The sequence below is a fragment of the Mustela putorius genome, unplaced genomic scaffold (assembly GCF_011764305.1).
Source record: "Mustela putorius furo isolate JIRA1106 unplaced genomic scaffold, ASM1176430v1.1 tig00000382_pilon_pilon_pilon, whole genome shotgun sequence".
In the NCBI taxonomy this organism is placed as follows: Eukaryota; Metazoa; Chordata; class Mammalia; order Carnivora; family Mustelidae; genus Mustela; species Mustela putorius.
The window spans coordinates 3750488-3894666 of NW_025421367.1; the positions used below are offsets into that span (position 1 = coordinate 3750488).

General features: G+C 39.5%; 4 protein-coding genes across 5 annotated transcripts in view; 2 read left to right on the forward strand and 2 right to left on the reverse strand.

Annotated features, from left to right (window-relative positions):
* The first annotated feature begins 31352 nt into the window (after positions 1 to 31352).
* On the forward strand, positions 31353 to 78957 carry SPARCL1 (SPARC like 1). Its single transcript, XM_004756111.3, has 11 exons — positions 31353 to 31738; positions 58639 to 58703; positions 61747 to 61920; positions 62309 to 63307; positions 64820 to 64892; positions 65662 to 65780; positions 66286 to 66406; positions 68353 to 68489; positions 70415 to 70563; positions 71179 to 71327; positions 78510 to 78957. The coding sequence occupies exons 2-11, from the start codon at positions 58650 to 58652 to the stop codon at positions 78536 to 78538; spliced, it is 2004 nt and encodes a 667-aa protein (XP_004756168.1). The 5' UTR covers positions 31353 to 31738; positions 58639 to 58649; the 3' UTR covers positions 78539 to 78957.
* Positions 78958 to 94211: 15254 nt separating this feature from the next.
* NUDT9 (nudix hydrolase 9) lies at positions 94212 to 117370 on the reverse strand. 2 transcript variants are annotated; one of them, XM_004756114.3, is made up of 8 exons: positions 117158 to 117370; positions 111404 to 111643; positions 108850 to 108945; positions 106334 to 106420; positions 101479 to 101590; positions 97474 to 97620; positions 95552 to 95636; positions 94212 to 94725 (listed from the first exon to the last, which is right to left on the reverse strand). In XM_004756114.3, exons 2-8 carry the CDS (start codon positions 111598 to 111600, stop codon positions 94541 to 94543), a joined length of 909 nt encoding a protein of 302 aa, XP_004756171.1. In that variant the 5' UTR covers positions 111601 to 111643; positions 117158 to 117370; the 3' UTR covers positions 94212 to 94540. The 2 variants fall into 2 exon arrangements, with proteins under 2 accessions (XP_004756171.1, XP_004756169.1); XM_004756112.3 differs by lacking the exon at positions 117158 to 117370 and adding an exon at positions 116551 to 116971.
* A 1308-nt stretch (positions 117371 to 118678) lies between these two features.
* LOC101687430 (40S ribosomal protein S19-like) lies at positions 118679 to 119457 on the reverse strand. Its single transcript, XM_045079420.1, has 2 exons — positions 119399 to 119457; positions 118679 to 119168 (listed from the first exon to the last, which is right to left on the reverse strand). The coding sequence occupies exons 1-2, from the start codon at positions 119455 to 119457 to the stop codon at positions 118727 to 118729; spliced, it is 501 nt and encodes a 166-aa protein (XP_044935355.1). The 3' UTR covers positions 118679 to 118726.
* Positions 119458 to 125515: 6058 nt separating this feature from the next.
* The window catches only part of HSD17B11 (hydroxysteroid 17-beta dehydrogenase 11), a 38106-nt gene continuing 19442 nt past the window's right edge, over positions 125516 to 144179 (forward strand). Inside the window, exons 1-4 of the mRNA XM_004756118.3 lie at positions 125516 to 125882; positions 132505 to 132612; positions 135146 to 135277; positions 136215 to 136321. Of these exons, the coding sequence (XP_004756175.1) occupies positions 125673 to 125882; positions 132505 to 132612; positions 135146 to 135277; positions 136215 to 136321 (557 nt within the window). The 5' untranslated portion in view covers positions 125516 to 125672. The remainder of the gene's footprint in view (positions 125883 to 132504; positions 132613 to 135145; positions 135278 to 136214; positions 136322 to 144179) is intronic.

Here is a 144179-nt window from a genome sequence, read left to right on the forward strand (position 1 = left end):
GGCTCTCTGCTCAGCAGGGAGCCTGCTTCCTCCTATCTCTCTGCCTGCCTCTCTGCCTACTTGTGATCTCAGTCTTTCAAATAAATAAAATCTAAAAAAAAAGAAGAAGAAGAAGATGTGAGGTGTCTCTCTCTCTCTCTCTCTCTCTCTCTCTCACACACACACACACACACACACACACAAAATGGAATAATACTCAGCCATAAAAAATAATGAAATCCTGCCATTTGCAATGATGTGGATGGAGGTGGAGAGTAATATGCTAAGTGAAATAAGTCAGTCAGAGAAAAAACAAATACCACATGATTTCACTCATATGTGAAATTTAAGAAACAAAACAGATGAACATAGCAGCAGGGTGGGGCGGGGGGAGCAAACCAAGAAACAGACTCTTGACTATAGAGAACAAACTGATGCTTACCAGAGGGGAGGTGGGTAGAGGATGAGTTAAATAGGTGATGGGGATTAAGAAGGGCACTTGTGATGAGCGTTGGGTGTTATATGTAAGTGACGAATCACTAAATTCTACATCTGAAACTAATATTACCCTGTATGTTAACTAATTGGAATTTGAATAAAAATTTTAAAACTAAATAAAATAAAATAAAATTTGTAATTTGTTGTGCTTTATTTTCTCACTCTACAGTAATATTTCTTATCTAATTTGTATTATGTTTCTTAAAAAGAACTCCAGAATTGTGCAAGCTTCAGGGTCCACAAAACCTGGATCCATCCCTGCACTTCAATTATCTCACTTCTCAGTGACAAGTGAACTCATTCTTGTCACTCCCCCAGTTCAGCTGTATTCCCAAATCTGTGAAGTAAAAAGTTTCAGCAACTTCTCTTAACTCCCTGGATTTTCTGATTTAATACATCTTACATGAAACCCGGGCATTTGTACTTCTGTGGATTTCTGCAAGTTGTTCTGATGTGTGGCCCAGGCTTTGAAAACCACTATCCTGCAATGCTTTATAAAGGTGGGCCATCACTTATTACGGGTTGTGAAGTCAATTTAGTGGGCCGCAATCAACACTGTTTTAACAGAATGGAATTTAAATCAACATGCATCACAGGGTATTAGTGGTATTTGTCAAATTTCTGTTTTGTTTCAAAACAAAACAAAATTTACATGATCTACATTGCTTTAGGGATTCTAATTCTAATGTCAGAGATACTAGAAACTGTTTATGACAAAAAAGAATGACCTGGATTTAACTCATTGTAAACAGCCTCTCTGGCTTATGCCCTTAAGGATAACTTTGTTACTGACTTTCGGGGAAAACTCCAGAATAGAGAAATTATAAGCTCACAGAACTGTTTTTAAAAAAAGATAGGGACTGTGGTGTGTGTGTGTGTGTGTGTGTGTGTGCATGTTTTCAAATTCTGGAAATACTAAAATATCTATAGAAAAAGGAAAAGCAACTCGAGATACATTTTTTTTTTAAATTATTGTTTTACTATGGAGTGTGGTGAGGAAAGAAAATAGGACTTTGGAAAAGTTTCACTCCATGCTAGCAAAAGTTTCTGTCTCTGTACCTAAGGAATAATAACCACAGGCGAAAGAACATGGTATGAAAGCAAACTGTATGATATTTGTAGGGCACGAAGACAGTTCTTCCTACTAAAAATAAAAAGCTTCAGTTATGCTGTCTGGCAAAACCGACTAAGAGTTTGTAATGTTCTGGTACTTGGATATCTTTATTTCCTGGAGCCCTAAAAATAAAAGGACATATTCTATGTGGCATTTAGATTTAGTCATTAACTAACCCTGGACTTAGGTTTTCACTAAGAACCTGCTGCACTTAATTTGGTCAGCAATGACTCATCTTTTCTTCTAGCATTCATGAGCTGATAATCATGAACTTGGAGAACCTTGAAAATTCAAGGCAGCATGCAACAAGAAAGTTTAAAATGATAGGTCAATAAGAACTACAGTTTCCTATGGGAAAAAGTATTTTATGTGTTCTAGTTTGACTACTGTTGAGTGATGTTCAGACATTGTTCTATTAAATGTGTTGGTATTTACTGAAGATGATACTACAAATGAATTAAAACCAACAGCTCAGGAGTCAGACCTCTCAGTGAGAAAACAGCACTGTACTTACCTGCATGCCCTGTGCCTTAGTCTCCCCATTTGTAAGTGGAGATACTAATGAATATAACTCATGGGGATATTGTGAACATTCAATGAAATAATACATACAATGTGCTTAATATATTTCTGACATGTAGAAAGCATTCAATAAATTAATTTTAAGCAGAGACACACACAGAAAGATCAAATAAGAGACTTTTGGGGTGCCTGGGTGGCTCAGTGGGTTAAGCCTCTGCCTTAGGTTCAGGTCATGATTCCAGGGTCCTGGGATCGAGCCCCACATCGGGCTCTCTTCTCAGCAGGGAGCCTGCTTCCCCCTGTCTGCCTGCCTCTCTGCCTACTTGTGATCTCTGTCTGTCAAATAAATAAATAAAATCTTTAAAAAAAAGAGAGAGAGAGAGAGAGAGACTTTTATGTTAACTCAACATTGATCTTATTATTTTGTCCAGTTTCAGTTCTAATATATTAGAAACAATGTCAGGGAAAATAGAGCTATTTTTAAAGAGGATCAAAAACTGATTTTTAAAATGGACTCTAACAGAGTGATTCTCAAGTTAAGGCAATGAGGATTCTTACATTTCATCTAACAGTACTATTGTTTTTAAACAAATTCTCTGTTGGGTTTTTTTAGTTAACTGTGTCATCAATTTAAAAAATTTTATTACTTTGTTACAGTTTTGTAACCTGAGATTATTTGAGCTACCCTTAGATAACCAAACTAGGATCATTGTTGTATATAAGAAATATTCACCAATGGAGGTAGGAGAGGTTGGAGGAGGGGGTTATCTAGAGGCAGAATTACTTAGAAAACTTTTTCAAAGAGCAAATGCCTATGCTCCCCTCTACTGCTCCTCTAGAGTAAGAACCACTGATACAAAAGAAGGTAGAGAAACAATTTACTAGTTAAAATGTTGGAAGTATAATGGCAACGGTCACAAGTTCGCCAACTTTAAGAATTAACTTTTTCTTTTATTTACAAACCGAATGATGCAAACCACATTCCACATACAATGGGAAATCCAGAGCCTTTTCCAGTGTGCCTGCGATTTACTCTGAAAGAGATTTTTGTTCTCCAAGACATCTGCCACTGCAAAGTCCTGCTTCCACCAATTCTGAGTCCCCACTCACTGTGCCTTTTGCATTCTCAGCCCACTGCGTAAGTGGTCCTCTCTGTGCTTACTTTCTCTTCATTCACTCCAAATACCACTAATAAATTTCACCTCCATTTCTGGCTCTCCTTCTCCTTTACTCTTTTTCATCTTTTGCCCTAGAATTTGTCATCATCTGGATAATGATACGTTGATTTGATGAGGACAGAGACTCAGTCTGTTGTGTTTGTTGGGATACCCCTAGTGCTATACCACATGCAGTAGGAATTCAGTAAATATTCATGTGATGAATGAGTGATCGAATGGAGACTTTATGATTATTATTTATTTCATCAATGCAGCAGACTTTTACTGTGAGCTTTGGATAATGGCATTTACTTAGATCAGAGCTCAGAACAGGAAAACTATTTAAAATGGACCCCTGAACATCTCTGTTTTCCAAGCTCCTGGACCATCTGTCACAGGGACTTCTCACAAGTCTTTCTCCTTAGGCCATGTTTGTGACCCTATTGGGCCTTCTTTCCCTTTATCTTTCAGAAATTATTGTATCTCTCCTCATGTCTCAGGTCCTGGGCTTTTCCTGCTTCCAGTATTGATTCAACCAGGAATGTATGCACATAATCAGAAGTCCAGTTGTTGTGTTTCCAATACTAGAATTTGATTAATCATCATCTTTGGCCTATGAACAGTCTCAACCGTGGTCCAGGCCTGGCCTTTTTTATTTTATTTTTTTACTTAGTTACATATTTGTTTATTAAATAATAAGTATCTGTATATATGCCACCCAGCATGCAAATGAGAACAGTCAAAATTTCTAACATTTATCTATGTTTTCCTCCCTATTTTATACCCTGCCTCTCTCCAGTAGAAGAAACCACTATCCTGCAACTTTTACTATTATTCCTTTCACTTTTTAGAATGATAGAATAAATGATAGAATAAATATTTCTTTAAAATATATTGGGCAGTTTTAGTTGTTTGTAACTTTTTTAAAGGGATGTGGGGCATTACAGGATATCTGATCTTTGGGGGCTTGCTTTTTACTTAAATTCTAGTTCTAGGATACATTTGCATTCTCTTTTCTTTAAGATTATACATATGTAAGTAGAATTAAAATATAAGGTATATGAATCTCCAATTTTAAAAGATAATGCCAAAGTTTTTTCCGAAGTAGTTGAATCAATTTTACTCCTAACAGCAAAGTATAAGCTAGCCTGTTTATCCACGTCTTCTCCAATATTTGATGATAATAGGCTTCTTTAGTTAACTAACTGCGTTTTAAATGGTGTCTCATTGTGGTCTTCTTACTAGCTTATAAATGTTTTTTATGTATTTTTTAATTTTTTAAAAATGTATTTTTGTGTATTTTTTTATTTTTTTATACTTTATGTATTTTTTAATATTTTTAAAAATGTTTTTTATGTTTTCTTGCTATCAGTTCTTTGCCAAGGTGTTGCAAATATTTGTCTTCATTTATTTTTTTTTTACTTTTTTAAAGATATCTTTTAATGTGCAATCTTTTTAGTTTAATATGTCAAATTTATTATCAGAGAAATCAGCTATCATAAATGTGAAAGCAATAGCCTTGAAAGACAGTGATAAAGGAAGTCACCACAATAGGTAGAGTTTCAGGGTATATACCTAATCATCCATTTTGTGTGAAGAGACAAGGGACCTAAGCTTAAAGTATACGTTGAACTCTTAGATAGTAGCAAATGCTTGGCCAGCTGGTCAGGGACTGTGCTCTTTTCCTAGAACTGTCATACAAATTAGGCAGCTTAAATTTATTTCCTCAGAGATCAAGAAAACCAGAAGTCTGAAATCAATATGTTAGTAGGGTTAGTTCTTTTGGAGGCTCTAAGGAAGAATCATGGGAAGCCGTTCTCCTAGCATCCAGCGTTTACCAGCAATCCTTGGCATTCCTTGGCTTGTGGGCTTATCATTCCAATCTCTGCCTTCATCATTAACACTGCCTTCTTCTCCGTGTACCTGTCAGTGTCTTCCCCTCTTCTTGTAAGAGCCCCAGTCATTGGACATAGGGCCTACCCTAAATCCAGGATAATTTTATCTCAAGATTTTTAACTAATTACATTTAAAAAATACTAATTCCAGATAAGGTTACAATCTGAGGTTCTAGGGAGGCATGAATTTGGGGGGAACACTGCTAAACCACTATGGGTGTCTAAAAGGAGAAGGACTGGAATATCAGGAAAAAAACAGGTCTGGGAAATAGGCATGTCGTTGAACATTAGAGAATGAGCATAACAAATGAAGAGCTTTAAAACACTTAACACCCACCCAAGATCACCAACATGGAAAGGGCACCAAACAACCAAGTAGACAAAAGTGACTTGGCCAGTTGACATTATTCATCCTCTGCCAACAGCCACCTGCTGCTAGCACAATGGGAAATGGATGAAACAGCTTTGTCTTGGGGATAGAGACTGTACATGTGCCTGACATATAGTCCCATTCACCAATGCTAATTTAACTATTGCACCTGCCAAATGTTCAACCTGCAAGCAAAAGAAGTCAATGCTGAGTACCCCCACATAAGTATCACACTGCTCTGCATCTTATATTCCTCATTTGTGGGAATTGCTGAAAGTCATTTGGATTAGCTCTGATTCATTATTTTTAATGGCCACACAATATTCTGTGATATTCCAAAGCTTTTCCAGCCATGGCTTCTTTCATATTATAACACCCTATTATTTTTCTCTTATGGTAGGTACCCAAGGACAATAGATGATGAGGACACCTGAGAAGACCCTATCTGACCTACCCACCTCCAGCCCCATCAAAGAACATGCTCTTGATCTAGTTTCACAGTACACATCCAAACTTAACAATTCAGAGAAGAATTGAGTTTCTGCAGCTGTAAGTTTAATTCTGGGAACTAACTATATTTTTTAAATCCATTTTGGCCACAAGCTAATAAAGCTACTGTTCTTTCAAATGATGAAAGCAGAGAAACTCTTTGAAGAACTTTCCAGGAGACTTGGCAGTAAGATAATAGTGTTGGAAAAGTTCGCAGCAAAAACATTCCCTGAGTCCCTGTAAGTAGAGGAAGGTCAAAAGCAACTATCCAATGTAGATCCTTTTGAGGATCACCGTATATGTACAAATTTTTCTTAGTGACAGTCTCAAATTGATTTAGGAAGGGGAAGCGGAGATGGTGAAAGAGAACATGTCTACCTTCCAGCTGCCAAAAAGCAACAGCTGCTTCAGGATGCCCTTACATGGCATTTGTTTCCTGTTGTCCCCGAGTGAAGTCTGCCGGGACAAACTAAGGCAAGTGGTATTTGCCATTTCCTGGAAGACAACCACAAGGCCAACTCTATAATTACCCAGAGGCCCTGTCTAAGCACCACAGCCGTAATCAGGCATTGGTCACAGGGAGAAGAGACTGCCTGGGACTCTGGGTAGGTATGTTGGGCATGTAGAGTGAAGGGTCCAAACCACATCTGGTCAGATCCTACCAGGAAAGCTTTGCCTCTACAGATACTGCAAGAAACAGCTCGGCATGAGGCAGCTGACAACCACCTCATACTGTTTTGTTGTCCAAAATATCTGCATGAGGGCAAAATTTCATAGGAGCAAATACAGATTGTTTTTGAATATTTAGAGATGCAGTTTATATTGGCAGCAAATCCTGTGCTAGGCCAAGCTGAATAGTTTTGCAGCTGTTCTTGTCTTGCCTAACTGGGTCTCAGATTGAAAAATCACTGACCTACGAGCTAACTGCTAGTTTTAAATGACTTCTAGGAAAAGTCCACCAACAATTTCATTTCCTTGCAATGCAACAAGCAGTATGTCAGCTATGGTTAACATCAGCATCTGTAATTTCATAACGAACCAATTCTCGTCCCATGTCTAAAATATGTGACTACTTGTAATCACTTCCCTTGGAAGCTATAACCCTTTGTTACCTAAATAATAATCAAATTGCCTTCTAAAGCATATCTACTTTTCTTGATCAAAAAACTAAATTATTTTAAAAAAACAACTAAATTATTATATATGATTTGATTTTTATTGTCTCAAAACATTTCTATAACCTTTTAGAAGTGATTTTCAGACTGTATCCCAGGAACTCTGTCTTCATACGGAGTCTTCCCAGGGGGATAAACAGATGAGAACAGAACGTTCTGATTAAGTGGTTTGGCATTCTCACCCCTCCTTGCATTACCTCCCATAAGATAAAATAATCAAATAAAATAGAATATGATTTTAAAATAGACTATAATAGTTGGTAAGTTAAAATAATCATTTCAAATGTTTTTATTTTGAAATAGTTATAGATTCACAAGAAGTTGCAAAAATAGTAGAGGGAGGTCCTGTGAACCCTTCACCCAGCTTCTCCTAAAGTAACATCTCACTTAACTACAGCACATTATCAAAACGAGGAATACTATTAACTAGACTATAGAACTGCACTCAGATTTCATTGGTTTTCACATACACTCCCTTGGTATGGTTCTATGAAGTGTTATCAGTATATAGATTTCATTACCACTGAACTCCCTCATGATACCCCCTTTATAATCTTACCTCCTTCCACCTCCATCCCTAACCCCATTAATCTGTTCTCCACTGACCTGATCCCTATCATTTTGCTATTTCAAGAACGTGATATTCTTGGGATCATACTGTAGGTAATATTTCAGGTTGGCTTTTTTCATTTAGCATGATGGCTTGAGATTTATCCAGGTTGATGTGTGTGTAAATAATTCCTTTGTATTTCAAAATAGTACTCCATTATACAGATTTACCTTAATTTTTATAATCATTTACCTTTGTAAGAACATTTGAGTTGTTTCCAGTTAGGTCTTTTACAATTGAAATTTTTTTTTTACAAATTGCTAAGAGCATTTGTATACAGATTTTTGTTCAATAAATTTTCCTTTTTCTAAGATAAATGTCCAAGGGTGCAATTGCTAGGTTATATGATAAGTATATATTTAACTCTATAATAAACTGTAAAACATTTTCTAAACCAATTGTCCATTTCATATTTCAGCCAGCAATATATGAAAGATCTAGTTTCCCTGTATTCTTGTCAGCATTTAGTACTATCAGTATTTTCCCTCTGGCTACTTGGTGTATAGTAGGGTAATCATTTATTTTTAAGCTCAATATTACCTTTCTTTTCTTTGTCCAATTTAAAACTGAGAACTGTTTAATTACTAAGAACCGTGTTCCCCAAGCATAAAATTAGCATACAAATACCTGTGATCTCAAAGGCCCAAACCTCAGAGCGTATGTTTACAGAAGGAAAACACAGAATATGGATGTTCCTATAGGTATTTTTATAAGGCTATACTAGCTTGATGAAAGGCTGCCTTCACTTTAGATATTCCCGGATGAATCACAATCAAAATGTATAGGATGAAATCATCCTTTGGCCATGGCTGTGCTGAAGAGAAAGGTCAACTTTTAATAACCTTTCTATGGCAGGGTCACTTATCTTATGGTGGATTTTATACTGCTTCTTTCAATTTCCATTACCATGCTCATTCCCAAAAGTACTAATTTTCAATATTTTATAATACTGACTTCCTTATAAGTCAGTGGTATAGTTAAGTGCTGTCTGGTGAGAGATGGGACCTACACTTGTGGTGAGCATAGCGTAGTATATAGAGTTATCAAATCACTGTTTTGTACACCTGAAATTAATGTAGCACTGCGTGTCAGCTAAACTTCAATAAATACGTGTGTGTGTGTGTGTGTGTGTGTGTGTGTGTGTGTAAAATGCTGACTTCCTAAGGGTGCTTAAACTCACTCTAATAGAGCAGTAAACTACTTCCACATTGTAGCATAATTCTAAATTTGCAAACAATCAATCGCAACCTTAGCATGTAATTTTTTAAAGATTTTTTTAAAATATAAAAGCAGTACATACTCACAGTAAATAATTCAGATTTTCAAATCTTGAGCATGTCATTCCCTGATGTGATTGTATCGACCTCTTGCTGGCATTTTAACGTACTTATCTTTCATCCTAAATTTTAGGGTCAATTTTACTTTGGTGTCTGCATCACTGTAATCCATAGACTGAATATGTTAAAACCCTGAATCTAGGCTATATAGATAATAACATTGGTATTTGTTGGAATTCTAGCCATATTAAATCATATCTACCCACAAACATGAAGAGCAAGGGTAATTGATACCGTTGCAGACATAACTGTGAGTTACTACTGGTCGCTCGAGCTGGACCTTTAGCAGGGCACTAAGTATGAGAAAAGGGCTTGCAAAATGCTTTGAAGTTCAAAACTTAATGTAGTCTCTTAGATTTAAAATGATCTACCTCAAAGGATGGTATTTCCTTTCTGAAATGTCTTCATTACACTCAAACTGTTTGACACTGTCTTCCTTTATGATTGTGGTTGAGTGGAGTGCCACTTTTTTTAGTTATTTCAGCTGTATTAGTTATAAGCTATGAGACCCTAAAGTCTAGCAGCCCGTACAATATGGAAGTTTATCACTGTCTCACATGTGAAAGTCCAGAGATAGACAATCCAAGGTTGGTAGGACATCTCCACATCTTTCCATCTCAGGGCGCCTGGGTGGCTCAGTGGGTTAAGCATCTGCCTTCAGCTCAGGTCATGATCCCTGGGTCCCCTGGATCCCCTGCTCAATGGGGAGCCTGCTTCTCCCTCTTCCTCTCCTTGCCATTCTGTCAACTTGTGTGTGCTCTCTCTGTCAAATAAATAAATAAAATCTTTTTTTAAAAGTTAAAAAGAAAGAAAAAGAAAAAACCTCCCATCTCTTTGTCTAAAACGGCTGCTCCAACACCCCCATCATATATACATCCCAGGTAGTGAGAAGAAAGAAAGGGAAAGAAATGTGTATTGCCCATTTCTTTTAAGGGTATAACCTGGAAGTGCTACATATCACTTCTATTGTCACTCTGTTGTCAAGAACTTAGTCATAAGGGCACAGCCAGCTGCAAGTGAATCTTGGAAAAAGAGTCTCCAACTAAAAATCAGAGTGCCCCACTATGACCCAGGAATTTTAATATTAGAGAAGAAAGACGAAATAGATATTCAGAGAGAACTCGCTGCCTCTCCCAGAGTGACCAGTTATCCCTCAGTTACAGTCAGCTCCTCATCCTTGCCATTATTTTCAGCACGCTGAAGTCCACGAACAAATGAACTGAACTGGAAAACAGGGACATTTGCATTCAAAAATGCCTTTCAAATTACAACCCAAGGAAGTCTGTGACCACCTCGAGTCACAAATCTGAAGTGTCTCCCCTTACTCTAATATCTTGTATCATTCACCAATTTATATGGATAAATGATTGCACTTCCGTGGTAAACAAAGGAATACAGATAGGAAAGTGAGAGAAAATGTTTTCAAAAACATCTCAAAGAGTTTCTTTGAAGTGAAATTTTGTGGGTTTTTTTCTAACCTCCTCCCATTGCCTAGTAATATAGTAGTAGCAGCAGCAGCAGTAGCACAGTGGGTGCAGTAATAGTAACAATGGTAGTGGTAATTGTAGCGGGAAGTAAGAGGCAGAGAAGGTGATTTTTATGGCACACTTGCTATGTGTCAGGTCTTTCCTAAGTTATCTCTCTAAACTATTTTGTTGGATTCTCATAACAATCCTTTGCAGTATTTGTCTCTTGAAAATGAAGCTGAAGGAAAGTGATATGAAGTATCTTGCCCCAAGTTGTATAGCAAGTGAGTAGCAAAGCCAGAATTTTAATACAGGCAATGTGACTGCCTGTATGGTACAACATGCCTGGATAGCCTTAAATGGGGTACTGTGCTAGACACTTTACATCAGCTCATTTTTAAAAAGATTTTATTTATTTATTTGACAGAGAGGGAGATCACAAGTAGATACAGAGGCAGGCAGAGAGAGAGGAAGAAGCTGGCTCCCTGCTGAGCAGAGAACCTGATGTGGGGCTCCATCCCAGGACCCTGGGATCGTGACCTGAGCCGAAGGCAGAGGCTTCAACCCACTGAGCCATCCAGGTGCCCCTATATCAGCTCATTTTATCCTCACAATAATCTCACAGTACTATTTACAGATGGGAAAACTAAGGATTGAAAAAATTAGATAGCTTTCCTTTAGTCACGGCCATGAAGTAATGGAGCAAGATTTAAATCCAGGCAGTCTGATTCCTATCCTCCAAACTAATGCAGAGCTCATGTTCAAAGCTGTGCTCTCTAGCAAAATCCACGTACTGGGGAAGAAAGCATAAACTAATATAACCTTATTGTTTTCTAATAAACTTTCCATTTTTGCCTTCTAATTCAGCTGGAGCACACTGGAATATCAAGTTAGAACAGCTTCCCAGGAGTGAACAGGTGGGTTTGTAAAACTAGATTTGTTTTGTCTGATGAGTCATCTTTGTCTTGTGTCTGGTAAAAATGAAGTTGTTTTGTCTCACTGTGGCCCTGAGAGGTATTTAAGGTTATATACAGAGACATCTTGAGTTTGTCATCTTTGTCTGACTATAAAAATAAAAACCAGATGGCCTGCTGCAGGTATAAGCATGATGGTTGAGTGTATGGAGGTGGAAGGTAGGAGAGGTCAAGTAAGTGACAGGAAGTTCCTTAGCCATACTATTGCAATGCCTTCCCTACACACACACATACACACACACAAACACACACACACTTTCTCATTCTCTCTCTCTCACTTAAATCCACTAGAAACAGCTGCCTATCTGTACCTATACCAAGCACTTTCCTATTCCTCAGATACGTATCACTAAGGCCAATCCTAGAAAAAAATGTAAAATACAATACATATCACGCCTTCTCCACCATCTTTGTTTGTCTTCCTTTCTGCCCTTGTTTTCTGGTGTCTACACACTGCCCTTTTTGAGAAGATGATCTGTGTCAAGCATAGGAGGTTCCAACACTTGGAGCTTACCTATTGGGTCCTTGTAAATCCCTCACAGAGACCCCTGCCCTAACTACAGCTCTCTGCCCCTGCTTATGTTTAAACAATATATTCATTTATTCAACAAATATGTATGGAATGGCTACTATGAGCCAGGTCCTGTTCTAGGCTCTTGAGATACTTTGGTGAGCAAAACAGACAAAAATCCCTGCCCTTGAGAAGCTTACATTCTAGCAAAGGAAGGCAGAAAACAAGCATGTCACATTATAAATGAGTACATTATTTAGCCTATTTGTTTGTTACTAATACTGTATAAAACCAGAGAAAAGTTGAGTAGGGAAGAAGGATCAAGAGAGCTGAGGGGAGAAAGCAAAGATGTGGTTTGAAATATTCAACAGTGTGATCAGAAGAAGTCTCAGTAAGAAGAAATTGAGTTCTTAAGAAATTAAGAAGAGACTTGAGTTCGGGAGAGAATGAGCAAGTGGATAAATTAGGAAAAAACATTCTAGACATAAGAAGGAACAAGTACAAAGGCCCCGGCCAGAATGTGTCTGAAGGATTTGAGGAACTGCAAAGAAGCAGAGTTCTAGAGCAGAGTAAGTGAGTGAGGGGAGAGTAGCAGGAGATGAGGTTAACAAGGTCAAGGCGGCCATAGCCTCTAGACCTTATAGACCAATGCAAGGATTTTGTATATTAAATTGGGAACAAATGTTACATTTTCTCTTAAATTTAATTGATATAGAAAAAATATTCTCCTCTTTTAAGAAAACATATGGAAACTTAAGAAATAACATAGTAGGGTGGACCAATGGCCCATTCAACTCAGTCTTCTACATCTAAAGTGTTTCCAGCTTGCTGAGTGGAAGAGCCTTGTGCTATATCCCAATCATTAACCTCCCCTTAAATATCTACTAGACATTTATGTAGAAGTGCACATAATTCCAGCCTAAAACATATTCTTCTGGCTTGCATAAGCTCTTGTGAGAAGATGATCTGTGTCAAGCATAGGAGGTTCCAACACTTGGAGCTTACCTATTGGGTCCTCATTTATGTAGCAGTCCCTACCACCACACCAGCCCTCTGCCACCATGAACCCAAGACTTCTATGAAATTAAAAAACAAACACACTTTCTTCCAATAACAATTTGAGGATTTAGGTTCTCTAAATTATTTACACTTTCAAGAAGCATCCCTGAATCAATACAGCCATGAAATCTGGAGACACAAATTAATCATAATAAATAGCACTAACTCTCTTCCTTAGGGTTTTTAATGCTTGAATGATTTATGGTATTGTATTATCTTCTCCCAGTAATGGAGGAAATAGGCACCTATTAATTCCGGGCTGCGTGTGAGGACATCACTAAGGCAACAAGAAAGCAAAAGGAAAAGGGAAAGTGTTAACTCTATTATAGGACAGGGTTTCTCAACCTCAGCACTGACATTTTGGACAAGATAGTTCTTTGTTGGGAAGTCAGGGGTGCCTATTCTGGGCATTGTGGAATGTTTAGAAGCATCCGTGGCTGGTGCTAAGTAACACTAAGATGCCAGTAGCACCTTCTCAGTCACGACAATCAAAAATGTCTCCAGGTTTTGCTAAACGCAGAATTATCCCCAGTTGAGGCTGACTGCCATGGGGTAATCCAGTTATGCCATACGTAACTTGTAGCTCATGCTCATCCTCAAATACTCTCTAAAAATAATAAGGAGGCTGATATGTCTGTGCCTTTGGAATCTACAAGTGAAGTAGCGATTAAAAAGTCAACAGACGTCAAAAAGTAAATTTCAGGGCACCTGGGTGGCTCAGTGGGTTAAGCCACTGCCTTCGGCTCAGGTCATGATCTCAGGGTCCTGGGATAGAGCCCCGCATCGGACTCTCTGCTCAGCAGGGAGCATGCTTCCTCCTCTCTCTCTGCCTGCCTCTCTGCCTGCTCGTGCTCTCCGTCTGTCAAATAAATAAATAAAATCTTAAAAAAAAAAAAGTAAATTTCAGAATCCTGGTTACATAGGATGCAACCTTAATGCCTTTGTAGTGACTGTGTGAATATTTTGCATAGACAAGAGACTATTTTCTATAAATTGGTGTTTGTTGATGTGATCAAGAAATGTAGCCTATACAAAAAAAATTTTTCAACTGCTGAAAGAACTGGAAGGTTGAATCTTTTATTTCCTTGGTCAAAAGGTGAGCTTATCCCTTCCCCTCTTCTTTTAAGTGAAATAAAGACAGAGTTTGAAAATGCACCTACCCATTTGGCTCGATAGTTAAGTCTTGTCTGGCTATAGTGTAAAAATAGACATTCTTCTGTCTGAACATGAAAATAGTACTTCCCCAACAAAAGCTAAATGTCTTAGAGCTGCAAAAGATGTTTACTTTTATAAAAAAGCCTTTTCCTCTAGTGTGTATTTTGGGATCATGTAGGTGTTTTAGTAGAAGTAAGCAGGTGTATAAGGCTTAGAGACAAACCCATAAGAGCGTGCTTCCCACCGTAGGTGAGGGAGTCTTGTGCTAGTCACAACTTTCTGCATGTTAGGTTGGGAATATATGCTGGTGTAATATTTATCCTCCCCTCTTGGAAAGATGTAGATACACTGAAATAATGATATTGACCATAACTATCTTCCAGGAACACTTTCTATCCATTCATTCATTCATTCAACAAGCAGTTATTAAAAACCTACCGTGCCCTTTGTAGGTCACATTGTCTCTCAACTCTCCTGTTATAGGGCAGAATTGGGCACAGTCAAGACATTAAAAAATGAATATGGTTGTGTTCCAATAAAAATTTTTGTTTGCAAAAAGGGGGCCATAGTTTGTCAACCTCTGAAATAGGGGAAAAGGAATCAAGAGTTCATGGGGGTCACCACTTCTAAATAGGATGACCTAGGTGAACTTCCTTGAGAAGGTAATATTCAGTCAAAAACTAGGAGGTAAACAAGTCAGACTTGTAGTTTATGTGGAGGAAGAACATTCCAGGTAGAGGGAGCGGTAAGTTCTAAAGTCCTGGGGCAGCAGTGTGTCTGGTGTGTTTTGAAGCATCAGGAAGGAGCTCTGTCTGGTTAGGACATGATGAGTGAGTTACCCTACTTGTAACCACTCTCACTAAATGAAACATGTTTCACTATAGTGAGTAAGGGCTCAGAAATAGGCCTTGTTGGGGCACCTGGGTGGTTCAGTAGGTTAAGCGCCTGCCTTCAGCTCAGGCCATGATCCTAGAGTCCTGGGATCAAGTTCCACATCAGGCTCTCCATTCAGCAGAGAGTCTACTTCTACCTCTCCCTCTGCTCATGTTCTCTCTCTCTCTCTCAAATAAATAAATAAAATATTTAAAAACAAACAAATAGGCCATTGTGATATAGGAAAGATGAGCAACATTGATGTGTTTTGTGTTGTCCTCACTGAGGCCTTGGTTTAACTTAATAGTGAGAACAAAGGCAACCAGATGAAAGGAAGAATGCCTAACCATAGAGGTTTCCTTTAGGAAACCTAGCAGAGCTAGCAAAATGAAAGTTTATAATCAAAAAGCAACTATAGGGGCACTTGGGTGGCTCAGTGGGTTAAAGCCTCTGCCTTTGGCTCAGGTCATGATCTCAGGTCCTGGGATTGAGCCCCACATCGGGCTCTCTGCTCAGCGGGGAGCCTGCTTCCCCCCCCCCACCTCTCTCTGCCTGCCCCTCTGTCTGCTTGTGATCTCTCTCTCTCTCTCTCTCTGTCAAATAAATAAATAAATAAATGATTTTTAAAAAGCGACTATAAAATACTGCCTTTTTATTCACTTGGCCTGTTTATCCCTGAAGTGGTTTTTTTTTTTTAAGATTTTATTTATTTATTTGACAGACAGAGATCACAGGTAGGCAGAGAGGCAGGCAGAGAGATAGGAAGGGAAGCAGGCTCCCTACTGAGCAGAGAGACTGATGCGGGGCTGGATCCCAGGACCCTGGAATCATGACCTGAGCCGAAGGCAGAGGCTTTAACCCACTGAGCCACCTAGTGCCCCTCCCTGAAGTGTTTTTAAGAGGCAACTGACAGTAGTATTTACAGAACCAGAAGATAGAGCTATTATTTCTAATTTTTCAATAAACCTAACTTCTGAGAAGAAAACCTAACTTCTGAGAAGAACTCTCTAACCCTTGATCTGGATGTGCTGAGAAGGTAGGATAATGTGAGCCTCCAGTTGCCATGAGAGCAAAGCCAGTCTGTCCACGGGCTTGCCCAGAGTGGGCCAGCACACGTGGGTCTGAGTGTGAACCCGTGGACATGGGCGACCCTTGGTGGTGATCGATGTGTAAAATGGTTTTCATGTAGTGTTTGATGGAGCCAGCTTGTAGTGCAACTTGGAATAATAACTTGACATTTATACCCCATCCTTTCCCACAAAAATGTATTTATTATGAAAGGATAATAGACAAAAGGTAGAGAGTAAAACAGAAGCCTTGGCAGAACCGCCAAAACCTGACAGTCCTCTCAAGACTTGCGCCGTACCTTCCTTATCCTTTACCTGTACTTGAGCCTTGCTGGAATTCTCAGTTCCCAGAATGCTCGGTGCTGTCCCCTTCTGGTCAAGAATGTCTGTGGCCCAACCCTGTCACTCGGGTAACATATTCATCCTTGTGTTCAAAGAGCACTTCTTCCCAATTAAGTCCAGTCCTCCAGTTGTGCACTTTCATGCTGGGACTCTTCCTTTCCTTCATAGCACTTCTCAGTTTGTAGTTCATACATTCATCTGAGTGACTGTATCAAATTGTGATTTTGGCATGTTATCCCAGGCCTATTACAATCCATCATAAACGACTCTAAATGGGGCAAATAAGGTAATCCAAGAACACAGTTTTCTAAGGATTCTGGTTTAATGCAAAGGTAAAATGACATAGTGGAACTGAGGGAGAGGAATTGCATGTCCTTCAGCCCCTTCCCATAAATTTTTCTTCTAATCAGCATTGTGGTATGATTGGAGTTGAGAGTTGAAGATTATATTTTCCGTGAAGACATGAAGAGCAAGCCCACATTCATTCTTTGACAATCAGCCGGAAGGAATATGACTATTCAATTGACTGTTGTTCAGAATTGAGCATGCATTCAGCTGGAGAAAGAATGATTCATCAGTTCATGGCTTTGCGAAAAATGACTATGGTTCATACTCCCCTCTTGTGGCCACTTTCAAGGACACCGGCTTGTACATAAGAGTGTAGAAGGCAAATGAGGAATTGGGAGGGAGACAAACCATAAGTGACTCTTAATCTCACAAAACAAACTGAGGGTTGCTGGGGGGGGTTGGGAGGGGGGTGGGATTATGGACACTGGGGAGGGTATGTGCTTTGGTGAGTGCTGTGAAGTGTGTAAACCTGGTGATTCACAGACCTGTACCCCTGGGGATAAAAATATATGTTTATAAAAAAATTAAAAATTAAAAAAAAAAAGAAGGCAAATGAGAAATCAAATTCCTTTATTCAAGTCAGGAACCTGAGAGTCACTCATTCTTTAGCCCTCTTTTATAAAAATTGGTGGGACATTACACAGCATCTCCAAACAAGGGTCAGTAGACTTTCTGCTAAATCTTTAATGATAGAAGTTTAAAAATGTTTTAAAAGTTCAACATTTAAGCCAGTGGAGGGTTTGATGCAAATACCTGAGAGGCCTGATCATTTCTTGCGAATTACCTTTCCTTAATTCAGCTGATGGCCAAGTCCCACGCTGCCCGCTGGGCACCCCCCTTGTCCCCAAACACAAGCCCTTTTCTAACAGTCTGTGCAGCCCTGTTTAGTTTTCTCCTTCCATCCCCTTCACCTGCCTGGCTCTGCCCCCACCTCCGTCTGGCCTGGGCAGGACCCCAGCCCTTTCTTCGGAGTCGTGGCCGAGCGGCCCCACGGCTGGGAGCTGCCCCCGGGCGGTGCGGCTGGCCTCTCAGGCAGGACCCCCTGGCTGTGCTGTGTGTGTCATGGTCCCCCCAGGGGCAGGGAAGGGTGTCGGGTCGGCCTGCAGCTGGAAGGGGGCTCAGCTCCCCACCACGCATAGCCCCCAAGTGTCTGGTCAATAAAGAGGCTGTGCCTCTTTATCTCAGTTTGTTCCTCTTCAAGTAGCACATTAGTAAATTTGGAACTTTGGGGGAGTGTGGGAAGGAATGATCTGGCAGATGAAGCAATTGATAACATCACAAATGCTCACTATACAAATATTTATTGAGTATTTGCCACTGTAGGGAATCATAGTTATATAAAAATTTTCCCTGTCTTAAAATATTACCCAGAAGTGTGAAGGGACCTGTATACGTATCTTCATTACATGAAAATGATAAATGCCAAAGAGATAAATTAATGTGCTCTTTGGCTATGACATAGGACAAAGCCAGAGACAGGAAGTGAAGAGGGACAGTTGATGAACTGCTCCTTCTGAACCAACATATTCCAGTGCAGGACAAATATGGATGCAGCACTTACTCTGCATCAGGTGTTCTGAGCACCTTATCAAAGGTAACATAGTATTCACCTCTTACCCATTAGGCTGGCTACCTCTTATCATGCAAAAAGGAAAATAACAAATGTTAGCAAAGATGTGGGGAAATCAGAATCCTCGTGCACCAAATTGGAAATGTAAAATGGTACGACTGATGTAGAAAACAGTATGGAGGTCCCTCAAAAAATCTAAAATAAAATTACTATATGTTCCAGCAACTCTACTTCTGGGTATATTCCGAAATAATTGAAAGCAAGATCTCAAAGAGATATTTGTACACCCATGTTCATCGCAACATTTTTTATAATGGCTAAAATATAGAAGCAACCTAAAAATCCACATGACACATGAATGGCTAAGCAAAATGGGGTCTATACGTACAACAGAATATTATTTAGCCTCAAAAAGGAAGGAGATTCTGACACATGTTACAACACAGATGAAGATTAAGGACATTATGCTAAGTGAAATAAGCCAGTCACAAAAAAACAATTACTATATGAGCCATTCATATGAGGTGCTTAGAATAGTCAAAGCCATAGAGACAGAAAGCAGAATGGTGGTTTCCAGGACTAAAGGGAGGGAGGAATGAGAGTTATTGTTTAATGGGTACAGAGTTTCAGTTTTACATGAAGGTTTTCTAAAGACAGACGGTAGTGGTGGTTGCACACTATAAATGCATATAAATTCACTGAACTGTACATTTAAAATGGTTAAGTAGGTACATTTCATCTTATGTGTATTTCACCACAATAAAAAATTCTTTCAAAAAATATGCTATTGAAGTTCAAAGAATAACTTCCTATTAGAGGTAGCAGCAAAAGCTTCTTAGAAAGGAAGCATCTAGGTTGGTCCTTGAAATACTGGTTGCCTTTAAGCATGGGAATTTCAGGCAGAGGGAGCCACCTAAACGAAATCACAGAGGCAGAAAATTGCAAGGCAAGGAAAAGAAAATATAAGTGCTCATGAAAGTTAGTACATAACGTGGCAGATCGTTTTAAATACCTGGCTCACGAGTTTAGAATCAGCTTAGGAGGCAATGAGAAGGTATTAAAAGCTTTAAGCAGGAGAGGGATGTGATGTGAGTTACACTTTGAGAGGAATAAATTTTTAAACAACTGTTCAAGTTGGATTGGATTTGAAAGGGAGGAAGTATCCGGAACCAAGGTCGAAAATTAGTGTTCTGTGGCTCAGTCCAGCCCATAGACCTATCTTATTTTACTTAAAGAGTGTTGAGCAGTATTTTTAAAAGTATTTTTATTAACATATAATGTATTATTTGCCCCCAAGGGTACAGGTCTGTGAATCATTAGTCTTACACATTTCACATTACACATTACACATTTCACAGCACTCACCATAACCCGGCCACCCTACTCCTACCCCTCCACCCCCACCCACAACCCTCAGTTTGTTTTGTGAGATTAAGAGTCTCTTATGGTTGTCTCCCTCTGGATCCCATCTTGTTTCGTTTTTCCCTTCCCTACCCCCCACAACCCACTGCTCTGCCTCTGTTGAGCAGTATTTAATGATCACATAAAGTTTCAGATCTCTGGCTTCTCTTTAAAATGCTAAAACGATCTGGTGACATCAGCTGTCATTTCCTCATGACAGTAAGACTGCAAGAGTTGAACAGCAGCTACTATCTCTCCATGGACCACATATTATTTTCTGGCTTCCAAGTCCCAAGCACTGCCTCTTGTCTTCAGGCACAAAAGCTTGGTGTCAGCTGCCAGTCCTCATTGTCCTGAGTGTTTTGTCTTCCTACTTCAGACTTTCTTTCTTAATGTATGAGACCTTCCTGACTCGTTGGGGCAATTGCATTTGTGAATGTGAGTCCAGAGGGACACAGCAATTGGATGTGAGGTGACCAGAGCTTTCATCAAGAATCCGATCACAGGGAATGAAGAAGGGCATTTGCAAGAGATCCTTGTCCTGCTGGTTTTTCTAAATCTGAACCAGCTATTAACATACAATGTGAGAAAAAAAAATACAATGTGAGAATTGCTGACTTGGATGGAAAAAATAATCATTATGAACAGTTTGACTATATTTCTTCAGAAAGTCAATTATAATGTCCCCAAAAAAAGTTATTTTGCCTTTTTCCCTTCTAAAAATTTTTAGAGTAATGATTATTGTTATTATACAGAGTTAAATAGAAAAACAGGAATGACTCAGTTTCTCCCACCATAAAGTATGATAGTCAATTGATTACAACACAGTAAATTGTATTTTTAAGCATGAGATGTGTTTCAATCAGTTGATGAGGTCATTAGTCAAGGGGGCCAAACTGGCTCATGGGAGGGACAAAGAAATCCTTTTTTAAATATATAAAACACAGCTATGGATATAGCACATAAATGGATATACAGAATTATTTGTGGTATTACAGTTGCATAGGGAGGGGACACTTAGGGGAAAAAAGCTCAGAGGGCCCCTTGGGAGAGTAATATTGAAAAGAATATTTGAGAAATACTAGACAGAACAGACTTTGAGCAAATTATCTGTTTTGTCTCCATCTGTACTGCCTACCAGTTAATGCTGGGTAGACTCTAACCAGATCAAATCTGCTTGCTTATCGTTTGTGAGAGATCAGGCCTCAGTCATAGCATCACCAGTGCCCCTGTGTAAAGACCTCATGAAAGCTCTGTAACAAACCCAGTACTGTTCACAACCGAGATATTGAATAAAAATACAGATGCCCTTGCTCAAAACCAAGAAGAAAAAACACAAGCACCAGAACAAATTTCCAGAATAAGATCACTTCATTACGCAAACAGTACTTCTTAGTCTGAAACATCTTGCCTTGGGAACTTAACACAACAGCCAAGAAAACATCAGACAGATTTGGAGAAGGGAGGCTGTTGGCGAATAACAGCAAAGTGACCTCACCCGTGAGATGGCCTGAGTGCAAACTCCAGTGTTGGTGAACAAGACACATCCTGCAAGTCAAATGCACGGAAGTATGAAGTCCAGCTGCATCTCACTTGGACAAGAGATCCACATGCGGGCGATCTGTGTCTGTCCCAAGGTGAGGTCAGAATAAGAGAGCAGCTAGCAGAGCTCACATTTCTAGTACACAACCAACCCGAACTCCCCCAAACTCAATGAGGGTTCTGTCTGAGAAAAGATGACACGGGACTCCAGGGATTGATGTGAGCAGCTGCTGTGTTTGCAGAGCTTAACTAAAAGGATGTGTTTCATCCCTCAAGAGGATACTAACAGTTTATGTGGAAAGAGGAGGCGTGCTAATTCTTATTACAGAAGGCTCCGGGACAATCTCCAGCAAAGTCTAGCTTCCTTATTGGGGGCCTACATCATCATCATCACCATTATCTTTTTTATTATTATTATTATTTATTGAGCCCTAGTCCAGTCACACATTGGACAAAACATTATGCCAACATCCTCTCTTTTCCTCCAAATTACCTTACAAGATAGGCATTATTATCACCCTCATTTGAAAGATGAGGACATGGAAACACAGAGAAGCTAAGTAACTTGCCCAAGGTCACACAACTAAGATGCATCAGAGCTAGGGCTTGAATTCAGGTCTGTCTGACTCATCAGCTCTCTGCTACTTCCTACTTCCTCCAGGGAGAAGAAGGATTTTGAACATGGGTTCCATCCTCTGAAGGCTTGATTGGTGTAATTTAGATTAGAGGCAAAAGAATTTATTTCTGGTAGTATTCAATGGCATCAGTGATTAGCAAGATCCTTTCGAGCCTTTCTGATGTCCTTTGGTAATCTGGCACCTGATAGGGAGGTAGGCATAAAAGATTGGAGGTACAAGAAAACAGCAGGCATTTTAGAATTCACCAATTCTGAATCAAAGCAACAGATGTATGTACTTACATGTAACTTTTGGGGCTGGAACTCAGACATAAGTGTCTTGCACCTTGGTAATGGATTTGACAGTCCACATTCATAGCCAAGTACTACCAGAGTGGGTTCTTTTGGAAGCTTTCAATGCTGGTTAAAATTTCCCAGAGGAAAGAAAAAAGAAAAAAAAAAAGGAAGGGAGAAAGGAAGGAAATATTTCTTGCTATTGTGATGAAGGACTTCAAGAATACAAAACACAGGGGTGCCTGGGTGGCTCAGTCAGTTAAGTGTCTGTCTTCACCTCATGTCATGATCCCAGTGTCCCAAGATGGAGTCCTACATTGGGCTCCTTGCTCAGCAGGAAGCCTGCTTCTCCTTCTCCCTCTGTCCCTCCTTCCCACTCATTCTCTCTCTCTCTCTCTCAAATAAATAAAATTTTAAAATCTGAAAAAAAAAAAAAAAGGAAAATAGGAATGCAAAAAGACAGAACTCATAACTACTAAATGAAAATCTGCTCCACACAGGTACGAAAATATCATGAACTGGCCACATAAAAACAGTTATAAATTTTTAGTGAACTGAGAATGATCTTAATTTCAGAAGAAATCTCCTATTTCCTTTCTCAGACCACAGCAGCTTTCCTTCTTTTACTTTCAACTTTACTCTTTAAATTCAGCTCTCCAACTCAAAGTTGTGCTCAATCATTACCTTCCTCATGTCCTCAAGGATTTCTCATGTATTCTAGATTCCTGGTTATCACATGATGTCTTATTTCATAATCTCTTGCCATGGCTCCTCTGGGGTTATTTACTGCCTGGAAAGCTACATGAGATCAGCAGCCCTGCTCTGAGGCCCATGATTGGGCCACCTCTCACCAACAGCGCCCCTTACCCCCTTTGGGTTCCACTGTGTTTGCCAGACCCACTACCTCTAGAGGGCACCACAGTCATTGCCTAACGCCACCAACCTCATCAGGCACCTTGCCCCTGCAGAGCACCACCATGCCAGTCAGCGTCACTACCACCAACACCCCAAGGATCTACACTGTGCACTGTCGCCTGTGGCTGGTGCTGCTGAGATGCCCTAGTAACTGTGCTCTGGAGTCAGCCATACACGACAGGCTGCTGTGCTTTCATTGCACTGAGTCACATGGGTATGAGCTCAAAACTGCTTATGCCCTGGTTTTTGAAGAGATTCGATGAAATGGCTTATCTTGTTTAAACCCAGAGCTTCCCCACCCCACCCCCCTTTCCAGGATGCACTCACATTCACTGAAAGCTGGGCTCAGGTCAAAACTAAGGGAAATAATATACAGGCATATCTTGTTTTATTGCACTCCGCTTTACTGTGTTCACAGATACTGCATTTTTTACAAATTAAAGGTTTGTGGGAACCCTGTATTGAGCAGATCTGTCAGCACCATTTCTTTTTTTACTGAAGTATAGTTGACCCACAATGTTACATTAATTTCAGGCATACATCATAGCGATTGTACAAGTCTCTACATTACCATGCTCACCACGAGGGTAAGGTACCATCTATCACATCAACACCATTTTTCCAACACTGCTCACTTTGTGTCTCTGTGTCACATTTTGGTAATCTTCATAAGATTTCGAACATTTTCATTATTATTTTATTTGCAATCTCATGAATAAGGAGTTGCTTCTTACAGATGAGCAAGAAAGAGGTTTCTTGAGATGGAATATAGTCCTGGTGAAGATATTGTGAGGATTATTGAAATGACAACAAAGGATTTAGATTATTACATAAACCTAGTTAATAAATCAGTGCAGAGTTTAGAGGATTAATTCCGATTTTGAAAAAAGCTCTACTGTAGGTAAAATGATATCAGACAGCATCACATGCTACAGAGAAATCGTTCGTCAGAGAAGGAGTTAATCACAGCAAACTTTATTGTCATCTTATTTTAAGAAATTACCACAGCCATCCCAACTCCCAGCAACCACCACCCTAATCAGTCAGCAGCCATCAACCTGGAGGCAGACCTTTCACCAGAAAAAGATTACAACTCACTGAAAGCTCAGATGATGGTTAGCATTTTTTAGCAGTAAAGTATTTATTAATTAAGATATATACATTGTTTTTAAAGATACATGGTATTGCACACTTAATAGTCTACAGTACAGGGTAAATATAACTTTTCTATGCACTGAGAAACCAAAAAAATTATTTGGCTTGCTTTAGTCTGTGGTATTTGCTTTATTACAGTGATCTGGAACCAAACCCCCAATGTCTCCATGATATGCTTGTGTCCCACTGCTTCACTGGCTAGGTAATTGAACTAATCGTGTCTGCTTAGCTTCCTGTTCCCTTAGAATGAGTCTTTCCCCAAAATCCTTGGCTCCTCCTAAAGGACCCACCCCTCCCATCCCTCAGTACATGTCCAAATTTTTTCAGTGGGGCATGAAACTAAGTTTAAACAGAACCCACAGAACAGAGATTAGAATTTGATCACAAATAGTGGTTACACGTGTTCCTGTAGATTTGTTAATGTCAGCATTGAAGAATAAAAAACAAGCTATCACAGATCATTTGCTACTGCCTTATAGAATTTATTTTACTTAATTGGACTTTAGCCCTTTCCCATTACCTTCTACCCAAGGGTGTTGTAGGAACCAGCAAAAAGAAATGTGATATTGTAAGAACACTGTAAGGGTACCATTTGCTGCTTCACATGGTGTCTCCTAGTTTTTTTCTGAAATTATTTTACATTATGAATTTTACCACTAATCTTATCTTCCTCCTTCCTTTGGTTGCCCAGTGTAGAGTCAGATGTGTAGCCCACCTGGTAGTGGCTTGAATTGTGTCCCTCTAGAAAACAGGTTCAAGTCTCAACATATGGTGCCTATGAACCATATGTTCCTTATTTGGAAATAGGGTCTTTGCAGATGTAGTTAAGACGAAGTCATACTGGATTTGGGTGGGCCTTAGAGCCAATGGCTGATATCTTTATAAGAAAAGAGGACACGGGGCACCTGGGTGGCTCAGTTGGTTGGGTGACATCCTTCGGCTCAGGTCACGATCCCCGGAGTCCCAGAATTGAGTCCCGCATCGAGCTGCTAGCTCCATGGGGAGTCTGCTTCTTCCTCTGACCTTCTCCGCTCTTGTGCTCTCTCTCACTCTCTCTCTCAAATAAATAAAATCTTTAAAAAAAAAAAAAAGAAAGAAAGAAAGAAGAAAAGAGGACACAGAGATTCAGAGGAGACACAAAGGGAAGAAGGTCATGTGAAGATGGAGGCACAGACTGATATAATGCTGCTCCAAGCCAAGGAATGCCAAGGATTTCTGGGAACCATTAGAAGCTAGGAAGAGGCAAAGAAGGATTTTTCCCTAAGGCCTTCTTACGAAGCATGTGCCTGCTGACACCTTGATTTCAGACTTTTAGCCTCCAGAACTTGGAGAAAAGAAAGTTCTGTTGTTGAAAGCCCCCCAGTTTGTAGTAATTTGTTATGACAGCCCTAGGAATCTACTACATAACTTACAAGTGCATAGAACTGGCTGGTCAGTATTGCTCCTCCCTAATTTAACCCCTTATATTTCTGTTGTCCCAGTTTTCTCAGTTATTTGTTTGTATCTTCAGTAGAGTCGCCTCTGATTCTTTCCTCTCTCTTCTACCCCCATTCCCCTTTTTATTCTACCCCTTTTCCTCTAACTTTGTTTCTGCCCTTTTTATTTTCCTCCTTTTTCCTAATAATTCGTTCAGTGGGCTATCTTGTATTTCTATTCTGATTAAAGTCTATTTTCTGGTTTTCTTGCCTATGGTTCTTCTTCCTTGGAGAAGGAATATATACCTTCCCACATTGCTGAACTCAAGATGTGACCACATGATCTGCTTTGGTGGATCAAATGTAGTCGGAAGTGATGTGTATCACACTTAGGCAAAAGCTTTAAAACTAAGCATAGTTGGCCATATTTCTTTTCCTTCAGCCATGGGAACTGGTTGGACAGCCTGGATCCCAGAATGGAGACAAGGAATAGCACAATTACAGTAGACCTACAGTAAACATGTAGCATGAATAAAAAATAAACATTTGTTGTAAGTCCCTAATGTTTGGGAGATATTTGTTATGATGACTTAACCTGTCTTGATAGATACAGGTTTTTTTTAAGATTTTATTTATTTGACAGAGAGAGAGAGATCACAAGTAAGCAGAGAGGCAGGCAGAGAGAGAGGCTGAAAAAGCTCCCCGGTGAGCAAAGACCTCGATGAGGGACTCGATCCCAGGACCCTGAGTTCATGACCCTAGCTGAAGGCAGACGCTTAACCCACTGAGCCACCCAGGTGCCTGAAAGATTTTATTTTTGAGTAATCTCTCCACCCAATGTCGGGCTTAAATTCACAACCCCAAGATCAAGTGTTGCTTGCTCCACTGACCAAGCTAGCCAGACACCCCTAACTAAATACAGTATTTTATGTTAATTTCTTTCTCTTCTTCCTAACCTTCAGTAGGAAAACCTTTCAGAGCTCCCTTTTACCTAATGAATAAAAGCTAAACTACTTAGACTGACATAAAATCTACCTGACTCTAACCAGTTTTTCTCCTTTTATTTATTTATTTTTTTGCTTTGAAAGTTATTACTAGAAAAAGAGCAGTTAATCACATTAGCTACATTATGTTTAGCAGAATATTATGCATATTTTGCCACTCTCTTATTAATGGTTTCTGTAAGTCAAGCCCTGCTTAAGACCAACTAGAAAGTATGACTAAGCCACAGAAGAGCCAGCCTAGGAAAGGATGGCTAGAGTAAAGTCCTGCAGGAACTTGTGGTCAGAAATTGACCCAGTAGGTTGATGACAAAAACAGAGATGAAAGATCTGAAATCAGGGCCAGAATATGTTGGTAGTGCTCGAAGGAGGGAGAGATTGCACAAATAGAAGTCAGTAGCTAAGCCAGAACTGAGAAATGAGTGTGGGTCCCAGGAGTAAGACCCACAAGGAATTAAATATCAAGGTATGAAAGATGATGGGGTGTTATGAACTGAATTGTATTCCACCCACCCACCCCCCGCAAAGTCACATGTTGAAGCCCTAACACCTAATGTAACTGAATTTGGAGACAGAGCCTTTAAAGAGGTAATTCGAGTCAGATGAGGTCATAAGGGTGGAGCTATCACCCAGTATGACTGGTGTTCTTTTAAGAAAGGGAAGAGACACCAGGAATGTGCGAGCATAGAGAAAAGTCCATGTGAGGACATAGGGAGAAGATAGCCACCTATAAGCCAAAGAGAGAAGCCTCAGGAGAAACCAATCCAGCTAGCACCTTGGTCTTGAACTTTCAGCCTCCAGAACTATGAGAAAATAAATTTCTATTAAGTAAGTAAGCCATCTATTCTGTGGTAGTTTGTTATGATAGTCCTAGCAAACTAATACATGGCATTGCATGGAGGAAGGTCCTACAGGCCAAGCCCTGGACAAGATAATGATCAAAACTCTGCTCTCACCACAACTTTCCTTCATCCATAGCCACTTCCTACCTGGAGCTCTCCACTACTCCAAAGGAATCACGCCCCTTCTGAAAACGAGTTATGTCTTGTGTGTCTTAGACTCCTAGGCGGGAACTACAATATTTCTCTTGTACCACCCAGAGATTTGTGCTTATTCAGTGCTTAAGGGTTGATTCATATGTTCTCTGTGTTTCCTAAATCAGAGGTCCATAACTTCATGGGAGCCCTGAGAAAGGGGGTAATTCATAAATGGAATTTAGAAGCTGGCCCACAGCTTTTGTCAGGTTCTCAAAAGAAATCCTAGTCCTCAAGGGTTAAAAAAAGAAAAATACTTCAACTCTGATACTGGCTTTCATTAGACCCTTTTGACCAATGCCAATGTTATGTGGATCAGTTCCTATGCAGTAATGTAATCACTTGATTTGTCAAAGTTCTCCAATCACATTTACACATTGGATAAGTTTCTAAATCTAATCTCCAGCTCCATCTGTTAAGTGGGTATTATAGGCTTATTGTCCTCAGCATCATGAGCTGTAACTATTTTAGAAATGACAGCCTTAGAAACAATAAGAGTTTGGATATCTGCCCATGAACTTTCCCAAAGTAAAGCCATACTTAAAAGACATTGTAGGGGGGGTCTGAGTAGCTCAGTCAGTTAAGCATCTGCCTTAGACTCAGGTCATGATCCCAGGGTCCTGGGGTCAAGTCCCATGTTGGGCTCGTTGCTGCAAGGGGAGTCTGCTTCTCCCTCTGCCCCTCTTCCCGCTAGTTCTTTTAATCTCTCTCGCTCGCTCGCTCGCTCTCGCTCTCAAATAAATAAATAAATAATCTTTTTTTAAAAAAAGACATTGTAGATTCAAGGTTTTTTTATTTTAAAAAAATCAGTTTTCTAGTTACAAGAAATATAGTGGATCTTTTTAATCATTTTATAGATGAATAAGATCTAGAGGAAAACCTCTAACAGAATCCAAATTCCCAAGCTTTGCCACCTACAAATGAACTCTGTAGCTACATAATTACATTTAAGAGATAAGTCACATATTTTCCTTAAGATATAAATCCAGTTTGCTTTACCCAAGTTATTTCTGTGTTAATGTACCTTTCTATAAGAAATTTCACTTTGATCATTTCATAAACATATAAAAAATCAATGTTAGTATTAGAATATTTTTATTGGTCAAGTCTTTTTTCCATAGTCCTGCAGCTACAACTTTCTCCACATTGTCATTGGATTAATGTAATTACCTGAAATCAGTCTCATCAAGCTATCTCAAATAAATTGGGAATGTGGTTAGAATACAAAGTCAATTTTTCAGGTCCCAGAGAAAATTTCCATAGCCAAACCAGGCAAAATCTTCAGAAATGCTTGTCCTGCATATCCTGCAATAGTACCACTATTCCCATGGCCCTCAGGAGATGCCAGAAAAAAATGGTGCCTGTGTCTCCTACACTTCACAGACCCTCATGTACACGGAGGCAGAGGAGAAGCAAAGTCAAACACAGCCCACTCCTTTGATCCTGCCTCTGAGGAGATGGCTCACACCCTAGACCTTGGCTAAGGAAAAACATCCCATTGTCTGAGGCAAAAGGACATCACGTCATTTCATCCTGTGCCTGCAAAGGCCGTTCAGAACAAGTAATCCTGAATGTAGAGACGTGAGACAGTTCCCAGCTGCACTGTGACTTGTTTTCGGTTCCTAGGCAAATTGCCCAGTTTCCTCTGCTTCCAAATTTCCCCAACTGCAAAATAGAGATAATTACTGTTACCTTTCTCTTGCGGAGTTCTGACAAAGGAAGAGGGCAAATGTCTCTGAAGTGGTTGGAAACAATTGTCTAAGGACAGACTTGTCTAGAACTATAGGTGGGGTTTTTGTTTATTTTTGTTGTTGCTATTTTGCTTTTGGCCCGACTTTGGCATTAAGTGTAGAAAAATCTAAATTATAACCAATCATGGGATGTCAATGGAGCGCTTAGAGTCAACGGAGTGCTTAGAGTCAACTAAGCGCTGTGCCAGGCAGAAGGAGCACATCCCTACCCTCGAGGAACTCACAGCTCGCTCACAAGGAGGTATTTTATGCCTGGAGGTTGGCTAATGCAAGCACAGCAATTGGCCAAGGTCGCTTGGGTTGGAATCCTACTCTATAACTCACGAGCCGGAGACCTGGAAAAATCACTCAGCTGTATTAAACCTTGGTTTCCTCGCGCAAACTATAGTAGCCACCATTTGAGTGTCTGCTGGGTGGCAGGAGGTATTCTTGGCACTTGCGTTGACTTGAAACTCAGAGATAGAGATGATTATCATCCCAGTATTTGTATCCCCATCTTACAGATAAGGATACTGAAGCTTAGAAAGGTTACATAATTTGTCCCAGCTCATACATTTAGGGAGTGGGTAAGCCAGGATGCAAACCCAAGCTGCATGGCCTCAAAGCATGCAGACCTTACCAGTTTTTTTTTAAGATTTTATTTATTTATTTGACAGACAGAGATCACAAATAGGCAGAGAGGCAGACAGAGAGAGAGGAGGAAGCAGGCCCCCTGCCAAGCAGAGAGCCCGATGCGGGGCTCTATCCCAGGACCATGGGATCATGACCCAAGCCGAAGGCAGAGGCTTTAACCCACTGAGCCACCCAGGTACCCCAGACCTTACCATTTAAACAGCACTACCCCAAAATGGGATCACAGTTCGACTCACCTCATATAGACTTAAGAGGATCAACTGAAATCATGCATAAAAAAACTGGTAGCACAGTGTCTGACACGTAATAAATGTACAATAAAGGTAGAAGTAGCAGTAGAACAGAGTAGACGCCTATATAAATAACCCTAAAGCCAAATCAAAAATAAATGGGTAGGGGAGCCTGGGTGGCTCAGTGGGTTAAAGCCTCTGCCTTCGGCTCAGGTCATGATCCCAGGTCCTGGGATCGAGCCCCACATTGGGCCCTCTGCTCGGCAGAGAGCCTGCTTCTTCCTCTCTCTCTGCCTGCCTTCTCTGTCTACTTGTGATCTCTCTCTGTCAAACAAATTTTTTTTTACATGGGTAACACTAGTCTATTTCATGAGAAAACTTCTTCTCCTAAACCAGTCCTTGTACAGAGGGTTTTAGTAAAGAGTCGTGTTGGGGGAATAATGATACATGAACTGCACCATTTCTGAACTGGCATCCAAGTGATGTATAATATGAATAAGTGATGCTTCATCTATCCAGAAGTTTCTGAAGGTCGTTTAAAGAAAATGGAAAGTATCTGAGGTGTCCCGCTTCTATTAAAACTGAGACTGTATTCGTGAGAACAGTTTCCAATTAAGCAGTGTAAAAACGCATCTGCTGTAATTATTCTTCTCCCCTTCCCTTACCCCCACCCCCCAATTTCCTTTAAGAAGAAATAACAGCAGAGTTTCTTTTCAAAGTCTTAAAATAAAAATCCCCAAAAAAGGGATCCTGCTTGCTTTTTAGAGTTGTTTGAAAAAGGAAAAAAAATGCATAAAGAGCCACGTGCTTCTGTTCTGGCCAAGTTATTAGCCTCTGAGAACAAGAGCTAGAGGAGAGGACTGTTAACCCCCTCGTCTCAGGCGGGATGAGCTCGTTCCCGGTTGGCTTGCACAGGCTGGAAAGCTCCTCGCGCCCTCCGAGAGGCCAGCCTGCCGGAGAACTGCAGGAATCTGCAACAAAAACGGTGACAGCCTGAAACACACCCGCTGCCAACCTCCACATTTGTCTGTCACCTCAGACCCCAACTAGTTGACAGAGCAGCAGAATTTCAACTCCAGCAGGCTCAGTGTGCTTCTGGGAAGAGAAGCAGAGCTAACGAGAGAAGAGATTTTTTAAAGAGTTTGGCTATTTATCGAACTTTTACTTCCTGGCTGTGTGCAAAGAGGAGATTCAAGTCCAATTTTACATCAAGGCTCTGGGTCCAGTCACATCCCTGAAGGTAAATTTTTATAAGTTTACTGTATCATCTCATTACATTTGTTATACTAATTTGTATGATCTGATGAAGATGTCTAAAATTTTTTTCCTAGTACAAAGCCATTTATTTACCAAAAAAAACACAAAAATCCTTTTGTGTGATTTACAGAAAAGCTAAATAGGCAAGTTTAACTCTCATATTCATGTTTCCTTTTCTTCTCCAAGATTAAATAGTAAATTGTAATAAATGATGGTTTTTAATGTCGCCCACAAACACAAATGTAGAACCATTGCTGGTCACATTAGCATTTAGATCTTGATGACGTCTGAATCTGGGAATGGGTTTTGTAGAAATATTTTGCTAAATATATTAAATAAATAAGGGATGTGGTTTCTTTTAAACTTTCAAATCAAAGCGTTTTCCATGTTTAAATTACCTGAAATTATTTCATAACCATCGTTGTCCTAGTCTGTACCTAACAGCAATGTAGAAATGGAACATTTTCCTTTTCCAAAAGGTAGGAAAATCCCTATCCTACTATGATCTTTGATTATTTTTTAATTATTATGACTATTATTCATTTCTTAACTCCCTTTTATACTTTTACGACTAATTATCTCTTGTCTCCTTCTACCATTTTTTAAAGATGCGCACACATAAAATTTTTCTAATTCGTAATGATGTCTTATTTGGGGAGGGAGAGGGGAGAGAGGGGAGCCGAAGAGCTAAGGAGATTCTGGTAACTCCTCTAGCGTGAGGTACTGTCATTTCTGGCTCTGTTGAAATGAAAAGCAATAATGCAAGTCACGCTCACTCATTCTCCCAGGTATTAGAGTCCCCCTGCAGGAGAAAACCATGCTTTCAACTGCAGATTGATGCTGCTGATACTCTAACCAAGAGGTACTGCAGAAAGAGTATCTCTTTTGCACTGCCTTTAATCTGCAAAGAGGTTAAGTATGTCACCTTGGCATTGTATCTGAGCTTTCTTCTGGCCCACAGCCTAAGTACACGGAATAGAAATGTTCACTCAGTCCAACTCAGCAGAAATCTTTTTTTTTTTTTTTTTTTTTTAATTCTCCCCTTTCTCTTGGATGCCAACTTTTTTTCAGTTCAGAGCTTATTCACCTAAACTTTGATGGTAATGACTACTGTTAACGTTGACTATTTAAAAAAAAAAAAAAGACAGTCTCCTTAGGAAAGACTTAAGTTTATATTTCTGTTCATTCAACAAGACCTAGCAAAGCAGAGCAGTCTATTTCATCCACTTATTGTCCAGTCAACCAAAAGAATACGTACATGTTATTAAAGAATCTTGCCCTTTTCTTTCTTTTATGGAATTTCTGTACAGCCACTCAGCAGTTACTGAGGCTTCTTTTCCAGGTCTGTTGGGATTCAGTTCCCAGTCTTCCTCATGTGCAGCTCCACTTATCAACTACGTAAAAAAACAGTGATGATGGAAATGAAGGGCGATGTTTCTAGAAAATGCCGAACACTATTCATTTCATTTCCTCTTGACAGCTTGTCATTTTTATTCCATTAATTTGTAACAGTACACAAGCATTGCTATTCAAGTTTAGCACAATTTCCAAAATGTGTTAGGAATCATTTTCCACCAAAAAGAACAAAAACAACTACAGTTTTCCCTCCACATATCTTTCTGGAACAACCTTCAGCGAAGGAGAAAGGGGCCCCTTAAACCAAGAGGAACTTCCGCAGTTGGCCTGCCAGTCTAAGAGATGCCTGGCGAAGCTGGGGTGTCTGGCTCATACAGGCCCACCGGGCATCTTCCACCAAAGGCTCAGCTTGCAGTGGTAGTACCAGCGGGGGCCAGCCTGGGTTTTGTCTTAGGCACCAAAAGATGGACAGAATTCTGGGGAACAGAGTGTGTGGTCTTGACTGATTGTAGGGACATGGTTTAATAAAGCGAGTCAGATCGGGGCTCTGGAAACATACAGACCTGGTTTCCATCTGGGCTTTGCTAGGCCCTGTGACTTCGGGCAAATGAATCTTTGAGCCTCAGGCTTCTCATTTGTGGAAATTAGGGTCATAAAATTAGTTGCCACCTCAGAGATCTGTGGTGACATTAAGTCAAGAAAACAGCTATGCCTGGTGCAATATGAAGTAATCAATCAGTCATAGCTAATAAGAACACACTACCCTATCTATATGTCCCGAAGAGAACTCTGTAAGGAGGGAATTTACTGTAGGTTTTCCCTCAAAGTCTTTTACTGACTCATCTATAAAGCAAGTAGCAATAATAATACCCACAAATAATACCCACAAATAATACCCACAAATTCTTGTTGTGGGAATTAAATGAGGTATTTTTTAAATACTAAGTACAGCACCTGACAGAAGGGCATGCCAGGAGAAAGTGTTCAATTAGGCCCTTGAAGTGATTTTTCTGCTAACAAAATGGGGGATCGGGGAGGAAATATTCTTTGAATTCTCTTTTTTTACCCAAAGTAATACAAAAATAAATCTGACTCTGTTGTACTCCCCTGGGGTGGAGGGGCTCGATGTGAAGTATTTATTACCGTCTTTTACTCTTTCATCAATTAGTTGCTTCTTAATGGCCAGTCAAACCAAACCAAAGGGAGTTTTCTGTTTCAGAGTGCCATTAAGAGAGAGAGAGTCGAAATGCTGCTTTGCAGTCAATTTTGTTTCGTTGGCCTAGTTGGACAGGGGAGAAGGCCCCCAATATTTCTCCTTTCTTATTTTTTCTAAAGGCGAGAATAGGGGTTTGGGCATGTCCTGGGGATATTTTTTCCCCTTTCTAACTGAAATTCAAACGAAAGGGTTTGGGTTTTGTTTTTTGTTATTGTAAACCTCTCCCCTATGCTCCTCGCATTGAAATGTCAGCTGCTTTTTCTGGCTACATGTAGCAGGAGCAGCCTGTCGTCATAGCAATGAAAGGGTATAGAGAGACTCGAGTTTCATGACCCAGTCTGTGAAATAACTCTTAGTCGGCTCTAAAATCCTTCTTTAGAAAAGAAGTCTCCAGTCCTGGCTTGTTTCCTTCCTATTATGCAACCCACTTATGTACACCAATTGCAGGAGCTAAACGTTTCCTTTAGAGAGTCAATGAATCGATGCTAAGAAAATGAACAAGACAGCTAGCGAAACAGTGACCAGTTTCCTCGGGAGCGCAGGGGGGAAAACAAATGGGAAGGCAAAGGAAGAAAGAAATAACCTCCCTTCGTAGCACACACTGCACAGCCAGAATAAATCCATTTTCCTAGTTCCCACTGGCTCCTCCCTTCTTCACGACACACCACAGCAGAATGGTTATCCGGGAGAATCCTGGGGCAGCCTGCCTGGGCTCACGCCTGGCACTCTAGTCTTCTATCTCCTTGCCTCTGTCTTCTCATCCGTAAAACAAAGCTAATAAGAGACATAAAACTGTTGTGGGAATCGAATGAGGTTGTGCGTGTAAGGCTCTTATTCCAGGGCTTGACCAGTGGTCAAGGTTGACTATTGGGCTTCCAGGCTTCAATTTCCCCTGTTTGTTAAATGAGCATAACAGCGATTCCTAAGACTGCTGAAGGATTAACTGAAAGCATGGGTGTAAGTGCTCAGTAAGTCGTAGTTCTTTTAATACTTTTCATCGCTGTGTCTAACTCTGAGAGCAATAGTTTTTTTCCAACTCGGAATTTCCCAATGAGTAACTGTAATGAGCGCAGGCCTCAGAATTATCATCATATAAATGTGAACCACTGAATGCCCGAAGAGGAAAAAAAAAGAAAGAAGGGTTCTTACATTTATAAAGAATAAAGAAAATTCTCATTTTGAGTAGCAGAAGAATAAAAGGTTATTAAAATATCTTAGCTTTTATTAGGATGCTTTATATTAAAATTTCTGTTTTAGTTTCTCCAGTGTTGTCCATGCCACGCAATTATGTAAACAAGTAATCTTTTGTCTCAAACAATTCCTGTATTCAATGTTCCGTACCACGAGAAATGCCAGAGGAGCTGCAGGAGTGAGTAGAGAGAGAGGCTGTGCTCTGGTGGCTCTTACTGTGTAGGTAGGGAGACTGTCATTCAACAAATCATCACATTAATAAAAAGTGCTTATGCCCAAGTGCTTGTGCACAAGGTGACCTCAAATACAAAGCCATCTTTATTTTTCTAATGAAAAGATCCTCAGCCAAAGGCCTAAATGCACGAAGGATCTAAATGCACAAATGGAGAGCATGTTGTAATGTATACTTAAGATGCCTAAGATGTACTCACTGAACCCACTCTGTAATTTTCTAATACAGACTAGTGCATCATCATCTTTCTGCAAGTTGTTTATAATACACTTCTCAAAAATCTGCCAATGATGCAAGTTGGATCCCCAAGCATGAATTCTTTCTATGGTAATGGTCTCTATGTATTAATTACTTTATTGCTTTTCCCAGCCCTCTTTCAAGTGTTGTGGGAAAGATCTTAGGGTTCGAAGCCAAGGGCCAAGAAAGAATTCTTGAGACATCTTCAGTGCAAAAAGCTGGTTTTATTAAAGCACGGGGACAGGACCTTGGGCAGAAAGAGCTGCAGTGGGGTCATGACTAGTGGCTGATTATTATATACTTCCAGGTTGGTTGGGGCTTAGGGATAACACAAGCCTCCAAGGTATTTTGAAAACAAGGTTTCCAGGACCTTGAGGGGGCCAGCTATTATTAGGAAAAGGTCATTTATTACTGTTTAGTAAAAACAAAGTCTCAGTCATGAGACCCTTCAGATGCATATCGGTGGGTCCATGTGCTTTGAGTATGATTGCCAACATGTATCTTGAAGAGGAGAGATAGAGGAAGTTTCCAAAGGAATTTTTATATGTTAAAGTAGACTTACAGGATCCTGGGGGGGTCAGGCTAAGATTGCCTTTTGTCCTTACCGAAGTGTTACATTAAGGCAGTTGAGTTCCTATAGCAATGTCACTCTGCCTGTTTCAAGGATTTGTCAATGGGCTGTGAGAAGTAAAGAAATTTAATTTCTCTTTTGCCTTTGTTTCCCACATCAGAAGGACTTATTTGAAACCACTTGAGTCTGTAAGGTGTGGTTTTCTAAAACTGCAGTTCTAACACTTGCAATAATGAAATCATGCCTCAAGAATAATTACCACATCTGCTTGAAATACCTTTATCTCCTTTTTTTATTGTGAAGATGACCGCCTTAAGCATGACAAAAATAAGCATTGCTTGAGATCATTTCAGGCTGTTTTCCTGAAATGGTACTTTGCTGTTCAAAATGAAGTCATTGAGACAGGGGTCTTTAATGTGAGAGATCTCAGAAGCATTAGAATATAAGGCAAATCCCTCCTTTTCATAACATAATTCTGGGGGTGAAAAATTAACAGTATATTTGAATATTATATATATATATATATATATATATATATATATATATATAATATGCTGGGGCACCTGAGTGGCTCAGTGGGTTAAGCCTCTGCCTTTGGCTCAGGTCATGATCCTGGAGTCCTGGGATCGAGCCCCACATGGGGCTCTCTGCTCCATGGGGAGCCTGCTTCCCCCTCTCTCTCTGCCTGCCTCTTGCCTACTTGTGTTCTCTCTCTATATAAATAAATAAATAAATGATTTTTTTTTTTTTAAAAAATTATGTGCTGAACTAAGTGTTAAGAGGACAAAGCACCTTCGTTCTAAGAAAGTATGTAAGCAGCCTGACCCCTGTGGAAGGTCAGTGATGGCTTTCCCTGATCTAAAGCTAAATGGCTGTTACTCTCTGGTGTCTCCGTGTGTGTGCTTGTATGCCCCTCTATGTGTGTGTGTTGGGTGGTGGTGTTGGGATGAGTGGGAGCTGGCAAGAGAATTCTGTGATACCTTGGACAAAGACCCTGTAGCAAGGAGGATCATGGGCTATTTGAGGAACAGAGAGAAGGCCAGCTCCTGTGAGAGCAAAGAGCAGAACGATGGGAAATGCAAATCCTAAGCAACTCTCCTCATGATGCCCTCTTCCCTGAGCACTAAATGTTTTTCCCCCTGCTTGATTCATGTTTAATGCGTGTCTTTACCATCTCTGTCAAATTCTGCTTAGACTCAATGCCCCAACTGGCATTAACCATGTTTAACCCTCACTTGGCCCCACACGGTAGTAGGTTGGGTTAGGAAGAATGACAGCCAGTTGAAAGTCAGAGCTCCAGAAAATCTGTATCATTCACAGGGCTGGGACACCTTGATGCAGACGGTGACTCAGCAGAGAACTCAAAATAGAAGAGAATCTTTTTTTTTAATCCTCCAGATAACTGTAACGTCAAGCTACAGAGCTCTCCCAAGAGACTCATTAATACCTTAAAAGCCCTGAAACATCAGCGTTAACTCTGGATCAGGTAACCATAGGCACATGTCAGCCGAAATGACTGAAGGGTAACTGAAGGGTAACTGAAGGGTGACTGAAGGGTTTCCTCTCTAATAACAAAGCCTTTGGCTATCTTATAAAGACTGAGTGAAGGAAAGGGATCCATTTGAGTTTGATTATGAAATACCTAGGATAATCATTTTGTTTACTACATTTCCCTGAAAGGAAATTCTTCTATGTTTTTTTTTTTAATTATTTTATTTATTTGACACAGAGAGAGAGATCACAAGTAGGCAGAGAGAGAGGGGGGAGGAAGCAGGCTCCCTGCGGAGCAGAGAGCCCAACACGGGGCTCGATCCCAGGACCCTGGGATCATGACCTGAGCCGAAGGCAGAGGCTTTAACCCACTGAGCCACCCAGGCGCCCCTTCCATAGTTTTAATAATTACTAAAAATAGCAGCCTACAGTTTTCCTCTGACATAAGTGAATTCAGCAGAAGATCTACCTGGCCTTATCTAGAAGCACGGATGTACATGGTCTAAGAAACAACATGCCAAGCGTAAGAAGAAAAACAAAATAGAGAAAACAGTCAAAGCAAACCTTTCTTTTTTCTAGGGTATATATGATGTGTCTTTCTCAGTTTGTTGGACTTTAGACAAGGTAAGATGAACAGATCAATAGTCATAATCTGCCTTGAAAACCAGTAATGCTGAAGGAAGGTTTTTTTTAGTTTCCTTGGCCTAGGGTAAGGGGAAGGACCTGTAAGTTTGGCTGAAGCTGCCTGTGAAGGAACCAACATCCTGGGAGAGAAGGGGCAGCTCAGCTGCCTGGGGATTTCCAGGCAACATGAGGGAAATTCACTTCAAACAGTTAACTACCGGCATTAAAATTTCTAAGGAGTTATTTACATGGTCAGCAGAAGAGATAGAAAAGAGTAGATTCCAACCCTGTTCCTCCCTTAGAGGAATGGATAACTATGTACCCGTTCCTAGTGCAGTGGTCAGACAGATTGTTACTGCTTAAGAGAAAATAAAAGAGAAGGGAGATAAAGAGAGAGAAGAGGTATATAGTGACACAAGGAGTACCCAGTGGAGAGAGATGGTTCAAACAGGTAGATTTAAGCCACGAGAGAACATACAGAACTTCAAAAATACAATTTATCTTTTTAAGTTTTTTTAAGTTTTAATTTAAATTAAATTTTAATTTAATTAGTGTATCAAATGAATCAATTGAACGAATGTCCTACCAAACTATAGAAACTGAAACTGAAATACAAAAGTCTACTCTGACCCAATCTTATTCTAATTTAAACCTCTAGAAAAGATCCTAGAAACTGAAATGCAACCAGTCACAAATAAGAACCCAAAATGAATCAGAGGACCCAGAATACATTCTGTTGGTTTGTGTAAGTTCACTCCTAAATCTAGATGGAGAGTGACATTCTAGGGAGTACCAAACTTTAGGCTCCCTTCCCTTCTCCAAGAGACAGAAATTTCTGGATATCAGGAGCTAGAGAGACCAAGAGTCGGAGAGTTCCATTCAGAAGTATTTCCTAACAAAGCAGCATTCCAAGCCATATTTAGCTGTCACGTGCACTGCTTTCCACCCTCCATCTAAAGGACCAGGCATTGGTCGTAGAGGCCAGAGCTGACATAGCTCCATCAATCTGGGGTGGCTGACACACCCATGACCTATTTTGCTGTGCCTTTCAGTCCAGTCCCTTTGGGCTCGGCTGGGCTACCTTCCCAGCCAGAGGAAAGGATACCCAGGGCCCTTTCCTTGTTTTTCCAGCGACAGAGCTTGTAGACCTGCTGAGAAATCTAATTACAACCTCCTTTCATGCTAAAATCCAATTACAACCTCTCCCAGGGTGAAAGCCAATCCTTTTGATATAAGAGGAAGCCAAACAAAGAGGCTTCAAGCTGCGGGTGTGCCTGTGTTCTGCCTTCTCTTAGGCAACTGTTTAGAAAGGTTGCAGTGACCTTCTTTTGCCTTGAGTAGAAATGGTGGTCATAATCTATCACGACTCCCATGCTCATAAAAAGGAAAAATATTTTTATATCTGATGCTGGAGTTCCTCAGGATTTTCTCAAGCATCCATAAGTTGGGCAAAGCAAATTGTGAGCCACTCTGCACACACACATTTTTGATTCAGCAAGATGACTTTTTTAATTGAATTTGGAATATGTTAAAAAAAAAAAAAGTGAGTTATAAAACCCAGTATCCTCCTATAATCTGTTCCTGATATCTTCAGTGTCCTGTGCCGCCCTTTCAGGTACCTGTTCACTTGTGGATAATGAGAAACTGCAGTGCTGCTGGAATAAGGGTCATCCCAAATTCTGAACCCTAAATAAGATAAACAGAGACGGTTCTCAAAATAGTCATTTGTGGGAATACATATTTTCCAAGTACCTGGTTGGCATAAGTCTATAATTGCTGAAACAATAAAAATTTTAACCAAGTTCTAATCAAGTATCTATCACTACTACAAATCACTGGAGTCATAGAATATGTATAAAATCTAGATTTGCAGCTTACCCCCCCAAAAAATGGGCAAAATTTTTAGAAGGAGCATCCAGTTATCTATTAGGTTTTTCATTAGATATGAGTGGAGCAATGGGGTTTTTTTAATAAGATAAAATTACTATAGGCTCGCTTAAAAGTGCCCCATCTATAAAGTTAATATAAATATATAAACAAAGATAAGATTCACCATTTTATGACTCTAAAATACCTCCAACAGGAAAACATTTTTTTTTTTAAAGATTTTATTTATTTATCAGAGAGATAGGGGGAGAGAGCAAGCACAGGCAGACAGAATGGCAGGCAGAGGCAGAGGGAGAAGCAGGCTCCCTGCCGAGCAAGGAGCCCGATGTGGGACTCGATCCCAGGACGCTGGGATCATGACTTGAGCCGAAGGCAGCTGCTTAACCAACTGAGCCACCCAGGAGTCCCGGAAAACATTTTTTTAAAGGTTTTATTTATTTATTTGACACGGAGAGATCACAAGTAGAGAGGCAGGCAGAGAGAGGGGGGAAGTAGGCTCCCCGCTGAGCGGAGAACCCAATGCGGGGCTCCATCCCAGGACCCTGAGATCATGACCTGAGCCGAAGGCAGTGGCTTAACCCACTGAGCCACCCAGGCGCCCCCAGGAAAACATTTTTACTATAGTTGACTCAACTTCAGTTACCTAATCATCTAAATAATATGATAGGGAGCCAGGAGCAAGGATGACTGAGATTTACAAAAGTCAGAATAATTGATGGTGATTGTAGGTGAATGAAAACCTGTAACTAGTTTTAAGACACCATGTTTGCTCAGACCTTCATGTTCTCTTAGCTCACTGGAATCGTTTTTAACTCTCAAGCCATTAGTTCAGAGGGTCCCCTCAACGCGTTATTGGGAACCAAACAACTTGGAGCTAACCCTAAATCCATGCAGCATTCTGTTGGGAGTTCAGTAGACTCAAAACACGAATGCTGAACCCTCTTCTTCTTTCCCTCTCTTTCTCTTCCCTGATCCCCAATGTCAGCACATTACAGTAACCTTTGAGGACCTCATAGTGGAGCGCAGGTTAAGCTCTTCCCAGGAAACTCTTCAGCAACTTCCTAAAATATAAATAGGTAGATATTGGAAGCTTTTGTTTTAAACTGGGAAAACTTCTTTTTTTTTTTTTTTAAGATTTTATTATTTATTTGACAGACAGAGATCACAAGTAGGCAGACAGAGAGGAGGAAGCAGGCTCCCTGCTGAGCAGAGAGCCCGATGTGGGGCTCAATCCCTGGACCCTGGGATCATGACCTGAGCCGAAAGCAGAGGCTTTAACCCACTGAGCCACCCGGGCATCCCATAAACTGGGAAAACTTTTCATTTAAACTCCCAGTGATTTTGCGTTTAATAGTTTCTTAGATACCTATGGGGGCAAGGGAGGAGTATGGTTTTAGCTTACTGATAAAAACAGCTTATTGATGCCTCCTTATAATCTGAAAGCAATTGAAAGTGATTTCAAAAGCAAATGGTTTCTTATACTTTGAAAAATACTGTGGATAGGAGAGCAGAAGTTTACTATAGTCTGAGCTCTGGATATGATTAACTTCTTTTCTTTTCCCACAAGGTGACAGACAATAGCCCATGCTTATTTTATGTTTGGTTCTTTGTTTTATTTTTCCCAAATCCTCGGTATTTGGATGGTGGCCAAATAAGGCCTGAGGTTGTAATCCTGGCTGGAGGTGGCTGAGTCACCTCACACTTCCCAGCATCTTGATAACAGGGCTAATATCTCGAAAGATCCATAGCATAGTTATTGATGTAGTATGTACATTTTAGTGCCATGAAGCTATTGAAAATAGTCATTGTCCAAAAAGAATTAACAGCAGACTCCCTTATATAGTGTTGCTCATCCAAAATACAACTTCATTTCAATGTGGCTAATTAGACTACTCTTTTTTTTTTTATTTTATTTATTTATTTGACAGAGAGGGATATCACAAGTAGGCAGAGAAGCAAGCAGAGAGGGAGGGAAGCAGGCTCCCCACTGAGCAGAGAGCCTGATGCAGGCAGGGCTCGATTCCAGGACCCTGAGATCATGACCTGAGCTGAAGGCAGAGGCTTAACCCACTGAGCCACCCAGGAGCCCCTAAACTACTCTTGATTAGGCAACTTTCTACATGCTCGGACTAACTACCCCAAAACAGTGGTTTTAGAACAGATGTTTACAATGTTCAGTCAGCCTCAGTTAATGAATTGGATTTCCTTTGGCATAGGAAAGGACTACAAAATAGAGGAGGAAAGAACAGAGAGATTAATTTACTTCCTAAGGTTCCAGATTAATCCTGGTGTCCTAACATTCTGGAGATTGCATGAAAAGCAAAATGGGAGAGTACTTTAAAGTGGAAAAAAAAAAAAGTCGTGTTCCAATACAAAATACTCCCAGAGCTACCAGCCCATATTTCTTTCTAAAACTCTTCAATCCACCTTTCAAATCTTATGATTATATCAGCAGAACCATCTTTTATTGAGTGCTAATCACATTTGAATACCGTGTAGCTTTAGATTCTTTCCAAAGATGAGGACTGCTATGTTCCATTTAAAAAGAAGAATGTTCTCCTCATCTCTCTCTCTGTCTGTCTTTCTGCCTATTTGTGATCTCTCTCTGTCAAATAAATAAATAAAATCTTAAAAAAAAATAAAAAAATAAAAAATAAAAATAAAAAGAAGAATGTGCTCCAGGTAAGGCACTACAGAGGAGGAGACACTTTCTCCTCTATCCTCTTATGTTCAGTGTTTGGGGCCTGCAAATTAAACTGACAAAAGACAGGTTAACAGGAGAAAAAGATCTATCCGTATGTAACCAGGAGCTGGCTCCTTAAACAGTTAAAGTTTAAGGCTTATATAGGCTTATACTTACTTAGTAGGAGAAAGGAATGAGTGGGGGAAGAAACAGCTTCTATGAAAGGACAAAAGATTCTTTAGGAAAGACAAATGGGTTTGTAGAACAAACTGGAGATAAGAGAGTTTGTGAAAATGTTTTATTATGTAAGTGGTTTTTCTTCTTCAGAACCATAAAACTCTCCTGGAGAGGAATTTATGGTAGGTTTACTCTTGGTCTCTCTCCCAGGAGTAGAAGCTACCCTGAAGAGGGAATTTATGGCATTTCTCATTTCTCGGAAGGTTCTGCTTTTATTCAGATAAAGGAAGTTCCAAGAAGGCTTCTTTCTGCATCTGTTGAATCTCAAATGCCCTCAGCTTAAAATAATCTTCATACCAGCTCAAGGGTTCCAAGTGGGTCCGCACAGCAACTACTAGACAGACTTGAAACAGGGCAGCACGGGGAAGCAGGAGGCAGCTTCATGGGCAGAGGATCTGAAAATATTCAAACCTGTGAATCCTAAATTTTGAATCAAGTGTTGTTTGGTCAAGGTTCCAGCAAGGACATGATAGATCCAGGCAGAAAAACTGAATTTGGGGATTTGAGAGAATGTATTAAGGGACTATTTATCAGGTGTTGATGAAGTTCTAGAATATACGTGAAGTTCGGTGGGGTGAGGTCTAGAGCCGATGACCAAGAAAGAATTCTTGAGACATCTTTGGTGCAAAATGGTGGTTTATTAAAGCTCAGGGACAGGATCCGTGGGCAGGAAGAGCTGCTGCCCCGGGGTTATGAGGGGTGGCAAGTTTGTATCATGGGGCTGGGGGATGTAAGGAAAAGGGATATTTCAACAGAACTTTCATATGCTAAAGAAGACCTACAAGATACCGGATACCAGAGGCCTTGCCATTGCCAAGGTCATTTTGCCCTCTAGCAAGGTATTAACATTATGATGGGTGGCGAGATTCCTAAAGAATGTCCCAGATGTGGGCGCCTGGGTGGCTCAGTGGGTTAAGCCGCTGCCTTCAGCTCAGGTCATGATCCCAGGGTCCTGGAATCGAGTCCCACATCAGGCTCTCTGCTCGGCAGGGAGCCTGCTTCTTCCTCTCTCTCTTTCAGCCTGCCTCTCTGCCTACTTGTGATCTCTGTCTGTCAAATAAATAAATAAAATCTTAAAAAAAAAAAAAAAAAAGAATGTCCCAGATGTCCCACCCAGGAGTGAGGATGGGGGAAGGTTGGAGGGTGTCAGCTTTTGCTTTGTCCTCAATGGGCCTTCTGTTCCCTCATCAGTGTGAGCAGGGTATAGAGAAGCCACAGGGGTTCTGAGAACAGGCAAATAAGAACTAAGTTTGTGCATACCAGGGGAGGGAGCATTTTCTAAACTCAGACAGAAAATGCTGCATAGAGAGGGTCATTGAGGGGAGCTGTGACCTTCAAGAGAGGGACATAGTCACGAGAGGGAGCAGAGAAAATGCACTCCTCCTTCCCTCACATTTCTCCTGCAGTGCACCCCACCTGCTGAACCCAACAGAAACCATCAGGCAAGAGAACCTGAAGATGTAATTCACACAGGCTCTGGGAAAGCTCAGGTTGGAGAAGGCTTGGAGAGTGAATGTAGAGTGGATCTGGAGGAGCAGATGGAAGGTTTCTAGATACTCAGTCGAGGGAAAATCTTTTCCCGGTATGGGAGAGGTAGAATTAACAGCTGTAGACCAGCTGTGTCCTCTCCTTGCTAGAATGAATCTTCTGGAGCTTCCCTTTGGAAGGCATGAATATGCCCAGGCTTTTCATCCTATTTTCAAAGAACTTCTCAAACCTCAGCCATAAGATTCATTAAGGCTGTTGTATCTGCTTCTTTCAGAGAAGGCAGTGTGTAGCGGTACACCATTGGGAAAAGCCATTGTTCTCCCTGTTTAATGTGTTGGCCCTCACCAAGGCACATGAGAGACTTCAACCATGTGCTGAATCCTGGAGGGACTTCTGCTTGGAGTGAGTCCCTTCATTACTGGTTCTCACAAACACATCAAAGTCCACCATTGTTCCCCAGCAGATCCCAACACCATGAGAATGAGGCTACTTGGAACTGTTCTTAGGTATGATTTGCTGTTTTTCTTAATCCTGGAGGAGAACTACCCCAGTGAATAGTTCTTGGTGCATTCACAGAGCTGAAAGCACTTGAAATTCCTCTCCCAGCTAGCAGAGCTTAACAACCAATTTACTCTGTTAACAAAAGAGAGACAATTTCCATTGAATCCAAAGAGGTTTTCTATTGTCCTTGTTGAGTTTAACTAATAAGGGAAAGTCAAATAAGAATAGAGCAGAAAGCTAAGAACCTGACATTCAGGGGAAAGAAATTCCAGGAAAGTAGGGAATGAAATAAATGGGGCTGGAGTTTGGGGGTGGGTTGTAGAGAAAAGAGCTAAAGGCAAAGAAAGAATAGGAGTAATATATCTGATCATATCATGGGCTAGGCTTCGAAGGTGAATTGTCATGCCAGTAACAACATGGAGCAAATCATTCAGGTATTATTAAGTCCTGCCACAGGCCTTCAGGGGTGCCATACTCAGGAGTAGATTCAGAATTTGTGAACCAGAAGTTTACTGTATGTATTGGGTCTTCTTTTTTTTTTAAGATTTTATTTATTTGAGAGAGAGACAGAGAGAGCATGAGCGAGGAGAAGGTCAGAGAGTGAAGCAGACTCCCCATGGAGCTGGGAGCCTGATGCGGGACTCGATCCCAGGACACCGGGATCATGACCTGAGCCGAAGGCAATCGTCCAACCAACTAAGCCACCCAGGCGTCCCAGGTCTTCTTTTTTAAAATAGGAAAATCAAAATTAGGTACAAGGCTTTGTAAGGAGCACATTCAAGTGGGGAACTTTAAAGCTTAAGCTTAAGTATATGTGAAAAATGGGGGGAGGAAAAAATAAATGTAAATATGAGAAAACCCTGCATGTACAAAGAAACAAGGAAGTAAGAGGCCAGATATCGTGATATGATTCAGCAAATAAAAATAAATATGGCCAAAATAATTTTTCACAGTACACCACTCTCAAATAGCTCCCAAAGCAAAGCATTTTTACTATGCTTGATTCAACTTCAGTAACAGAATCATCTATGTAATATGATAGGAGCCGGTGGTATCACAGCCCGAATTTTGCAAAAGTCAGAAGAATTGACCTTGTCTATATGTCAGTGAAAACCTGTAACTGGTTTTAAGACACCATGTTTGCAGGGTGCCTGGCTAGCTCACGCAATGGAGCATGTGACTCTTGATCTCAGTGTTGTGAGTTAGAGCCCCACACTGAGTGCGGGGGTAACCTAAAAATAAAATCTGTTTTTTAAAAATAAATAAATAAATAAAGATACCATGTTTGCTTAGGCCTTCATGCTCTCTTAGCTCATTGGAATTTTTTTTTTTTTAAGATTTTATTTATTTGACAGAGAGATCACATGTAGGCAGAGAGGCAGGCAGAGGGAGAGGGAGAAGCAGGCTCCCCGCTGATCAGAGAGCCCGATGCAGGGCTTGATCCCAGGATTCTGGGATCATGACCTGAGCCAAAGGCAGAGGCTTTAACCCACTGAGCCACCCAGGCGCCCCTGGAATCATTTTTAACATAGGCCATGGTAGAAACTTTCAGAAAGGCTGGCAAATGCCTGAGGGCAAGAACAGAGCACTGCCTTCATGGGTCCATCATGTATAGTTGTGAAATGAGACCCAGTGAGATTAGTGAGTGGCAAGTGGTACGATCAGATGAGGAGCTCCGGGAGGAATGATGAAGAGGTGCGGAAACATAGCTGTCGCACAGTCTTGCCCAAGATAAGCCTGTGGGATCCTCTAAATATAATTAAAGTAATCCTTTAATTATTTGTTGTAGAAGAGGAAGAATGTACTAATTTCTTCCAAGCTGGAGAGAGAGAGAGAGAAATCTTTGAAAATGTCCCTGAGAAACAATTCCTTTTGAAATCTTGCATGTTTGTCATTCACGACTGGGCACAGTGGCACAGAACTCCAGAAGCTCTCACTGGATGGGTACTCTTTATGAAGTGGAGGTGAAGTGACAGGAATAACAGACGGCTCACAGGTGAAGTGCTTAGCATAGTAGCTGGCATATAGTAAAATCTCAAAAAATACAGGACATTATATTACCTATTATGTATAACAGTTAATGATAAAAACCTACATTTTCAATAAAGCTATACTTAGGTTAATAAGTCAAAATTCCAAAGCTTCTTATGAGCTAAACTCCAGAGTCCTAGAACATCACTGCTACCTCAGTCCTTTGGTGAAGTAACTAAAGCCAATCCGATTCAAGTGGCAGAGAATTAGACCTCTCAATAGGAGGGACAGCAGACAACTGACCGCTATCTTTACCGTCCTGTAATGTTTATGTGTGTGAAATAAGAAATGTTAGAAGTTGTCTCAAGACAGCTACCTATGCAAGTTAGAATAGAGTTGACATTCGTGGATGTTTGGTTCTTAAAAGGGAGACCTGTTTCTGTCATACCAAATGTTTCATCTAGATGTTTGTTTTGATGCAACATGGGCTGTCCAGTAGAAGAATTTCAGGCATTTGAAATTTCAAATCCTAGGTTTCCCCCGAAAGGCCACGCCTATAAAATTCAGTCTAGCTGTCATCTTTTAAAATTCCAGATGAGGTTCTCATGAAAGTTTGATAATGAGACACTCTGTTTCTAACAGAAGGAAAAGATTCTCCTCAAAGTTCTCCATCATCTCTCATCCCTAACCTCTCTAGGCTCACAAAAAGAAAGAGTGGTGCAAAGGAAAGAACTCAAAAGGGATGAATTAAAGTCTCTGCAAAGTATTGATTGGACTTATTAAGCCATTTTTGCTTTATGAATGTTTCAAAGAAATGATATCCTTCATTTCATTTGTACAGGTGAAATCACCAAATGACTATATGATCACATTTGAGTCTCAAAACAACCCTAGAAGATAAATAGGAGAGGTACTATATTTTTTTCTGTTTTGTAGATAAATCAGTGACTTGACAAAAAGTCTCTTGGCTGGCAAAGGCAGCTCAGTTCTGGAACTCAGATCTTCTAACTCAGTACCAAGTGTTCTCTCAGCTATGCCGATGCCTCTAAATAGACACACAAATTTGGGCAAAATAACATTATCTAATTTCACATCAACTCTCCATATTGAAGTCCCTAGACTAATAACTTTGTATTCAAAAATTTGTCTTATTTCTGCATTTTTCACCGAGAGTTGTATTTGTTCTTTTTACAAAAAACAATTTGCATTTCGTAGAGCACACACACCAAATCTGAATGTCTCAAAATATATGACTTTTTACTGATCCAAGATTAAATGGTATTCGTCATGCTTAGCAAGGACATCATGGTTTCATTTTCAAAGTACTTTGCAAGCATCAGCTAATTAAGCCTCCCTGTCATCTTCAGTATGACAGTTTTCAAAATATCTCTCATTTCCCAGGAAAGTTCTCTGCTCTGTCTTCTTTATACAAATCAGCACATTTGTTCAGTTCTTAAAATAAGCCAAAGGCTGTGAAATTATTTTGATCAGTGTGTGGCAAATACAATTAGCTCAGTAAGGAAAAATGTCCAGTGACTGGTCTGAAGGACAAAATGGAACACAAGCACAAGAACTCAAGGCCTTCTACATTCTGAACACTAGATTGTTCCACAAAGTCTAGTCTTTAAAAGTATAACACAGTCATCTGCTTTATAAGTGAAACTTTGAGGTGGTTTCCCACTTGGGTCATTCTAAATGACACAGTCATATTCTGTCTTTAAATTTTCTTTTATTTCAGGATGAAAATAAACATGAGAACTAAAAAATGGAACTAAAAAATAGTTCCATTCTAGACACAGTAAATAATCAGGGACCATATAAGAAATATTGGGTTGACTCTCCAAAAGCCTGCACGACTAGTCACCGTAGGTCATGTGACAAACCCTGTACTTATTTCATGTCTTAGTACGTCTTCCCACAGCTATGCCAAGATTCTCAGCATTGTAGTAGCTCCTTTGGGCTAAGAACAATGAGAAAATACCTCTTACCTGAGACCAGAAAGACATTAATTCAGGAATATCCTTATCTCCTAAGTATGGATTAGATGCATGTAGAAAACTAGAATTTAATTGTGTGGAAGAGAGGACATGTCTATTTGAGTTTATTTTTAAAGAGTGAACTGAAAGTAGAAATGTTCCAAAACCAAGACACCCAGGAAGCTTGAGATCACCAAGGAGAAGAAGACCTGGTAGGATGGAGGGGAAAAAGGAAAGGAACATTAAAGATTCATTTTCTTTATAACACAACTAATACAAGACATAAATGACTACGACGGTAATATTGATGAGATGCATCAGGCAGAATGATGGAAATAACAATCAGTCACATGTATATGTTACTTCAGAGTTCGCAAAGAGCTTCTCCACCTCAGCGGCTCCCTCTGACAATGCAAGGAATTGTTATTTGCATTCTGTACATGAAGTTTGGAGAGACGAAGTAATTTGCTCAGAGTAATATTTAGTACTTGACAGAGCCAGACAGACAGCTAGACTTGACAAAGCCAGAATCTCTGATTTGTTCTGAAACCATGGGAGAATGTTGGATTCTGAGTCCAAAGTACTGCATTCTAATCCTTGCTCACTTCTTAGACTTGCGCATTTAGCCAAGTAATTTAGATTCTTCAGGCTTCCATCTCTTTATAGTCAAATGTTGTCTACCTCCTTTCCTTATTGGATCAAATGAGACCATATACAAGAAAGTTTTTTATAACTGTGAAATGTTATATAAATGTAAAAAGAGGTATAGCTAAGTGCAACTTAATGAATTCCTGGGGCCTTGCCTCAACATATCCTTATTGTTAAGCTTTCTTTCCTTTTGTCTGAAAGAACAAAGAATTCCTCTTCTCTTCAGAGTTAAACCTAACACCTGTGCTTCAATAATAGACCAGCAAATATTTAACAAATTCTATCATCTTCCTTCATCTTCATCATCATTATACAGATAAACAATGAGCATCAAAAAGTTAAATATTTTATCCAAGATTGTGCAAATTAAGTAGTAGAGCCCTGAACAAGAGCCTTTGTCTTTAAACACTGTGCATGCAATGTTGCCTTCACAATGACTCAGGCAACTTCTCTGTTTTCCGCCTATTTCAGTTATCTATGCATAACTGAAATCTACCCCAAATTTGGGGTAGTTGCATAACAGTGATGCATAACAATCCACCCCAAAATTAAATGGCTTAAAACCAATCCCCTTATTTGCACTAGATTCTGCAATTTGAACAGGACTCACCTGGGTAATTCTTCTGGTGATTTTTGTCTAAAGTCATTCACGTGGCTCCAACAAGCTGGGAGCTCAACTGAAGCTGAACCATCCAAGATCGTCTTTCATTTCCCAGACTTCTATGTGGCCACTGATTGGACTTATTAAGCCATTTTTGCTTTATGAATGTTTCAAAAAATAATATCCTTCATTTCATTTGTACAGGTGAAATCACCAAATGACTATATGATCACATTTGAGTCTCAAAACAACCCTAGAAGATAAATAGGAGAGGTACTATATTTTTTTCTGTTTTGTAGATAAAGAAATCAGTGACTGTGACAAAATCACACCTGATTCAGAGGTCCCAGCTAGTCTCTAGTCCAAATTTTCTTACAACATGGTGAATGGCTTTCATAGGAAGACAAATCCCAGTATGTAAGTGCCTACTAAGCTTCTGCTGGCATCATGCCTGATATTGTCCCATTAGCCAAAACAAGTCATAAGACCAAGGCCAAAGTCACAGGGAATAAGGCCCAAAAGTTGTAGTTCACTAGGGTTATCATTGTTTATCACATCTCCTCCCTCTTTATCTTCTCATTCATTAGTTACGCTTTCCCTTCAGCACAGAAGATACTTTAATGACCACATTTTAATACAAATAAAAATTTCCAGTGACCACACATTCCCGTTTAGCTACCACCTTCCATTCCTCTCATAGTCAACTACCTTAAGTGAGCGGTCGACTCTCGCTGTCTTCATTCCTTCCTCTACTCCCCAGTCACTGCAGATGGGCCCACACCAACACCATTTCATCCAATCTACTCTCCTTCAATTCTCCAATAACCTCTGTACTTCCAAAGGCAGTGGGTAATTCACTGGCCTCGTTTACTCTGACCTTTCTGTAACATGTAACACTTTCTTACGTGACTCTTTTCTCTGATCCTTTGTATCTTTAGCTTTTCTGATCCTCTAATGGCACTAAATGGTCTTCATTCACCAGGGTTGTAGCTCCTGCTCTCTGCCCTACTCACTATATAGCTTCTCATGCTAATAGCAGTCAAAACTATCTTTAGCCCCGAACTCTGTGCTTATCCCTAGACCTGTCACCTAAAATTAACCACCACACATGTTATCCCCACTCTAGATAGGGACTCTGAGGCTCAGAGGGTTAAATAATTTGCTAAAGATGACATAGACGGCAGCTGCGGGACCAAATTCAAATACACATCTTTCTAACCCCAAAGCACCATTCTCCTTGTACTAAACTGGTAGTTTTCCATAAGGGCAATTTTATCCTCCAGGGGATATCTGGCAATATCTGGAGACATTTTTGGTGTCATAACTGGTGGGGGATGAGGGACTTGCTATGAAATCTAATGGGTAGAAGTCTCACAGTTGCTGCTAAACATCCTACACGCAGAAGAATGCTAAACATTCTACATAACTACAAAGAATCACCCACCCAGAAATGTTCATAGTGCCAAGATAAAGCCGGCATTAAATTATACTATTTTGTATTTTTACCATTTCCTACTGCTAGTAGAAATAGTAATATGCTGATCTAAATTATAAATGACTGTAGTTCCATAAATCTAATAAATACTGGCTAAATGAATGAATGAATGTTAAATTTTGAATATAGGGGAAGGAAACTGCATTTTTCAATGACTTTTCACATTAGCATTCACTAAGAGCATAAAATATTTTAAATTACCATCAATAATAAAAATGGGAAATAGATACCACTTATGTGCTTGAAGCATTAAATACCACAATATAAAATGTTTTATTTTGATACTATAAAATCATACAATATATTTTCAGTGGTATTAGTAGTTTAAGGAAAAGAGATAACAGCAGTTTATGGTTCATGAGAGTCATAGAATTGTCTCGTTTTAAATATCAGAGCTGAAGGATCATCAAGGTCACCTGCTTCATTATTCATCACTTAAGAAAACTGTATCTAGGAAAGGGTAAGTGGGTTACCCAAAGTCTCTTGGCCAGTGAAGGACAGTGTTGGAACTAGAATTCAGTTCTCCTGACAGTTACATGCTTTTTTCATTCCAAGGTATTTTTTCAATATCCCTGAAGTGTTAGAATCTGGGGTGTGGGGTGTTGCTGCATATTTTCATTTAAACATGTACTTCATCCAAAGGAAATTGAATTTCTATGTTTTGCCTTGTTTAGACAATAAAAAGCATTATTGAAAGGGATTTTTGATATCAAATAACCCAACCAACATTCTATGATTAGACTTTTTCCTCAACATAGAAAAATATATTTGCTGTGTATGCAAAATGTTGAACCTTACGATATCGGAGCTCTTTATTTAAAAGTTTAAAGTGAATTCTCAACTTGTTCCCATACTGGCTTAGGGTTTTTTTTTTTTTCCTCCTTCCATGCATCTTTGTATAAGAGGTAAATGGAGATCTTGATTTGCAAAGGAGCTGGGAAAGCACCAGCACAGGAGCCAGGAAAGCTGGGTTCCAGTTTTCTCTCTTAACAGCTCTCTGGCCTCCAGCATGTCCTGTCATAGCCTTTCTAGCCCCGTTCGTCATCTCCCACATCATGAGGTTATTGCAAAGGTTGAAGAAGATACTCTCCCATTTGTAGATCTGTTTGGTAAACCCAGAGCACTTTGATAATATAAACTTCCAGTATTTATTATACATCATTACTAGTTCTAAATAATGTTTATTTAAGGATATAAACAGAACACACATTCCTCTGTTAGTACTCTGAATTCCTGAAGTTATGGACAGTCATTTTCAGAGGGGTCCTTTAGAGGAATTAAATTAAAGTCTCCAAGCTGAATACATACATGTTATTCTCATTAAAAATGGAACAGATTAATTTATTTGAGGTGATATAAGGTTACAAGTGATTTATGTTTTCCCCCACACTCAATCTTTAATCTCCATTCTTCCAACACACTATTCCCTGGTTGGAATAATAGGATAGGTAAAAAGTGTGTTCTTATTTTTTCTAACATGTTAAGGAAGTTTGTCCTACCACCTGTAGGCCTCTTTTCTTTAATAAAAATTTTACTTGCTAATGAAGTTAGAACCAAAGACCTTAGTAATTCCTATTGTCCTAGAAATAGTAGTAGCAGCAGCAGCAGCAGTGGTAGTAACACAGATATAAATCAGATGAAGATATAGAAATCATCTATTCATTAGATAGTACAGATGAAACATATGCATATATTGGCACTTTGCTAAAATCCCAGTATAATGATAGGAAAGGAAAAATAATAATATAAACTCACAATGACAAAGAAAAAAAGAGAGGGTGACATGATAAAAGATATCGGCAAATTTTTGGAATGTAGCAAGCAATTGGAAGAACAGGGAAAGCTTAAATCTAAGGATGTTCAGAGAAGGGTGCCATAAACCAAGAAGCCAGTTCCCACTGCAGAACTCAAAAAAGTTTCAAAATTGGAGGTACCAGGTCATTTGGAAGTTGAGGCAAGGGTAGAAGCTGAAATCAGGGGAATTGGTTGAAAGCCTCTCAGATAAACTGATGCCAGTTCTTGCTCATGCTGGTAATTGACAGAGGACTCTCCATTTCACCCTAAACAGGAAAGAGAAGGTTATTCTCTGGCCCTGGGCTTTAGAGAGGCACCATGGAGGGTGGGATGTGATGCCACACAGAAATCTGGGAACTAAGTGAGAGTCTGTGTATGCCCTGAGAGATTTCCAGTCCCTTCACTCCTTCATCCCACCGCAAGGAGCAACCAGGCTTTTACCCCACCCTATGGGGTAGGAAGTATGAAGATCTTCCCTGAGGGGGTGGGGGGAACTCCCCAAGAAAAAAAAAAACTAACAATGACATCAAGGGCATCGCATCAAAAGTGTTAGGTTACTGTCTGAGACCCTCCATGGTAGCTCTCCAAAATGACAAGCCCTGCCTGTGAAATGTCGAATTGGCTTTTTAGTGACTTGCTACTAAATATTACCATACAACCAAGACATTGCACATTCGAGAAAAGCTTTCGACATAAAAATCAAAGACCAAAGTAAACCAGAAAAACAGGGATAATATGGAAACAGAAAATACAGGGTTCAGAGAAAATTTTTTAAATATTGAATTAATATCTTCAAAAACAAGAGTATATATCACACTAAAGAAAAAAGATGATAACATCTAAAAAGGGGAACATCAGGAAATAAATTTAAAGTGTGTGAGAAAAACATTTAAAAAATTAGTAGTAAAGAGAAAAGATAAAATTGAGGAACTTTCCCAGAATAATATAAACAAGATGGGAAAAAGGAGCAAAAATTGTAAGTAAATTAGAGAACCAACCCCAAAATTCTGACATTTAACTATTATGAATTCCAGAAAGAAAATACACACACACACACACACACACAAATAGAGTAATAAAAATTATCAAAGAATTAACATGTGAAAATTTCTCAGGGGGCACTTGGGTGGCTCAGTGGGTTAAAGCCTCTGCTTTCGGCTCAGGTCATGATCTCAGGGTCCTGGGATCGAGCCCCACATGGGGCTCTCTGCTAAGCGGGAAGCCTGCTTCCCCCTCTCTCTCTGCCTGCCTCTCTGCCTACTTGTGATCTCTCCCTCTGTCAAATAAATAAATAAAATTTCTCAGAACTGAAATATATGAATTTTAAATTTTTCAGAACTGAAATATATGAATTTCCAAATGAAACAGGCCTAATGAGAGCCTAAAGTAAATTAAAAAGGATCCAAACTGGAGTGTCTGGCTGACTTAGTATGCAACTTTTGATCTCAGATGGTGAGTTTGAGCCCTGCATTAGGTGTGGAGATTACAAAAGTAAAAAATAGGGGGTGCCTGGGTGGCTCAGTGGGTTAAACCTCTGCCTTTGGCTCAGGTCATGATCTTGCGGTCCTGGGATCAAGCCCCGTCCCAGCCCTGCCTGCGTCTCTGCCTACTTGTGATCTCAGTCTGTCAAATAAATAAATGAAATCTTTAAAAAAAAATAGTTTTTTGTTTTGTTTTGTTTTTTAAAGGATCCAAACTAAAGCAGAGATTGTAATATCTTAGGATACTAAGAACAAATATTGAAGCTTGGGGAAAAAAACTTAAAAGCTTACATAAAGAAAGAAAAAAAATTCTTATTTTTAAAAAACTGGGGAAAAAACAACATTGGTATTCTTACTAGTGTTAGGTACATTATTAAACCTAACGAGACTGAGACAAGGTGAAAGTTAGGCAAAGCTCTATTCTATGCTAAGCATTAGAAGTCAGACTGACCGGCCAGGGCTGTCTCTGAAGAGAGGGACCACCCCCAGCTTACAGGCTCAAGTATTGACTGACTGACTTCCGAAGAGGGCGACCCCTTCCCCATCTTACAGATTACCTTTTATAGAGCAAAAGTCTGGCCACACATAGGTGGCCAATAAGATTGTAGTCATGTTAGGTCACACGCAGGTGGCCAATTGAATTACAATTTACCCTATAGTAGCTGTTTGACCTAACCTATTACTCTGGTCAGAATTGGTGCTCAAGGTTGGTGCCCAAACGACAGGGTTTACATTCTTTGGTGGTTAAGGAAAAAGTGTGTGTGTGTTTCTTACTGATTGGATGTCTCCACATGGCCCGACTCGTCCTTGTATTCTGGGCTCTATTATAGGAACTAGCTGACCATATTTTACTGGTTTCCCAGACTTGCTTCTAAGTAAGTTTCTCTCGGGGGAGGGGGGCAGGGTCAGTTTAAGTTTTACTGCACAAACAACAAAATGGCTTTTAACCAAGATGGAGTCGCTCTGGCTAAATAGGTCCTTACACTAGCAATACTGGAAACTAAAAGAAAATGGAATATGTTTTAAAATTCTGAGAAAAGCAATGTTCTGATCTAAAATTCTGTATCAAGTGAAGGATAAAATACTCATGTTTTCTTAATGTGCAAAGTCTCAAAACTTCTGTCCCGTATATATTGTTAGTTTTGGAAGCTTCTGGAGGATATGCTCCATGAAATGAAGGAAAACACCAAAAAAAGAAAAAACATATGGGACTCTGGAAGCAAGAACTGAAACCCAGGAAAAGAGCAAAAGAAAGGGGATTCCCAGGGAGGTGGTGACTAGCCCGCCAGGAGGAAAGCAGGCCGGCTGCCTGGGGTGCGTCAGTCATGTGGAGCAAGACAACCAACACCTGGGAGACACAACTCCAAGGGGAAAATAAGCCTTGGGGATTCTCTTAGGGGTTTGTTCTTGTTGTTCTAGTGTTGTCATTGTTGCCATATTAAAAGGAGTTTTTAAATGTTGTTGGAAAATTGGGGAAGAATAAGTATACATGGGAAAGTATATTAAAAGAGGAGGTAATTTCAGGGCACCTGGGTGGCTCAGTGGGTTAAGACTCTGCGTTCCGCTCAGATCATGATCTCAGGGTCCTAGGATCGAGCCCCAAATCAGGCTCTTCGCTCCGCCGGGAACCTGTTTCTCCCTCTCACTCTGTCTGCCTCTCTGCCTACTTGTGATCTCTCTCTGTCAAATAAATAAATAAAATTTTAAAAAGAAAAAAAAAGAGAAGGCAATTTCTAGGGCCAGACAAAACAAAATATTGTTCAAAAAATAAATGTAAGTGTGGTTCAACACAGGAAATTACTACTTGGCTCAGCTGTGAGGAATATACACATTATTCGTAAATGTTATATAGTGATTTAAGTAAGAATTGTGATGTCATTAGTTTAGGAAAAGAAATGGGGAAGGAGAAGAGTATGTTTGTGCATTGTGTGCATGCATATGGTATGTGTGTTAAGCGATAGCTATTATAGTATTAAATCAATAGAATAATTTTTAACATTAATATGTTTTTAAATATGTATTTATTTTAAATGTGTATTTAAGCATCTGTTTTGAAATATTGAGGTAACCAGCAGAAGAAACTGTTTACATTCTTAATAAACCTCAAAATATTATTTAAAGCTCTATGGATACATTTATGTATAAAAGATTGCAAAAATAATTTAAAAGAGTCACCTACTATTTCTAGGAGACCCAGAGAATATCTTTTAAAGACTAGAAACTCTGTTCCTAATCCCAGATGGATTTGGATTGCCAGGTTTAGAAATACTCCACAGGGAAATGTATATCACCCACTCCTTTTAAGAGAATTCCCCAGGAGGCCAATTTACTTCGCCTCTTTGAGCTTCTCTTGTCTCATCTCTCAGCTGAAAAAGTTCATTTAGAACAAACCAAACTCCAATTCAAAGCAAATAACAACTGAAACAGACCAGGGGCAAATGCCAGCTCTTCTTTTGGAGCAGAGCCTCTGCTCAGATCCAGCTGGCTGTTGCCAGGAAGACCAGTGGTTGCTAAGAGGCCCAGTGGTTCAGGAGAAACTGCAGATCTGGGGGGGAGTTGCAGGGGGGTGGGGGAGGGTGGAGTTTTTGTTTTGTTTTTTTTGTTGTTGTTGTTGTTCAGATCTGGGTTTTTACATGAACACTTTGGACTTTAAAATGCTGTTTTAAACTACGCAGTGCCTACCAAACCAAACCCATCTGCAGCGCCCCCCCCCCCACCCACACAGACTGCCTGTGTGAGATCTCTGAATGAGCTGAACACTGATGACTGCTTTAGGCAGCACAATGTCTCATTCCTAAAACTCTGCATTGAATGTATGTGTTTCTTCACCACCAAAGAGGCGGGTTGCTTTATCCCAACCTGACATACTATACTATTTCACCTTGTCACTTTTATCTTTGTGAACACTCACAAATCTTAAGACCCAAATCTGCATAGCGCCTCTATTCAAGGAAACACAAGCATAAAGAGAGGTAAGTTCTGCCAAACACAGCTGGGCCGGAAAATCAAGGAGTCATTCTCCCAGAGACACAATTGGGTAAAAACTCATTAATCCATGTTTCCAGATATGTTAGTGTACACAAAGACAATAATCACTTTTAAATGTAAGGATCAATATCAAGCTCAATATTTGCTGAGATTATCTTTTAATCTTTCACAAGGAAATTTTACCCACCACTGCTAATTATCTTCTTGGTTCACAGGCCTAGAAAACATGAAGACTGTGCCTTTTTTCCTATACATTTTGGGAGCTGCAGCTGCAATCCCGGTAAATGTCCTTTTTTTTCTGCTGTTACATCTCTTCTTCCTGACATTTCATTCTTCCTGACATCCTCCAGTTAAAAAGAAAATGTGTGCATATAGTGGTTTGAAATTCTCTTTTTAATTTTAATGTTATTTTTTTCCCAAGCAGGGAACAAACAACTAGAAAAATTGAGATAAAATACTTTCTAAAAGAATATTTCTTTCAGAACTACCAGATTCCATAAGATAAAATAAATCAAAAGCTGAAAATGTCGATTATCAGTTTTTAGAAAGGGGATATGCCAGGGCATAAATGCCAACGAGAACGGGAAGAAATAAATTGTCTTATGAAAATTCATCACTTAGCATGAGAAGCCCAAGAAATTAGTATGAGAAGTCTTGGGAGTGCGTACCCATACCCTTCAGCAGCATTTTCTTTGAGTTCAAATATATACTGGCTGATCAATTCTGAGTCTGAAATAAAACAGGAACCGATGGGTTAGGGGCAGGAAATGGAATCGTAATCATAAATCAGCTCCTAATTCATCCTTGGAGGTGGGGGGTGGTGTGAAGGTTGTTGAAAATAGAACTAAAACATTTTTTTTTCTTCATGATCAGATACACTAGCCCCACCATTCACACAGCAATAAATTGTATACACACAAAGCAGAATCATTTGAGACCATGTCAGCCCCCTTAAAATTACCTGAAAGTTTTTGTTGTTGCTGTTGTTAGCAGAACGATGGCTTGGATGATCATTTAGGTGTCTTCCAAATGACCCACTTAATCTATAATCAAACCAAAGGATTTGTGCCATTTGTTTCTTTTTCACCAAAGGGAGGAATCAGTCTCCTCTAAAGAAACAAAGTGATTTCTCTCATCCCTTCTCTTCCTCATTCTCTACTCTGTCTAGGCTTCTGTCCTTGGTTTTTGGATAGCTGGTGGCTAACATTTGGTTGACAGATGTGTCAGCAAAGACAAACATCGTGCCGCCCAGACCAGGCAGTTCTTAGAAAACAGAGTGTATGACCACACTGCTAGGGCTTGTGCTTAAGTAGCTGGAGCTACTCCAGCTGAAATTATACATTGTCCTCTGAAATTACAAAGGTGGGATAAATTATGTTCAGCACAGAAAGAAGCTCCCACAGACCCATTGTTTTCTCCTAAAAATGTGTTTTGCCCTTGCAGCTGTTGCCACTATGTAAACAGACATCAAAAGTGTCTCTCAACCAAATGTTTGAATAACACATCTACATGCAGACATATTTTAGATGTTTTTTCTTTAGGACAGTTCCTTGTGCAGATCCAGTCAGATGCTAAAAAAGCTAAGTATCTTCTCATACGGTTTACCCATTAAAAATCTTGTATCATTTTCCTCACCTGGCTGAATTCTATAGAAGTAAGTCGATTCTGTGTGGTTAGGAGATTCCACACAAAGTTCCAGATGTTATGTTGTTATTGCTGTGGGAATAATAATAAAATAGAATTTGATTTCAGAAAATTTCTGAAAGAAGAAAAACTGCCGTGCTTTTTGTGCATTTCTTCCAGCTTACGGAGGCAGAGCAGAGGACGAAGGGTGCAGAGAGGGGGCGCGGTTCCCCACTAATAAGCTAAAATCTCCTCCTTCCATTGCCTTCCATGATGTCTCTGCTGGCAATCTGCCAGACTGGCCACCATTCTTTCTCCTTTCTCTCTTATAAATGGCTTCTTTGGAAACTTTTTCAAATATCATTACTCCTTTTAGTTGAGAAGGTGATAAGAAGCAAGAGAGCAAACAGCACCTAAAATGAATCTTGTATGCCATGTCTTTCCTTATATAATCGGTACAACAGAATGTAATCATAAAGACAAGTCAGTGCAAATAGAATCTGAGTTCTGTACTTACACCTAGGTCTGCCTGACATCTGAGCATCCGTAGTATCTCTCCGATAAAGATTTGTGGTGAATGCCTGCTTAACAGTATCAGACAGTTCACAGTGTTAGCACTGTATCATACCACTGCTAACAACAGTCATTTTTTTCACTTGGGTAGTTTTTTACAATTTCCAGACTTTTATATATGTGTAAACTTATCTTGATATTTCTGCTTATTTCACCTTGATAGATGACAGGGTAGGGATTTACAGTTTGTCAAGTGACAGATTCTTAATAACAGAGTCAAGAGTTGAAGGGAGATCTCTTCTAAATCCATTGTTAAACATCTCCATTGTATCACTGCCCGCTCTTCATCTACGCCTTTAGTCTTGCTAGAAATAGAGCCATCCCTCTAGTTGAAATAATACTCTTCTTGACTAGAATGAAGTGTACTGTTTCACACAACCTTTGAATTAGTTCCACATTAAGTTGTTTTTTATTGTAAGATTTCTTGTTGGATATAAGGCTGATAGTGTTAAGAAAATAAACATTGAATAAAAAGTTTATATCTTTTCTGCTAATTAGCAGCAGTTACTTAAAAGTTAACTTAAGGAAATGTAGTGTTATATCCTTTGGTTAATTTAATTTCACTTGGACTTTCTGCTAAACAACAGTTCTCAAAATTATAAAGTATGAATATTATATTTTTTAAAAGTTTGAAAAGCACAGAAAATACTTCCAAAACTCAAAGATGACTATTATTGAAATAATTTTTGCTCCATTTTCACCTAGTCTCTGCATATATAACATTTTCTTAAATATGTTTGTGATTCATTTAACATTATAATATGGACATTTGCTTATATTCTTAAAAATTCTAGAGAGTCTCTTTTTTTAAATATTTTATTTATTTATTTGATAGAAAGAGATCACAAGTAGGCAGAGAGGCAGGCAGAGATAGAGAGGAGGAACAGGCTCCCCGCTGAGCAGAGAGCCCAATTCGGGACTCTATCCCAGGACCCTGGGATCATGACCTGAGCCTAAGGCAGAGGCTTAACCCACTGAGCCACCCAGGTGCCCCGAGAGTATCTTTTAAGTGACATTATGTATGAAGCATATTACTACTAATAATGATGACAATAAAAGAGTAACTGGAAATTTCAAATGTTAACATCTAGACATGAATAACATGAGCTAATTTCTAATTTTTTCAGACAAATGCAAGGTTCCTGTCTGATCATACCAAACCAACTGCTGATTCCTTGAGTTCCATCCAACAGGCTGAAATACTAACAACACCTAACAACACTGCAATTCCCATGTTAAGGGTTGAAGATGCAGAAAATGAAAAGGAAATTGCAGGGTCTGTAGATCATCCAAACCACAAGGTAAAAGTAACATGGTTACACTGTTACAATTTTAAAATTTTCCAAAGGTCTCAATTTCAAAGCGTAGTCAAGGATATTATCTCATTCTCACTCATCTCAGTTTAATTTTTAAAAGACAGTGATCACATCAACTGTTTCCAATCACCAGAAGAACTGTGAGGGTAAGTTTTACACCTTCGGCCAAGGTGCTATATAATCATGTCATATCACAAAATTTGAATTCAGGTTAAACTTTTAACTATAGAATGTGTAGAACATCATATATGAGTTTACTTGATATTATGTGATGATAAAAAGTAATAATATCAAGTGTTGACTTATGAATTATAAATAAAATATAGATATTCCATTATCATTTGTTTCAAGAGTAAACTTCTTTTCTTTTAAGGCTGAAAAATCTTCAGAACTAAAGTCAAAGGAGGAAAATTATGACCAGTCAGCAGATCAGGACCAGAGTTACAGCCCAGAGCTCAGATTACAGGATGAAGAGGAAAGTGAAAGTGACTTAAGTGAGAATTTGGAGTATATACCATCTGAAGGTACATTGGACCTACAAGAAGATGGGGGTGAGCCTCAAAAGAAAAAAGTACCAGAGAACATTGATTCCCTTGCTCCTAATATTAGTTCCACTATAGATCCTAACCAACAAGAAAGCATTACAAAAACAGAAAAAGAACAGGAACAACCAATAAATGATTTACATCCTCAGCTGAATAGGAGCAACAAAGATAGCCAAGATGTAAGTGATCAAGGAAACCAAGAGCAGGATCCAAATATTCCCAATGGAGAAGAGGAAGGGGAAGAAGAACCTGGAGAAGTTGGTACCCACAATGATAACCAAGAAAGGGGGAGAGAACTTCCCAAGGAGCAGTCTAACAGCAAGGAGGAAGAAGACAGTACCCAATCTGATGATGTTTTGGAAGAGTCCAGTCAGCCAACTCAAGTAAGCAAGATGCAGAAAGATGAATTTGATCAGGGTAACCAAGAACAAGAAGAGGATAGTTCCAATGCAGAAATGGAAGATGAAACTGCATCAAAAATTAACAAGCACAATCAAGATGCTGAATGGCAGAGCCAAGAAGAAAAACCTGATGTTATCAGCAACCAGGAGGAGATAGATAAGAAGTCTGTTTCTGAAGCTCTGCCCGTGGAGCCTACCGAAGCTGGTAACATCATGCCCACAAATCACGGAGCTAATGCTGATGCTGATGATGACCCCAGACACGATGCAAGTGATGACTACGAATTCATCCCAAGTGAGACCTTCATAGAGGCTGAAAGATCTCAATCCATTGCCTATAACCTCAAATATGAAGAAGAAAAAGAAAGAGAGAGAGCACATGAGAATGGGAACGTAGATGCCAGTGAGCCTGGAGAATACCAAGAGGTGAGACTCTTTATAATAATGCTTTTCCGATAGAGCAGTTAGCTTTAACAAGACATAGCCATGACATTTCTCTGTGCTCTCACAGTCTCCTATGCCTATCTCTATCAGCACATTATGAAAATACATCAAAATTTTTTATTTCCCTCTGTATCTCCATCAGTAGGCTGAAAGTGCCTGTTTTGTTTGGGTTCCCCTAGAAGAAGATCCTGATTTTAGTATAGTTTGACAAGTTCAGGGAACAAAGAGGAGTGGAACATGATACAGGGGAGGAAAGGAAGCTAATCAAAGGTACATAATTAAAGCCACATAAAGCACATTCCTCTGAATTACCCCATCTGGAGAGCGAGGGAGCTAGGGCTTTAAAAAGACTGAGAATTGCTAGGAGAGGTATTAATTCCCCAGCAGTTTTGGTTTCTCCTTTGAGCAGGCCAGATAGATTGCCATGATATTTTGGGCACAGAGGTGCAGAAACAGGCAATTGAAAGTGGCTGGAGTGAACTAGAATGACAAACTCTGACAGATCTGAGGGTTGGGAGACACTGACAACTATTGCTCCAATGTCTTGAGAGTAGATGCAATGTAATATTCAAGTTGAATCACCAATGTCTAGCAAAATGCCTCTAACATAGTAAGAGATCCAGGAATGTCTGTTGATTTAACTATAAGGATTAAGAATAAAGACTTCAGCTATAACTTTATTAAGCAAACACACACCAAAATGATCATCAGAAAACCGCAACAGCGTGGGAGTTGGGGAGAAGCATATTGTTATTGGGTTTTAATCATTCGGAGCTTTCATGCAAAACACTAGCAACCACCCAGTAGGACTTGACATAGCTTTTGGTGGCCAAAGTCAACAGTAACCTTGCTTTCTGAAACATCTGCTGCCATTTTACGGTAAGAGTTTTATTACCCCTCAGAAACCTGGGGCCCCTGGGTGTCTCCGTTGGTTAAGCATCCCACTCTTGGTTTCAATTCAGGTCCTGACCTCAAGATTGTGAGATTGGGCCCCATGTAGGGCTCCACGCTTAGCAGGGAACATGCTTGAGTTTCTCTCTCCCTCTCCCTCTGCTCCTCCTCCCCACACTTACTCTCTCCCTCTTTAAAATAAAAAAGTAAATCTCGAAAAAATAAAAAAAGGAAATCTGATGAGAAAACTTTATCAACAGCTTCATAGGGATTACTGATGTAAATGTGTCTTAACTATGGAATCACACGATAATACTATATTTCCACTGTTTTCCCAAATCCAATGGGAAGGTTCCAACTTTGCTCCAGATGTTAGTTCCAACTTTGATTGAGTAATCCCCAGAGATATAGCACTGAATCCAGTTGAAGACACTAATGGCTCCTGTTCTCAAAGTGTTGCTATTTTCACAATTACAGCTGGTACCTTTTTGAGATCTGAAATGATTTGGGTATAAAAAGCTTTCTGAAGGAATGCAGTTGGAATACAAATTATAATGGCTTTCCCCTAAATAGACTTCAGTTTCTGCTCTTGTTATTATAAAGGCCAAGAAAGCAGAGAGCTCACCGAAAGAAGATGAAAGTTCGTATGAAGACAACAGAATGGTGCATGGTAGGGGTGAGTACGGGCTAAGCAGGTGGCTTGTGGCAGTATCAAGGAAAAAATGGAATGGTTACTTAAGCTGTCCCCATTCCTTCATTTGTCACTGCTTCACAGAAATCTCCTCTCCCAAATCCTCCCCAAGGAAATGTTCTCCTAAGTTGTTGACATTCGCTTGCACACATCTGATATATAACTATGGGCAAATGTGTTTACAAACTGGAAGTCTTATTGTAATACTAGTATGAAAGCTAGATTCTTCTTTTTTCCAAAATCCTTTTGCTTCTGAGAAGGATGAATTCTACCTTATTTAATCTCAAATCCATAACTTATTAGTGAATTTAGACACCTTATTTAATTCAGACCTAATTCCCAATTGCATACCCCAAACGCAAACATTTTTAATTTCAACATGATAAAAATTTCGTGACTTACTTAACTTCTGACCAACTTGGACAGCCTTGAATTATAGACTCCAGACATTGGCCATTGTAGGCAGGCCAAGAAGAGCTGTTTGTTCTTTTTAATTTTTGTTTGGTTGGTTTTGTGGTTGTTATTGTTGTTTTTAAATTCCCAATTCAAACTGCACAAAAAATCTTAACTATTGTGTAAAACACTCTAATCCCAGAGGGCCCTATCTTGACATTAACGTGTCCATTAAAATGGTTTCTAATATTTTCCCAAATTTTTTCTTCTTAATGCAAACAGAGCTAATCATCTGGATGAATTTGAGATTGCATACTCAGTTCAGCTTTGCTCATGCTTCTTGTCCAAAATTTTCTGTTAGATTCTTGCATGAACTTCCAGTGTAAAAGAGGACATATCTGTAAGGCTGACCAACAGGGAAAACCCCACTGTGTTTGCCAAGATTCAGTGACTTGTCCTCCTACAAAACTCCTTGATCAGGTAAGTATTCTACAAAAGGATTCCTAAAGGGTCCCAAATAGCGATTTGAATGAAAGTGGTTTGCAATTGAAATATTTGGCAAAAAAAAAAAAAAAAAAGGCAGATGTCCTGGTTATCATCTAATACTTGAAATAATGTTGAACAGGAACAAAAACCAGCAAAAACAAGGAGTTTCTACAGTGCCCTAAAAAGGTAATAATGGCATTGATCTTTAGAACTCATTTTAAAATTCATTGTATCCTCGGAACGTCTGCAGCTTGCATTCTAGTGAGCTTATCTAAAGCTAAATTCTTCACCCTGGTATAATTTAATTGATTTTTCTTTTCTTTTCTTTTTCTTTTTTTTTTTTTTTTACCAAATGGGACAGTTATCATCTTAATAACTTCACTTACCTGACTACATTGTTGGCACAGTTGATCAGTCAGTCTATAAACTTTAAGGAGCAAGGTCTTTCCCCAGTGTACATCCAGAAACATGAGCTTTTTCTCATGCTTGTCTGTCCTAGGTTTGTGGCACTGACAACCAGACCTATGCTAGCTCCTGTCATCTGTTTGCTACTAAATGTAAACTGGAAGGGACCAAAAAAGGGCACCAACTACAGCTGGATTATTTTGGAGCCTGCAAATGTAAGATTCCATCATTATTCTGCCAACCATCATTTCTGAGAGGATTGGCATGAATCTCTGCCTATCTGAATAATACATATACAAACTCATACATGCAAACGGAAAAAGGCTAATGTAGTTCTGAACCTAGGATGCTCACTAAAGTCTACTAGAGAGACTTCAAAAAAGAAAAAGAAAAAGAAAAATCCCCAGGGGCACCTGGGTGGCTCACTGAGTTAAAGCCTCTACCTTCAGCTCGGGTCATGATCCCAGGGTCCTGGGATCGAGCCCCGCATTGGGCTCTCTGCTCGGCGGAGAACCTACTTCCTTCTCTTTCACTGCCTGCCTTTCTGCCTACTTGTAATCTCTGTCTGTCAAATAAATTTTTTAAAAAAGATCTAAAAAAAAGAAGAAGAAGAAGAAGAAGAAGAAAAAGAAAAAAAAATGCCCAGGCTTTAATTATAAGAGACTGATAGAGTCGGACGGGGTTGGGGCTTTGGCATTGTTTTTTCATTTGTTTTTAAAGTAACCTAGACAATTCTAACGTGCAGCCAGGGTTCAGAACCACTATGATAATGTTACCACTTAATAACTAAGACAAGTCATTGGAATTTTGCTAAATTACTTGTCCTCTTTCCAATGTACGTTAAGTCTCCGCCAAGAAGTTTTATAACATTATATCCTTCCAGAAGTTTTCTTAATTGTCTTCCTTCCCCCAAGATACTCTCAAGTGTGTTTGGATCTCCTTATCACTAAGTAATTCTCCACATTAACCATGCTCACTAATATTTCCAGTTCTCTTCTCCTTCCTTATGCATAGGAGTATTAAACTTCCCAGCCCTCTGGATGTTAAATGTGGCCAAATGAGCTGCTCAATGAAATTTCAGTCAAAAGCCTCCATGTGAGTTCTGGGCAGATGTATTTAAGAGCTAGTGTGTGGTTGTCTATGTGCCCCAACCTTGTCTGGAGATGGTGGTGTCCTCATGATCCTGAGCCCCAGAGAGACTGCCATGAGCAGAGCCCTCTTGCCAACTTGTATTGGACTCGAATGTCCAAAACAGTGATGGTAGTTAACACTGCGAAATAGTACATCTGAAAGTTGCTCAGAGAGTAGATCCTGAAAGTTCTCATGCAAGGAAAAGTAAAAATTTTTGTGACTGGATGAGATGATAACAGTTAACTAAACATATTGTAGTAGACCTAGCACAAAATATGGATGTCAGGCATTAAGCTGTACACCTTGAACTTACACAGTAAGCTTGAACTTAACTCACTGACATCTCAATAAAACTAAGAAAAAGAACCAAACCCTTTGTTCTTTTAAGCCACTGAGATGGAACATCATTTGTTACCACAGAATAATCTAACTTCCACTTTTGTCTTTTTTCTCCTAATGAAGAGTTCTTGTGTCCTCTACCTCTACATGCCCACTTTCTGATTCTAGAACAGTGGTTCTCAGCCTTGCCGGTGTATCAAAATTTTCTTTGGATCTTTTAAAACATCCTGATGCCCAAGCTCCACTCTGAAGCAATCACATCAGAATTTCCTTGACTGGAAGCCGTGTCTGGGGTGTTTATAAAGCGCACTAGGCAGTCCTGCTTGGCCGCCATGGTTAAGCACACTGTTGTGCTGGTAAGACAGTGAGAGAGCGTTCGGCCACCAGCTGTTGTTAGACTTCCTGTTTTGACGACTTGCCTTAAGATAGGAGTTAAAGTAACCTTTAACCTAAAGGTTAAAATCTCTTTTCTTGGGGTGCCTGGGTAGCTCAGTTGTTAAGCATCTGCCTTTGGCTCAGGTCATGGTCCCAGAGTCCTGGGATCGAGCCCTGCAACTGGATCCCTGCTTGGCAGGAAGCCTGCTTCCCCCTCTCTGACTCTACCTACTTGTGTTCCCTCTCTCACTCTCTCTCTCTGTCAAATAAATAAGTAATCTTTTTTAAAAATCCCTTTTCTTTCCTCTTGGAACAGCCATTCCTATTTGTACAGACTTTGAAGTGACTCAGTTTCCCCTAAGGATGAGAGACTGGCTCAAGAATATCCTCATGCAGCTCTATGAGGCAAACCCTGAACATGCTGGATATCTAAACGAGAAGCAGAGAAATAAAGTAAGTTATCCAAAGTCATCCAGGGGCCAGATCCCTAAGTGTCTACCTACAGGGTCTGAGGAAAAAAGATGTGTGGGTGGGGGAAGAGAGACCTACCCCCCTTTGCGTATCAGCCAGAGCCCACTTTGTCTCCCCCCACACCTGGTAAGTTCATTCGTACTAACAGAATAGTAGGGGTCACCATTCATGCCACAAGGCTTGAGACATAGCCAAACCACCCCATTCCTACTCAAAGTGTGGTGGCCCGAGCAAGGACTCTATAACTCACACCCAGAGCAAGCCCTGGTTGAGCAAAGTAAACCTCAATTTAGCACTTCTAAGTTCAGGGCCAGACATAGTATTTAAATTTAAACATATTTTCTGCCTTCCTAGGCCATACAGATTTATGGTATAAGAGAAATTCCTTACTATGCTATATTACTTGCAAAGTCAGTAATATAGCAAGTTTTTAAAGTTTAGAATATTTATTCCAGAAGTTCTCAGAGAAAACTCTTTCATCAAATAGCTATTGAGTGCAACTTAGGTATCTGGAATTAATTTATGTACTGGAGATACAGCAGTAAACCAAACAAAATCTCTGCCTTTGTGACCTTACGTTCTAGACAAAGAGACTCTGAACAATTAAGAGTGTGTGTGTGCGTGTGTGTGTGTGTGTAGATGTATGTATGTATATACATATTGCAAATATGAACATACATGCACATATATAAACATGTAAATAAATATGCAAAGATATGTGTAAGAAAAGTCAGATGGGATAAAACATGCTCTGAAGAAAAAGTTAAGCAAAAAGGAAGCTGTGAATTAACTGTGTCAAATGCTGTTTACAGGCTCTAAGATGAGGACTGAGTGGGCCACTGATTTGGCATGTGGTGGCCCCAGAGTTGACCTTGACAGAAGCTGTTTTTGCAGAATGGAGAGGAGAAAAGCCTGAGTGGGCAGGGTTCAAAAGAGAATAAGGAGAAAAGAAGTGAAAGCAGCAAATACAGACAATATTTTCACAACATTTGCTGTAAAGGTGAAAAGTGAAATGGGGAGGCAGATGGAAGTGAGTATGAGTCCCATCTACCAGTGGAAGATGGTAAAGGACGTTTGTATGCCTCCCCAGTAATCCAGTAAAGAAGGAAAAACTAATGAGGGGTAGAAAAGGTGCCCAGCTGCCATTGAGTGTTCTTGAAGAGGTGAAAAGGGGTAGGCAGGCTCCTGAGCACCTGTGAAAGGTCGGGCTTATATTCAGAGCACAGGAAGTTCATCCATGATAACAAGGAGGAAGGTTGGTGGAGAAGGCCCTGGGAATAAGTAGACGTTCTATTCAAATTGCTTCCAGTTAGTTCATGAGTAACACCACAAGTTGAGAGTATTACATGAATTGCCTGGAAATAATGTCTGTCCTCTCTCTTTAATACATCATCATGAACACCTTGAGAGCATTAGATACAAAACAGAGAAATTCTAATGAGAATGGCCAAGTGTTGTCACACAACAGCTAGACTGATTGTAAGCACACATTGGACAAAAATACACAGAGAACTAAGAATGGAGTATGCCACCAGGGGAAAGCGAAGACTTTTTACTAATCAGTAATTTTGCGTGAGTCAGTTCAGCCCCTTTCATTAAAACCTTTTCCTACTGTGATGAATAGTATCTGGTTAAAAGAAAAATCAAAAAATACTTAAATCTCTTCTGAAAACCACAGGTTGTGGGGTTTTTGTTTTGTTTTTGTTTTTGTTTTTTCTTTTAATGTTAGCTGTTATTCTCTGTAGAACTAAGAAAATCAATAGTGTTGATTAGAAAGTATTTTATTTGATGGTCTGGGCCTATTTTCCTCTGTCATGTCACTATTACTCTTTAAGTAAAGTTTAGCAAATGGTAATTCCATTACACTTGTCTGATTCCCTGATGATTTTCTCCCTTCCTAATATCAGGTCAAGAAAATTTACCTGGATGAAAAGAGGCTCTTGGCTGGGGACCATTCCATTGACCTTCTCTTAAGGGACTTTAAGAAAAACTACCACATGTATGTATATCCTGTGCACTGGCAGTTTGGTGAACTCGACCAACATCCTATGGACAGGTAAAAACTCTTTACCTTTCCATTACTAGGTCATCGCCCTGACATAATGTCTTAGTTATCTGTATGAAGATAATTCTAAACAAATTTAGAAGTTTCCCAGCTCTGATTTAGAACACTGCAATCCCAAAAATATGCGGTTAGGTGTCTAAACACAAAACTGTTTTGTAAAGAACAGAATATGGCCACACCACGGTTCCCACGTTTAGGTGTTAAGACCTAGCCTGCAACAGAGACTCCTTCAGTTCTTTCTCATTCTTGATCCTAAATTCCCAAGATAATCTGATTGGCCCGATCTGGGTCAAATGCCTACACCTAGAACAATCAGCTGTGGTCAGTGGGTAAGAGCCAGGTTGTACAAACGTGATGGCTGGTGGGGGCATCCCTATAAATTTAAGATGGTGGGAGGATACTTCTAGCGAGGAAGGAAACCTGGTGACATCCCAAGCACTGTCTATCTTACCCCTAAATAGTTTGTTTCTTTTGCAGTTTTTCATGAGTGTACTATTTACTTGGTCTACTTATCAACCTTGTGGAAGAAAAACACCTTGGTTATCCTAAAGATTAGCTTTAATATATAAGCTACTCTTTAACATAGTGTCATTCACTTTGTTGCAGAGTCTTGACTCATTCTGAGCTTGCTCCTTTGCGAGCATCTCTGGTGCCCATGGAACACTGCATAACCCGCTTCTTTGAGGAGTGTGACCCCAACAAGGATAAGCACATCACCCTGATGGAGTGGGGCCACTGCTTTGGAATTAAAGAAGGTAAATTCATCATCAGCCCGGGGAAAGGGGTGTCCTTTTCTCCAGCAGAGCCCTAAGCCCTGCAGCCCTCCTAGAGAGGTCCTGCAGCATCCTCAGATGGAAACCTCCAGACAGGAAGGTGGCAGCACCACAGGTAGGACTCCTTTGGTGCACACACTGTCATGGCAAGGTTCTTGCCTACTTCCGTTACGATACTCTTTTTATGATACGTCGAAGTCTTAGCAGTTGGCTAAACCAAAGAAAATGACATCGATCCCGAGAGCTGTGCCAAATATCAGAAGGCTACCCATCTGAGAAAGGAGGGATTTTATATCCTTTCTTAACCAGAGTATCGGTCCAAACTTCTAAAAATCATAGGTAAAGAGTAAAAGAACAAGTCTGATTCTGCCAGTGGGAGATGTCAGAAAAATCTTAGAATTCATAATGGATACACTAAAGACTGGGCCTCCTATCACAATAGAATGTGTCCAGATATTGTGCTTTAATCCATGACTGCATCTTCAATGACAAAAATAATAGTAGTTGTAATGATAATAATATAAATGATGATAATAAAATCATCATCATCATCATCATCATCTTCATCATCAAAGTGTTCTTTCTTTACTCCTGTGATGGAGGAACTTATTTTAGACATTTGTTTTGCTAGGTTATGTCTTAATGTATTTCCTTTTATTTTCCTAAGTTAAGGCTGATTTTTATGAGCAAGCATGTTTTTAATGACCAAGATTTGAAAGATGTTCAAAAAATGAAAAATCAGAACCACTTGCACAATGTAAATCAACAGTAAGCATCAAATCTCTAAAGCAAGGGTTTTATACATATGTTCACGACATACAAGTAGGATGAATGTCCAGCCAATCAATAAAGAAAAGTAAGTTCATCAAAGGTCAGAATTTCCCAAAAAGATAACGTGTGTGACCTTCACTTTAAAAATATTCTTCTTGGTATGTAGAATGCCTTGATATTAAAGAAAAGAGCTGAGAGTAGGAGAATTTACTTATTGATAAATAGGTAAGCAGAAAAGCTTAGCTCTTTTCTTCTGCAATTTTGTTCTGTGAAATAAACACAATCGTAATGAGCAAAGAATGTGTATTTCTGTGCGTACCAACTGTTGTGTATTGGTTGCCTATTGCTGCAAAACAAATTACTCTAAAGCTTAGAAGCTGAAAATCTCACAGTTTCCAAGATCGGGAATCTGAGATTAGTTTACCTGGATGGTTCTGGCTTGGGATCTGCTCTAAGCTTACCCACATGGTCACTATGTTGGGAGGCTTCATTTCCTCACCATGTGGTCTTCTCCATGGGATTGCTAACAGCACCACATCTGGTTTCCTCCGGAGTGGGTGATCAGAGAGAAAACAGAGAGTGAGAGAATCCAAGACTGAAGCTATAATTCTTTTAAAGATTTTATTTATGTATTTGACAGAGATTACAAGTAGGCAGAGAGGCAGGCAGAGAGAGAGGGGGAAAGCAGGCTCCCTGCTGAGCAGAGAGCCCAATGCGGGGCTCCATCCCAGGACCCTGGGATCATGACCTGAGCCGAAGGCAGAGGCTTTAACCCACTGAGCCACCCAGGCGCCCCTATAATGTCTTTTATAACCTAATTGCATGAGTAACATACATTACTTCTTCTATATTTTGTTGGTCAGACAGACAACCCTGCTATAATATGGGAGGAGCTCTTGGAGGTGGGCCCTGACATACTATTTATATCCTGTTAACACTGATAGGAAATTAACAAGCTAGTAAGACTGAGACCTGCATAAATAATACCAATTTCCTTTCTAACATCTACAAGCACAGTACTTATAAATTCAAATATATTCCTAAAAATAGCTGAAACTGCCTTTTCTAATTGCTGTGTTAAAAAGGACGGAATTTGAAACTAACAGTTTTGGGGTGGAGTCTTTGGGTTTTCCACATAAAGTATCACGTCTTCTGCGAAGAGCAAGAGTTTGACTTCTACTTCGCCGATATGGATGTGACATCCCAAGCACTTTTATTTCTTTTTGTTTTCTGATTGCTGAGGCTAGGAATTCTAGTCCTATGTTGAACAGCTCCTGAGAGTGGGCATCCCTGGTGTGTTCCTGACCTTAGGGAAACTTCTCAGTTTTTTCCCATTGAGAATGGTATTCGCTGTGGGCTTTTCATACAGCCACTCTGGAAAACAGTATGGTAGTTCCTCAAGAAGTTAAAAATCGAGGTACCCTATGACCCAACGTTTGCGCTACTGGATATTTACCCCAAAGACACAAACATAGTGATCCAAAGGGACACCTGCACCTGAATGTGTGTAGCAGCAATGTCCACAATAGCCAAACTGTGGAAAGAGCCCCGATGTCTATTGACAAATGGATGGACAAAGAAGATGTGGTATATATATACAATAGGATATTACTCACCGACCTGAAAGGATGAAATCTTACCATTTACATCAATGTGGATAGAACTGGAGGTTATGATGCTGAGTAGAATAAGTCAATCAGAGAAAGACAATTATCATATGGTTTCACTCATATGTGGAATATAAGAAATAGTGCAGAGGATCATAGGGGAAGGGAGGGAAAACTGAATGAGAAGAAATCAGAGGGAGAGGAACCATGAGAGACTCTTAACTCTAGGAAACAAACTGAGGGTTGCTGGAGGGGAGGTAGGTGGGGGATGAGGTAACTGGCTCATGAAGTGATGAACACTGGGTGTTATATGCAACTGATGAATTACTGAACACTACATCTGAAACTAATGAGGTACTATTTGTACTCTATGTTCGCTAATTGAGTTTAAATTTTTAAAAAAGGACAAAATACACCCAAGTAGAGCCACCCCACCCTACTCCCTCTACTCCACCATTATCAAGAGGGGGAAAACTTAGCTGGGACAGGACATATTTGTGTATGCCTTTTAATATTGCACTTGATTTTAACGGAGTGATGGAACTGGAACAGAGGCCATCTATTTAAGGAAATCAGTTGTGCTTCACTGTTCTGAAACTTCTGGCAGCTCTTCAGCGTGTAGTCTCACTCAGGCTCTGTGCAGGGTGGTTGTCTGGGAGGAGCCGGAAGGGCTTAGACTTCAGTGACTCGAAAAGCTCCTAATGATCTTGTTTGTTCACTGTGGTTTGGCCATGATTACATTATTTTGAAGCAGGGAAAGAATTATCACATAGTCAACCAATAAAGCAGATATTTAATATTCAGTCAGAATAAGTAAACAAGTTACTGCTTTGGGAAGTAGCTAGGAAAAACAAAACTAAACATTTCTAAGCACGTCCTTCCTTCCCTCATGGCGGAGAAATCCACAGAAGGACGAGGTCAATTTTAGCCAGTGTTTTCCTGAATTTTAACTGATTTTTATCTGAGCTAGATGTACTCAGATATTCCAGCTCTGTCATTCACTAGCTATGTGAATTAAGGCATACCGCTTAACCTCAGCAAGTCTCATTTTCATTATGTGTAAAAATGAGGTTTAATTAAAAGGTGAAGGAGTCCTACTTATTTAGTGCCCATGACATACCGTGTATCCACATTAATCTTCAGAAGAACCTTCCAAGTGAGACCAACAGAGCAAACGAGTCAGATCATGCAGGTCCAACTAAACCAGTTAAAGACATTATCCTAAGAGTACTGGAAGATCATGAAAGTGTTTTAAACAAGGGAGTGATTTCACTAGATCTGTATTTAAGAACGATTCTTTTGGTTACATTGTGGAGAAGCCCGAGAAGAGTTGAGAGGACTTGTGGTAAGTTCAGGCATAGTTGATGAGAACTTGAACTAGGGCAGTTACAGTGGGGCGGGGGGAGAAGGAAACCTATTCAAGATGTATTTAAAATATAAACATATTCTAGGTATATTCACGAATATAAACATATTCAAGGTGTATAGATATTTCTGTATCTATATCTATAGATATTTTTATATCTATATCTATATATCTAAGACAAAGTTTGCTAGGAAATATGTGGGGGCAGGGAGCAGACAGTAGAGACATTGAGAGGAAGAGAAGTATGACACTCAGGTTCCCTGCTCAGGCCAGGCAGGTAAACAGAGACGCAGAGATAGAAAACACAAGAACAGAAGCAGATTTGGGGAAGATGATAACTTCCATTTATGACATGTTGAACTTTTAAGTACGTGGGAGACAATGTGCAGTTGATAGAGAAATACATGGGTCAGCTTTTCAAGATGGGATTTTTGGAACTTAAGTACATATTTGAGGATTATGAGCATACAGAAAGTAGTTAGCACCATAGAAGGGAATTGCTTTCCCAAGAAAAATGTGTTGAGTCACATGGAGAAGGCTCTAGGGTTGAACACCAAGGAACAACATCTGGATGACAGATAGAGGAGGAAGAAGGAGCTCACGAAAGAGAATGAAAAGTCTCCTGAAAGGAAGAAAGAAAACAGGATAGCGCCTTGTCAAAGGAGGTTTTTGAAGAGGAGGAAGAGATCACAGTGCCAGATGCTGCTGAGATGTCAAGATAAAAGACTAAGAAGAATATTCCTTTTACACAGACCTAAGGATATCCTGGGTGGCCCTAGTAAGAGCGATTTTGGAGAATGGTAGAGATGGAAGCCAGGTTCTATAGACTGAGAAAGAATATATGAGAAATGGTAAAGAGTGGCTGTTTGAAGGCAGGATAGAGCTAAAGAGGGATATAAAGTTGAGAGAAGCACTTCAGGGAATAAAATAAGCTTGAGTACTGGCCCATTCATTCATTCAACAGATGTTTTTTACTGATGGTCCACATAGAGCCAGGTGCTGTTCTCAAGGCTGGATATGCAGCATATTTAAATGCTAATAGGAAGGGCCCCGGGAGGAAGGAAAGGTAGAAGAAACAAGAAAAAGAAGCAAAAGAGGAAAATTAGGGGAGAATTTCGGAGGTCAGAAGAGGTCCCCGGCACAGGCAGAGAATTAGCCTAAAGTCAGCAGGAGGGACATCTCCCATCCAAACAACTAAAAGAAGACAAAAAGTATGAGCACAACAGTAAGTAAATTTACAAGTAGTGAGCCTAAAATGTCCATTTTACAAAATGAAGCCATTGTTCAAAAGAAATATGCCACAGTTTGTAATGTTTCCTATTCTTAGGCACAGACTTGTATCGGGCAGGAAAATTACCTGGTGTTCCAGACAGGGTATTAGTTTAATATTCTCCAAGTTCATCTGCTTAAGTATTTGTTCAACAATTATTGAGTGAGGGTGGGCCACATAGGAAGGAGTGGTCTCATAACCCCTAAGGGATGCTGTCTTCTTCCATAGGTGTGGCAGGAACTTCTTTTATAATTACCCATTGGAGGGGCACCTGGGTGGCTCAGTCCATTAAGCATTTGACTGTCAATTTCAGCTCAGTTCATGACCTCAGGGTTGTGAGATCGAGCCCCGTGTTGGGCTCTACACTGGCTGTGAGGGCTGCTTAAGATTCTCTCTCCCTCACCCTCTGCCCCCACCCCTCGCCTGACTCTGGTATGTGCATTCTCTCTCTCTAACTCACTCTTGTGCATGCACAAAAAATAATTACTTGGTTGGAAATTGGATTTAATTGGCGCTATACTTCTACTTATTTCTATTATGTTTTAACAATCCTTGAAGGTTAGTATACTCAGCTCTTTCTTGGCTGGGCCTTTATCAGTGCTTCTCAACCCTACATTAGAACTACCAATGGAGCTTTTTAAATGTATACATGCCATTGGTCCATCCCTGGAAGCTCTGATTCAGGAGGCCAGGGTTAAGGCTTTGTAAGGACCTATTTTACTGTCCCTGCTCCCCGTCCCCCGGGAGACTTAAAAACAAGTCCTGGAAAACAGCTTCAGGTGTGGAGGCCAAGAAAAACAAAACTGTACCCACCTCGAGTCTAGCCCTGAGATAAGTACAGCCATCTTGGCAAAGCAAAAGCAGGCACCCTGCTCTGTAAGAGTGAGTTAGCATAAGAATGGCCATCCTGAAGGCCGGGAAGCCATTTTACTGAGCATCCCTAACCAGCCAGCCCTGGGGGCGGGGGGGGACACGTAACTTGAGATAAGAGAAAGTAGCTAAAACCTGAAAAAACAACTTAATCATATACCCCCGGGGAGGTTAGGTGGTGGTGCCACAGGGACCAAATGTTAAAGAAAAACAAATAGTTAACTTGCAGAGATCACAATCCTGCAAGACAGGAGTCTCCCTTGGTTTACAAATGTCCTGGTGATTTACAACAAAAAGGCTATTTTTCAATGGCCCAAATTTCCAGAGACAAATGGCTCAGTATCTCGAGGCCTAAGGTCACCCTCCCCACCATAAAACTGAAGGAGACTGAGGCAGAAGGAAATGTAAATAAAGTTAAATTTCTTCTATACCTAAATCTCACTTAATCGCCAGGATGGCTCCAGGGTGACGCCGGGGTGGCAAAAGGTTAAAGAAAGTTAAACTGTCAAAGTGGGGCGCAAGATATGTATGTAGCTATGAAAAAGTGCCTTGAAAATGCTATATAAACCCTTGGCTTTGAGTGCTCGGGGTCCTTGTTGAAACCCGCTGTGCCGGGCAGATACTTGGACCCCAGCTAGCTGGAAATAAGCCTCGCTGTGTGACTTGCATTATCGAGAGTGTTCCCTGTCTAATTGAGGGGTGGTCAACTCCATACCCTAACAGCTTGAGGGCGTATCTTTTTTTTTTTTTAATTGAGGTACAGTTGACACATCATGTTACATTAATTTCAGGTGTGCAGTATAGGGATTCAACAAGTCTGTATGTTACCATTATCCTCACTGCAAGTGTAGCTACCCTCTGTCCCCATACAAAGCTATTACTGTACCATTGACTGTATTCCTTACATTGTACCTTTTATCCCTGTGACTTATTTTATTTTATCCCTGTGACTTCTGTAACTGGAGGCCTGTGCCTCCCACTCCCCTTCACCCATTTTGCCCATCTCCCCACCCCTCCCCTCTGGCAGCCATCAGTTCGTTCTCTATTTCTGCCTTTTGTCTGGTCATTTGTTTTGTTTTTTAGATTCCACATATAACTGAAACCATATGGTATCTTTTTAAAAGCTTCACAGGTGATGCTGATCCCCTACCAGGGTCAAGATCCATCCTACAGTCTTATTAGATGGTTTCTCTAATCCCCTAGCTCTGACATTATTTGTTTATATTACTACTCTGGCTATTTGCTGAAAGTGTGTTTTGTTTTGTTTTTGCTTTTTACAGAGGACATAGATGAAAACCTCCTATTTTGAATAAAGATTTGAGAGAATTCAAACATTCCAGCATCCTCCCGTGTTCCTGACCGCTCCGGAAAATATATGCAGCTGCAATACTTGTAGATTTATATTTAGCAAAATATATGAGAAGACAATGAGAATAATTGCTTGCTAACAGTGTATGCACCAAGCATTTAACATTAGCTTTGGAAATAAAACTTTAAATAAAGTCAACGTATGCAAAATACTGTGTACTGTTTGTGAACAGGAGTTTAAGTCATCACTCTCTGCATCCACTTGAGATACTTACTAATTATAAAACTTGAAGAAAATTTTGTCATTTTGTCCATAATATCATGTATACTTCAAGAAAATGGTATCATGTTCTTTTGTTGTTAAGGTGTATTATTTTCAGTATCTTGATGTCCTAATAAAAATCTAAATGCTTACTCAAATTTATTTCCAGTCATTTATTTAAACAACCATATATGAAAGACCAACTCAGAACTCACCCTTCAGGGCGCCTGGGTGGCTCAGTGGGTTAAGCCGCTGCCTTCGGCTCAGGTCATGATCTCAGGGTCCTGGGATCGAGGCCCGCATCGGGCTCTCTGCTCAGCAGGGAGCCTGCTTCCTCCTCTCTCTCTGCCTGCCTCTCTGCCTGCTTGTGATCTCTCTCTGTCAAATAAATAAAATCTTTAAAAAAAAAAAGAACTCACCCTTCAAATCAAATTATAATTGTGCTTCCTAGATCCTACTACTTTAAAGAAGTGAGTGTGGTTGGGGGAGATGTTTCCTATGGGAAACAAATACTCAGTTGCTAAATGGTAGATGTTTATTAATGTCCTTTGTCGTGCTGTAAAAGAAATAAGTTCAAGTGCTTTCTACTAAGTTCAGCTTAAAATATGGATGATTATGCACTGCTCAATACAACTAATTCTAACTTTCATGCAGCTGTTGGGGGGAAAGGGGACCCTATAAAATTTCTACACATTCTGTGTCCTCAAAATAAAATAATATAAAGATAGTGCAGACAGTATAAAAGCTCTGAGGTGTCTTAATGTCCAATGTAGTCAGAGATAAATATTACTACTGTAAATTGATAGCAAGAAATCGGTGGTAAGAGAAATTTTGTGTTTTCATTTGAACTCTTTCTTCTTTGATAACTGTTAATACAGTAAAGGCTAGATTGCAAAAATAATAAGACACCATGATAGAGCTTTTTCCAAGGTCTGAACCAAAGCAGTAAAAGAACCTGACACCTTCTATATTCTACTTAACAATATTTAAAAGAAAATAAAATGGTTTTTGGTACATATTTTCCTATCTGAAATGAAAGCTAATCAATGCAATTGTCTTTTTTTTTTTTTAATAATCAAAAATGTGTCATCGTGGTTGTTAAGAGCTTTGTCTATTAGAGTCACTGAGAGAATCTGCCCAAGAAATTTCATCTGAAGGAACTTCTGAAAAAGCTCGCTTTTTAACAGGATAATTTTCTCTGATTAACTTCAAAATCATATTATCTATTTTCTTAGCTTTGTGAGTTACTTGTTCTTTTTTTTTTAAGATTTTTATTTATTTATTTGACAGAGAGAGATCACAAGTAGACAAAGAGGCAGGCAGAGAGAGAGAGGAAGGGAAGCAGGCTCCCCGCCGAGCAGAGAGCCCGATGTGGGACTCGATCCCAGGACCCTGAGATCATGACCTGAGCCGAAGGCAGCAGCTTAATCCACTGAGCCACCCAGGCCCCCCGAGTTACTCGTTCTTAACCAGACCACATCACACCCATCATTTCTAAATAATTAAGGTCAATTTGATTAATCAAAATATAAATATTATATATAATTTTTTCCAACTACAGAAATAAGTTTAGAAATTATTCCAAAATTCAGAATGTTTTTATTTGTAGCTTCAGAGAAATGACATGAGATGTCTTAATTACAGTCATAAATTTACGAATTTGTTAGGAACTGTGGAATTACATTTGGAGGTATTAATTAGAACTAAATTACCACTTTAAATGTTTTAGAATAGTGAAAAGTGATTTTAATTATAAAGACACTACCTGTTTATTTAAAATGCTTTATTTGAAAATAAGGTCATTTTGGGCTGACAAATATTACTTAATAATAAAAAATTTTAGAACCTTAAATTTTCTGTCCACTAAGTCTCCCTAGTATATTGCTGCCCTACATGATATATTGTAGACATACTTTAATATTCTTGATGGTCACAATTCTTTTTTTAAGATTTTATTTATTTGACAGAGAGAGAGATCACAAGTAGGCCGAGAGGCAGGCAGAGAGAGAGAGGAAAGCAGGCTCCCTGCCGAGCAGAGAGCCCGATGCAGGGCTTGATCTCGGGACCCCGAGACCATGACCCGGGCCAAAGGCAGAGGCTCAACCCACTGAGCCACCCAGGTGCCCCATTGTGGTCACAATTTTTAACTGTGGTTTGTTTGTGATAAAGACATTTCTCTAATCCCAACCAAGAAGATGAAGTTATTTTCTGTCATCAGTCGTTAAGCCCTATCTCTGTGTGAGATACTTTAGAAGTTGGACTTCTAGTCTGAAACTAGTTATTCAGTTTAGCTTTAAATCTTGTGACTCACATTACCCATGACCATAAAGGCATTAGTAATACGACTTAAATACTAGATGGGGATACAGATCCTAGAAGATCACACTGCTCCTTGACTTCCGAGGGTCATTTGAAGCAAAGGTAATTAAAAAGATACACGGTATATTCTGGGCTGCTATTGCAATAGGTCAAAGAAGGTAAAATTTTCTCGTGTCGGGTAACTTATGATTTCTAACAAGCCCACTGACCGAAGAAGAAAATTCAAGGGTTTCGATCTCAAAGGAAGAAAGGAGGAGAAACCTGAAAAAGACGAGAAAGGTAAATAAGTTGCCTAATTCAGGTAAAGTAAATTAGCATGAAGATAAATCATAGTTGGAACGCCTGGGTGGCTCAGTTGGTTAAGCAGCTGCCTTCGGCTCGGGTCATGATCCCAGGGTCCTGGGATCGAGTCCCACATCAGGCTCCTTGCTCGGCAGGGAGCCTGCTTCTCCCTCTGCCTCTGCCTGCCTCTCTGTCTGCCTGTGCTCGCTCGCTCTCTCTCCCTCTGTCTCTGACAAATAAATAAAATCTTTAAAAAAAAAAAAAAGATAAGTCATAGTTGAGTTTAAAATAAATATATATAAAATAGTTGATGAGTGACTTTTATAAAGAGATATACCTTGCTTCAGATGCTGGTGAAGTCTTAATGAGAGCGTGATGAATTTGATTTTTCTTTCAAAATTCAATTCCAGAGCAGTGTTTTTTGGTTTGAAACTCTCATGGTAAATCAATTTGAATTAAATGTGATTTAAGACAGTAAAAATGCTTGCTTTCTGAATCTGCTGGCCAGTAAAGACCACACTGATTTGCGTTTTTGAATTACTCATATTTACTCATATTGTACTATTGTCTATCAACCCACTATGCCTTATAAGATTTTCCCCCTATCGTTTTCTTCTTGAGAAATTATAATTGTCAGTAACAGCATCCAGCCTATGTAAAGGTCTAGTAAGTCTCATGTGGGTAGAAGCTCAAGATGGATTTATTTGTATATTATATAAGAAATCTCATTTGAGGAGTACTTGGGTTAAGTGTCTGCCTTCAGTTCAGGTCATGATCCCAGGGTCCTGGGGTTGAACCCCACATCCGGCTTTCTGCTCAACAGGGAATCTGCTTCTCACTCTCTCTCCCTCCCATTCTTCCTCCCTCCTCACTGCTTGTTCTCTCCCTCTCTCTCTCTCTCTCAAATAAATAAATAAAATCTAAAAAAAAGAAAAAAGAAGAAAATCTCATCTGAGCCAGTGATGATATGTCCCCAATACTAAGCATGATGAAACGCTGGTGTTTAAAGATTGGTGGGTAGAGGTTACAAATTCAAATAACTTCAGGGACCAAGCAGGTATAGGTTAAACTGTGAGATTATAGGGAAGAGTAGGAATTGTACGCAACGTTATCAGCCAGAGAATGCGTGTCTTCTCTAAAGGCATTCGAAGTTTTTTAAAGCATTAGTCTAAACTTGACAAAACCTGTATCTGGAGGCAAACTTGAGCTTGACCACTGCTTCAACCCCTCTAACTAAACAGCCTATTTACAACAGGAATAGGACGTAGAAAAAAACTAAAATGATTTTCCAACCCTTCAATTCCAGACTCTTCCTTCAGAATGCAATTTCTTGTCTTGGCTGGCCTTTTGAGCGCTGCCACTGCTCTGCCCATCCCCGTGAGTACACCTCCTCCATTGTCCACTCCATTTCCAGTCTAGAGAGAGTACTTCTGGGCTAGTATTTCTGAGCCTTTCCTGTATATTTTCATCTCATGAAAGAGAAAGGTAGAGTCCAGGAAAACTCTAGAATCGGGAATTTATCACTCGTCTTCAGCCCAGTGGTCTTCTCAGGACAAAGCTCAGTCCCATGTGCCATCTGCCGTCTGACCTTGAGCAAGGGGCTGACCCAAGGCTTCCCAGTCTGTAAAATAAGTCGTAAGAGCGACCTCAGAGTAGTGCAAAGATAGTAAAAATGCATATGAAGCCAGAATTCCTCTGGCTCATCCAGTTAGGACTGAAAAATAGGCAGCTCTCAAATAAACTTAGCAAGATAGAACTCCTATTTCACAGTGACCTAAGTCTTAATTATGCAGTTTGAATTGAGTTTCATTTACAATATCTTTACCCCAAACCGTCTCATGTTGACTGTAGCCATGCCTCGCACATCTATACAAATCATTTCTACAAGTGTCATTTGTGTCAGTTGTAGTCTGAACATGTAGGACACCAAGTAGACAAGAAATCCTCTTTCCTGAACTCCTTCTAACCAAGGAGTTTTCAAAGTGAGGGAGCATTCAAAATTTGTGTTTGGGGATACAAAATTTAAATTGACAGTACTACACTCCCTTCGCTTTGAACTTCTGAATGCTAAGGAGGAAATTGAGAGCACTGTTGATTCGAAGATAAAGAGACATGCAACATGTAATGACTCTTACGAAATGTAAATAAAAACATTATTCGGAAGTAAGCTTAAAGGCAAAAAGTACACCTTCTAAATCACTGGACAAAATTAATTCGACCTTTCCCCATTAGATACGCTTTTCATTTCGGAAGTGAAGGTGCACCACTGGTGGGCATACTGCCAAATAGTGTCCTGTTACTCTCATAAAATCTCTTTATAACGAACACTCTATTACCACATGTTGTTTCACCTTGTTGCTGTTGTTTTACAAGCTTGAACAATTTGGAGGAAGTACCAGTGAACAGGTAAACTTCTCATTGTATTTTCAAATGCCGTGTTCATCATTTTTAAAGTTGACAGTTGTCTGAAATGACTGACATCATGTTTCTTTTTACAGAGATTTGGCTTTTACCCACTGCCAGGACCGCCATTTTTTCCTCCGATCCTGTTTCCCCCACCTCCACCTCCACAACTGCCCTTGGTAAACATGGGTTTGAAGAATCTCAAATTCCAAAAAAAAATTTATTACTTAGATGATGGTTGTTAAATTTCCCCAATTTTCACATACTTATATGAGGCTTAATTTCAGGTTGCCAGGCATCATCAGCTCTTCACACCCCCACACAGCATAGCCTGTGGCAGAATGTGACAGGAGCCAGCAGATTTCCCCCTCTGAATATTCAGTGACTTCTTCCAATGGCTCTCTCTCTCTACACTTAACCATCAAAAAAGTGTTCATACTGAATTCCTTTGACTTTGGAGAGCCTAGTTGCTCTTCATGAAGAAAATACCTCTTTTAGTATTTTTTCCTAAATCATCTTGCTGCTTTTTTTCTCAAAAGTTTTTTTTTTTTTTTTTGAGCTCTTTGTAACTTCCTCTCCACAGGTGAAACAATATAATTATTTTGCTCTTCCTGTTAATTCCTCTCCAATCTCTCCTAATATCTGGATTCTTGTAACATTTTTAAATAAAGGCCGGAGAGTGCTAAATACATACTAGAAATTTCTTCACTCTCTATGGAATAGTTACACTGGTACAGATAGGTAACGTTCATTTGATTAATATTTACTCGTGTCTACTGCCTGATAGGGTCTCTGGAGGGAAGGAAATATAAAAACGATGAGATATGTTCCCAGTTGGATGAGAGAGATGCATCAGTGTAAAAATGTATGTTGATAAGTGCTTCTAGATGTAAATACAGAGTTGATTTGGGCTGTGGATGCAAAGACTTGATTCACAGAGGAGACGTGCTCTGAGCCCGGTCACAAGGGCCGAGGAGTGGCTGGGATTCCTCAGGCAGAGGGAACAGTAAGTGCGCCGGACGGACCTGACAGCGACAGGACAATTTGGGCAAATGACCAGTACAATAAGGCTTTTGAAAAGTTAACACACATTTTAAAATAGCATCTTGCTCAACTTCTTGTCTACCACCTATTTTGAAAACAAACATGATTTTGTATAATTTTATATCTAAATGAAATAAATGAGTTTTATAGCTAAATGAAATAAACACCTTCCTTTTGCTTGTATTTAATTTAAACTGTTTATTTTGCAACTTTAAGTAGGCTTTTGGAAATTTGTCACTGAAGTTACAGTCCTCAATGGAACAGTCTTTCCCTTTAATGTTTTCACATATCCTAAATTTCTAAGTACTTGCATTTATCATTAGTTGCTAATTAATTGCTAATTTTGGTTCAGTCAAAGCTAGAGCATTGTTTTCCTTTTTTTTTTTTTTTGGCTGAAATTTAGTAAGATTTAAGTAATGCAAAATCCTGAAGTTTTGGGTTATAATCAGAATGTAGGAATCTTGGTTAACATCTTATGGGAAATCTGGGCGGCAACAGATCTCTAGTATTTGAAATTAAAACTTCCTTCCACCAGATGGCAGAGTGGTATTAAAAAGCAAAGGAAAAACTACTCCAGAAAAACTGGTAAATTTGCAAGCACTATCAAATGCATAAGATTCCTTGGCTTGCGATTTAACTAAGCAAAACAAAACAAAAACAAAACACATACCTCTTGAGAGAAACAAATAATTTAAAATCCATTAGACTCTAAGGTCCACCGAGTTGAAAGTGGGCTCCTTGAGAGCATAATTGCTCAATAAGTACTGATGGAGGATGGAAGGATAAATGAGTTAATGAGAAAAAAAGCTAAAACAAAATTTTGTTTTATTCACAATTCACTTTCTTCCCCCTCTTTTTTTGTAGATTCCAATTCCTCTTCCTTTTCCTTTTGATCCAAATCAGGTAAGTATACTTAAAATTTCCTTTAAGAAAGTATTTAAATGAATGAAACAAATGAAACATTCTTTAGAATGTAATTGGAGAGAAACCTGATACCAGGGATTAATAGTCATCATTCTCTTTTGGACCTTCAGTTATTGGTATTTTATCAGGTTTGGGTTATTTTATATACAAATCTCATATACCCTTGCAGACTGAACTACCTAAGACCTGAAACTTTCCTTGATCGTGTGGAAGGAACCCAGGAAACTAGTACAAAAAGCATTTGAAGTCAAATATTCTAGGGATGCAAACTCTGCCATTTCATACTCTGGAGTGATCGTGAATTCCTCTGAGTCTTACTTTCTTCCAGAATATAAAATAATGAAAATGAATGACTTACAAAATCTATTTCCCCTCTAAAATCGTATGCTTATATCTACCATTAATGAGAGGAAAATGCATTCTTTTGAAATGAAATCCTTTAAACTGGATTTAAGATTATGGCCATGTTATAAAAGGATTATTTAAATTTCATTTTGGCAGAATTTTGCTGGATGGGAGGACAATTACATATGATAAGATTGATTCAGTCATAAATCAAAAAATAAGTCATCTAAATTAAAGCATATTAAAACTGAATTTATTAATGATACTCCTATCATAATGATGGGAAATGGCATTCATTAAGGTTTTCTCATAAAAAAGTGATCCTAAAATATAGTCTTTTTCCCAACCTAGTAAGCATAAGTTTAATGACTTTTTCAAGAAGTCCCTGCTATGTTTGGAGACCACAAAACACAAAGTGGACTATATGCTTCCAGAGACAGCAGGTCTGGGGGGAGAGAGTGGGGGGGGGGTTACTTAAAATATTAATGAATATGATTCTTAATGACAATTTTTAGAAATGTAAGAATTCTAAAAAGCATTTTTTCATTAATCAATCTAATATAAAATCAACACAGACAAGAGAGACAAAATGCTGAATTACAACTCCTTCATTATTTGACTATTTCCTTTATTCTAGGTCCTGACACTTAATGACCTTATAACGGTAAATATATCTGCCCTATTAAAGTATAAAGTTCAAAAATGCTACATGCAGCTGCTTATATGAGAATTACTATCTTTATTAGTCTGATTCATTTGGAAACAAAATAAAGCCCAGCTGTTAAATTCAAAGCAAAAAAACAATCTCAATGCATATGGACGGTTCTACAGTCAATTCTTCAATTCATCCAGACTATAAACTGACAAAACCACCTCTTTGATCACGGATGAGGGTGAAATTGAAGAGTCAAAAGACTTAGACCTACAGGGTAAATTGCTTTAGAGAAATTAAATAGACTTGATTATTTCTTCATTAACAATGCATTAGCATAAACACATAATACATTAAAAATTATCAAATCTAAATTCCAACAGATAATAATTTTTTTAACTGAAATGCACAAATTCAACTTCTTAATGAGGCCCTTTATTGATACAGTAAGTTATTCAGAATCTTAATTTATGAAAACTCAGGAGAAATACCTGAGTGGATTTTATAAAAGAGAACACTAAAAAATTCCATTTCCTCTAAAAACATACTTTTCATATTTAACCATTTTCTGAAATCAGGACAAACCTTGCAATAGATACATACTTTTATTTCTAAGATCTTTTTTCTTTGAAATGCCATCATTAACTAAAATGTACGTTATACAATCGGTGGTATCTTAGAATCAAAGACATGCATGTTTTGTAAAAATGTCAAAAACTTGTGTGCCTGAGAGAAAAATTTTCCAAGCTGAGACTATTTAAAGCCAGCCATCTTGAGGAATATTTAAGTGTCCCAGAAACTTGAGTTCAAACAGCTTCTGAGTCTACCCAATAAGAATTTTAGTCTCTTTAGTTCAAGTGCTAGTGCTCTCCCTACAATCCACTCTGTTTAAGCAACATTATAGTCCATTTCCAAATGGCAAACAATAAAAATTCTTGCATATTTCTAACTAAAAATGTTTTAGAAAACTACCTTCCATGAATAATTACTGATGATTACAAAAATAGCAAGTTCACCTCTACATCAAACATGGCTGAAAGACCACTGGCCTGTGGTTAGAAAGCTTCTACGCCCACCTTTGCAATTAAATTATCTGTGTGAACATGGGTAAAAGTATAGTTTACCTCTAAAGTCTCTCCCAGTGAAAATACTGACTTCTCAGACACATGACTCATTCAGATAACCGGATCTGAACACTTAATACCCATTTATACTTTCCTTTACTGAACTTCTTGAAAGTATTGTGGGCTGGGACATCTGGCTTGCTTAGTCAGTAGGGAATGTGATTCTTGATCTCAGGGTCACGAGTTTGAATCCCATGTTGAGTGACTACTTGAAAATTAAATCTTTAAAAAAAAAAAAAAAAGTGCTGGTGCCTGGGTGGCTCAGTGGGTTAAAGCCTTTGCCTTCGGCTCAGGTCATGATCCCAGGGTCCTGGGATCAAGCCCCACATTGGGCTCTCTGCTCTGCGGGGAGCCTGCTTCCCCCTCTCTCTCTCTGCCTGCCTCTCTGCCTACTTGTGATCTCTGTCTCTCAAATAAATAAATTTTTAAAAATCTTTAAAAAAAAAAAGTGCTGTTGGCCACTACTCATTCTGTGAAGAATTCTGACAGAATAACTTACAGAACAGCCTTATCTTCAGAGCCATAAGAATTTTTTTTCTCCCAGTGTTCCTAGTTAAGTCAGAAAACAAGAAGAGGCCCAAGAGAACAAACACTACCTCAGGTATTACCCTTGCCTAAGAGAAAATTGGGACAGTTTTTAGCTTACATGTTCTTGCATATGTGCTGGGATGGACAGCTCTGCAAATAGAGGGATTAGCCTTCTTTCAGTGGTCAATTTCTTCAGCAAGCTGCCAGTCTATTAAAACAGAAGGACCTGTGGAAGCTACAAAGAGTACTTTTCCAGTGAAACTGCTTGTCTAAGGACACCCTCAAAGCAAAGTATTCATAGTTGTCCTAAAATTTTGGTTCAAGTATCATTCACATAGGGAGCTTGCATAATTTAAGAAAAGTAGCACTTGCCTGGATGTGTACACAGCGAGGTTTGCTTTTTTTTTTTTTTTTAAGATTTTATTTATTTGAGGGCACCTGGGTGGCTCAGTGGGTTAAGCCACTGCCTTCGGCTCAGGTCATGATCTTAGGGTCCTGAGATCGAGTCCCGCATTGGGCTCTCTGCTCAACGGGGAGCCTGCTCCCCCCCGCCCCCCGCCTCTCTCTGCCTGCCTCTCTGCCTACTTGTGATTTCTCTCTGTCAAATAAATAAAATCTTTAAAAAAAAAAAAAAGATTTTATTTATTTGAGAGTGTGTGTGTGTGTGAGAGAGAGAGAAAGAGAGCATGAGAGGAGAGAGGTCAGTGGGAGAAGCAGACTCCCCACTAAGCAGGAAGCCTGATGTGAGACTCTATCCCGGCACTCCAGGATCATGACCTGAGCTGAAGACAGACGCTTAACCAACTGAGCCAACCAGGCGCCCCCACAGCAAGTTTCTTTCTTTCTTTTTTTTTTTTTTTTAAGATTTTATTTATTTATTTGACAGAGAAAGAGAGAGCACAAGCAGCGGGGAGTGGCAAACAGAGGGAGAGGGAGAAGCAGGCTCCCCGCTGAGCAGGGAGCCCAACATGGGGCTCGATCCCAGGACTCAGAGATCATGACCCAAGCCAAAGGCAGACGCTCAACTGACTGAGCCATCCAGGCGCCCCCACAGAGCAAGTTTTTAACCATTCACATCAATCCTATCTTTTAGATTATAGTGAATATAGTTACAAGAAAATAGTTTTTTGAATTAAGGAAATTTAAATCTAGATATTGTATATTTATTTTAAAATTTACACCATATAAATAAAGCACTAAAAATGGAATTAATTTTTCAACAAAACAAAGATTTTTCATATGGAAAATATTTTAGCTTACATGTGGACCAAGTTAAAAATAAACCCACTGACAGCTCTAGCACTGATCATTGACTTTTCTTTTCAGTTAATCACTTCTATTTTGAACCAACTCGGGGTAAGTTCACATTAACTTTTAAGCTATTGTAAACTACAAACCTATTTAATGGACTGAAAAAGTCTTTTTTTTTTTTTTTTAGGGTTTCATTGGGGTAAGACTTTATTTCTATGATTTTATTGATAAAAGTAAGTGACATTTAATCTCAGAAAAGGTAAGAATAATTCTCCTGAACTATAAAAACATATGGCATAGTCAAACCCAACTGACTTACCCAAATTAGAACTTCTGAATTATAAACTCTTGAGATCACAATTTCTGTAGGTCTAAAAATGTATTATTTTCATAATGTCCATGGTATGTGACAAAATTTCAGCTTACAGAAATATATGCAATAATAGATTAATAAATTTCAAACAGTAAATTTTACCTCAACCTCGTTGTTTTATGGACAATTCATGGTAAGCAGTGAAAAAAGTCTGTTGTGAAACTACCACATCTAGAAATGGCCTGATTTCAAGGCAAGGCAACACATCTCCGTAACACAAAAGCATCAGCTTTGCTGGATGGCAAGGCTACCTTGAAACTTCCCACTTTGATTCTCATCCAAGTTTGCTTTCATTTAAAAAACAAAAAGTAGGTATGTTCCTTTTTTAAATACCTGAATTAATGTCAATGAAGTCTATACAGTATTTAGTTATTTTAATCTACCTTGAGAGAAGCTGAGTCAAAATAGTCCCAATCCCAATTTTGAGAAAGAAATTGGATTTAACCCAAGTTTTCCTTCTGACAAGTTTCACTGCCCTAAAACATTTACTTAGTATTTCTTACCATTTCAAATGCTCTTATCAGGCCATCGGAAGGCTAGATGGGAGAAGTTAAGCTCTTTGTTGCAGAAAACCCAGTTGAGGGTTCAATTTATCAGCGCTTCGGGTGTAACAGAACCACATTATTTTCTACCTCCCAGTACACGTGATTACACCAATACTAACCCAACACCAATAAATTAACTGTAGGATGGGAAACATGAGTGGAAGCAAAGAAAAACTTATGGCAAAAATACCTTCATATAATAACTATAGTCTGTAATGTTTATTTTGGCAGAAATAATTCTCTATGTCAGAAGTTATATACAGTAAGTACAATCTCCAAATACGTTTCAAGCACTATTACACATTTTAAAAATATTTTTACCTTAAGAGTTTAATAGTCTCAGGTCATGTCCATATTGATAAATAGTTTGAGGAAAGGTGTACTGATGAAAGCAGGTAATTAACCTATTCAAATTCATTACAAATGCTTTCTTCAAAGGATGCATTTTTAAATCAGTTTATTAAAACTTCACAAATAGATTAGAGTGTAATACTTATATTTAATTACTTATGTAATTACTTATGTAATTCTTATACTATAAGAAAATATAGCATTTAGCCTCTAAAGGTGGTTAGAATTTTCAAGTGCCCTCTTTAGCTACCAAATATTTAGGTTGTAGATAATTATGGTCTTACTATGAAAGTCCAGCATATTGCTTCCGTTTGAGTTTGAAATGCTTTCAAAAGCTTCAGAACACCTGCTAGCAAGACAAATATTGGCTGATGCCACTTATCCTTAAGATATAACCAAATAAAATGTCTCTGAGCCAAAATTTCAATTTCAACAATGCTAGCTAAACCACACATGGCCCTAAAGTCAAGTCATAAACTCTATCAATATGGATAATGTGAGTAGTCCTTAAGTAATGTATAATCTTCCGAACTGCATGCTTAAAGTAACAAAGCTTCTTCTCCGTAGTAAGGAATACAATACAGAAGAAGTTTATGAACAAGGCAGACCTGGATTCAAATCCCAGCTCTGTCCCTTTCTGAATTAAGCTTGGGACAATTTTTCTAAATATCATTTTCATCTGTGAAATGGAAATAATACCACCTAACATCATGATTGTTTGGAGGATTGAGTGATATAACGTAGATACTCAGTAAGTGGTATCTGTTAATACTATTTTGCTAAATATCTTTTAGACAAAAGTATTTCAATAGTATTCCTTACATCTAAAATATAAGAAAAGCAAATATGGAGGTAATATCACCTAGTAATATAGGAGCAGATATTCCTCCATAAATGTCTTAAACTAAAATTTTAATCTGTTTTTTTCTTATTATAGATGATGCTGGATATTTAAAACACTTATCAGAAGATTATCTGCTTCTATCCTATCTATAGTTTATAGGAGTTTTATAATTCTGCATACTTTATATGTCCCAGAGAAAACTCCAAAATGCCATGAAGAATTTATCTACAGACCATGTGCTTTAGTACTTCTTTAAATAAAGTGTTGTGTTACCTAATATCTTTTCTAATGTCATTGTAAATGTTTCAACACTATTACACATAAGTAAATGTTGACCTTCAGGGAATTGCTCAAACTTTCTTAAGAGCCTTAGTAAGCAGCTTCAATTTAAAGAATTCCATTTAGTGCCAGGAAAAAGCAATCTCTTCTTGCCAAACAGTAAAAGTAGAATCCAAACTGTTCATTCTAGAAGAAGGTCATCCTACATACCACCTAATGAGCAGGTCATCCTAGTCAGCACAAGTCCCTTATTACATAACCAGGGACCAGGATTTTATGGATTTTAGAAAATTAATGTCATATTCAAACCTTATAATGCTTCCAGAATGGTCTGAAACAACACCCTGAAATCAAACATTCTAATGTTTCTCAGCAAAACTTACAGTCACAGGAATGGGCAGAAAGCTTCCTGTCAGTTCAGCTCAGATTTACCACCAAAGTAGTTTTGATACTAAATTGGGGGGCTAAAAACCTTTTGATTTACCTTAGCCCACTTTTGTCCTCAAGCTACTATAATACTTTTTCCAAATATGGTAAGGGAAACAACCATGACCTTTTTTTTTTTTTTTTAAGATTTATATATTTATCTGACACAGAGAGAGAGAGAGATCACAAGTAGGCAGAAACAGTGAGGGGGAAGCAGGCTCCCTGCTGAGCAGAGAGCCTGATGTTGGGCTCAATCCCAGGACCCTGGGATCATGACCTGAGCTGAAGGCAGAGGCTTAACGCAGAGCCACCCAGGTGCCCCAACAACCATGTCTTTATTCCCTAAACCTCCTTTTCTTCAGATCCCCCATCTGTAGTCCAGCTGGAATAAAGGAATTATGAAGGTCCTCACTTTAGGTTGACAGGACTAAATACCACAGGACTTTCCCAATGGGCATCGTATAGCCAAAATGTGATACACCTGCCCATCAGACAAGTATTCTTTTCCTTCCTCTTCCCTGCCTCCACGAGCACCCAGACCATCAACAACTCTTTCCTTTCCTCAAATCATGTTAACAGTAGGCCTCTCAAGAACCTATTCAAATCCTTATCGTTCCCTTCCAAAAAAAAAAAAAAAAAATTAATTAATTCTGAAAAGACCTCCGTCTGTCTCATTTCAATTCCTTTCTGAACACTTATTAACATATAATGTACTGTTTCAGGGGTACAGGTCTGTGATTCATCGGTGTTATACAATTCACAGAACTCACCACAACACATACCCTCCCCAGTGCCCATCACCCAGCCACCCCATTCCTCCCACTCCCCTCCACTCCAGAAACCCTGTTTGTTTCCTGAGATTGAGTCTCTCATGGTTTGTCTCCCTCTGGTTTTGTCTTGTTTCATTTTTCCCTCTCTTCCCCTATGATCCTCTCTCTTGTTTCTCAGATTCCTCATATCAGTGAGATCATATGATAATTATCTTTCTGATTGACTTATTTTGCTTACTATAATACCCTCAAGTTCTAGCTACGTCATTGTAAATGGCAAGATTGTCTTTTTGATGGCTGCATAATATTCCATTGTATGACCATCTATTCTTAATTTACTCATGATACATGCAGTTATAGTAGAGTGAAATAAACATATCATTTTACAATTCTCTGAACATATCTTTTAATTCAGAATTTTTGGGGTTTTTTTTATTTAAGATTTTTATTTATTTATTTGACAGGGAGAGAGAAAGAGCACAAGCAGAGGGAGCAGCAGGTAGAGGGAGAGGGAGATGCAGGATCCCCACTGAGCAGGGAGCCCAATGCGGGACTCCATCCCAGGAACATGGAATCATGACCTGAGCTGAAGAAGGCAGGTGCTTAATCGACTCAGCCACTCAGGCATCCCTAATTGAGAATTTTTGAAAAGTGAGAACGTGAGCTCTTGTTCATTGACCTTGATCTTTATTGACTAAAAGAGTGACTGAAACTTCCTCAAAACACTGATTCTAAAGTCAAGAAAAATATATAAGGTTTCCATTTTGAAAATTGTAAGATTCCAAATTCCAAGATTACATAAAACAAAATATGAGGCAAATAATTTAAAAATAGATTAGACAATGGTGATGCTCCTCCTAAAAGGAGCCTGATGTGGCAGGAACATCCTTCAAACACCAGAAGATCAACAGAAAAAAAAAATGATAAATAAGAACTAGATGGAAAACAGAAGTTATGGCTGACCATAAATTTATCTTTATTCAGATTATGATTGTTGAGCGAGCATCAGTTGTTTAGACTTGGTTTAAGCTATGCTTAATTAGAACACATACAAAATGATTATTCATATTTTTTGATTGGAAAGCAGAAAATTCTGTGTTGCATTTCACCATATTTACTAATTATATTCTGATATGAACTTCTAAATGCAAATGGCTTTGAAAGTGAATAAAATAAATTCCAAGTGACCAACCCTGCCCTCCTGTAGGACAAGCTCTGTGATGCTGCCTTCTTTTCAGCACATGCCCCTTTGCTGGCTCATGGCTCCCACAGTGATGTGGGCTACAACCCGCGGCACTCAGTTTCAGTTTCAGAGTCCTCGCTCCAGTGTGCATCTCGCTTTTCGGCCACCAGTTTGATGAACTGAGAGTGACTGGCATAAAGCTGGAGTTGATCACTGATGTCCACCCATTTCACTTTTCCAGCATCATCGCCAGCTTCTAGGGTAAGGTTATCCATTACCTCACCTGTTAGCAAAGAAAAAAAATATCACCAAGAAAAAGTAATTCATTTACTTATTTTAACATAATTCTGTAGCTTCAAGTAAATGTGGCCCAGTTCATTAAAAACTAGAATGTTCCAAATCTTCGAAATGCCCCAATTTTAATCAAGTTTCTAAATTTTTTAAAGAAAGATTTACTATTTACTTGAGAGAGAGAGAGAGAGAGCACGAGCAGCGGGAAGGGCAGAGGGACAAGCAGACTCTGCGCTGTGTGCAAAGCCCGAAGTCAGGCTCGATCCCAGGACCCTGAAATCATGATCTGAGCTGAAGCCACTTAAATGAACCACCCAGGTACCGCCCCCCAAGTTCCTAAATTTTAAGTAGAGGCACAAATAAGGAAGCTTTTCTCTTTAAAAAGTAAGAATATCAGCCTTTTAAAAAAGAGTTCTATTAAATAAATATGAAAACTTATGTCAAAATAAATTCTAGAGGGATAAGAGATTTAAATGTATAAAAAATAAAACAATTATTGGCAATTCATTTTGCACTATTAAGGTAAGTGGGCCTTTCTAAGCATGACCCCAAACCAGAAATCATAAATGAAAATATTTATAATTGTATTTACAAATAAATATAAATATTAAAATAATATACTTATCAAAAAATTAAAAGTAATGCTGCTCTCATTCACTATTGTACATTCATTATATATGAATGTAAATGGCATATTTCTGTAAGAAAATTTGCCAATGCTATAAAGAGCTTTGAAAAAGCAAATGCTCTTCGATGAGCATTCATTCCACAAGTATCAGGTGCCTCTTACCCAGTTTAATAAACATAAGTCAGTTTACCTGTTTCATCATGGTAGTTCACAGCTTCTGTCTCCATCCATGCATTATCAGTGTTTCGAGGATCATCAACATATCCCTTATATATCTATTTTTAAAAGGAGGCAGAAAAAAAGTGTAGAATGAAACACAAATGGGGTGAGCAGATATGTGTTACCTTCATTGGAATCAGAAATGTAAATATCCTGTTGCAAAACAGTGTGCATAAATATTCAGGAGGCAATAATTACACATTTATTTAGGATCAAAGAACAGCAACTAAGGGTACACAGATTTGGGTAGCAACCCACTATCCCACTAGGGAGCAAAGCCAGGTTTTTTATTTTTATTTTTTTATTTTTTTTTTAAGATTTTATTTATTTTGACAGAGAGAGAGAGAGAGAGCACAAGCAGGAGGAGCGGCAGAGGGAAAAGAAACAGGATCCCAGCTGAGCAGAGAGCCCAACAGGGAGCTCGATCCCAGGACTCTGGGATCATGACCTAAGCCAAAGGCAGACACTTAAATGACTAAGCCACCCAGGTGCCCCAATTCAGGCTTTTCTAAAACTAAAAAGAAAATGCTTGTAGAAGTTGTTTACAAGGAATTCTGATGCACTGGTAAAGAAAACCAATCGTGGCTGAATATAATCAGTTGCTGAGCCTGTCACTAAGCAAGTCTGTTCTTTAGCAAGTTGCAGGTGTTTGTGAAGTCTTTGGAGTATTTGTGGTTTGGCCCAGTTTAAAAGTTCAGGGCTCCACCTGGTGAAGTGCACAAGGCCCAGCTCCTAAAGGCCTCTTAGCTCCACTTTAAAACCTCTTGACATAACTGACTCCATTATTTCACCTTTCATAAAGAAATGTAAATATCACAACCTTTCATGTAGCATTCTATATGTTTGATTTAAATTTCCCAGGAAACAATATTGTCCAGAACCATTTGAGTCAGCTTTAAAATTCACAAAACCCTCAGGGTGCCTAGGTGGCTCAGTTAGTTAAGCATCTCACTCTTGATTTCAGCTCAGGTCGTGATCTCAGGGTTGTGGGATTAAGCCTGGCATTCTGTCTCCCTCTGTCCCTTCTCCCACCTCCCACCTCCTCATGTGAAAATAAAAATTTCACAAAACCCTCAACTCCACAGACTTTAATTTCATAATTTGGGAATTATGAAATTCCCAGTCACATTTGGGCCATATGATTTTTTTTAAAGGCTCTATAAGTATTACTCTGTTTTAGTAATTTCTGCAATTATAGTTTCAGACATACAAAGATTCTTTTAGTTATAAAGAGATCTATGAATAAATTTGGTAAAGACTAATATTTAAGCTCTTAATACATGAAAAGATTTGGATCTAGCCATCTAACACAAATGCAACCAAAAACCTGAACATAAATAAGAAATCCCAATTCTAGAAAGGAAACATAGCAAGTGGAACAAAAGCCAGCATAAAACAGAAGAAACTCTGTAGTACGTTTTCTTATCATCAGTACACATATACTGATGTGTACTTTTTTTAAAATTACAAAGGGTATGTAGACAAAACAGAGGTAAGACTTAAATGGTTATCCACAAAAAAAAACTCTGAATAACATAACTTAAAATGTAAATGTCTTTGTAAACAGCCAAATTCATATATTTTTTTTTAAAGGTTCTCTGATGGATGGGTGAGCTCAGGGTCACATTAGCTAACATGTAGTCCAAAGAAAAACTCAGAGGAGATAAATGTATTCTAATGAAATTGACCTAAAGTTGGACTATAAAACTTTAAGCAGAACTGTATTTCAGTGAAGATCTACTGAATTTAAGTTGTGTTTAGCAATATGTATTTCAAATACACGGGTAATTCACTTTATTCAGAGAATAAACTACCGGATTTCCAGGTGAACTTTTAAATAATTTTCATTCATCCATGGGGCTAAGTCCCTTCAGAGGAACCACCTTTTCTTACCACTAGATGTTCCTGGCTGAAGAGCTTGTGCAACTGTTCCTCTAATTCTTTCTTTTCCGCTCCAGATTTCTGTAAGGAGTTGAGAGCTTCTTCGCCAAACTCTCTTTTAAGTGCAGCACTAATCTTTTCTCCAGGATCCACCATCCCCTAAGAGTCACATTTTAAGGGGAAAAAAAGTAATACGCTTTAACTCATGCAACAAATATTTACTGGGTGATACAGTAAACATTGTTCTAGCTGCCCGTAATCATGATCCCCATTCTCCTGTGCTATGTTCTTCTATAAACCATTTGATTCTAGGAGAAGCAGCCAGTCAGGGTATCCCATGTATTTGACCACAGTAATTGGTTCGAGGTTAGTCTATGGTAAACTGAGCCAAACAGACCTCTTTCCTGGTACCTTCCAAACTCAAGCTAAGGGGGAAGGCCTGGAGGCAAGGAAGAATACAGCAAGCTAATACTTCCCCATTGTTCATTCCAATCCATTTTTGTCCTACAATGGAAAAAACCATTCTTGCAGATAGGAGGATATGTATAAAGTGTCATCCTCTTACCAAACTATCTCCATTTCATAATATGGCATAAAATATAAAATCCTCTACTGCTAAAAAAATTTTTAAATGTAAAAAAAAAAACAAAAAACTCTGCTGGGGGCACCTGGGTGGCTCAGTTGGCTAAGCTACTGCCTTCAGCTCAGGTCATGATCCTCGGGTCATGGGATGGAGCATTGCTTTGGGCTCCCCACTCAGCGGGGAGTCTGCTTCTCCCTCTGCCCCTGTCTGCCTCTCTCTTAAATAAGTAAACCTTAAAAACAAAACAAAACAAGGGGCGCCTGGGTGGCTCAGCGGGTTAAAGCCTCTGCCTTCGGCTCCAGTCATGATCCCAGCGTCCTGGGATCGAGCCCCACATTGGGCTCTCTGCTCAGCAGGGAGCCTGCTTCCTCCTCTCTCTGCCTGCCTCTCTGCCTACTTGTGATCTCTGTCAAATAAATAAAATCTTATAAAAATTAAAATTAAAAATTTTTAAAAACACCTCTGTTGCACAAACACCCATTTTACTTTTTTAATAATTTTTTAAATTTTTTATTAACATATAATGTAATATTAGCCCTAGGGGTAAACTCTGTGAATCACCAGGTTTACACACTTCACAGCACTCACCATAGCACATACCTTCCCCAATGTCCATAACCTAACCACCCTCTCCCTGTCCCCCTCCCCGCGTCAACCCTCAGTTGTTTTGTGAGATTAAGAGTCTCTTATGGTTTGTCTCCCTCCTGATCCCATCTTGCTTCATTTTTTTCCTTCCTTACCATACCCCTAAACCCCCAATTCTGCCTCTCAACTTCCTCATATCAGGGAGATCATATGATAATTGTCTTTCTCTGATTGATTTATTTCACTCAGCATAGTTCCATCCATGTTGTCACAAATGGCAAGATTTCATTCCTTTTGATGGCTGCATAGTATTCCATTATATATATATTACATATCTTCTTTATCCATTTGTCTGTTGATGGACATCTAGGTTCTTTCCATAGTTTGGCTATTGTGGACTTTGCTGCTATAAACATTCAGGTGCACATGCCCCTTCAGATCACCGCATTTGTATCTTTAGGGTAAATACCCAGTACCATGACTGCCGGGTCGTAGGGTGCTACTTTTAACTTTTTGAGGAAACTCCATGCTGTTTTCCAGAGTGGCTGCACCAGCTTGCATTCCCACCAATAGTGTATGAGGGCTCTTCTTTCTCCGCATCCTCACCAGCATCTGTCGTTTCCTAACTTAACTAGTCATTCTGACTGGCTGAGGTGGAATCTCATTGTGGTCTTGATTTGTATTTCCCTGATGCCAAGTGATGTGGAGCACTTTTTCATGTGTCTGTTGGCCATTTGGATGTCTTCTTTGCAGAAATGTCTGTTGATGTCTTCTGCCCATTTCTTGATTGGAATATCTGTTCTTTGGGTATTGAGTTTGGTAAGTTCTTTTATAGATTTTGGATACTAGTCCTTTTTCTGATATGTCATTTGCAAATATCTTCTCCCATTCTGTTGGCTGTCTTTTGGTTTTGTTGACTGTTTCCTTTGCTGTGCAAAAGATTTTAATCTTGATGAAGTTCCTTCCAATAGTTCATTTTTGCCCTTGCTTCCCTTGCCTTTGGTGATGTTTCTAGGAAGAAGTTGCTGCAGTTGAGGTAGAAGAGGTTGCTGCTGTGTTCTCCTCAAGGATTTTGATGGATTCTTTTCTCACACTGAGGTCTTTCACCCATTTAGAGTTTCTTTGTGTATGGTTTAAGGAAATGGTCCAGTTTCATTTTTCTGCAATGTGGCTGTCCAATTTCCCCAACACCATTTGTGGAAAAGACTGTCTTTTTTTCATTGGACATTCTTTCCTGCTTTGTCTAAGATTAGTTGACCATTGAGTTGAGGGTATATTTCTGGGCTCTCTATTCTGCTCCACTGATCTGTGTCTGTTTTTGTGCCAGTACCATACTGTCTTGATGATGACAGCTTTGTAATAGAGCTTGAAATCTGGAATTGTGATGCCACCAACTTTGGTTTTCTTTTTCAACATTCCTAGGGCTATTAGGGGTCTTTTCTGGTTCCATACAAATTTTAGGATTATTTGTCCCATTTCTTTGAAAAACATGGGTGGGATTTTGATAGGGATTGCATTAAATGTGTAGATTGCTTTAGGTAGCATAGACATTTTCACAATATTTGTTCTCCCAATCCATGAGCACAGAACATTTTTCCATTTCTTTGTGTCTTCCTCAATTTCTTTCATGAGTACTTTATAGTTTTCTGAGTACAGAATTCTTTGCCTCTTTGGTTAGGTTTATTCCTAGGTATCTTATGGTTTTGGGTGCAATTGAAAAGGGGACTGACTCCTTAATTTCTCTTTCTTCTGTCTTGCTGTTGGTGTATGGAAATGCAACTGATTTCTGTGCATTGATTTTATATCCTGACACTTTACTGAATTCCTGTACAAGTTCTAGCAGATTCGGAGTGCACTCTTTTGGGTTTTCCACATAAAGTATCATATCTGCAAAGAGCGAGAGTTTGACTTCTTCTCTGCCAATTTGAATGCCTTTAATTTCTTTTTGTTGTCTGATTGCCAAGGCTAGGACTTCTATCTAGTACTACACTGAATAGCAGTGGTGATGATGGACATCCCTGCCGTGTTCCTGACCTTAGCAGCAAAGCTCTCAGTTTTTCTCCATTGAGAATGATATTCGCTGTGGGTTTTTCATAGATGGCTTGATGATATTAAGGTATATACCCTCTATCCCTATTTAAGAGTTTTGATCAAGAAAGGATGCTGTACTTTGTCAAATGCTTTTTCAGCATCTACTGAGAATATCATATGGTTCTTGTACTTTCTTTTATTAATACAAATACCCATTTTAAAATACCACTTCAAATATACACTGACATGAACGTAAAAAAATAAACTATTCCTGATGATATTATGGAACTTTTTTAAAACTACAAGAAACAGTAAGTAATAAAAGTTATCTTTTTTTAATGTCTAAAGTTATCAGAATTCAACACAAGAATGCTCTCAGTTTTACTCGGACTTGAAGTAGAGGTTGAATTCTGAAATGGGATCCACCATTTATGAATACCTACTTTATGTCAGGTGCTTTATCACTAGTAATCCCATGAAGTAGATACAATTATCTTTACTTTAAAGAGAAGGGTTTGAACTCCAAATATTCAGCTCTGAGTGGAAAGACCAGGATACAAGCCTATGTCTAACTCCAAAGTCCATGTTCTTTTCCAAAGGTTTTATAATTAGACTCAAATTCTAACACTTTGATGCATCATCTTAAACTTGCTCTTGACAGTGAGACTTCACTGCAGTGAGGAATGACAAAAGAATTCCTGAAGTGGGGAGAGAGGGAAGATAAATGAAGGGTAAAGATCCACACAAAATAACCTTGCAGCAAATGAAGCAACTAAGAAGGACTTAAAACATTAATTTGATTTAATTTTAATTCTTACCCCTGGGATTGCCCATTCTCCACAGTCTTTCCTTTTTATTGCCACAAACTGTAAGATGTTTTTCCCAGAAATGGGGTGGGTGATTTTATTTCCACTACTATCCCGTTTCCACCTAAAAATAATAATAGAAAATCATAACTGATTTAGAGCAAAGAAAAGGACCTGTCTCAAACTTGAGACAAAGTTATATATATTTCTTTATAAAAAGACATATATAAGTCTACCTCAAATCAGCTAGTTTTACCAAAAAATTATTTTGTAATAGAAACACTCTATATTTACAAACCAAGCCAGATATCTACTTTCCATAAAAGATACTGTATTCTCTGGAATAAAAATTCAGAATATAAAGTTTTTACTACTTACGCACTGTCAAAAAAAGAAGTTTAAAAGCTGAACAGAATTTAGAGACAGGGACATAAACTTAAAAAATAGTCCAAGGACATTTTTTAAGAACCACAAGTAGTGTATGGGCAACTGGGTGGCTCAGTCAGTTAAGTGTCCGACTCTTGACTTCAGGTCAGGTAATGATCTCAGGGTCATGGGACTGAGCCCCACATCGGGCCCTGCGCTCACTGCAGAGTCTGCTTATCCCTCACCCTTTGCCCCTCCCCCTGACTCTTGCTCACTCTCTCAAATAAATAAAATCTTTTCAAAAAAATTTTTAAATAGATAATTCTTTCAGAACGCACTTCTTCTAACCATATCTTCTTTGCCAGAAATGCTGATACATCTCCCCTTTCCCTTCTCTACCCCTACCACAGCCACCCTCAACACACAATTTTAAGAATTATTCTAATACAAACTTAGGCAAAGATAAAAGACTTTGAACTTCCAGTACTAAACCAAAAAAGAAAGCCTAGTATCTAATCACTGCATGGCATTAGATTCAATGAAATAAATGAGGTGGGTTGGGTTTTTTTTTTTTTTAAGATTTACTTATTTATTTATTTTTAAAAGATTTTATTTATTTATTTGACAGAGAGATCGCAAGTAGGCGGAGAGGCAGGCAGAGAGGAGGAAGCAGGCTCCCCGCCAAGCAGAAAGCCCGATGAGTGGCTCATTCCCAGGATTCCAGGATCATGACCAGAGCCGCAGACAGAGAATTTAACCCACTGAGCCACCCAGGAGCCCTACTTATTTATTTATTTAAGACAGAGAGACAGATAGGGACAGAGGTAATGGGAGAAAGCACAGGCAGGAAGGAGAGGAAGAAGCAGCCTCCCACTGAGCAGGGAGCCCGACATGGGGCTCGATCCCAGGACCCTGAGATCATGACCTGAGCTGAAGGCAGACACTTAAGTGACCGAGCCACCCAAGTGCCCCTAAAAAAATGAGTTTAAATACGAGTTTCCAAATTTTTTTATATAGTGGCTGACTACCAATTCCATCCCATAATTCCTGCCTTGAATGAGCTCATAGTCTAGCAGCAGAGCTAGATATGTAGGTGAATAAATAATAAGAGAGAATGACAGTTTGAGGAGTAAATAGAAATGAAAGAACAATTAGTACAAGACACCATCAATTTTTAAGGATGCCAGACACAGGCATAACATGAGGAAGAAACAAAGGTGTAAAATAGTATGTTGTAAATACAGGTGGAGTCTGGCTACATGGCCATCAGTGGGGGCAAGAGGTGTGATGAGGATGGAGGAGTAGGCAAAGAATTAAACAAGGTCAGCTGCTTAGAGAGCCAGAGAATATTTTTAAAGTAGAGTAAAGCCATAAGCAACTGGTATTTTAGAAAGTTCACTCACTCTGACAAAAGTATGGAGGCTGGTTTGGAGGGAAGCAAGACTGGAGGCTAGAAAAGTGTTAACCATGATCCAGGTACATGATGATGAGGATAGGACTGAAGGCAGACATGGTAAGAATAGAGAGAGCACAGGTTTTACTTTTATCTCTTAAAAACCATTTATACACCACTTATTATATAACTGATATTGTTTTAAGTCTTTAATGTATTTATTCATTTAGACCTCAAAACAACCCTATATAAGTAGCTGACTACCTTTAATTTACAGACAATGGTATTTCAACATACTATTGATATTCCCTCCCCACTTCTGATAGCCCACACATTCCTGTCTCACCAAAACTAGAAAGAAAATGTTAACACCATTAACTTTTGATCTGATTTTATTCACAATAATATATTAACACTACCCAACACATTTTCATTTTAAAGGATCTAAAGGAATGTCAGTTGTACACATAGAATCCTAGGAGAGGCACCTGGGAAGAGAAAAAATTAACACTTGCCCTGGAGAGTATGGACAAGAACATTTGTGAAATTCTATACTATACAATGCTGTTCTGAACCATGAAGTACTTGAAAAAAAAGGGAATGGAATCTTTAAAAGTGACTAGGTGACTCTTTTACTCATTAGTGAAAAACTGGTATAAAAGAACATGCACAATATCTGAAAACAAATACCCGTGATTCAAATTTCATATCTACAAGATTTAGGTGAGTCACTTAACCTCAGTGAGTTTTCATTTTCAGATCTATCAAACAGATAAGTTAATACCTACTTTGAGGAGTTTTGTGAAAAACAAATGGACAAACTACGTACATTCTTCTCTTCCCTCCATTTCTACTGCCCCTCTTCAATTTAAAGGGACTCATTGGTTAACAGATCCATTACCGAGGCAGCAAAGAACATCAACCTAACAACACAGCTGAAAGCTAGACTCTGCCACCTGTGGGCTCTTTCACAACCATGGACCATCTCAAAGCCTTCAGGCGTCTCATTTGTATAAGGACAGAATTAAGCTCAAAATGTCTATTATTTTGAAACAATGCAACAAAATTACCACATATACTCCCATATATTTCTTCCACCAAAGATAAAAATAAGCTAATGAGAAGCTAACTTTTAAGTCTCTAGCTTCCCTTTTCTTCCTGGCCCCTTATTAGCATTCCTGCTTCAAATGTTTCACACCTTCCTCATTTTAGCTAGTCTCAGCAAAACTGGAAAGAAACTGATACTGTCATTCATATTTTTTACTTACATTCATTAATAAAAATGTATTAACTCTTCCCATTTCATTTGAACTATAAAGCTTCTAAAGAAATTTGAAATGGATAGGTAGGTTGGCAGGTGGATACGCAGGTAAGCAGATAGGGAGGGAGGTGGACTGGCAGGTGGGTAGGTGGATAGATGGATGAAAGATAAGTCAGGGGTGAGGGGTGGGGTAAAGATCTCTTTTGACAGGAGAACTGAAAGGGCAAGCAGGCAAATAAAATGGGACAAATATTGGTGGCTCTTCCACTAACTTGAAAATAGGGAAATAAGCTACTTTCCTAGAGTTAAACTATGAAATCATATTCTTAGATCAGAGAAAAACAAAGTCTCCTGAAAGAAAGAAAGGACCTCAAAATATCAAAACTAAAGAAGGAAAAATATTGAGGGTATTTGCATTATTTAAAGGGAAGTAACAGGGGCACCTGGGTGGCTCAGTGGGTTAAGCCTCTGCCTTCAGCTCATGTCATGATTCCAGGGCCCTGGGATTGAGCCCCGCATCGGGCTCTCTGCTAGGCAGGGAGCCTGTTTCCTCCTCTCTCTCTCTCTACCTGCCTCTCTGCCTACTTGTGATCTCTGACTGTCAAATAAATAAATAAAATCTTAAAAAAAAAATAAAGTAAAAAAATAAGGGGAAGTTAACAATTACATGTGAGAAGGGAATTGGTAAGGAAGACATCCTAAAAATAAAGAAATTAAAAGAATGACAGAGATGATACAATATTCCAGATGTGCTGGAAAGATGATCCCTACGGAGACAGTCAAGTACATATAAACACTGGATTCACCTACCTTCTTTATTCTGATTCATGCTCACCAAGGGGCCTTCTGAATACAATCTGGCTTACCAGATAGACCTCCCTTAGGAAGAGAATGCCTGTCCCCTGCTCTGAAATCTTCACTGGCTCCAGTTCACACTCCTTAGCTCTGGCATTTAATATTCTCCACAATAAAATTGAACAAAAATTAAATAAGCTTAATTACCCACTATTCTACAAAAATCTTCTGCTTCAACCAAGCTGGTTTTTCACTGGCCCTCAGTACTCAGATACTACTACAAGCCAACTTCTTGGCTCTCCTGCTGTTCCGCTATCCAAGCTTCAAGCTCAGCTCAAGTCCGCCTCCTTAACAACGCCTTACTTGGGTGCTCCAGTTTGCCATCATCATGACCCACATCTAATCTAATGGGGTGGGGGGCACAGAAGGAGAAGGAGAGAAAAGAATTTAAGCAGGCTCCATGCCCAGCACAGAGCCCAATGCAGGGCTTGAGCTCAGGACCTGAGATCATGACCTGAGCCAAAATCAAGAGTCAGACACTTAACCTACTGAGCTATCCAAGCACCCCTCATCTAATATTCTAAAGCATCCTGTTATCACCCATGTTACCTGACATGTTTTGTGTTTTTTTTTTAACCTTGACATGCTTTCTGATTTCATATTTTTCATCTTGCAAATGAAGCCATAGCTCTTCTGTGACAGGGAGCTGAAACTTAAGATTCTTTTACTTTTTTATATCCTCCAAAACACCTACTCAATTCTGTGAACAAAGAGATGTTCAGTAAATACCAGGTGAGTTAACTTTGTTCAGATAATGCCTAAAACTATATCTTCACACTTCTATCAGTATGATTTCACATGATGTCCCTTTAAAATACAGACTTCACAAGTATACCTATATACATACATGTATATATACAACCACACACACTTATGCAAGTACACATTATATATACACAAACATACATATATGTGTATATGTAAACATGTGGTTACAGTCCATATTTCTCCAATCACTTGGCTCTCTGCTACTGAAATGTTTTCATTCTTACCTGGTTATGATGGGATCCGCAGCATGATTTGGGCCCCATCGCCCCAAAAGCCCCCGGCCAACCAGTCCTGTCCGTCCTGCAGGATTTCTGGGACAAAAAATGTAAAAACAATTGAATGTGTCCATCTTTTTTTAACGTAACTTGATATGACCCAGAAGAAGGCAGTAAGTACAGTAAGAGGGAAATAATATCTCATCTCAAATCCACTAGCATTATCACATATCTGGCACTAAAATTACGTATTTCCTTACACTGTTATTTAACTTTTTTGTGTGCATGTCTGAGCTCTGAGCTTGAACCAGGAGACGATCTCATTTTCAAAGTCGTTCTCAATATGAGAACTTTTTCAGTTTTCGTCTATATTCCTAAATTTAAACCAGCACTTTTCTGGACTCGTACAACAGAACAAATGAATGGTCTGTACCTAGTCATCATCTATCTCTACAACAGTGATGATTTATCTTTCAAGATACCCATCCTCATCTTCACTTTCTCACCACTCCCTTTTCTTAACTCCCATCTCATAAAATCCTTCTCATGAAGTAGTTTTGTTACTTTTTTAAAATTCATTTTAAGTAATCCCTATGCACAATGTGAGGCTCAAACCCATAACCCCAAGATCAAGAGTCACACGTTCCTCCACTCTTATTTTTGTTACTTTTAAAAGTCCATTTATTCTCAGTGGGTTCTGGATGTTTATTACCAATAATATATATTTTGTATCATATAATGAGGTAGTAGTATTATTGAGGATTTCAATATTTTTAAAGAAAACAGTTTTATAAAAATGCCAACTTACTGTTTAACCAAATAGCACAACCCAATGTTAAAAAAATCTATCAGGTAAACATGGCAACACTCATGCGTAATTTTATTCCAGTCATTATTCCTTAATGTTCAACTTTCATTATGTACAAGTACAACACTGTAACCTACAGTCTTATCTAATTATGATTTTATCTTTTGTTCTCCCAATACAAGAAGGTAAATAAACACAGAGCCCAAATTTTCCCTATCATCCATCTCTTTTTATTCTGGTTTTCCCTGTGACTATTATGCAAGTTGAATGAGTTTTGCTATTGTTTTTGTACCAGGCTCTTGAAATATTTCAGCAAGACTTACAAATAAAGACAAGACACCTGGCCAGGTGACAACAGTTTTACTTTTCAAGCTCACAGGGGGAGGGACAAGGCAGCCAACAACTATGTTTTATTCCATGTAACCAGACACCCCTGAATAAAAATGATCAAAACCAGTATTAAGAGAGAGAATGTTAGATTTTTAGATGGCTAAGCCTCTAACTTGTACATCAGAAACTATGGAAAAGACACATAGACTATCCTGTAGCCTGAGAAGCAGAAAAAGTTGTTTGCAGTGAAAGAGAAATAAATGCAACATGTAAAGAAAGCAGAGATGGATTTTCAATTCCCCCCCTTTCCTAAAGTTAGCTGCACTTATGCTTCAGCCTCCTTGAGATGATCCTATCTACCTAAAGTTCACCTGTTACTCAGGCAAGCTAGAATTGTTTCTATTAGTCAGACTCTTGGCTAAAACAATATGCTATCTTGCCTTTGCTGCCTTTCCTTTTACATGGGTATGTATCTTTTAACATATATTTTTAAATATATCTTTTAATATATTCTATCCAGAAAAAGAACCCAAGGAGTAAGTCAAATGCAATGTTATTAAAAAGATCCAATAAAGGACGCCTGGGTGGCTCAGTGGGTTAAAGCCTCTGCCTTCAGCTCAGGACATGATCCCAGGATTCTGGGATTGAGCCAGCATCGGGCTCTCTGCTCAGCAGGGAGCCTGCTTCCCTTCCTCTCTCTCTGCCTGCTTCTCTGCCTACTTGTGATCTCTGTCTGTCAAATGAATAAATAAAGTCGTAATAAATAAATAAATAAATAATCAAAAGACCCAGTAACACAGAAAAGTGAAGCTATGACCAAAGACTGAATTTAGCAAAACTGAAGGACCAGGTTATGGTAAGAGGAGCACTATCACTGCCTTGTCCTTGAGGAACTAAGAATACAATCACACTTTTCCAAGGTAAGAAGTGTGACTACAGATCTCTGCTCTTTTTTTTGTTTTAGTTGAGGCATGCTTATTTTCACAGTTCTTCCTAACTTTTTTAAAGTAATACCTACACCTAATGTGGGTCTCCAACTCACAACCCCCAAATCAAGAGTCACATGCTCTACTGACTGAGCCAGCCAGGCACCCCTCCATTCTGTTCATTAACTCAGTTATTTCCACCTTCAAAGTGGAGTTACAAAAAAGTGCATTCAAATCCTGCTTCTCCCACTTACTGTATGCAAACTGCTTACATTCTTTCTCCTTATCTATAAATGGAACTAAAAATATCCCCCCACAGGGTTATTGTAGTGTTTTAATTAGATCACACGTATAAATTCTTCTGTACAGTGTCTGGCACATACAAGTACTCGATAAATGTTAACTGGGTTTTCTACCCTTAGAAGACCCATTATTGTAAGATATCCATCCCCAGTACCTACCTGGGTCTTCCATTTTCAATCTCATACAAACCATTCTGGCTCTTTCTCTCAACATGCCCATCTTTTTCATTAAACTTGGGAGAGAAGTTACTTTCACTGGAATGAGAATATGAAAGCAAAATATGAAATAATGGCCTAATACTACCAAGAGCTCACTAATGCCAGTCAATCTGTTATTTATAATAAAGTAGGCCTGAAACTTAATTTTTTAAGAGCCAGTTTTCATTTACAAATCCATCTTATTCCTTTGAAACAGGTTCTTAAAATAAGTGTTTACTGAAACACCTTATAATACAGGATGTGTATTATAATCCCTCTAGGAAGGACTATACAGAAAATCTGCAGCTCCTCCCACATGCTACAAAAAAAAGTCTACGTTACTATTAGCAAAGAGGTATTGTCTGTGGGCACAATACAGCAACTGGTGGTTCCTATGTGGATCGCAAAATAAGACCCCTTTCTGAGATCTTGATGTTTTTACTGTCTCAAAGTAATTTTAATTTCCTCAAATATATACTAGCTAATATTTTCATCAAAGTAAACCCACAAAACAGTGAATTTACCCTAAAACTTCGTAACAACTATGATGTAGACTAAAATAGATATATGCTGGAAATGTTCTAAATCTTGATCTCCATGGTAAAGCCATATAAACATAAAATCGTTCTGAGCTATAGAAGCATACATAAGAAATGTGCACTCTACTGTACCCATCATTCCTCAATAAAAATATTTTTAATGTAAATTTAAATAAACTACTTCCCTCACCATTAGGAAACCAGTGACATAACTGCATTGATAGTGAATAGTTGTATAGCACTACATTGTTCATAGGCAGTTCTGACCTAAGTTTTAGGTTTTTTCTTGCTTTAATTTCAGTAAGTGAACAAAGAAGTATTTGTGCTCTATTATGAAAACAAGTTCCAATTTGAATGATCAGACATTTTTTCAAGACTTCTAACCAATCTTCCATCTAACACACAAATAAAAAGAATTACATGGTAAAAATCATGACATTATAAAACCAGTGTTACAATGCTTTTAGGACTCCAGATACTCACCACTGGGGAAAAAAAGCATGAAACTAATCATAATTGAAATATTAATGTTAGTAATAAAGCTTGACTTAGATGGTGATATAAATTCAACTCCTAAAAAATAAACTGAATGAAAATGTAAGAAAATGTATTCAATCTTCCTGTTTACACTATATAGCACCCTTGCTGACACCATTAATTTTAATTGTACATGATGTATATGTAAAATACTCTAAAATGGGGGAAGTAGAATTCCCTGAAGCTACTGATATCTCCACAAGTTAGCTTCATGATTAATAATCCAAGTACTATCATGAAGTTACAAGTACATCTTCAGATAAAATTAAAAAATTGTAGGTCAAAATCAAGTCACAGCAGTAAGACCATGGTAAAGTTTAACCTAATGTACTAACTAGCAACATTTTTTACTTATCTGACTAATAATCCCTTGGGAAGCATTTATAATAAATTGGCCCATTAAATCAAATTTATAAAACTGTTCTAAAACCACAGTAGCAGTTTAGCAGAGTGGTTAAAAGCATGAATCCTAGGAGTCACACAGAGTTCAAGTCCAAGCTTCACCATCTACTGGCTCTGTGACCAGATGTAAAGGGCAACCTTTCTGTGCTTCCATTCTTCGTGTGTGTTTTTTCTACAAAGCAGAAATAACAACCCTGTCTGTCTTCCAGAATAATTATAAGAATAAAATAATGTTTATAAAATGATTAGTGCAATACTTAGTTCATAGTTAGCACATTAAAAAGTTCTATCATTATATTCATTAAAAGAACATAAACAGGGGCGCCTGGGTGGCTCAGTGGGTTGAGCCGCTGCCTTCGGCTCGGGTCCTGGGATCGAGTCCCGCATCGGGCTCTCTGCTCAGCAGGGAGCCTGCTTCCCTCTCTCTCTCTCTCTCTGTCTGCCTCTCCATCTACTTGTGATTTCTCTCTGTCAAATGAATAAATAAAATTAAAAAAAAAAAAAGAACATAAACATAAAATGTGAATTGATGTACTTCCATGAATTTAGTCAAAGGATTTTGGCTTGAGTGCTTGTTTTCTTCTCTATCCTTTATCTATCCCTTCTTTATTTTTGTCCCACTGCTCTAATTTTATGATCCTCCTGTTCCTAGTAATCTGAAAAAATTCTGAAAAATATTTTCACTACTTCAAATACGAGTCTAGCTATGGTGGAAAATAACCACAAAAGATATTCTACTGATAACCTAAACAGAACAAATAAAAATAAGTACCACCACTTGCCATTCTATAAACCAACTCCACAGTAAAACAGATTTACTTTTTGGAAGAATCATCATAAAACCCCCAAGAGAACAGCAAACATGGACTGTCTTGCTTTAGCAAGCATTCAAGCCAATGTGGAAACTGAGTTCTGACAAAGTCAAACACTAGGTAAAAATAATTTTTCAGCTCTGTCAAAATGGTAACTTACAAATACAACCATTCTCTTTACCATCTTACACCCAGCTACCAGCTAATGCCAGCAAATCTGCTCACCTAATCTGAGGATCTGCCCACCTCGGTCCTGCCAAGACAGAAACTGCAGTGTACTCCACAGGATTATAGTCTTGCCACTCAACAAACCAGCCTACTTTCTCATTAGGAACCTGGCTGCGTTGGACTTTTGAACCCGGGTAAGGAGATGTCCGAGCCTTGTTGTGGGAATTCTCTTTGGCACCATTAGAAGTAGACATGATGTTCGAGCTAAGATGAAACCCAAAGGATGAAAATGTGTTTCTGAAAAGAAAAAAAGGTAAAAAATGTTTTACATAAATACCAAAAAAAAAAAAAAATTAAAAATAAAGAACCTAACTCAAAGACCCAAAAACATACTTCTCAATTTCAAAGTATACAAGTCTAACATCTATGAGAAAATTATTTTCAAATGTAAAAATTTTTTAAATATTGCCAAATTTTATTAATTGGAACCAACTCATTGTATTTCTTTTAGCTGAGAACAAGGGACAGAAGCTTACCTTTTTTAGCACAAAAGTTGGGGAAGTTATGAAAATGCAACCTAAAAACAAATGTAAAAGACTTTCTTTGAAAATAGTCTGTAGTCTAACACATGTATAAAATGTATGGCAAAAATGACACAAAAAAGAACAAGAAGTACTACGGAATAATACTACAGAAAGCCAGACTATGATAAATACACGAGTTCTAAACTGATGACAGCATCCCTGCCCTGTTCTCACAATATCAATGATCAGACAAACACCAACTGGCTAGGGTGGTGAAATAAAGTCAATGTGCTGTGTCTCCTTGTTTCATACACTGGTAAGTACACAGTTATCATTTCTGAAGTATTCCTTACCAGAATGTATGACCAGAATCAAAAACATAAAGAAGTAATAGAACAGAATCAGTTCAAGGGACAGCTTGCAAAATAAATATGTGTACTCTTTCAAGAGGTAACAACATCATGAAAGATGGAGGACTCTTCCAGTTAGATGCAGAGTAAAGAGACATGAAAACTAAATGCAATCAATGATCTGGGCTTGGTTCTTGAACCAAAAAAGGGAAAAAAAAATTTTTTTGCAAGACAGTCGTGAAATTTGAATGGGGTTATATAAATACTATTATTTTTTAAAGAATTTTATTTATTTGGCAGAGAGAGAGAGAGAGCACAAGCGGGGGAGCGGCAGGCAGAGGGAGAAGCAGGCTCCATTGTGGGACTCAATCCCAGGACCTCAGGATCATGACCTAGGCCAAAATAACAGATGCTTAACCGACTGAGCTACTCAGGCATCCCTATAAATAAGTTTAAAAGGTGATGCAAAAACCGTATTTATTTACTCCTGACAAAGAAACACTTGGGAGACAGCGGCTTTGTTGGTGAATTCCATGAAACATGTAAAGAATTAACACCAATCCCCCTCAGATTCTTCCAAAAAAACTGAATATATCCAATTTTTTTCTGTGAGGCCACCATTATTATCCCGATATCAAAGCCAGACAAAGACACTACTAGAAAACTAGAAAACTATAGACCAATATCCCTGATGCACATTGATGCAAAAATCCTCAACAAAATAATAGCAAACAAAATTCAAGAGCACATTTAAAGGATGAGACATGATGACCAAGTGAGATTTATGGGAATGCAAGGATGTTTAAACATATAAAAATCAGGGACGCCTGGGTGGCTCAGTCAGTTAGACTTGCTGCCTTCAGCTCGGGTCATGATCCTGGCGTTCTAGGATGGAGTCCCGCATCAGGCTCCTTGCTCGGCAGGGAGCCTGCTTCTCTCTCTGCCTCTGCCTGCCACTCTGCTGTGCACTCTCTCCCATTCTGACAAATAAATAAATAAATAAAATCTTAAAAAAAAAAATCAATCAACATAATACACATTAACAGGACAAAGGAAAAAAACAAATGATCATCCCAACTTATACAGTAAAAGTTTGCCATAATCCAACACCCTTTCACAATAAAAACATTAAAAAAAACTAGGAAAAGAAGAAAACTACCTCAAATAAAAAGCAAAAAAAAAAAAAAAGAAGAAGAAGAAGAAGGGCGCCTGGGTGGCTCAGTGGGTTAAGCCTCTGCCTTGGACTCAGTTCATGATCTCAGGGTCCTGGGATCGAGGCCCGCATCGGGCTCTCTGCTCAGCAGGGAGTCCGCTTCTCACTCTCTCTGCCTGCCTCTCTGACTACTTGTGATCTCTCTCTCTCTATTTCAAATCAATAAATAAAATCTTTAAAAAAAAAAAAAAGAAGAAGAAGAAGAAAACTATCTCAACATATTAAAGGCCATATACAAAAAGCCCATTTTTTGGTGTAATAGTGAAAGACTGAAAACTTCCCAAGATCACAAAGAAGGGACCCCAAACAGTCCCTTGAAAACGAAAAAGTTGAAGTGACATACTTCCTAATTCTAAAACTTACTATAAAGCTATAGTAATCATAACAGTGTAATAGTGGCACAAAGACAGACATATAGATCAATAGGATAGAATGGACAACCCACATATAAACCCTCATATAGACAGTCAAACGATTTTTGACAAGGGTGCCAAGACTATTCAACAGGAAAGGACAGTCTTTTCAACAAATGGGGCTGGAAAAATTAGATATCCACATGCAAATGAAGATGGTCCCTTACTTTACAGCATATGTAAACCCTAATGCAAAATGGATCAAAGACCCAAACATAGACCTAAAACTATAAAACTCTTAAAAGAAAACATACAGGGAAAATTTCATGTCACTAAATTTGACAATGATTTCTTGGATATAACCAAAAGCACAGGCAACAAAGAAAAATAGATAAACTGGACTATAACAAAATTAAAAACTTCTGGGCATCAATAAGCAGTCACTGGGTTTAGATATACCCTCACATCACCTGGGGTTCCCAGTATTATAAAAATGAAGAGTAACTGGGGTGCCTGGTCAGTTAAGTATCAGACTCTTGATTTCAGTTCAGGTCATGATCTCAGGGTCCTGTGATGGAGCCCCTCCTTGGCGCTGTGCTCTGTGGGGAGTCTGTTTGAAAACTCTTCTTTCTCCTTCTCCCTCTGCCCTCTCCCCCCACTGACACACAATCTCTAAAATAAATCTAAAATAAAATAAGTACATCTTTAAAAAAAGAGAGAGAGTAACTGGTAAGCAATTTTACATTGTTGTAGTGGCATCTATCAAAAATAGCCCTCATAACTTCCAAAGAATATAGTTTGGTTTTTTAACTTGGAATATTTGTTTATTAATTTTGTTAATTTTTACCTTAATTGGAATTTGGTTGACACATGATGTTATATTATAAAAAGCATAGATGTTTATTCCTTCCCTCCCAGATCCCACTGAAAAGAGATAAAGATGTACAAAAGGCAACAAAATCCACAGCAGGAGAGAGAATAGAACACTCTGAATAAGAGTGTTCTAAATAGAACATCTCTGAATAAGAGATTGTAACCAACTCTGGAACACTGAAATTTAAAAATTAAATAAAAATTTTAAAAAAAGAGATTGTAACCAATTTTAGGTAGAAAGTGGATGGGCTCATACTGACCTACAAACCAAAATACAACAAATTATATTTGAGAATATGCACAAAAAGCTGGGTGAGAGATGCCATTCCTAAAAGAGGTGGCCTGAGTGGTTTCAAGCTTGGACTAGTGGACCCAACTGTCCTAAGTGTGCAGTGGGGCAATAACCATGGAAATCGGTCACCCTCCTTCCCCAAATAAAAAGTTGGCATTAGTTATGTCTGCCCCTGGAATAAAACCAAAAAGTTAAAATGGAAGGCTAGAACCCCTATTGTGATACTGGTGTTATAGAATACAGCAGCAATTTAGGCTTAAAATCTCCACAGTTCACACGAGGATATACAGTTAAGGCAGCTATGCTCAGCAGAGAATTCACTCCACTAGTATAAATCCTGGAAAGGGGAAGGCGAGCATTCCCAGCCTGTGCACTGGCCACCTGCTCACACACACTCACCTGAAACCTTCCAGTCTATGTGCCAATGTTCTATCAGTCCTCCCATTTAGAGAAAACAATGTCTATTACCTACATTAATCAAAAGATAAGCCAATAACTGGCGCCCACCAGATGTTTAAGAAAAAAACAGAAGAAAAAAGGACCAAAAAGTACAGGACCATTAACACCCAACAGTTAATTCATGAAATAGAAGATAATTTATTTTAATTATCATTTTTACAGATTCAGAAGTTTTTATATCCATAAAATATGAAAAGGCTGCTATTAAGAAGAGCAACTAGAGAAAAAGAAGTTCTTGTCAAAATTGACAACTCAATAGAACAGATGACACAATAGATAGATGAAGTCCGAATTAGTAATCTGGAAGATAAATTTGAGTAAAATCTCTAAGAACACCATACAAAAAGGACAAACGAATAGAAAATGAGAGAAAAAGAGAACCAAGAGGTTTAACCCAGAAGGTCCAACAGTTATCACAAGAGTCCCAGGGTGGGGGGAGGGGGAGACAGGACAAAAACGGGGGTGGGGGGGGAGAGGAAGGACTGAAGAAAATTTCCTTTTGCTCAAAGTAAACAGGACATGCCAAACGAGAAGAATTTCTTGAAAACCATTCCTAGACATCAAACTCGTTCCTTACTCTGTACCTGGCATAATATCTAGGACCTCGTGTTTACTGAACAATGAATTTAGGGGGGGGGGGGATATATAAAAGTAGGAGGCAGTGTGAGATACCGTAAATCCCTAAATTTACCCAGGGGTAAAGAGAGAGATGATAAATATATATTTAAAACGAGGTGGTGAGGAGGAATGACGACTTATACTTTTCATTTTACACCATTTATACTGTTCACATCTTTAAACTATATGCATGTAATAATTTTCATCACAATGTTTTAAGTATCAACCAGGGAGAATGGCACGGGGCACCACCCACGACCGAACAAGTGCTATTTAAACTCTCGGAAAACGGTAATACTGGCGACTTATGGAGAATGGCGTATTTCAGCATCAGAGACGAAGAAAAATTACTACCACCATTTTTCCTCAAAAGGTAAATAAAACATTTGGGGAGTCCTTGTGAAAACGTGAACAGCGCGATAAAAACTCAAGATGCACGCAAAGCCTACGGAATCCGCAGGACCGGACGCCGGCTCCACCCACAACCCGAAGACTCCGAAGGCAGCACTAGAGAGAAAATACCTGCACGCCGGAATACTGCAACAGCCCGAGGACTTGACAGTCACAGAGGCCAAGGCCACCGAAAGAGACACTGTGGCTAACGTCTTTCCCAGGATGCGTTCAGCCATCAGCTGCCCGCGGGCGGCTTCGCGGAGCGAGGTCACGCTTAGCTGGGGCCACAGCGTCCGTCCGCCTCACGGCCCCAGGTATCTAGCGGGCACTAGGACCGGGCCGCCCTTCGGGGAAGGAGTATCTACGCCTTTCACAGAAACACACAAGACCGGGAGCTCTCCCCAAATAATCCCCCGCTGGCACCGGTGAGACGAAGGGAACCAGAGCCGCCCGCGACGCGGACGGTACCAGCGCCGGCAGCCGAGGAACGGCTACGCGGGTCCCGTGACCTCCCGCGTCCGTAACAGCGCTGTAAGCCGCGCCGTAAAGCAAGAACAGCGCCGGCTTCGCGGCGCTCTGCTTTTTCGACCTCCCAGTGTGCGCAGGCGTACTTGGGGTGGAGTGGGGGAACTGAACCGAAAAAGCGCCCGAAAAAGGAGAAAGTGAAAGAAGGGGAGCTGGAAGGGGGGGGGGGAATGGGGAAGGAAAGAAAAGTGATTGAAAGAAGGTTGTTTACCTGTTATTTTTATTTATCGGCAGAAGGGAGTTATAGGCTCCTTCACCCGTAGTTAACAACGGGTGTCCTAATCCTATCTGAAGAAGTTGGTGGCAAAAGAGGTACTTAAGAGGTTTGCAGTCCACTTAAGGCTTTTCTCTTCCTCTTTTACCAAGTCGCTAAATTTGACAGAGGTTTGCCGGATGTGGCCCTGGCAAACCCGGGAGGAGCAAACCAGCTGTGAGCCGGCTGCTCGGCTTGGAGCAGGAATGCAGAGCAACACCCAAGACAAACAAGGGGCAAAAATTAACCAGACTGCCAGACTGAAGATTGGTAATTCATATCTGTACAAAACAGTTTGTAATCTGGCTCTTTAATTTTTTATATTCATTATCTTCTTCATGTGGCAAATATTTAACTTTTAAGTACATAATCCAGTTTTTCAAGCGGTTGGTATGGACAGACATTATAAAACTTTGACTATCTCAAAAGCCAGCTTAATCAAACTTTGGGAAGAATTGTTCTGAAGACTGAAGAATGCAGAACTTTTGGCATATAGCAGCTCCATCACAACCTCTACACTAAGAGACTTGACTATACTAACAGGACTTAAGCACTTTGAGGCCTTGTCCCTACACTTGTCCCAGAATATCCCTTAAAATGCCTGTGTGGAAAAGGTAACAGTGCAGGAGAATTGACTGTTCCAGGCAAAACCTCTTGATAGACAGACAGTACCTACATCTCTCTCTCAGAGCAGTTTCTTTCAAAAGTTGCAATTATAAATCCTTTCTCTGCCCTCTGTGTTAAAAATCTGCTATGCAGAACTATTTCCTCAAGGACCTGAGAACCCCTCACTTTAAAATGCAATCATTCAGAGAGAGAACTCCTCAGTCCCTGTGGGAGAATATGGGCTTAACTTTAATGGACATCTTTCTTCATCCCGGACTGCTGCCTCTTGTCATAAAGATAGAAGTTTTTTTCTCTGACAGGCACCAGCTAACAAACCAGATGGCCTACTCATGTGAATCAGCAACTCACTCCCTTAGCACACTCCAGCCTTTAAAAGTCTCCTGCCTTCTGTTTCAGGGAGGTTTTTATCCACACAGTAGTTATTACTGAATAAAATGTGTCCTTAGCTAGTATCCAGGTTTATTTTTGACAGTTCCTTCAGATTGTAGAGTACTATTATTAAAATGAGTTTGCTTTTTAAAAAATAAATTTCTGAATTTGGCTTCCTCTGGTCAGATACACTTTGCCCTCATTGTTGACAGCCATTAGCCTCTGCTTAAACCAGAAATCTAATTAGGTGGGCTCTGTTTAAAATGTTCAGCTCTGGGGTTTCTGGGTGGCTCAGAGGGTTAAGCCTCAGCCTTCAGCTCAGGTCATGGTCTCAGGGTCCTAGGATCTAGCCCCACATTGGGCTCTGTGCTCAGCGGGGAGCCTGCTTCCCCCCCTCCCCGCCTGCCCCTCTGCCTACTTGTGATCTCTGTCTGTCAAATAAATAAATAAAATCTTTTTTTTTTTAATGTTTAGCTCCCCTAATTTTTTTTTCTTTTATAAATGAGGCAATTTATTAACCCAGCATTTGTTCTAATGCTTCTTGTTGGCAGCTGCCACCTGTCCGGCAATTCTGTCCAGATCTCTCTGTCCCTGAGGTGTCAGTTTGGGGCCCCCATCTTGGTCCTTTCCCACCATTTTCAGCCCTTCTAGGTCTTGTAGGACCCTGCGGGCTACGCTCTTGGAGCCTCTACTGAAGTGGGTAAGCATGACCCCGTTTCTCTGGCATCCCCCATAGATCTTGGTCATGGAGCCGACCCCAGTGCCGCCCCGGAGGTACAGGTGCCGTGCTATGGAAACAGCTCGTGTGTAGAACCAGTTCTCATCGTAGGGAGCAAGCTCTTTATGCTTGGCCAGCTTGATGGTGTCCACCCATTCAGGGACTTTCAGCTTCCCAGTATGCTGGGAAATAAGTATGCTGACAAATGAGTCATTAGGAAGAAGAGAAATAAGGCAGTGAAATAAGGCACAAAACCTTTGACCAGAAACAGGAGAGAGACAGTTATTCTTACAGAACTTTCCTCAAGATCTAGTTTTCTAACTACATTCCATAAGGAGAGATTGGAATGGACTTAGCTTAAAGAATTAATGCAGCCATGCAAACAAAACCAACTCCTCAGTAGTAGGATATACCACAGTTAGCTCAGACAGCAGGTCTCGGTGTGGGAGGGGGGAGTTTCCACCCTTTGAGAACATCTACTAGACTGTGCTAGAGTGTAGTGAGCATGGCTCTTGCCCACTCGTGGGCAGAACCGAAATGCCATCTCTAATATTTACTGTTTTATACTACCTTCCATTTATCTAAATCCCAAAGAAAGTGGGTATCATTAGAACATAAGTAGAGAGAAGAGAGGGCTTTTGTATTTTATTTAATTTTTTATTTAGTAACCACAAACCATCTTTAAGGGCTTCTTTCAATAGTTGGTGAGATAGGCAAAAGATGCTGCCTAATGAATGTTTCTAATAGGAAAGCAATATATGTGATTACCGGAATTGATTTCAGGCATACTAAAATTAAAAGTGATTAATAATTTCAACTGTTTCTCCCTTGTTGTGTTCATTTCATTACATAACAATATTTATATATTGCTATTTACCAAGCAGTGGTCTATGTTCCAGGAATAAAGTTGTGGAAAGACAGACAAGGCCCTGCTCTCATGAAACTTACTGTCTAGGGGAGATAAATGAACTATAAATAACTAAACAAACTAGGAATTGCCTATTAGGAAAAGTGTTATGAAGGGAGTAGATGACTTGCTGCATAAAAGAATAATAGAAACTGGAGTAACTATATTATAGGAGAAGAATGTCAGCAAAGACTTCTCTGAGGAGATCACTCTTTTTTTTTAATTTTTAAAAATTTTTTATGAACATATTATTAGCCCCAAGGGTACAGGTCTGTGAATCGCCAGGTTTACACACTTCACAGCACTCACCATAGCACATACCCTCCCCAATGTCCATAACCCCACCACCCTCTCCCTACCCCCCTGCCTGCAGTCCCCCTCAGTTTGTTTTGTGAGATTAAGAGTCTCTTATGGTTTGTCTCCCTCCCAATCCCATCTTGTTTCATTTATTCTTCTCCTACCCCCCAAACTCCCACGTTGCTTCTCAACTTCCTCATAGCAGGGAGATCATATGATAGTTGTCTTTCTGAGATCACTCTTGAGAAATATTTAAGGATATGAAGCCGCCAGCCACTGGAAAACCTGGGGGGAAAGTATTCCAAGCAGAGAGGACTGTAAGTGCAAAATCTCTAAGGTAGAAAAGAGCTTGGCCATAATCAAGGAATAGACAGGTCAATGCGCTAAGGCATAGTAGTTTACCAGAAAGTGTGATCTGCAGTGAATCCAGAGAGGTAGCCAGGATGTCGGATGCAGCAGTCTATTTCCCAACACCCATTTATTCATTCTTCTTTCTTCCATGTCATATGTAGAAATGTGTCCAGTTGGGGCACCTGCATGGTTCAGTTGGTTAAACATCTGCCTTCAGCTCAGGTCATGATCCCAGGATCCTGGAATGGATGGAGCACCACGTCTGGCTCACTGCTCAGTGGGGAGCCCGCTTCACCCTCTGTCACAACCCCCCCCCCCACTTTCTCTCTCTCTCTGTTGAATAAATAAATAAAATTGGTGTTTGGGGTTTTTTAAATCTTTAAAAAAAAAAAAAAAAAGCTTACCCCGTATGGCAGCTAAGGGGGCCACACGATCCTTTCCTGGCCAATGAGATGAATGTGGTAGCCTACCGTGTGGGCTTTCTGGGAAGGCCATTGTTTTCCTGGCCAAAAGAGACTGGTGATTTATTAACTTTGCAATTTCCCCTCCCTCCTTTATTCCACTTGAAAGGAGGGCACATTTCCTAGAGAAGGGGCAGCCATCTTGAGATTCTAATGACAAAAGCCATACACGTGGATGACAGAATAGGGTACAAGAAAAAACCTGAGGATGGGGGGGGGGGTTATTTGTTTATTGTTGTTGTTGTTATTTCCTCAAGTAGTTGCACGAGTCCCACGTTGGCTGCTTCTGGGCTGATAAGGAAAATAGTCCCCTTTATGACTAAGCTACTATAGGTTTATTTTCTGTAAAAACCTTGACCCAAGAACCAAATCACAAAAGGTCTTATAGGCTATGGTAAGGAATTAGCAGTTTATCCCAAGTGCAATGGAAAGGCATTAACATTGTACCAAACTTTATTCCTCAAAACATGGAGAAGTAGGCATTATAGAAGTTGAAACTAGATAAACAGCAACATAGCAATAAAGGTTGGAATGAGAAGTCTTGTTACTAGACTCTTAATACTTGCCTCTACTGCTGTCCTCTCTCCTTTTCCATAATCCCCTGGGTCAGAAGTAGCCTACTTTTCTCTTTCCCTTATGGTAAGTCTTTTCTTAGTATCTTTTGTGTTCTTTCAATCAGCCACCCGTCCTGTCTCTTAATAAGTTAATGCATGTTGAAGGAAATTTAAACAGAGAATTTAAATGACTTGTTGAAAATCCCACAACTAGAGAGTGACAGCTGGAATTCCAACCTAACTTTAGAGTTTTTGCTTTGACATTATGCCGCCTCATTCTTCATAAAGGCCAAGGATGAATAGTTTTGACTCTGATTTCTTCTAGTCCAGTCTGCCCCAGTTCGTCTAATAGCAGCCTCTTGCTGAGGAAGACCACTATTTAGTCATAAGAATGTAAATGTTATCTGTTGATTTTTGCTTTCAGAATCAACATATACCAAGCACTGAAAATGTTATAGTTACAAAATATAGATATGATCAGTCCTGAAAATATGAAAGTTAACCAGATATGACAAAGTAGGAATGGACAGCTGAGGAAAACAATAGGGCTTACCCTACTTTAACAGAATGGGAAGCCAGAAGTTTCATCATACAGGGGCAGGAATAAGACATAAAAAGTGTACAAGTTTTAAATATAAACAGGAAAGGCTGGTGGCTTAGTCCGTTAATCCTCTGCCTTTGGCTCAGTTCAGGATCCCAGGTGCTTTTCCCTCTCTGGCTCCCCCTGGTTGAGCTCTCTCTCTCTCTCTTTCTCTCTGCTAAATAAATAAATAAAATCTTTAAAAAATAATTAAAAATTTTTTTAAGTGTGGCCAAACAAAAGTAGTGAGAATAGTGACATAATTGTATTGGGAATATATAGGGAGAAGGGTGTTAGGAGTAGAATAAGTGAACTATATCCTCAGCTGTCATGAAAGAAAATCAATTAATCATGTCTAGTATTAAGAAATGACACTGTAAGCCTTTCTTGGGAGCATAGATGTCAACTGTACAAGAGACAACTAAAAGGGCTGCAAGTGTTTAATCTGAAGAGCTAGACCAGGGTGGGACTGAGAACTATTGGTTTTTATCATCAACCCTGCTGAACCATTTTTTTTTTTAGATTTTATTTATTTATTTGAATGAGAGAGCAAAAGTGGTATTGAGAGAACAAATGGGGGGCAGAGGGAGAAGCAGACTCCCCTCTGAGAAGGGAGCACAATGTGGGACTTGATCCCAGAACCATGGGATCACGACCTGAGCCAAAGACAGACGTTTAACAGACTGAGCCATCCAGGTGGCTTGTCGAACCATTTTTATTTTATATATTTGCATATATATAATATATATGCATAATAATTTATAAATATATAAAAATAGTTATATATTTATATACTATATAACCATTTTTATTTTACATATTTTTATATGTTGAACCAGATATATTATTTACTTTGAATTCATAGATTCATTGCTTTAAAAAAAATGTGGTTGAACAAGCTAACATTTAAATCCCTCCAGCTCTAAAAATCAGATGTCAGAGCCAAGTATGAAGGACATTCTATCCTAGAATGACTGAAAAACTATTGGAACATCTCCTTTAGCACAGTCTGGCAATCATTTCTGAATGTTCTTCCTCAGTGTTCTTTAAAGTAACAGGGAAAAGTTCTTAACTGGCCTATGTAATTGCAAAGTATGGTGGCCTTTCCTTCTGAATCCACTAGGACTCTACAGAGCCAGCCTGGCAAACATAAACTCTTACTTATGATTGGTTAAAATACAGTAGTAGCTATCATTCATTAAGTATATTTGTATGTAAGATGTCAGCTCTGTGCTTTTGAAATATCTCATTTACTCAACCAAGCTGCTAGTGTATCCATTTTACAGATGAATTAACTGAGAACTCAGGAAAGGATAAGTAATTAACCAGCTATCACATAGCCAATAAAAAGTTGGCAGGAATTCAAAATCCTAGTTTTAAGAGTGCCTGGTGGCTCAGTTAGTTGAGTATCTGACTCTATTTCACCTTAGGTTGTGATCTCAGGGTCCTGAGATTGAGCCCCAAGTCAGGCTCTGCACTTAGGATTCTCTCTCTCCCTCCCCTACTACAACACACACACACACACACACACCCTGGCACGTGCTTGCTCTCTAAAATCAACAAATAAAATCCTTGTTTTAATGGCTGTACTCTAACGGTATAAGGGGGAGGTGTTATGAATGCTGTAGGAGTTATGAATAATAAAAGGTATTATGAGTAATAGTTTTTAATCCTTTTGAATTTTTCAAAGTGATTTAGCGGTGGCTTGGCTTTTCTTCTTTGCCCTAAGAAAAAAGGCAACATAGCATAGTGATAATGGCCTAGATCTAAATTCAGCTCAACCATTTATACTATGACCTCAGGTGATCTACTTATTTCTCTTAATCCTTTGTTTCTTTATTCATGAAATAGACATTCCATTGAAGCTACTTCTTTAGAGTGCTGAGAGGGTAAAATGAACTGTGACTATATGTGAAACACTTGGCATAATGCCTATTCGTGGGCACCTGGGTGGCTCAGTGGGTTAAAGCCTCTGCCTTCAGTTCAGGTCATGATCCCAGGGTTCTGGGATTGAGCCCCGCATCGGGCTCTCTGCTGAGTGGGGAGCCTGCTTCCCCCTCTCTGTCTCTGCCTGCCTCTCTGCCCACTTGTGATCTGTCAAATAAATAAATTTTTTAAAAAACTACATGGTTGTCTTTAAATACAATTTTCTTTCTTTTTTTTTTAGGATTTTATTTTTTTAAGTGATTGCCACACCCAAGGTGGGGCTTGAACTCCCGCATCACATGGTCTCTCAGCCGAGCCAGTCAGGTCCTCCAAATACAATTTGCTTAATAAAAAATATTAGAGACAGAGTTTACATATATGAAAGTCAACATATATGAAAGCAAACACACATACACATATAAAGTGTATTTTCTTCCCATAGATCTTGGACAAAAAGTTCTGACAAACACTGAACCTGTCCCTAGCCCCAGTTATGCATTTATTTGTTGAGGGAGCTTTAAAAAGTTAATCCAGCTGATCTGTTCATTTATAAGATAGGGAGATAAACAGTTTTCTTCTCTACTTTTTAAGAGCCCCTTTAAAAAATCCAATGAGACAATATATGTGGAAAAAAAGCTCTGGAAACGGAAACTTTCTATGCAAGTATTTGTACTATTGTAAACTTGGATTTGAAAACTATAAGAAACAGTTGTAGATGATAGATGTATGAATTCTTTATGAACTTCATTTTCTTTGTGATTTTCCTGCCTCTTAAATATAAAGTGATCGGCAGTCATCCACATGGCAGAAATCTCTTTCCAAGCACTGCAGGGTCACACAATTTGAATGACTATCAAGATCATCTTTATGCAAGGTGATTTTCTATTTTATTATTCATTCTGGAAGTAGTGATTTATTAACCTGGATAAAGATACAATTACATAAGTGTGATACGTTGTGTTTTTTGTTCCCACAAATTGCAACAGGTTGAGTGAAAAAGGTTATCCAAATATACTGCTCTTCCTTGTCGAAACAAGGGTCGTAAGGATGGTATGATACGATTTTTCCTGGCCCTTGATTATCGCTGCCCTTGAAAGGACAACGTTTTCTGTGCCCTCCAGAAATCGCGTTTAGTTCAAACTAAAATGTGAGACCTAAGATCTCGGGGTGGGGGAGCGGGGGCTTGCGGAACAACTGACCTTCTCCCCACGTTCCTTTTAAGACGGGAAGCTGCATTTGCATCCCTTCGCTAATGGTGAGCATCAAGTTTCAAAGAAGCATCTGGACTGCGGACACTGCCAGCTATCTTTGGAACTTGGAGAGGAATTACCACATTTAGGAAAACAAGCGGGAGCTGTGCCCCGAAGGTCGGCTCGCCAGACCCCGAGGTAGTGGGTCAAAGCCGAGCGGACCGCGAAGCCGTGCCCTCCTCTGGACTTTGTCCCTCCCAGATTTCTGAGCGGGCGAGCGGCCGCTCCGCACTGCAGCCCGAGCCAATTGTGAAAGACCTAACCAAGCCCAGCCCAGCGGAAGGAACGGTCTCAGAGTTGTTTCTCTCGGATAAAAGGAGCCCTTCCTTGCCCTGCTTCTGTGCTCGCGGGTGTGTGACGGAACCACCCCCCAGAAGCAGTTTGGAGGGACTGGGGGAAGGAAGCGCGCCCACAGCTCACGACAACGGAAAGGATGAAATTCTTTCTGCAGTGCCTCCAGCTTCTGCCTTTACTCGTCATCTTCACCTTAGAGTCTCTCCTGAAGCGTTTTATTCCTAAGAAGAGAAAATCAGTTACTGGGGAAATCGTCCTGATTACTGGAGCTGGACACGGAATTGGGAGACTAACTGCCTATGAATTTGCCAAACGTAAAAGCAAACTGGTTCTTTGGGATATAAATAAGGTAATCATGCTTCCTGTGTTTTACCTTCTGGCACCTTTAATTGTAGTCATGGATGCATTCTGTAGGCAACAAGCCCGGACAGCATCTCTATGAAGTAGGGAGAAGAAAATGACTATTGGCATTTTATAGATCCATTAATGTTTATGATTACAGGATAAATGGACCTAGAGGATATAAGATTCGCGGTTACTACCCATCACTAATTTTGCATTGTAAATGTATTCTTACTTTTGCCCAGAAAAGAATTTGTGATCTCCTCCAGAGCCTGATTTCACTGATCCTCTATCTTAAACAAATGGAAAGAGTAATGGTTTTAAGTTAGCCTATTAAGAACTTTGAACCTATTAAGAGAAAAATCCTACTTGCCGTTACTGGGCTGATTGGGTTTAAAAGATACCCAACAGAAAAGAACATTACTGTATCATAGCAATTGCCAAAAAATAATTCTTAAAATCATGTTTTAAAAACAATATAAAAGAAAAACAATATAAAACAATATAAAATTGATTTTATAAAAAAATATAAAATCATGTTTTAAAAACAATATAAAAGAAAAAAAAACTCTTTGGGGTACCCGGCTGGCTAGTTAGGAGAGCGTGGGACTCCTGATCTCAGGGTTGTTGAGTTCCAGCCCCATGTCGGGCATCAAGTTTACTTAAAAAAGTAAAATGAAACAAAAAAATCTTTTAATAAAAATAAAAGGAAACACTCTTCAGTATACATAATGTTTTACAAGAATAAAGGTGTAGGCTTAAGGAAAAGAGGAGGATTTAGAATCTAACCTTTTACATAGCCAGTGTTAGATGTACAGAGGGATTTCTGTGAGGCACCTGAAGGCCTGAAAAGCCATCTCTTACCCATTAGTCAATATCCAGCACTGTAGCTGTAAACAAAAATTCGGGGAATGGGCCATTAATAAGAGTCCTCCCAGTGAGTGGATTATTGAGATAGCAATCAGCAAGTCCTTATTGAGTATCTGTTGCGGGATAGTAAGGACAGAGCAAGCAGGCAAACAATCTTGTAGGGAAAATAGACTTTAAATAATTATACATGCAATGGAAGATACAAAGGAGGCCCAGTCTAGTCTGATGCGGTCATCGGTGGTGAATGTCAGGCATGGAGGTAGGTCACAGTCCACGGAGCCCTCCACCTCTTCATAAGCTGCCTTCTGACTTCTAGAGCTTTAGATTCCTTTCCTGCAAAATGGGTGAAATAACAGTACTTACCTTAAAGGCGTGGGAGACTTATACCAAAGAGTACCCGTAGTGTCTAGCAGTGTTTAGCAGTGTCTGGTATATGGTCTGGATAATAACACGTTAGTTACTATCCATTCACAAAGTGAAGTTTAAGCTAACATTGCAGGACTTAGGGCTAAGAATTAGGTTACACATCTGTGTTATTGGCTCCCAATGCCCTCTGCTCTTTCATACAAAATTTTCTCTGATTTGGAATGGAGTGCATTTAATTCAACAAATATTTACTGAGTGCCTACTATGTGTCAGGCACTGTTCTAATGCAGATCTAAGGACACAGCAGTAAGAAAAACACAAACTTCATGAACAAGGGACAGTAAATAAGATATGCTGTATAATAAATTATGCAATTGCTAGAAGGTGGTAAGTATAAAGAAAAGTAAAATATGAAAGGGGGTAAGGACTCCTGTATGGTGGTGGTTGGGGGTGGGACAGGGAGGAACATGTTGAGCTTACACAGAAAGCCTCCTGAGATGGAGATAGTTGAGTCAAAATCAGAAGAGGCAGGCAGCCCCTCACGTATCTCTGCAGGATCAGCAGATGCAGAGCATGGCACTGAGTGAGGGAAGGGAGAGAAATAAAAGAAAAATCTAGATCTGTGCTTTTCAGTATAGTTGTGGCTACTAACCACTGAATGGTTGTTGAGCCTATGAAATGTGGCTCCTCTGAATTGAGATGTGCTGTCGATGTTATTACACCCAGGATTTCAAAGACAGTATGGAAAAAAGGAATGCTGAGTATCTTACGAACAACTTTTATGTAGATTACATGTTGAAATACAGTATTTTGTAATAATAACAAATATTCCAAAATAATATTTTAGGTATATTAAGTTGAATAAAATACACTTCTTAATGCTATTTTTTCAAGTGTGGCTACTAGAAAAATTAAAATTAAGTATGTGGCTCACATTGTATTTTATGAGACAGCACAGGTCCAGAAACTTCAGCAGCACTTCCTGATCATCAAGGTTCCTGGCAGCTATTGTTTGTGCTTGGGCTTTTCCTGGGGGAACCAGTGGAAGGTTTTGAGCCAGATTCTAGGCTGTTGGGTTGCAGGGGGAAAGAGCAGTTAGGAGACTGGTGGTAATCCAGGCCAGAGATGATGCTGGTTTTGCAGACCAGGAAGTAGTAGCGGAAGTGGTCAGAAAATTAAGGACAGTGTAGTGAGTATTTATTATGTTAAATTCATCTCATTTAAATAAGCCATCTATTATTTTAAGGTTATCCCCACTTGTTTTGTGGCTGAAATATACCATATATTTAGTGAAATTACAACGATACTAACTGGTAGTTTCTGTGTTGGTATTAATGTCCTTACTTGGCTAAATAAAAAGATGGGCAGCCCTAGTTCAGTATATATGCTGCGGTCCACTGTTACTGAAATTCTACAGGTTTTAAAATTATGAAAGTGTGAGAACCACTAAACCTGACTGGGCACGGAGAGTAAGGGTGGAAATTTCAAGCAGTCCAGGCAGCAGAAGCTAGAGCTGTCCAACTTTGGGGTTGGTGACTGGGGAGAATGAGTGAAAAAGAGGAATGCTTCAGATTGTTTTCAGATCCCCTTGGAAGGGCAGGGAGGGGCCAGATCAAATTCTTCCCCTCCCCCGCCTCTGCCCCAGGGTTCAAAGACAAATTATCTCCAGAGACAAATTTCTCAGATTAAGTCAAGCTGCAAGGATAGCAATGCCTAAAGATATCCTTCTCAGGAGGAGGGCTGACATTTCCTATTCATCAGGAAGTCCACAGAAAAGGAACTTGAATTTAGGGAGGGATTCATGGTAGCTTCAGCTTCGTGTTTTGACTGAGACGGGCACCATGAATTTTTTAATGTTTTATGTAGATAATCACATTTCTTGACCAGTCTCACCCCCATGCCTGGTTAGATGGATTTGTGAAGATAGATTTATAGCAAGTGGTGAGCACCTATAATATATTCAAAGACTATTTATCAGATGGAAAAGTGAATTAATGAATGAAAAAAGCACTGGAAACAATCGGAAAAACATGTAGACGTTTAGTCGTCTAAGTAATGGGCAGAGAGCTTTAGTTGCAGGGATAAGAGGGCCGAGAAGGGTAAGTAAAGTCTTGAGAGAGAGCCCAGGATTAAAAATTGAGACTGAGTACAGCACATTAGGAAAAAGGTTAAAAGGCAAGTGTTGAAGAATGATGAGCAGGTCCATTGTGCTGAGAAGAATTTTAAGGGTCCACTTTTTATTTCTCACCAAATGAATATGGAGACTGTCTAAAATTTTTCGTGGCATGATTTCCAACTTTAATTTGCTGCATAGTTCAGGAGGTACGGAGTGCAGACCTTGGCCCTAAGTGAGGAAGACCAGGGGAATGGGCAAAAGCATGATTGCAGACGTAAAGTACGGGTATGTTTGTTGCTACACATTCTGCCCATTGACAGAGAGACCAGCACTAAGCAAATCTCCACCAATGGAATAAAGGGCAAATGGAGCTTTATGTAGCCTTTGTTTCAATTAAGGACTGAATTTTGTGAATACCCAAAGAATCAGTACCATATACTTTTAAAACTTTCTTTATTGCAGTAAAATATGTATTACATAAACATTTCCATTTTAACATTTTTAAGTTTCAGTTTAGTTGTGTTGACTACATTCACATTGTTACGAAATGATCTCTGCTATCTGTCTCCAGAACTTTCTCGTCATCACAAAATGGAACTTTGTACTCACTAAAGTTACTCCCCAGGTCCTGGCAACCACCATTCTTCTTTCTGTGTCTGTGTATTTGACTATGCTAGGTATCTCATGTAGCTAGAATTATGCAATATTTGTCCTTTTGTATCTGGCTTGTTTCACCAAGCTTAAGATCATCAAGGTTCATCCATGCTGTGGAATGTGGCAGCATTTTGGTCCTTTTGAAGGCTGAATAATATTCCATCATGTGTATATACTACATTAATGAAATTATACTTTCAAAGGAAGGGGCCAGAAGCTGCCTGTCAGGTTCAGGAGGGCAACATAAGGTTTACTTGAGATGTTCCAATGTCCTTTGGGGAATAAGGGCTCCTCATCAGAGGACAAACAGCAGTTTGTGGGAGAGATTTCAGCAAAAGGGAAAACACCCTATTTCCTTTTACTGTCACACAGTAAGTTCACTGAGCAAACTGAATTTTTTCCATAACCGTCCAGATTTGGGTTTTCCTGCAAGAGGAGTTCAAGTTTACCAGCAAATTTGCACACTACTGTTCTGCTCTGCCATTCTCTCTGTGGGTAAATGTAGTAAGTCTGTCCACTTGTGCGTTAGTTGACGGTAATTTCTTGGCTTGCAGAGCTCACGGACTAACCCTCAGTCCAAGGTATGGTTTGAGGCATTCTTTACAATGAAAAATCTACAAAACTGGTGAAGGCAAACCTACAAACAAGCACAAATGGAAACAAAAAAAAAAAAAAAAAGAAAGAAAAATGAAAACAGAACCCCTAAGGTCTAATTATGAACTTCAGGTGACAAAATCAACACTCCACACTGGGCTTGTCATCATTCCTTTTCTCAGATCCGCTCTCCTTGTGACTTCCATCTGACTGTTGCAACACTATGTCGCCATTTCCTCCAACTAAAAAGGAAACGCTTCAGCTTCGGTTCTTCCCACCTTCCTCATCTAGCGGCCAAGACCTCCTGAGTTTGCCTGAAGATAGGTTGTAAGGCTCAGTCTCTTCTCATTCTTTCCAGTCGTACCCCAGCTCAAGCTTCTACCATCTGTTGGCTGAATCATTGTAAACTCCCTACTAATGTTTCTCTCTTCCTGCAGTGTTGACCCCTAAAATCTGTCCTCCATATGTTAGCAAAAATAATCAGGATAATATACAAATCTGATTCTGTAATTCAGTCAGTGCCCACCCTCCCCAACTTTTTGGATAAAATCTAGTATGACACACAATGTTCCTTTGATCTGGACTCCTGCTGACCTTGAGCTTTATGACTCAGCAATGCCAGTCTGCTAATATTTTCCCACTGGACCTTTCTACTGTCCATCCCTTTGTTTACACTATGCCTGCCTGCTCTTGCCTCCCTTCTCTCCCTTCTCTTTACCTGTCTGTTCTACTCACCCTGGTACCTTTTGTTCTAGAATCGTATTTCATGCCCCTCCTCTGTGTTCCCCATAACTCTCTGTATATTGTTTTGTTATTATACTTACCATAGTGTATTAGTTTGAACCATATGAAACTGCCAGCTTTCAGTCCTTTATTCCGACATAATAACAATTTCATGGGTCCTACCTAAAAATTTTATGCTTCCTTTATGTATCTGCTAGACTGTGAGCTTGCTGAGGTTAATACTCTGTCTCATTCATATTTCTGTCTGTAAGGTTGTTCTTTTTTCTTAATATGATTTTTTATTTTTTTATTAACATATAATGTATTATTAGCCCCAGGGGTACAGGTCCGTGAATCACCAGGTTTACACACTTCACAGCACTCACCATAGCACATACCTTCCCCAATGTCCATAACCCAACCACCCTCTCCCTACCCCCCTCCCCCAGCAACCTTCAGTTTGTTTTGTGAGATTAAGAGTCTCCTATGATTTGTCTCCCTCCCAATCCTCCTGTTTCACTTATTCTTTTCCTACTCCCCAAACCCCCAAACCTCTGTAAGGTTTTTCTAAGCACCATGACTGTGACCTACACATTAAAATGTTAAAAGAATGAGTGAATGAATGAATGAATGAGTTAACCCCTTTTTATCTTGCAGCTAGAAAATTGATACTTGTAAATAGTTTTTAGTGACAGTTTTTAATGGAAGAAAAAGCTCAAATTTTTTAAAATCCTGATAGTATTTATCACACATTCACATTCATTCATATGAATGTGTCATATCACAATGTGTGTCATACCACACCTATTCACAGGTATTAAAATTTGTGAATACAAAACCAGTATCTTAAGATTTTTATGTTCTTTTTAAAATTATTTTTTAAAGATTTTCTTTATTTATTTGACAGAGAGGTAGAAAGAGAGAGAGCACAAGTAGGCAGAGCCACAGGCAGAGGGAGAAGCAGGCTCTCCACAGAGCAGGGAGCCTAACATGGGGCTCGATACCAGGACTCTGGGATCATGACCTGAGCCAAAGGCAGCCGTTTAATCAACTAAGCCACCCAGGCACCCCAGATTTTTCTCTTCTTTTAAAAAGCTTGCTTTAACTTTGGTTCCAAATAAAAAACTAGTCAGAGTACAAAGAGCAAAATGTAACCTATATCCCTGCCAAAGATCTGTCCAGTTAAATTCTTGCCCAACGCTAGTTCAGACAATCTGACTGTCCTTAATTTATTTTCAGCTGTTGATATAATATGTTCATGTCATTTACGTTGTTCTCTTTATCAAATTTTTGTTGCTTTTTCTAGCACGGAATTGAGGACACAGCTGCTGAATGCCGGAAACTGGGTGCGAAGGCTCATGCCTTTGTGGTAGACTGCAGTAACCGAGAAGATATTTACAGCTCTGCGAAGAAGGTGAAATTTTGCATTTGGGTAGAATCGGATCATGTCAGAGCCTGGAGGGATTCTGGAGCTGACAGGGTCATGATGCTGACAAACTAGCAGAAGTTTTGTCATTTGCCCACGATTGTGCAGTCAGCTAGTGGTGGACCCACAACTAGAACCTAGAACTGAGTTTCCCAGACTTCAGTGTGTTCTAGAATCCTCCAGAGAGCCTGTTAAAAAATGACGCCCCCGAGGTTTGCTTTCGTGGATCAAGGCTTGGGCCCAGGAATCTGCTTGTTTAGTACCCCACATACCCACACCTCACCCATGTGATTCTGCTACAAGTAAATTCATGGATGACACTGCAAATCACTGACAGGGTCTTCAGACGCCCAAAGAACTGGGTTAAGGAGTTAGGATAAACTTAACTTTATCAGGCTCTGATCATAGATAGATTGATCTCTGTAAAGCAGGATTTGCCTCTCTTATATACAACTGAGATGTGCTGTGTATGGTGCCTCACTCTGAATGCATTCATACATGTTCTTGTTAACTGAATGTCACAATAGTAAGAAAGCAGTAGGATTATCTGAGCGAATTCCTTAAAATACACGTTCCTGGACCTTGTCCCTGGATAATCTGATCCATTACAGTATAAAGATTCTGACTGAACCAGCCGTGAGAACCTCCTTGCTTAGGGACTTTTAGATTTGCAGACATTTTTAACTTCTAATTTTGAATTGTAACCTTGTATCTCAAGCTAATGCCTCTATTACTGGTGAGGCCTGAGCTAAGTAGACAAAAAACATCTGCATTTAACCGTCACTATTTTACTTAAATTAAGGATGATTTTCCTTTAGAGAAATGTACACTCTTCCAGTTACTACTGGCTATATGAGTGTGAGTTACTTAAACTTTCTGTGCCTAAGTTTCCCCAGTTATAAAATGGGGATCACAGCATTGTTAGGAAGATTAAGTGAATTAATGATGTAAAGTTTTTGGATCAGTACCTGGAACATAGTGATCCCTCCTTGACTTATCTGGAAATAGGCGATTTCATTATTTGAACCCATTCCATGTGTTTTAACCCTACAGATGTTTTTATTGAAATCGCTCAAGGAGAAGCGATATGCTTAAACAAAATATTCCCCATGCTGTGTGATGATCAGATATTTGGAAGTTATTTTGATGTGTCCACTTTAGTATCAGGACATTTTTATGTCACACTGTGGAGAGACAATAGGTGATGACGGGGAACTCAAGGACGAAGTAAGGGACAAGTGTTTCTGGGCAGATTCTTCAGCAGGATAAAGGAGCGGTTTATATTTTCAGTCGTGCTAGTTTGGACGCATTACAGCAGCTCCATCGTTGCAGCCACACGCCCTGTCCTGTTCTTCTCCATATCTGAGGGGCATGTTTCGGAACAATGGTTTTCAGATCGTGCTAGAGATGTGGCTGTAGGTACAGATAGTGTTGATCAAGGGCCCAGTATCTTAACTTGACTCTTCCATACCTTCAGTACAACCTGATGAAGTTCATTTTTGGCTGACAAGCCTTCTGTATTTGGCACACTGTGTCCTGATGGATTTTCCACCTCCCGGCCTCCTTTCTGTTTGAGCTTTGAGGTTTGTCTTGGCCTCTGAGGTGCATAGATCTGGGAGAGTCTCAGCTCCAGGGGACCTTGAATCATCATGTGACCTTGGTCAAGGAGGAGCCATTCTGTGTATCATGTTCCTCCTCTCTAAAGTGAACATACCCAGAGTTGCCAGCTCATAGAATTATTGTGAGAATTAAATGAGATAAATAATGAAATCATGCAAAATGTTTAACACAATGAAAGCCTTTAACAAGAGATTTGCTACCTCCCCCTCAGTCCCCCAGCACACCCCAGCACTATCTAAATATGATAACTCCTAACAGAAGTTAGTTTTTATTTGGAACACAATGTATAACAGAATGCATTGTAACTCCATTAAGAAGCTTAGTTACTCAAAGAACCGTAAAAATATCAGATAAGATATTCCAGCGTTGCCAACTGCCACCTGCGGGAGGAAGGCTGGCGAGGAACAGAATGGAGTGACTACAAAAATAAAGAAATAGAAGGTGTGACCAGCTTGATGGCATAATCAGTTTTACGTAGACCCCCAGATAGTCCATGCATTTACCAACTCATTAAAAAAATTTTTTTTGCTTACTTTTTAAGTAGTATTTAAAAAATAAATGCTGGGTTTTTGTTGTTATTGTTGTTGTTTTGTTTTGTTTTGTTTTGTTTTTTATGCCACTGATTACATTTTTATTAGCCGAAGGCCTCTCAAGGTAAAATCAACAGAGCAAAGTCAAGAGACTAAATTGTAAAAGAAAACTTCTGCCTAAACCAGACAGAAGCTCTTTTGAAACTAAGTAGCTAAGATTAAAAGGTTCTTTCTTCCATATTGGCACATAGATTACAGAACTACTTTTCCCCCCACATCTAATAGAGGAACACGTAATTCTTTAATAATCCTTGCATGCAAATCTTCCTTCAGTATTCTTCATGATGCAGATAATTGTCTTAATTTTAAAGGTGAAGGAAGAAATTGGAGATGTTAGTATTTTAGTAAATAATGCTGGTGTCGTCTACACGTCGGATTTGTTTGCAACACAAGATCCTCAGATTGAAAAGACTTTTGAAGTTAATGTACTTGCACATTTCTGGGTAGGTATGACTTCTTTTATGAACACATTCCCTTTTGTAAAACCCAAAGACTATGTTTAAAGTGGAGAGTTCAGGACACCTGGGTGGCTCAGTCCGTTAAGTGTCTGCCCTGGGCAGGATCCTGGGATCATGACCCAAGCCAAAGGCAGAGGCTTAAGGGACTGAGCCACCCAGGCTAAAGATACCCAATGTATCTTAAAGATTTTTTTTTTTATTTGACAGAGAAACATCACAAGTAGGCAGAGAGGCAGGCAGAGAGAGAGAGAGGAGGAAGCAGGCTCCCTGCTGAGCAGAGAGCCCGATGCAGGACTTGATCCCAGGACCCTGAGATCATGACCTGAGCCGAAGACAGCGGCTTAACCCACTGAGCCACCCAGTCACCCCCAAATGCATCTTTATAACTGATGAATCTGCCTGTCATTCTGCCTTTATTAGGATGTAGGGCATTGCCTTAATGTTTTGAATCCCCGTCACATAGTAGGTGCTCAATAAATATTTATTGCATGAACCGTTCAGTGACTACTGGAAGATTGCTATTCATTTCAGTATTTTGATGACATATCCAAACTATTTTCTAACAATTTCACATGATACATAAATTCTTTGATAACTCTAGTTATTATATCTATTCAATATATGAAATGATAGAAAACATCAGTGGCAAAAGATGTAGAGGCTCAGGGGATATTAGAAGTTCACAATTTTAGTGAAATGGATTCTCAAAGTTTTCAGTATCCACTGCTTTGCTTAGTTTTTCCAATCTAGGTATCATGTCCAGGTGCCTTAATTTGCCACATTTGGCAATTAATTGGTTTTATCCCCCCTTTATTCTAGGAAAAATGTTAACAAAATATAGTTTTGTTTGGAAATATTCCCAATGGGTCTGAAAATGAGAAATAACAGTTTATCTTTTTCTCTTCATAAACACTATTGCTAGACTTCAAAAGCATTTCTTCCAGCAATGATGAAGAATAATCACGGCCATATTGTCACTGTGGCTTCAGCAGCTGGGCATACTGGGGTCCCCTTCTTGCTTGCTTATTGGTAAGTGAGCTTGTGTTCCCTTAACTTATTTCTGTGTTTAACTTGTGTGTGATTTCTTATCTTGTCTAATGAAAACTACCATTGATGATGATAAACTTGAAGTTGCCCAAATAGAAAGTAGCACAAAGTCTCTTGTACAGTAGCATTATCAACCGTTAATCCCCTCCTGGCTGACCGTTCTAGAGGTGGCTGCAGGGAAGTTATCCAATTAGAATTCAGCTCTTTTTTCTTTTTAAATTTTTTTTTTAAGATTTTATTTGTTTATTTGTCAGAGAGAGAGAGAGAGCGCGAACAAGCACAGGCAAACAGAGCGGCAGACAGAGGCAGAGGGAGAAGCAGGCTTCTTGCCAAGCTAGGATCCCGATGTGGGACTCGATCCCAGGATACTGGGATCATGACCTGAGCTGAAGGCAGCTGCTTAACCAACTGAGCCACCCAGGCGTCCCTCTTTTTTTTTTTTTTTTTTTTTTTAATGTTTTGTTTATTTACTTGAGAGAGAGAGAGAGAGCAAGCACAAGAGGGAGAAGCAGGCTCCCTGCTGAGCAAGGAGCCCAGTTCGGGATCAAGACCTGAGCCAAAGGCAGACACTTAACGGACTGAGCTACCTAGGTGCTCCTAGAAGCCGGCTCTTAAAGCATTTTTCATCCCTTTTAGCAGCAAGAAGTGATAAAAGAAGGAATATTTTTGTACCATGAATAAAAGTTAATAATAAATTTTAATAAAGTAATTTTATGGGAACAAAACAGTATAAAGAGAAAGAGTATAATCTGGAATTCTAAGTAGTAAAAGCATCCAAACAGTGAAATTGTTGTAAAAAAAGAATTATAATAGTTACCCATTTTTTTTAAAGATTTATTTATTTATTTGACAGACAGAGATCACAAGTAGGCAGAGAGGCAGACAGAGAGAGAGAGAGAGAGGAGGAATCAGGCTCCCTGCTGAGCAGAGAGCCCGATGTGGGGCTCGATCCCAGGACCCTGGGATCATGACCTGAGCTGAAAGCAGAGGCTTTAACCCACTGAGCCACCCAGGTGCCCCAATAGTTACCCATTTAAAAACCCATGCCGGGGTGCCTGGGTGGCTCAGTTGGTTAAGCAACTGCCTTCGGCTCAGGTCATGATCCTGGAGTCCCAGGATCGAGTCCTGCATCAGGCTCCCTGCTTGGCGGGGAGTCTGCTTCCCCCTCTGACCTCTCTCCTGTCATGCTTGTGCTCTTTCATTCTCTCTCTCTCAAATAAATAAATAAAATCTTAATAAAAAAAAAAAACCCATGCCATTATAATACCTGAAGAACTTAACTGTAACAAGAATGGTGTGTTCCACTGTATACTGTGGAGAATTGCTCAGTGAGGCCACCATAGCCCAGGGGATCCTACGGATTGCACACACCCCAACAGTGCCTGGCCATTTCTATATTTTAGCAAATAATGACTCTTAAAATGTTGAATTACTGTATTACATATTCAAATAATATGTATTGTCAAATAAATGTACAGATATGCTCAAATTTGTTTTCTGCCATTTTGGAATTAAGTAAGTAAGTAAATTCTAGAAACAACAGATATAGTTGTATGGATATAAATTTATAAACATTGGCATGGATGGGTATCTGTTTTTATCTAATACATATGTGTGTGTGTGTGTGTGTGTGTGTATAAAAGATCTGTATCTTGCATTTCATAAGTTCCCAAGGACACATATATACCAAGCCATTTTCCTCTGACCACACCCAGAGAGTGGTTATTCTTTGGTAATGATAAGTAATTTTATTTTGTTCCTTTTATTCATTTATATTTTCTTTCTTTCTTAGCATGTGTTTGTTTTCTAATAGTTTTAAAAATCAACGCAGACTTGGATTGAGTTTTTTTTCTCAAAGATAAAAGGACTGCTGAGGCAATCACAGGACAGACCTGTGGTCCAGGGCCACTAGAAGTTAGGTGATGGTCCCCTGGCCCTCTGAGGCTGATACGATTTAGCATTCCTGCACGTGTTGAACGATAGCGGCAGGTGTTGCTTCTCAGATACTACGTGACACCCTGCTCCCCTGCCAGATTCCTAGTCCCCAGGAATCGGGAGAGACCAAGAGAATCTGAGTCCAGCAGGGGCTGGGAAGGCAGTCATGCCTTCTCCTTCTCTTTGCCCTAGTAAATACTGTAGCTCGTTTGATTTGGACTTGATTCTACTCCACTGAATGTTCAGCAGTGAAAATCAAGAGAGAATGTGTTTTCCATGAGAAACAAATTTATTTTGTTCCCTATTGGTAGTACTTTCAGCAGAAGTAAAAGATCTCACCAAGTCTTGTCAAAGCAGGAACGACACACACAGTTGTGTGGATTGCAGACTACACAATTCTAGGCTGCACTGTTCATGTTCGGGTCCCTTTAAACTCGAAAGATTCTCCAGGAGATGGCAGTAAAGTCACTTGAGAAGAGGAGTAGGTTTGTCTTCACACAAAGGCACCCTTTGGGCTGAAAGGCAGGGTCGCAAGCATACAAGTGCGTTGTGCATTTCTGGCTTTGGAGGAAAGAGGCGGCTTGCTTGCCCCTGCGGGACTCTTCTTTGGCTCCTCGGCTGCACGTGGCCCGAGCTGCTGCAGTCTGTGATCCTTCATGTTCGCAGCTGTCTTGGATTCACTTGACTCTGGTTTTTGCTCAGCCTTTGCTCAATGATAGAACTTTCACAGAGACACACTGAAGACTCCTCTCAGCAGAAAGCAGTGTTTATCGGTGGTTGTTGTTAACAACTGGGCAATATAACTGAGACACTGCTTTTTTAAAACATAAACTTTTTAATTGAAGTATAGCCTACATTGATTGGTAAAAATGCAGAGGTCATAAATGTGCAGCTCAATGAGCTACTGTGATGTGGACACATCTGTGTAACCCCCAGGCAGATCCAAAAATTAGGACAAGACCTTAAAACTCTTCCCAACCCACAGTCCCTCTCTCGTTCTCGAAGGACTTGTATTGACTTGTCACACCACAGATGAATTCTGCCCCCTTTTGATCTTTATACACATGGATTCATGCTGTGTATGTTAGGAATGTCCTGGCTGTTGCTGATAGCCACGGATTCATCATTTTCTTGCCTGCGTAGTATGCACGAGGTTACTAGATAGCGATGTATTTATCCATACTACTGTTTAGAAACATCTGGGTTGGGGCATCTGGGTGGCTCAGTGGTTTAAGCCTCTGCGATCGGCTCAGGTCATGATCCCAGGGTCCTGGGATGGAACCCCGCATTGGGCTCTCTGCTCAGCAGGGAGCCTGCTTTCCTTCCTCTCTCTCTCTGCCTGCCTCTCTGCCTACTTGTGATCTCTGTCTGTCAAATTAAAAAAAAAAAAAAAAAAAAAAAAAAAAAAAGAAATATCTGGGTTGTTTCCAGGATGGGACTGTTGTGGATCATATGTTATGAATCTTGACCCAATCACTTACTAATGTGTGACCTTGGCAAGTTACTCCTTTGTGCTTCATTTTCTCTTCACCCATAGGAGAAGCTCATCACAGCAACTAACCAAATCCTCAGGATGCTGTAAAGTTTAAATCATATAATGTAATGCACTTAGGATAGAATCTAGAGTCCTGTAAGTGTTCGATAACAGGAGGGTTCCTGTTGGTGTTACATCCTAATTCTGCTTCCCTGTAGTTACACAAAACAGCAAAGTCCCACCTCTTATTTTAACTTCCAGAATGGTTTGCCTCCGTGAAACTAATCCTGTATATTCTGGCTCCCCAGTGTTGAGATGAAATGAAAGGGGACCTGGAGTTACCCAGTTCTTTTCCCTGTAATGGAGCCTTTAGCTGTCACTGGCCTGAGTTGCTACACCCACAGCAAAATAATTTATTACAGCTCCAATCACCTATGTTGGAAAAAAAGGTTGCAATTTATTTTGAAGTTACAGTTCAACAGTTTTAAATGATTAATGTGAAAAATCCAAGATCACAGAACTGGATTTGTGGTGAGAGACGTTGACCTTTTAATTCTATTCTAAAATGTTTTTGGCTGCTTGCTAAGCATTTTGTCCAAAAGTATCTGGACTTTTAAAAGAAAATATTTATTTCTTTATTAAAGATTTTATTTATTAATTTGTCAGAGAGAGAGAGAGAGAGAGATCATAAATAGGCAGAGAGGCAGGCAGAGAGGGGGAGAAGCAGGCTCCCTGCTGAGCAGAGAGCCCAATGTGGGGTTCAATCCCAGGACCCTGAGAACATGACCTGAGTCAGAAGCAGAGGCTTAACCCACTGAGCCACCAAGGCACCCCTAAAAGGAAGTATTTAAAAGTACCATGAAACTCTGGCTAATATATCTTGTCAACTTGAAGAGCCAATTTACAATCATGAAAGTCATTGGTGTGGGAAGACGTGGCTAAATCAAGTCCTGACCTTTATTAGCTTATAATGAAATGTTATTTAAAAGAATGATTGGGATAAGAAATATTCATGTTATTAATAATAAGAAATTTGATGTAATATTACAAAGTGCAGGTGAAAAAATCCACTCACTTTTCGCTTTCATATATACATATATACATATATCTGAAAATTCAGATATATGTATCTGAAGTTCAAAAATACAGAGTTCTTTTAATATGCTCAACATCATTAACTCTGAGCTTTTATGTACTTCTACACTTTTGGTTCACTTAAGAAAAACCAGAAAATATAACTTAGTAAAAGAGAAAAAAATTACTCATAGTCTTACCGTGCAGAAATAATCATGGTTAGCAGTTGTTATAATTTTTTAGGACATTTTAAATATAGGTATGTAGTCAAGCATTGAAAAAAATCTACGTGCATAATCTTGGCTTTTTAAAACTTCTTTATTTTTATTTTTTAAAGATTTTATTAATTATTTATTTATTTATTTATTTATTTGTCAGAGAGCAGAGTGCAGTATAAGCAGGCAGAGTGGAAGGCAGAGGCAGAGAGAGAAGCAGCAGGCTCCTCACTGAACAAGAAGCCTGGTGCGGGGGGCGCCTGGGTGGCTCAGTGGGTTAAGCCGCTGCCTTCGGCTCAGGTCATGATCTCAGGGTCCTGGGATTGAGCCCCGCATCAGACTTTCTGCTCAACAGGGAGCCTGCTTCCTCCTCTCTCTCTGCCTGCCTCTCTGCCTTCTTGTCTCTCTCTCTCTCTGTCAAATAAATAAATAAAATCTTTAAAAAAAAAAAAAAAAAAAAAAGAAGAAGAAGAAGTCAGTGCGGGACTCGATCCCAGGACCTCGGGACCATGACCCAAGCCAAAGGCAGCAGCTTCACCAACTGAGCCACCCAGGCATCCCTTGACTTTTTTAAATTTAAAGATTTTATTTATTATTTATTTGACAGAGACACAGCGAGAGAGGGAACACAAGCAGGGGGAGTGGGAGAGGGAGAAACAGGCTCCCCACTGAGCAGGGAGCCCAATGTGGGGCTCAATCCCAGGACCCCAGGATCATGACCTGAGCTGAAGGCAGACACTTAATGACTGAGCCACCCAGGGGCCCCAAATTTTACATGAACATTTGGATGTTAATACATATATGTGCAATGTCATTTTCATTTTTTGCATGCTATGCCGCTGCACATATGTACCACTGTTTGTACAAATTATCCATTATTGTTGCACAGTTCATCTGTCAGGACTTTTTCGGTTGCGAGGGACATGACGCTTAAACTGCTTCGGACCAGAAGAGGGGTCCCCCCCCGCCCCCGCTCTGTAGTTCCAGAGCATCAGGCAGGCTCTCTGCCTCTGTCTGCTGGTGAGGTAGCTACCGGCAGTTCCCTTAGCGATATAGCCAGCAGGTGGGGGAAAAGCCTTGATTACTCAGCAATGCCTTCCAACGTTCTAGTTGCAGAGATCACTCCAGGTGGATCCAGCCACTGGACAGGGGCCACCTGTGGCAGGCTAGTGACAGAGTGAGGTCTCCAGAATAAGGAAATAAGAATACCAAAGGGCAAAAACAAACAGCTTTCCACTCCACATGTTTGTTTTTTTTCTTTTAAGATTTTTATTTATTTGACAGACAGAGATCACTAGGAGGCAGAGAGGCAGGCAGAGAGAGAAGGGAAAGCAGGCTCTCCACGGAGCAGAGAGCCCGATGCGGGGCCTGATCCCAGGACCCTGGGACCATGACCCGTGCCAAAGGCAGAGGCTTTAACCCACTGAGCCACCAGGCGCCCCCACTCCCCACGTTTAAAATGGTCTCCACCTATTGGCCTTCATGAACTATAAATCCCAGAGACTAACCTTGAATATAAATCTTTAGGAACATGACCGATTATTTCTTTGGGATAAATACCTGTAAGACAAAGGACTAGATCTAAGAGCATGGTGTATTTTTAATGAATTTGATACCGTTTGCCCAATTGCCTTCCAGAAAAAGTTGCCAATTTGGAACTGTGCTTTGGAAAATAGAAAGCTGTGGAAAGTCCTCTCTCATCGTTTTTGTTGTTGTTGTTGTTTGTTTTCATTTTTATTTTTAAGCTTAGACATATATTGAAGGCTTAAAGAGAAAAGATTCCTAGTTCAATGATTTAAAATGAAAACATTCTGTACTTTGAAAAGCAACTCTAACAAAAATTTCTTCATATCCTCACCATTACTGCTAGGCAAAAATCCCATCTTATTTTATTTATCTTTTCAATTTATTTTTTTTAAAGATCTTATTTATTTATTTGACAGAGAGAGAGAGAGAGAGGCAGGGAGAGAAAGAGCACAAGCAGGGGGAATGAGAGAGGGAGAGGCAGGCTTCCTGCCAAGCAGGGAGACTGATACAGGGCTCGATCTCAGGAACCTGGGATCATGACCCGAGCCAAAGGCAGATGCCTAACGACTGAGCCACCCAGGCGCCCCCCCCCAACTTGTTTTAGTTTGTGTTTATTTTATTCCTAAAATAACACATTTTTATATGCATACACCCATTGGTATTTTTATATTGTGACTTTCCTGCTAATGTCCTTCAGCCGCTTATCAACTAGAGTACTGTCTTACTCATTTACAAAGTTCCCTGTATTAACCCTTACCCATGGCTTACCTGTTGCAACTGCTTTACCAGTTTGTCATTTGCCTCTTAACTAGGGCGGGAGCTAATGAGGTTTAGAGTGCATCTTATAGAGGGGCCTGGTTTATTGGCTCAATTTTAAAGCCCGATTCTACCACTTTGTTTTGTGTCTTTAGGCAAGTCCTGTAACCCTGTTGAGGGAGCTCGTCCAGAAGCCGTGACCTGCGGAGCTGGACGTAGGCAGTTGTAGGCTCCTCCACACCGCCCTGTCCTTGTAACAGTATCCAACTGCCTTCCTGGTTCCCAAAAGCTGCCTTAAGGACACAGCCTTGAGATAGAAATGTGGTGTTGAGGGACATCTGGGTGGCTCAATTGGTTAAGTGTCTGCCTTCAGCTCAGAACATGATCCCAGGGTCCTGGGATCAAGTCCCACATCGGGCTCCCTGCTCAGCAGGGAGTCTGCTTCTCCCTCTCCTGTCACTCTCCCTGCTTGTGGTCTCTCTCTCTCTCTCACACTCTCTCTTGCAAATAAACAAATAAAAATCATTAAAAAGAAAGAAAAGAAAAGTGGTGTCAAGACCATCTGAATGGTATATATGCTGAACCCAGTTAAGGCCTCTATATAAAATTTAAAGATTCTGGCTGGTGGTGTGGGAATCTACTCACCTTACATCTGCGCAAGATGAGTGTCCCAAGTTCCCTTGCTTATTAAGCCTGCCACCCACCGATACAGAGTGGTCTGCCTCTTTCTTTGGCCTCCCTACCCTGTGTATGCAACCAGGGGTAGCTTCAGATTATATCCAACCAGCTCCCCCATCCCAGTGCCTCAATTTCCTTTCTGGTAAATGGGCATCATAGTCACAGCTATTGCAAAGAGTCG

Bases quoted from the DNA above. Each gene is read 5' to 3' on its own strand.
- SPARCL1 (XM_004756111.3), top strand. From the start codon at position 58,650: ATGAAGACTGTGCCTTTTTTCCTATACATTTTGGGAGCTGCAGCTGCA. The intron at 58,704-61,746 runs GTAAATGTCCTT...TAATTTTTTCAG, and splicing joins GAGCTGCAGCTGCAATCCCG to ACAAATGCAAGGTTCCTGTC. The intron at 64,893-65,661 runs GTGAGTACGGGC...ATTTTCTGTTAG, and splicing joins CAGAATGGTGCATGGTAGGG to ATTCTTGCATGAACTTCCAG.
- NUDT9 (XM_004756112.3), bottom strand. From the start codon at position 116,657: ATGGCTGAACGCATCCTGGGAAAGACGTTAGCCACAGTGTCTCTTTCG. The intron at 106,421-108,849 runs GTAGGTACTGGG...TTTTTGTCCCAG, and splicing joins ATTGAAAATGGAAGACCCAG to AAATCCTGCAGGACGGACAG. The intron at 94,726-95,551 runs GTAAACTGACTT...CTTTGCTAACAG, and splicing joins GAACTACCATGATGAAACAG to GTGAGGTAATGGATAACCTT.
- LOC101687430 (XM_045079420.1), bottom strand. From the start codon at position 119,457: ATGGCATTTCGGTTCTGCCCACGAGTGGGCAAGAGCCATGCTCACTAC. The intron at 119,169-119,398 runs GTCTAGTAGATG...TTCTGGTCAAAG, and splicing joins GCTCACTACACTCTAGCACA to GTTTTGTGCCTTATTTCACT.